The sequence below is a fragment of the Talpa europaea genome (assembly GCF_964194135.1).
Source record: "Talpa europaea genome assembly, chromosome: 9".
Classification (NCBI taxonomy): Eukaryota; Metazoa; Chordata; class Mammalia; order Eulipotyphla; family Talpidae; genus Talpa; species Talpa europaea.
Window position 1 is genome coordinate 82,900,216 of NC_140076.1, and position 121,417 is coordinate 83,021,632.

The following is a 121,417-nucleotide window of genomic DNA, read 5'->3' on the forward strand; positions in this document are numbered from 1 at the left end:
ATTTCTTGCATATGAAGTATTCCTCGACATCCCTGGCCTGAGACTCCCTGCCACCGTCGAAACTACCACACAGCTGCAACCAACCACTGTGGAGGGAGAGGGATGTTCCCCTCTCTGCCAGTTTGACAGAGGCCCATCTAGTTTCTTGTCAGCATCAACCTAATTAAGTTGATTTGCTGTTCAGGTCAAAGGGCTCCCACCAACTAAATACCAGGCTCCTCAAGGCGGCTGCTAACACACGAAGTTGGGGTTGGTGCAGCCGGAGGCTTGGGCAGCTTCCAGGACACCATGTGTCATGTGTCTGCCATTAGCACCTCCAGTAGCAGTGGGTCAGGGTGGAATCCCATCTTGAACACCCTGGCCTCCACATGTATGACTCAGTAGCTACTGGGAAAAGGGTGTAAATTGACTTTTTATTGCAGTTTTAGTAAAGAAGTCTGTGTGTTCTCATTAATTAGTTTCCAAGTTGTGTTTAGAATGTCATGCCATGATTTTTCTTGAAGGGCAGTCACAAGCGTTGGCTCTAAGTATGCAGAGGCACACGGCAGGAAACTGCTATGTAGATTCCACAGCAGAGGCTGAGTTCCTGGCTGGCTTCCTCCCTGGTCTGCAAAAGAAGCAGCAGAAGATCTGACCCCTTAAAGGGAGCCTCTAAGCCCCAAACGTGTAATTAGAATTACACAAGAGCAGATAACCAAAAGTTACTTGATAAAATTCATAACATCGGGCCTCCCTGGTGGCACAAGGGCTTAAGCACTGCACTATGAAGCAATTTACAGCCCCTGCAGCACAAGTTCTATCTCCGATCAGCCAGGGAGCTACCCACATGGCGCAGCAGACCTCTCCTGACTCGCCCGCTGCTCCCCTCAGCCGTGTACTTCGGTCAATCTGCCTGTTCTGTTCCCCACTGTCTCTGGTGAATCCTCTCACCCCCTGCATCTCTGGCCTGTACCCCAGCTCTTGTAATGCACAAATAAATAAATCTTAAAAAAATAAAATAAAATTCATAACATGGACATGAGGGAACTTTACCCAAGTCAGTTATAGGGCTCTGGAACTGGTTCTGGTTTGTTTATTGAGTTAACCTGGTGCTTGTTTGTTAGCTCCCCTTGCAGTTATGGAGTTAACCTGGTAAAACCCGTGCCAGTCAATTCCCCCACCCTTCCGTTACCCCACCCTGATTACCAACCCCATAAACCAGAATCTCCCCCAACCCCATAAAGTCAAGACCCTATCCCATAAAACCAGGACCTCCCCACCCCATAAAGCCAGGACCCCACCACCCCTCTTTCAGGACAAGAGTGTGGCTCAGAGCAGTTGCCACCCCCTCCTACTATGATCCACAACAAATGTTCTATCCAATCCTTAATTAGGTTTCTCTCTAAATTCCTTTCTTTATATCAATAAAGCCAAACAGGAACTCCCCATGATTGGAGGCAAGGAGGTATAGCAGCAAAACTCAGCCCATCCAGTTGGATCCTGCCCTATTCAGTGGGATGGGTGCCTGGAGTGGATACAACATGGGGTCATCTATGTAGATGATTCAAATCAACAATTCTCTTAAATAAACTTCAGTGAGGTTCCATGAGCCATCAGTCCCAATATTTTGCAAAGGGACATAATAAGTTTGGATCTGAAGATTAAGAAGTTATGCAATTTTGAGCTAGATCTTCTGACTTCCAGGTTGCAACTAGTCCTGTGACTTCCCTTGGTGTCTGTGCATTTAATTTGCCACCCCTTTTTTAACTGTTATATAACCATATTCACTGAAAATTCTGAAAATAAATAAACTAATTAGAGGTAATGATCCCAGTACCACGGCACACCCCATCAATAGAACGGGTATTTTAGAAATATTTCTGTGCATCTCTCTCTGGACAAGTCAGTGCTTTCCAGAAAGCAGGCCTCACTCATGAAGGAGGAGCACAGACCCCCAGGGCCCACAAGGGGTGCAAAACACCTGTGCTTCCTAGCCTCCACCTCAGCCACAGGTACCTTCCTCTTCAGGGTCTGTGTCCTCCTCCTTGACAAGTCACTGGCACAATTCTCCCCACCAGGTCCAGCAGGCAGGGCTGCTGCAGCCCTCACAGAGAACATGCGCCGAGCTGGGGGGCTCCCAGCCCTCCCGGGCCTTCAGAGTGACACACTTAGCACACGGGTGAATTTTCCTGGCTGCCAGACCAGCTCGCAGGGCGTGGTCTCCACGTGTTCCTATGCCCACACACTCTCCTCTCCCCCGAAGACACTGCAGGTCACAGTCATGCCCAAGCCAGAGCAGCTTTAATGCTGATGGGAGCAAATCGACTGACACTGAAAATTCCAGCTTCGTGCAAGACTTGACTGAGTGGCCCCAGGCCCCCCTTTCCATGGACCCCTGGGTGGGCTGTCTTTGCATTCAGGAGGTGCCTCTCTCGGTACCCGCAGAGCACATATCTGCTCCGCCAGGACACCTCCTGGCTGCTCCCCAAAGGAACAAGGACCCACATTCTCTCGATGCCCACAGACTGACCCCTAAGGCATCTTCCTCAAGGACAAACAGGGCCATTGGGTCAGACCTGGGTCATGTTCCCAAATCTCATGTTCTGAAAATGAAAGTGTTTCCCCCAAGCAAAAATGGCATCAAACATTTCAGGAGGAGAAATGGAAACACAGATGGCCAGTAGGGGCCCCTCCCAGAAATGGGCAGGGCAGGGAGGTGGGGAGAAAAAACCTACCCCTTCAAAGATGCGAAAAGTGAGGTGAGGGAGGTTTCCTAACAAAAAGCGGCATTTTGTAAATCCAGTACTTTTTAGCATCCAAGGACACTCTCCTTGCAGCTCTGAGATGATAAAGACAGAGCTCTTCTACTTAGTCACTTTGGGTGACTATCAGAAGGGTGAAGCTTGGGGTGACATTCAGCTTAGGGCCCTCGGAGAGGTCTGGGCACACAGCAGTCAAGGCCAAGTCAGCATTCTGAGCTCTCACTATATTTATGGGGGCAACTCACTTCTTTAAAAAAAAAAAAAAGTGACATGAGAATAAATGGAACTTATGTAAACATCACAAAAGCCACGCATGACAAACCCACAGCCAACATCACACTCAATGGTGAAAAGCTGAAAGCCTTTCCACTAAGATGAGGAACAAGACAGGGACATCCACTCTCACATCACTATTCAACACGGTTTTGAAAGGCCCAGTCACAGCAATGAGGTAAGAAAAAGACATACCAGGAATCCAAGCTGGAAGAGAAGAGAAGTTGTCACTGTGCAGATGACATGTTAATATACTTAGAGAACACGAAAGATTCTACCAAAAAAAAAAAAAAAAAAAAAAACCCCAACTAGAAGTAGTACATGAATACAGTGACCTGGCAGAGCAATCAAAACCAAGAGCAAAACTCAGGTACATTTCCATACGCAAACAATGTATCAGAAGAAAGGAATACAATCCTACTTACAAAACAAAAGAATGAGATACCTGGGAGCAAACTTTCCGAAGGAGGTGAAGGACCTAGCAGACTCTGTTAGAAGAAGTAAGACTGGAAGAAATAAAGAGAAATCCTGTGTTCATGGGTTGGAAAAATTAACATCATTCAAATGACCATATTACCCCAAACAATGTACAGATTCAATACATATCTATGGAAATAACAGTAACTTTTTTCAAGAAGATACAATAAGCACTTATAAAATGTATATGGAACCAAAAAAGGCCCCCCAATAGCTAAAGCTATCCTGAGGAGAAAGCAGAAAAATGGAGGCACCATACATCCTGACTTAAACGTCATTACACAGCAACAGGGAGCAACTCACGACTTCCAGAAGTTCATGCTGGTCCCACCTCACACACATATTCAGACTCTCCAGGTAGCGGGCCTGAGGATAGATGCGAAGTCATGGACCTTTAACAACCAGCGAGCTCCCGGTGATGAAACCCAGAAGGGAGCAAAGGGTCTACCCACAGAACATTCTGTGGGGTGGTGAGTCACAGTGGTAAACCTGGGCTGCCGGCCAATCTTGCAAGCACGGGTCCCTCCACCTCTGAGAGACCAGGCTCTGGGGGAGCCCCCGAGGCCCCCCGTTTTGGGTGATTGCAAATCTAATGGCGGCTGGTTGCAAATCTTACTCCAGGTTCAGAGAGCGAGGTTGCTCCCGTTCCCCCCTCCTAGGAGGCTGCACTCCATCTACCCCAGTGAGGTCTTGCTTTGCCCTATTATGGCTTCTGACTGCAGCCTGCCCCTCATTCCCAACCAGAGTAAGAACCTTTTTTTCTGTTTAGGGACCGTTTGGATTTGGAGGGAAGCAGCCAAAGCTGGTTCAAGTCCTTCACTCATTTTTCTGTGGGTTTCTCTGTGTTTCATATTAATTCTTAGGAATGATTTCTATGTTCTGGAGACTAGTCCTGTGCTGGTTTAATCGGTTGTAAATATTTCCTCCCACATTATAGCTTTTTATTTGTTTATGGTGTGTTTATTTCAGCACAATTGATCTTGAAGCATTCCTGCAGGCACCGATCTGCTCTCAGCTTTCTCTTCCACTGTGAGGTGTCCCCCTCTCCTCCCCACATGCTACATTGTTCTAACTGAACAGCCTGCTGCGGAGATGGCAGTGCAAACCCTTTCCTCAAGGGCATCCCGGGTGGCTGGGTGCTTGCTGCCTCCTGTATTTGAGAGTCGCCTTATTAAACTAAAATTAAGACCTGGTAGAAATTTGACTGCCTTCCACTGAATCCACGCATCGATGTGAATTTAATCTCTTTACAACTGAGTGTGAACCCATAAATGTTTTGTCTTTTTTTTTTTTTAGATTTCCTTTAAGGCCTCCTAATAAAAATTTTAAAATTTCTCCATAGAGGTCTTTAATTTAGTTCCTGATTTATTCTTAGGCACTGAATATTGTTGATGCTCTTTTACATGGTATCTTTTTTAAAAAATTATTCTCATTTTGTTGCTGGTATTCAGAAATGCACCTTATTTTTGTTTTTTTTTTAATATATATAATTTTTTTTATTTTTATATTCCCCATACAATTGCGACCCCCTTATTTTGACCCCAATCCTTCCCCTCCCCACCCTCGACCCACCACAGAGTGTCTCTGGTTCATAGTTGTTTGTTGATTTTGATTTTTACTTTCTTATAGTTATTCATTTTCCTGGTCCCTTATTTAAGTTTTCTAGATTCCTGCTATGAGTGAGACCATCCGGTATTTTTCTTTTTCTTTCTGGCTTATTTCGCTGAGCATGATCCCTTCCAGCGCCATCCATGTTGCAGCAAATTGCATGTGTTTTTCTTTTTTGAATGCTGAGTAATATTCCATGGTATATATGTACCACATCTTCTTGATCCAGTCATCTATTTTTGGGCATTTGGGTTGTTTCCAAAGCTTAGCTACCGTAAACAGTGCTGCTATAAACATAGGGGTGCAAGGCACCTTATTTTTGAATGTTGATTTTTTTCTTTCAACAACCAGTAAACTCTCCTAATCATCAATTATCTGTAGGCTCTCTTGAGTTTTATATCTAGACAATCTCATTTGCTGTAAATAATGACTGCTTACATTCTTCCTTTTCAGTCCTACCTTTTTATTTTTCTTCTTACCATGGTGGTTAGGAAATCCAGTGCATGTTGAATATAAGTTTGGAGAGCAGGCTTCCTGGTTTTTAAAGGAGATACTTCAGCCTTGCACAATGGCTACAATACATGCTATGACTTTGGTGGAACTGCCGTTTATTAGATGAAGAAATTTCTCTTTTATTCCTGATGTTCTAAGAGGTTTCTTTTTCTTCTTTATGAATAGATGCTAAATTTTATGAAATACCTCCAGAGCATCCATTGGGATAATTCAGTGATTTTTTGACTTTTACTGTAAGAAGAGGACATATATTTCTATTTTACATTCTTAAAATAATCACAGATTAGCTATAACTCATTCCCTTTTACTTTTACACATAATTGGGTTCAGTGATATTTTGTTTATTTGCCTCATAATCACAGTTTGAGAAGGGTCCTATCTTTTCTATTCTCTGAAGGATTTGATTTTTTTTTTTTCTGGGCAAGGTTTGAAAGAATTTGCCAGTAAAGTTTTCTGAACTTGATGTTTTCTTTAGGAGAAGATTTTTTTTTTAAGATTTATTTATCCGTGCATACAAAAACTGGGGTGTAAGCCAGAGGTGGGGGTGGTGGTGAGAGGATTCACCAGAGACAGTGGGAACAGAACAGGCAGATCTACTGAAATACACTGCTGAGGGAAGCAGAGGGCGAGGCAGAAGAGGCCTGCCCACCACATGGGAAGCTCCCTGGCAGGCCAGGAATCGAAATCCTGCCGCAGTGGCTGGCGATAGCTTGAGAGCGCTGTCTTCAACACTGTGCCCCCAGGGAGGCCCTATGAGAAGATTTTGACTACCATTTTTTTTATATATATTTTTTACATTTGACTACCATTTTTTAATTGTTACAGAACTCTTCAAGCTTCCTATTCTCAAATTAGTAATGGAAACTTTCTAAACATCTGTGCATTTGTCTAAATTTTCAAATATATTAGAATAAAGTATTCATATTATTGTCTTCTTATTTTTAACTGTGCATAATATCTAGAGTAGTTCCTTATTAGATTTTTGCTGGTGATTTTGTCTTCCTCATTTTTTTTTTCTTTATGGATCTCCTCTGTCAACAGCAGTGACCCAAAGCCCCAGGGTCAAGTAGCTCTTAAGCCTTTCAGGCAGCTTTTAAGCCTGTAAGCTCTAAGCCTGGCAGATCAGACAGCACTTCACCAATGACATCCAGCCTGGACCTAACTGTGTGGCTTGCAGACAATGAGTTTCTGAATATAGTACCTACCCCCATATATATTAACCACAGTTAAGGAAATTGAGTTTCTTGGAGGTTAAAAAAACAAACCATGACTCCACTGCTAATATGTAGTAGAGTCCAAATTCTACCATGCCTTAATCTTTTTCTTTCTTGTTTCTCTATTTTCTTTTAAGCCTGACTTCTAATCTGCCATTCACCAGCTGACCTACCTGCAGTGTGTGGCAAACCATGTTCTTGAGTCTACTTTTAAACTGATAAAATAAAATAGCTTTTATATACTTTTCCAATTTGGCTCTAGATACATGGACAGATAGGCAGACAGGCAAGACAAAGACAAACACAAATAGATTACACCCAACACTTGCTCTTCCACATCTACCCTAATATCCAGGTCAGTACCCCCATTCACACCTGCACATTGGCACAAAGTCTCTGCAAGCCCCCTTTGATGCCCCCTTTGATGCCCCCTTTGATAACCAACTCCTGACCTTTCAATGTCTCCCTTTACCCAAAACCTGGGAGTGAGGGGACATGCCTATTCCTGCAACTTGGTCTCTGCATAAGCATGTGATGGCATCTTCCTGTCACTGTCCCCTCTTAATCTCTAGTGTCTGAGGTCTTCCCAGGGCTATTCAAGGCAACCCTTCAAGAAATGCACTAATGAAAAAGTCCCTCAATTCAAGACACTAATGATTTTGAAAAACAAAAACCCCAGGCTGTCCTTTCCATGACAAAGACAGTGCTGTGCTGCCCACAGACAGGCACAGGCTGCAAGCCTCATTTGTTCAATCACCAGCAGCAACTCTGGGCTACTCCATCTCAGTCCCTCCTCTGCCCAGGCTGCAGCTCCCAAACCAGTGCTCATGGCGCCACCTGCTGGCAGAATTGTGACAATGAGAGTTAAGCTTTCTTAAATCCTGGAGTCTGGTTTTTTCTTTTCTCTTTTTAAATCGAAGCAATAGTGCTTCATAACATCATATAACCTTCAGATGTGCTTTACTAAGAATCAACAAGTTTATACTACATTAAGTTTATGACAAAAGTCCAAATCTACCCTTTCCCATACTATTGTCCCTTTGACTTGCTTTATCAACCCTATTACCCCTGCCCTCTGGTGATAACTGATTGGCTTTACAATCCAACAGTTTAGTTTCCTTATATTCGGTTCCTCTGATTGTTTGTTTTCTCTGTGAACCACATCTAACTGAAGTCATATGCTGTTTCTCTTTCTCTGAATTATCTCTAAACATAATATTCTTTAAATCTATCTACACGTTTGTGATTGGCAGGATTTCACCTCTTTCATGGTTGTATAGTACTCCATTGTTGTTTTTACCACATATTCTCCATTCACTCGTCTCTAGATGGACACTGAAGTTGTATCCAGCATTTGACTATCGTAAATAGTGCTACAATAAGCATCAGAGTGCAGATGTCCTTTCAAAATGACAAATGCCAAAAAATTATCAGCAAGGATAGTAGGCAATCTTTGATAACTTACCAAATACCAGAAATTATGCTAAGAGCCCTCTGCCCTGATCTCATTTGTGACTAACAAAAATCCTAAATATATTTATCATGTATGGAAACACTCCAGAGTTTAGAATTAAACCACCCAGATCATAATCTACTAGTCAAATACAGTCAACAATCTGTTCTGTAAGACTTCAGTAATTATTTGTGTTGTTTAACTGGTTAGAGAAAAATCAAAAGTATCTCACGACATGGGGAAATTATTTAAATACAAATATCATGGTTCCAGGTCCAAGGCGACGTGCCCAGGTGGAAACAGGCTGAATGATGAATGACTGCAACATGACATAGACCCAAAAGTCCCTTTCACAGTCGTGACACTGCATCCCGGCAGCCTCCCTTCCCACTGATCACACTTTCAGTGTCTATTTTTACTCCCCGGCAATGTGGGGGAGATCCCACACGTCATGGAACTTGGTCTGTGCAACCGGCAGATGCAACCGGCATCTTCCTGTCATTGCCCCCTCTTAACCACAGCACCTGAGGTTACCCGGGTACTGGCCCAGGCAGCCCTGCCAGAAAGGCTCTGATCAAAGATTCCTATTCACCACATAACACTGATTATATAGGGAAGCAAAAAAAAAAAAAAAACCCAACCCACAGCTTGTCTTCCCCATGTCTGTGGCTGCAAGACTCACTTGTTGAATCACCAGTAGCTCCTCTGGGCTTCTCCACCTCAGTTCTTTCTTCGGCTCCAAGCAGGTGCTCCCAAGGAGGGGAGATGGTGCCACCTGCTGGCAGCATTGTGACACTGCCAGGTGAGAGGCGTTGTTAATTCTTGGATTTTTTTCTATTCCTTTTATATTAAATATTCCCACATAACATCATATATGTTCACTGAGAATCGACAACGGAATATAATATATCAACTTCAACACTAAAACCCCAATTCTACCCTTCCCCATAACACTTTCCCTATACCCTGTTTTAAGGACTTCCTTCCAACTTAAATTGTGGTGGTAATTAAAAGGTTTTAGAGCGCAAAAGTTTTATTTTACACATCATCTGTTTGTTGTCCCTATGTGAAAGTCGCCTTTCTTCCATTTCTGACACCATGCGTGCTGGCAGCCACCTTTCCCCACCCGAGGCCCATCCTTTCAACTTCTCACATCAAAGATCGGAGTGGGAGTCGGGGAGGGGAGCCTGCGCTTCAGAAACCCTGGTCTATGTGACAAGCAGAGGTGACAGGCATGTCCATTCACTGTTTGCTCTTAACCACAGCCCCTGCAGTCTCCCCGGGGCTGGTCCAGGCAGCCCTGTAAGAAAGACACCTACTCACTGCATGTCACTGATTATATTGAAAAAACCCACAGCCTGCCCTCTCCAGACTAAAGACAGCGCTGGCCCCAGACAGGCGCAGGCGGCCAGCCTCACTTGTTGAATCACCAGCAGCAATTCTGGGCACCTCCATCTCAGCCCCTCTCTGCTCCAGGCTGCTGCTCCCAAACCACAGCTAATGGTGCCGCCTGCTGGCAACATCATGACACTGCAACATAAAGGAGTGCTTAAACCTTTTTTTTTAATTTTTATTTATTTTATTTATTTATTTATTTTTATAGAGGCATGTTTTATTTATTTGTTTGTTTGTTTGTTTTGTTTATACAAGCACTGGGTACAGTCAGAAGCGTGGGAGGGTGAGAGAATTCACCAGAGCCAGAGCAGGGAGCAGAGCAGGCAGAAGGACCGAAGTACACTGCTGAGGGGAGCAGCGGGCGGCAGGAGAGGTCTGCGCGCCATGCGGGACCCTCCTCTGGTGGCCGGGGAGCAGCCGGGATCGAACCGGCGCCGCAGAGGTCACGGGCAGCCTCGCAACCCAGCGCTCAACCGCTGCGCCACCGGGGAGGCCCAGTGCTTAAATCTTGATGCTGGGGTTTTTCTTTTCTTTTTAATGAATATTGCTTTGTGACATCATATATGTCAGCCATGAATCACTGAGAATATACTACACTAAGTGTATACTTAATGCACATGTATTCAGTATATGTATGTATGTACTACATTATGTTCACCACTGAAAGTCCAAGTGTGTCCTTCCCCACACCATACATTTTTCTTGCTTATCCACTTTCTTATTCTTGTCCTTCTGGTGATAACTACTTGCCCTACACCCAAAAGTTTAGTTTGGGTTTATTTAGCCAACTGTATGTTTTCCCTATACACTACACTGTTTTCTTTCTTGGAATTATTTGGAATTATTTGTAATGGAAGGATCATGTTTTATAGCAACATCGTAGTCCATTGTCTATATACATCACCTCTTCTCTATCCATTGGACTCTAGGAGAACTTAGGAATGGCCCAGCTCTTGGCTATTGTAAATAATGCTGCAATAAACTTGGGGTGCCTACATCTCTTCAAATTGCCAAATGCATTAAACAGAAAATTGAATAGGATCCTAGCTGACCTCTGACTGCTTACTAAACACCAGAAGGTGTGCTAAGAGTTCTCTACTCATGTTCTCATAGACTAGAAACAGTCTGTCATTTTAATTTCTCTGACTTTATTCATTTTGCAATAACACTCCAGCCACCCAGATCATGACCTGAGGGTTAATCCAGTCAACTATTGTTTTCGATAGAAATCAAAGGACTTATTTGACACATATAAAAGTTGATGAAAAGTTAGGAATATTTTATTACATGTGATAATTACATTTGAATTATATTCAAGTTTCACATCCATAAATAAAGTGGTATTTGCACACAGTCATGCTCATTTTTTTACACATCATCTAAGGCTGTTTTGTGCTCTGTAGTTGACTAGTTGTGACACAGAACTTGGTCTCCAATGCCTGAAGCATTTAGAAACTGGCTCTTTTCAGAAAAAGCTTGTGGGCCCCTGGGTTATTTCTAATCCAGAAACACCACGAGGGCAAACACAAGTTGAACCTGTTTATTAAAATGGGTTCATTGCCTACAGAGAGCATTTTAGGAAGCTCACAGGTACAGCACAACATCGCCCTGAGATGCCTTGTGTCTGCAGATCTAAGCTAAGACATTAATACTGTGCCATGGCAGAGGGAGCTCAGTGTGTCCACCTATGGACATGACCCTTCTCATCCAAAGTCATGGAGTGTCTCAAAGTGTGGACTTTAGAGTCGAGATCCTGGAATATTGGCATCAGTATTGGTTCCAATACTGATGACCAGTGACTTCTGACACTGTGAGAAGTGGCAAAGGATGGAGGCTGATGCTTAGAGTGGAAGCTGGAGAAGTTTCCATCCTGACTCCGTCACTCGCTAGCTGGTCACCTGGGGAAAATTACTTACCTCCATGAGTCTCTGCTTCCTCATCTGCAGTAAGGTGGAAAAAGAATCCTGATTTCACTGGATTTGGTGAGGCTGAAATGACTTGAGGTACATAAGGTAATTGAAACAGGGCCAGCATAGCCTGTGTGTTTGCTCTTGATTTCCCCTCAGTGAGGACAAAACTAAAGTTCTTCCCTTGTCTTCTGAATCCTGTCCCTGCCTGTGTCTGCATCTCCAGCTCCACACTCCTCCTCACTTCATAGAGGCAATTGTAGCTTCTCTTTGCCAAAGGGCAAGCTTCCTCATACCAAAACATGCCAAGCGTTTATATTCTCATAAGACACTTGCACTTGCTCTTTCCAGTCACCATGGGGGCCTAAACAGGACTTTTCTCAGAAATACAGCACAGCTGATGTCGCTTCCAAACCTTGAGAGATGTAAACAGAGAAAATGTGGATGAGAGGATTGGAGCAGGGAAATTCATTGGAAGCAAGATAGCTCTGCGAGTGTTGAAATGTATGGAAAGTTAAAGCAGGAAATCACCACCTTCGCCTTGAAGGCCAAAGACCCCGACTGATAGGTCCCTAAACAGGCTGAATGAATGCATCCTTGCATGATCCTTCCTCACATGACCTGACGACAGTCTTTTAATGTCTACTTTTACTGTAAACCAGGAAGGAGAGGGCACCGAACATCACTGAACTTAGTCTCTGTGTTAAGAAGACACAAAAGGCAGCACCTTTCACTGTCCCCTCTTAACCACAGTGCCTGAGATCTCCCTAGGGCTGCTCGAGGCAGCCTTGCAAGAAAGGCTCTGATCAAAGGTTCTTATTCACTACATAAGCTTGACCTCCACATGTCTGCAGCTGCAAGCCTCACTTGGTGAATAACCAGCCCCAGCTCTGGTCTTCTCCATCTCAGTGCCTCCCCTGCTCCAGGCTGCTGCTCCCAGGAGAGGCGCTCTTAATTCTTGGATTTTTTTTCTCCTCCTTTTGTATTAAATATTGATACATAATATCATGTACGTTCACTGAGCGGCAACAAGAATACATACTACATCATCTTCAACACTAAAAGCCAGTTCTACCTTTCCCTATACCATTTTCCCTTTGCCCTGTTTTATGGACCTCCTTCCAACTTAAATTCTGGTAACAATTAAACGGTTTTAGAGCTCAAAAGTTTTATTTTACACTTCATTGTTTGTTGTCTCTATGTTAAAGTCGCCTTTCTTCCATTTCTGACACCATGCATCCTGGTAGCCACCTTTCCCCATCTTTTCCACATCTCACACCAAATCTGGGGGGTGCAGCACTTCAGGAAACTTGGTCTGTGCGACAAGCAGATGACAGACATCCCCTGTCACTGCCCCGTCTTAACCACAGCGTCAGAGGTCTCCCCAGCACTGGTCCAGGCAGCCCTGCAAGAAAGATTCTGACAAAGACTCCTATTCACTATATAACACTGACTTTTTTTTAAAACCCACAGCCTGTCCTCCCCATGACAAAGACGGTGCTGGCCACAGATGGGCGCAAGCTGCAAGGCTCACTTGCTGACTCACCAGCAGCACCTCGGGGCTCCTGCATCTCAGTCCCTCTGCCCGAGGCTGCTGCTCCCAAACCAGGGCTCATGGCGCCACCTGCTGGCAGCATCGTGATACTGCGAGTTGAAAACGGTTCTTCAATCTTGGGTTCTAAGTAGTCTATTTACACTCTACTTACATAAAATTTATGTAAATAAATTTTACATATTTTATGTAAATAGAATATATTTCCTAAGATCAAATAATGCAAAAAATATGGGGGCTTCCGGTGTGCAACACTGAGAATCAATATGAGTATATACTACATAAGGTGACCGCTAGAACTCCACATTAACCTTCTCCAAACCACTGGCCCTTTGTTCAACTCTACCCAACTGTTTCCCCAGCCCTTTTTGTAATAAACTAATTGAGCTTAGAGTTCAAAAGTTAGTTTTTACATATTTGGTTCGCCTGTATGTATTTTTTGTCTATATACCACATCTGAGTGAAATCATACACTGTCTTCTCTTTCTCTGAATTATTTCACTAAATATAATAAATACACTTTAGATCTACGCATGATGTCTGTCAATGACAGGATTTCATCTCTTTCACCTCTGTATAGTACTCCACTGCATATATTACCACATATTCTCTACTCGCTTGTCTCTGGAGGGGCACTGAGGTTTTCTCCCATCTTCACTGTTGTAAATGGTGCTGCAAAAACATGGGAGTGAATATGTCCTTTGAAACGTCCAATGCAATAGAGAAAAGATTAATCAGGAAGGATAGTGGGTAACCTTTGAGAATTTACTAAATACTCCAAATTGTCCCTAGAACCCTCTACCCATATCACATTTAGGACTAACAGGAATGCTACATGTATATTTTTTGTTTTATTAGATTTTTCAGAATCACTCCAGGTTTGGAATCCAACTAACAAGACCATATCCACCTGGCCATTCCAGTCAAGAATCAAAACTAGTATTTCAAAATACATGGCAATTATTGAAATTCAAACATCACTGACCCAGACCTCAGCCTATTGGTCCACTTTAAACACACTGAATGATAACCATGGAAAATGATAAAGAACTGAAAGACAACTTTTCTTGCAGTTCTGACACATGCAGCCTGGCAGCCTCCCCTCCCCACTGCCTGCCATCCTTTCAATGTCCCCTTTACCCTAAACCTGGAGAGGGAGGACACGCACACCACGGGACATGGCCAATGTGATGAGCAGATTCTAAAGGCATCCTCCTGTCACTGCTCCTCTGAGCCTCAGCTCCTGAGGTCTCCCCAGCTCTGGTCCAGGCAGCCCTGCCAGAAAAATTCGTACAGAAGACTATGCACTACACAGAACTGATTTTTTTTTTTTTAAACCCTCAGGCTGCGTTCCCATGAGAAAAGACTGTGTAGCCACACAGGCTGCTGCTCCCAAACCACAGCTAATGGTGCTGCCTGCTGGCAGCATCGTGCCACTGCAACATGAAAGGCGTGCTTAAATCTTGATACTGGGGTTTTTTCTTTTCTTTTCTTTTTTTTACAGATTTATTTATTTATTTATACAAGCACTGGGTACAGTCAGAAGCGCAGGAGGGTGAGAGAGAATTCACCAGTGCGAGAGCGGGGAACAGAACAGGCAGACTGATGAAATACACTGCTGAGGGGAGCAACGGGCGGCAGGAGAGGTCTGCTGCACCATGTGGGGATCCTCGCTGGTGGCCGGGGATCAAACAGGCACTGCAGAGGCTGCGGGCAGTTTTGCAGCCCAGCGATCAACCGCTGCGCCACCAGGGGAGGCCCATTTTTTTCTTTTCTTTTTAATGAATATTGCTTCCTGACATCATATGTATCAGGCATGCATCACTGAGAATATACTACATCAAGTATATACTTAATGTACATGTATTCAGTATACATACGTATGTACAAGATTATGTTCACCGCTGAAAGTCCAAGCCTATCCTCCAAGTCTATCCTCCACTCCATTCCCCCTTTGTCTTGCTTGTCCACTTCCTTTTCCTGCCCTTTTGGTGATAACTACATGGCCTACATCCAAAGGTTTAGTTTGGGTTATTTAGTTCAACTGTAAGTTTTCTCTATAAACTACCTACGAGTAAAAATCGCACGCTGTTTCTTTTTCTCTGAATTATTTTACTAAGATCCATCCATATCCTTGCAGGGACAGGATTTCATCTTTTATAGCTGTAGAGTATTCCGTTGTTTACATATTCCACATCTTCTCTAGCCATTGGATTGTTGAGGGACTTAGATTCCAGCTCCTGGCTATTGTAAATAGTGCTGCAATAAACATGTATCTCTTCAAACTGACAAATGCATTAGACAGAAGATTAGTATGAAAGGATAGTAGCTAACATTTGATAACTAACAAAATATCAAAACTGGGCTAAGAGCTCTCTACTCATACTCTCATTTAGGTAAGAACAATCCTATTTTTTTCCTTGTGATACTATTAGATTTGTGACAACGCTCCTAGATTAGAATCCAATCGCCTGTATCCACACCTACTGGCCCAGTCCAGTCAACAGCCTGTTTGTGTATGATCCACAAGAAATCATTCACCTGTTTAATGGGCCTCCCCGGTGGCGCAGCGGTTGGCACTGGGTTGCGAAGCTGCCCGCAGCCTCTGCGGCGCCGGTTCGATGCCTGGCTGCTCCCCGGCCACCTGAGGAGGGTCCCACATGGCGCGCAGACCTCTCCTGCCGCCCGCTGCTCCCCTCAGCAGTGTACTTCGGTCCTTCTGCCTGCTCTGCTTCCCGCTCTGGCGAATTCTCCCACTCTGGTGAATTCTCTCGCCCTCCCATGCTTCTGGCTGTACCCAGTGCATGTGTAGACAGAACAGACAGGCAAATAAATGAATGAATAAAACATGCCTCTATAAAAAATAAAAAAATAAAAATAAAAATAAAAAAATAATTCACCTGTTTAAACAGATAGAAAAATCGATAATATTTTATAATATTTTTACAACATGTAAAAGTTATTTAAATTCAAATTTCACATCCATAAAGTTGTACTGGCACATAGCCATGCTCATCTGTTCACACTTCAGCTATGGCTGTTTTGTGCTATATAGTTGATCTGTTGTGACACAGAACTTGGTCACCAATGGCAGAAAAAGCTTTTGGACTCATGGCTTAGTTCTTGTTTTGTATTTTTCATGATCAGACATGGGGTTTAATGAATTTATTGTCTAAGATGAAGCCAAAGTAGGAGACATGGTACCATAAAATCCTTTCTACACAGCCTGCATTTGTTACAGGTATAGCCTGGCTGTCTGACATGGAAAAAGTCAGGAGGGCTTCTGAAGTCCATTGTCCTTTGGGGACCACTCTCTGGGGTGATGAGATCCAGGGCACTGTCCCACAAGCCACCTGCTGCACCTCCTTTGTGCCACGGCAAGGTGAGATGGCAGAGGGCACTGTGGCTATAGCTCCTTTATGTGACAGAGGGTTTTTTTAAACAGGAGAAACAGCTGTCATTGTTCTTTTGTCCATGGTCAATCTCCTTTTAAGCATTCAAAGTTCTTTGTATAAAAGAGGAATGTGTGTTGGCGACACTTTTTTTTAATGTGCCCCTTGCTTTTTTTTTTTAATTACTGTTTATTTTCTTACATCGTTCTTCACTTTTGTACAGTAATTGGTTTCTCCCCTTAGGTATAGCCCTCATAGTTCTCCCCCCACATCACCCATAAACCATCATGAAATTCCCTTGTGCTCTTCCCTCCCCTGGTTTGACCCTTCTACCTCCCCCTTCCCTGCTCTTTACCTGAGATCTATAGTCAGCTTACATGTTGGTCTTTCTCTTGACCTTTGTTTGGTTCCTCTATATTACACATGTAAGTGAAACCATCCAATATTGATCTTTTTCCTTTTGACTTATTTCACTTACCATAATCCCTTCCAGTGCAATCCATGTTGATGGAATGGCTTGAATTTTTCTTTTTTCATCACTGAGTAATATTCCACTGTGTATATATGTCACAACTTTTTCATCTATTCATATGTTCTGGGGTATTTTGGTTGTCTCCATATCATGGCTTTTGTAAATAGTGCTGCAGTAAATATAGGGGTGCAGGTTTCCTTTAGAATTGGTGTTTTGTGTCCTTTGGGTAGGTTCCTAAGAGTGGAATCACTGGATTATATCATAGGCCCACTTTTAATATTTTGAGGAAACTCCACACAACTTTCCTTAGTGGCTGGACCAGTTTGTATTCCCACCAGCAGTGTAAGAGAGTTCCTTTTTGTCCATACCCTCATCAGCATTTAGTTTCCAGTATTTTTTTATGGGTCATTCTCACTGGTGTGAGGTGGTATCTCATTGTGATTTTGATTGCATTTCCCTGATAATTAGTGATGTTAAATATTTTTTCACATGCCTATTGTCCTGGTCTAGATTCTAATCCAGAGATACCACGAGGGTGAAGTTGAACCTCAATTTATTAAAGTGGGTTCACTGTGTACAGAGAGTACTTTAGGAAGATCACAGCTACAGCACAGCATCACCCTGAGATGCTGTGTGTCAGCAGATCTAAGCTAAGACATAAATACTATGCCATGTGCAGAGGGAGTTCAGCATGTCCACCTATGGACCTGGCCCTCCTCATCCAAAGTCATGGAGTGTCTCAAAGTGTGCACTTTAGAGTCAAGATCCTGGAATATTGGCATCAGTATTGGTGCCAATACTGATGACCAGTGACTTCTGACACTATGTAGAATGAGAGGTGTCAAAGGATGGAGGCTGATGCTTAGAGTGGAAGCTGGAGAAGTTTCCATCCTGACTTTGCCACCGCTAGCTGGTCACCTAGGGAAAATTACTTAACCTCCAAGAGTTTGTGCTTCCTCATCTGCAGTAAGGTGGAAAAATAATCTTGATTTCACTGGGTCTAGTGAGGATGAAATGACGATGTATGTAAGGTAACTAAAATAGTGCCAGAGAAGCCCTTTGTTTGCTCTTGATTTCCCCTCAGGGTCAGGACAAAACCAAAGCCCTTTCCTTGGCTTCTAAATCCTGTACCAGCCTTGCCTCTGCATCTCCAGCTCCAGATTCTTTTTACTATTGGTGGTCATAGTAGCCTCTCTCATGCCAACATGCCATCTTCCTTAGGCTAAATCATGCCAACTTTTCATTTTCCCATGAGACGCTCACACTTGCTGTTTTCAGGACACAGCAGGGACTTGACTCAGGTACAGCACAGTTGAGGCTCCCTTCCAAAGCCCTTGACAGATGTAAGCATGAAAGAGAAGACAATTTGAATGAGGCATTTTGAGCAGGTGACAGGAATTCACAGGAAGCAAGGTCCTTCTGAGATTGCTGAAATGTATGAATGGTTAAGGCTGGAACTCACCACCTTCTAAACTAACTGACTTTTTGTTTTATCTTCTTCCATTTTCCTCCCACTACCCATGCACAGCACAAGTGAGAGGGCTCAATACCCATTAAATGAACACAATGAATGAATGAATGAATACATGTGAGTGGGGACCACTGTCAAAAGTGAGACTATGAAGAGGTCCCACCTATTTATTTTGCTATTTTTACAACAGTGGACAGGTGCTTAGTTTGAGTGGCTCTATTTGTCAGCTCAGCGCCTCTTTTTCCTCTGAGAGACGCTTCCCCTCTTCCCACACTGCTATCTTACAGGATCCAGACCCCTGGATGATTGGCCCAGTTGGAACAGTCCAAATGAATGACAGTGGAAAACAGTAAAGACTCAAGAGGCATCTTTTCCTGCAGTTTTGACACAGTGCATCCTGGCAGCCACCCCTCCCCATCAGACTCCCATCCTTTCAGTGTTTCCCTTTTCCCTACACCTAAAGGTATTGGGGGGATGGTCACATCACTGAAATTGGTCTATCTGATAAGCAAATGTGACAAGCATCTTCCTGTCACCTTCTCCTCTTAACTAGTGCCTGAGGTCTCCCCAGCGCTGGTACAGGCAGCCCTGCAAGAAAGGCTCTGATTAAACACTCCTATTCACTACATAACACTGGTTATCTCGAAAAAACCCACAGCCTGTCCTCCCCACGTCTGCTCACAGACAGGCGCAGGCTGCAAGCCTCACTTGTTGAATCACTAGCAGCCCCTCCTCTGCTTCAGGCTGCTGCTCCCAAATCAGAGATGGCGCCATCTGCTGGCAGCATCTGACACTACAAGAAAGTTCTTAATATTTGGATTTGTTTTTGTTTCTTTTCTTTCTAAATTAAATATTGCTATATAGAACCCTACACATCAGAGATGCACCACTGAAAATCAACATGAGTATATACATCAATTTCAACACTGAAAGTCCAGTTCTACCTTTCCCCATACCACTGTCCCTTTGTCTTGCTTTATTTACCTCTTTCCAACTTATCTTCTGGTAACAATTAAATGGCTTTACAGCCCCAAATTTTTAATTTATACTTCATCTATTTGTTGTCTCAATATAAAACACATCTTTTCTTCCATTTCTGACACACCATGCATCCTTGCAGCCACCTTTCCCCACCCGAGCCCCATCATTTCAACATCTCATGCCAAATCTGGGGGTTGCTGCACTTCAGAAAACTTAGTCTATGTGACAAGCAGATGTGACAGGCATCCCCTATCACTGTCCCGTCTTAACCATAGCACCAGAGGACTCCCCAGCACTGGTCCAGGTAGCCCTGCAATAGATTCTAATCAAAGGCGCCTATTCACTGATTATATAACACTGATTATTTTTTAAAAACCCACAGCCTGTCCTCCCCATGACAAAGATGGTGCTGGCCACAGACAGGTACAGGCTGCAAGGCTCACTTGTTGAATCACTAGCAGCATCTCTGGGAGCCTCCATCTCAGTGCCTCTTCTGCAAGCTGCAGCTCCCAGCTGGAATGATGGCGCCATCTGCTGGCAGCAACATGACACTGCAAATGTTAATTCTTGCATTCTAGGTTTTTTTTTTTTCCTTTTTAAATTGAATAATATCGCTTCATAACTTTCAGGTGTGCATCATAGGGAATGTGTGAGTATATAATACATAGATCACTAAAAGTCAAATCTATCCTTCTCTATGCCAATGTCTGGATAAACCACCCCCTCAATCAGACCCTTCTGGTAATAATTGGCTGTAGAGTCCAAAATTTTAATTTTGTATTTCATCTGTGTCCTCTATATACTATATATGAGTATAATCATGGCCTTTCTCTTTCTCTGACTTATTTTACTGAGCATAATGCACTTCAGATTCATCCATCTACTTGTAAGACAAGATCATGTTTTATAGCTGTATAGTATTCCATTGTTTACATAAACCACCTCTCATCATTGGACTGTAGGGGCACTTAGGTAGTATCCACCTCTTGGCTATTGTAAATGTTGCAATAAACTTGGGGTGCCTACATCTCTTCAAACTGCCAAATGCAATAACCAAAACATTGAGGATACAGCTAACTTCTGACAGCTTACTGAACACCAGAAGTTGTGCTAAGAGTTCTCTACCCATGCTCTCATAGACTAGGAACAGTCCTATCATTTTTCTTATTTCATCACTTTTCCAAAAACATTCCAGGTTTAGAACTGTCAACTACATTTTTTGATTGACGTGTAAATAGTTGAGAAAGAATTAGTATTTCATTAACATGTGATTATATTCAAATTTCAAGTCCATAGATAAAGTTGTATTGGCATATAGCCACGCTCATTTGCTTACGTGTCTCCTATGGCTGTTCTGTGCTCTATAATTTACTAGTTGTGACACAGAACTTGGCCTCTAATGCCTGAAACATTTAGAAACTGGCTTCAGAAAAAGCTTTTGGACTCCTAGCCTAGATTCTCATCCATGTACACCACCAGGGAAGCACACACTGAAGCTCACTTCTATAAAATGGGTATAATACCTCACGAGAGGAATTTTTCGGAAGATTACGCCTACATGCATAGACTCGCCTTCAGATACTGCACAGAGGGAGCTCTACGAACTTACCCCTTCCTCAGTCCAGAATCATGGAGTGTCTTGGAGTGTGGACTTCAGGGCAAAGATCTTGGATTCCATCCTTGGTGCCAATACTGATGACCAATGACTACTGATACTATGATGCAGTGAGAGGTGGCAAAGGATGGAGGCTGATGCTTAGACTGGAAGCCAGAGAAATTTCCATCCTGCCTCTCCAATTCACTAACTGGTCACTTGGGGAAAATTACTTAACCTCTTAGTTTCTGCTTCCAAATCTGCAATATGGTTGGAAAAGAATGCCGATTTCACTGGGTTGTGGTGAGGATGAAATGACTTGATAGATATAAGGCGATTTTAGAGCAATGTCAACTAAGCCCTGTGTGTTTGCTCTTGATTTCCCCTCATTGAGGACAAACGCTTCTGAACTTTATCTGCCCTATGTCAGCATCCCCAGCTCCAAACACAGCCCTCACTACACAGTGGCCATAACAGCCTTTCTCCTTCAAATCGTGCCAACTTTTTATTTTCTCATGAGGCATCTGTAGTCTTACCAGTGAATTCAGGGCCCAGCACAGGACTTTTTTCTGAAATACAGCACAACACATGATATCATCTTCCAAAACCTTTGACAAATGTATACATGACTTGAAAAGATAGATAATGCGGATGAGGCATTTGAGCAGGCAATGGGAAAGTAACTGGGCCCAAGATGCTTCTGAGCGTTATGATGTATGAATGGCTAAGGCATGAAGTAACCACCTTCAGTAACTCACTTTCTCTTTACCTTTTCTTTTACTTTTATCCCCACTTCCTGTGCCACTATCTAGACAAGTGTTAGGCCTGAAAGGACAGTATTAAATGTATGCAGTGAAAGAACAAATGAATGGTAAAGCAGAACTCAGGCAGGTGTGGGGAAGATGAAGTAGTACCTGTTATTTTGCTCTTGTATCAGAAGTACAGGTACTTAGTTTTGAGTAGCTGCTTGTGTCTATTTGGTGCCTCCCCTTTCCCAAAGGCGCACCCCCTCCTCCGGACACACTGCCATCTTACAGGACCAGGCTCCAGCTGATTGGCTCAGCTGAAATCAGGTATGTCACCCCTACTTCCCCCACTGCGGACTGGTAAATTCCACCTCTTCTGTTAATCTGTACTGAAAGATAAATCCCAGATAATGGTGCTGAAAGTTTACACTTGGGAACTCAGAGTAGCCTTTTTTTCCATCCACACTGTGAAGGAAGTTGATTTATTAAGAGAATGAAGCCAAAAGTGAGAAGCCAGACAGGAGAGAGGGTCTGGATGGAGCCCGAGTCCCAGTTGGCCTGGACACCCACCCAGCCCCCTTCAGCATTAGCTGTTCCTTTATATTTTCGTCACGCAACATCACGCAGTATCCTTTCAATGAAGCCAACTATGACTATGCTAACTCAGGTAGGGCCTGCCTACGCAATCCTCCTCCTGCAATCCTCCTGTAAACCAGCTACAGATTTCTTAAAAGCAGTGCCAGGGTCCCACTCCAAAACCATGAAATTGTTCTCTGTGGTGTGGGTTTGGACACTGGAAATGCAAAGAGGCATCCAGGTTATTCTTCCAGATATTTCATTTCATTCAAACTCTCAGGAATATTCATTATGACAGGGGGTCCAGAGATGTACCTGAATCCTCACAGGACTGATTTCATAGTTATGTTTTCAAACGTGTAGCATTTGAGCAGCTATTTGGGTCTGTCTGGTGTCTCTCCTTCCTGAGAGGAGCACCGCTCCCCCACACCTGGACACGCTGCCATCTTCCAGGACAAGGCCCACTGGTCCTGCAGAGATGAAGCAAATTTTAACTGAAATAAATCTAAAGGTTTCAATTTCACATCTACATATTGATATCCTTTATTTATCTATCATTCTTTAAGCAAATTACAAATCTACTTTTCAAGGAGGAAAGCTTGCCATTACTGAGGATATCTTCACCACTTTACTGCAACTCGCAAAACAGGCATGTTCCACAAGACAGCAACACACACTTTGCTTTTTAAGGTGATTTCTCTAGTAATGCTGGCACACTCCTCTGCCCACGCTTGTGTAAGGTGAAATCACTGCCTCACATCTCATAACAGATAAAGATGGGGAGTCAAGGCATTCACACGACTTCTGGTCATTTGCTTTAAGACTGTCCAGGCACAAATTAACTAACATACGATGTTATTTAATGAAAGGAAAGAAAGAAAAGCACAAAGAAAAAGAAACGCCCTTCATGGTCTCTCATTCATCTCGTCAATGAGCACACATAAGGCAGCGTCTTTCTCTATAATCTGGTCTCTCCTGTGACCTGAGCTTTCTCTCTGTTGTTCATTCTGTCCAGTACAATTGTTGTGATCCTCAGCATCCATCGGTTCAGTCTTTACTCTCATGCCTGCTTCTGAGTGGGGCAAATCATCAGGCAAAGAAGCCAAGCAATTCTGAATCATCTCAATGACTCTTTCCAGATGCTTCTGAAACCTCTCGGCTGTTTCGAGGCGCTGTCGTTTCTGCACCTCCATCATGACTCTCAAAGTCTCTCTGGCTTGGTGGGGTCGGTATTCATTTATGAGATGATGCACATGGACAAAAAGCAACTTCAGATCTTCTAACTTCTCTTCCCGCTTTATACTTCCCGGGCTCCGTATCAAGATATCTAAAAGGTCTAGGAAATTAATGAGGATGGACATGTTGAGTTTTCTCAGTTCTTTCTTGTGATCAAACTGCATAGGATGAAGCCGTTCGATGCCCTGACTTTCTAAAGGGCGGATGATAAGATCATCACATTGGAACTGGTTGCCAAACATCATATAACTGTCTTTTATCGGAGGCGGGGGCTTGGGGGCGAGGCCTTCCTGAATATTCTCGTCTGTATACTCCTTGATGTACTGCATCGGAGGTGGTGGAAGGGCACTCACTTGCTGTGGCTCACCCATTGCGGAAGATGGAGAACCTACAAAGAGAAACAGAACAAAGATTGGAGTGGAGCTGCAAGACCAACTTGTCACAATGGGTCACTAAAGACAAATTTACTTATTTTTCTGAAGCTCGGGGCCCAGGACAAAATGATCTCCTCAGCTTTCAATAGAGAAAGGCTGCCATTCTTTTCTAATTAGGTGGTATACCCTCATCCATCCGAGTATTTTTCCTTACCTATTTAACTCTTTCAGCTACTCAATAGTATCCTTCATCTATGAAGAAAATTTCCTGGACACACACCCCTCACTGGTTAACCCCATTTTCTACTTCCCTATCTAGTCAAGCTACACATTTCCTGTCTCCCCATCCCAACGCCACAAGCACAAGCACAAGATGATGCCTTATATTATAGATTGATTTCCAAAGGCAAACACTTACTTAAAACTCTAATAAATATGACAAAATTAACCTTGCTATCTTCCAGACAGCTAATAACATGAGTTTTGAAACCAGGAAATGATGACCCAAATCCACAACCCCCCCCCCTCTTTTTTTCCTGTAACATACTCTACGTTTTCTTATGAACACATAACACATCTACTGCAGGATTTTCAAACCCACTTTAAGCTTAGCTGTATCATGAAATGAGAAGATTCCAAGTGGTCATCTGGACCGACCTTGTCAAGTTTTCAAGATGTAACACCTTCTTACACCAGAATTTGTGAGGTCTAAGAGCAGCTGTGAGGCACAGGCTGCTGATGAGAATCTAGTGAGGCAGTCACCATGAGCACCCCGTTCCCATGATGATGGCTATATTCCACAGTTCACAATTTTAACTAGTCTTCTGCTTATTCCTTTTTGTTATTACCCTTTCTGGCCTCAAACTTCTACCTCCACAAAAACTGCTCATCCAGGTCATCAACCATCGTCACACAACCAGCTCTTTTTCTGTGGTCATCTTAACCTCACTGCAGCATCAGCAGCATTTTCTTCCTTTCCACACACTTTCCCTTCTCCCTCAGCTTCTGGAACCTGTACATCTATGTTTTCTTACTACCTCATTGGCCACTTGGTTTCCTTTACTGCCTTCTTCTTTATCCAAATTTTAATGATATGTGCCTCAGAGAGCTGTCCTGGGTCCTCCTCTTTCTAAATTAGGGAGCCACAAACTCAAACACCAAAGGGAAAAGGCAGGCACCTTAAAGATGAAAACCCTCTAAGTCAAGGATTAAAGCACATGCATGCAGACTTCAACGCCTCCAGGCAAAGGCACTGATGTGAGAATACAGGTTCACAGTTGCTCAGTTTCTTGATTTTTTGAGAGCAAATACAGATTTTTAATGTGAATCTTTCAATTTTAAATATTGGTTAATGAAATTCAGAAACTGACAAGCAGTGTGTGGTCAACAATAATTTACCTACAACAATCAGTTCTAGACCTCTGATTTATATTTTCTCCCGTGGGTGACCTTAATTCTTTCCTAATGTCATTTCTATGTGATTCTCAAACAGGGGTAATTTTTCCCAGCAGGAAGCATACATCATAGCAGAGGGAGGGGATGCTACTGGAATCTAAGGAATAGAGGCTGGGGATGCTGGTAAACATTTTTACAAAGCAAAGGACAGTGTGCCCCCACTCCCGACTAAGAATTATCCAGCCTGAAATGTCAGTAATCTGTGCCAAGGTGGAGAAATGCTGGTTTGCATTTCTGACTTTATCTCCAGTCCTAAGATCCTGCTGAATGTTCACAGGGCATTCACACTTAAATATCATTTTTTTATTCTATGATTTCATCCACTACACACACATACACACACACACACAACCCCTTTCAGCAAAATGATCCCATTTCCCAATGAGTGTTTCAAGCCATAAAGCTCAAGAAAGACTTAATCCTCCCTTTTCATCAATCTCCCCTCGATACCATATCTTCCAGATCTCAAAATCATCAGTTCTGACCAAGCCACTATTCCCTCTTACCTGGAATACTCTGCTTTCAGTGTCAATCTTCTACATAATAAACACTTTGCCTTTCTTCCTATTTCCTACCAACATTGTCTTCCATCCATACTCACAAGTCCTTAATGCTACCAATCGCCTTTGGATCTTTCCATATGCTTTTCTTTCTGCTTCACGTACTAGCTTAAAACGTCATCCTTAAATTATTAACTTCTTTAATTACGCAGCTAAAGCAGATCCTGCTTCTCTCCCCCCTCTCCCTCTCTCTCCTTTAAACCAGTACCTAATTTGTCTCCTTTGGTTAGTCTATCAGCTCCATGAGGGAAAGGCTGTGCTGATCATAGCTCTTACTATGCTCAAAGCTTTGCACACAGGTGCTCCACAAACATTGTTGAGCAGCTCCACTCATTTCAACAGGGCTCCAAATCAATGGGAATTTGGAAATAGGTGCACACATCCTTAATTAATGCTCACTCCTTCAGCTTGCCCTGTACAACAATTACTACCCAGGGAGGTTGGTTATGATGACAGGTAATGCCTGAGGACACCTTATAAGCTAGGCACTGTTTTAAATATTTTCATGGTTGGGAGAAAAAGCCACTTTTTACACTTTAGAGCTCAGACAACTGTGGCTCATAATGGTTGAATCAGTTGAGTAAAGTCACAAAGTAAGTAGCAAAGGAAGAGATCCAGAGCCTAACCTCCCCACACCACACTACAGGCTCTCTCAAGGATAAACAAGAAACACTGCCTCCACTCTAGTGTTGCTCTATCAAGGGAAACTACAAAAGATAACCAACTACAAGCTATTACCAAAAATAAATCTAAAAATTTCGTACAGGAAGCTCTAGCATAAACAAAATTAAGACAATCTCGTTTTTCTTTTTTTATTTTAACATGTAAGTTTCAGGAGTCCATCATTAAAAGCTGACTTCTGTATAGATTACATTAAGTTTACCACTAAAAATCCAATTCTATACTTCATCATACAATTGACTCCTTTTACCCCAGTTACTCAAACCCCTTTCCCTTCCAATAACCACGAATAGGTGTTACAGCCCAAAAGTTCATAGATTTTTGTTTATTTATTTCATCTCTTCCTCTCGGTATTGAGTGAAATCACACGATGTTTATCTTTCTCTGGCTTATTTCACTAAACATAATTCCCTCTAGGTCCATCTATTATTGAGAGCAGCAGGATTCCATCTTTTGATAGCTGCAGAGTGTTCCAGTGTTAGGACACATACATAGATACACTACTCTTTATCCATTTGTCTGTTGATGAGCACATAGGTTGTTTCCAGCTCCGGGTTATTTTAAGTAAAGCTGCAATAAATATGGGGGTGCATATATCCCTTCAAATTAAATGTTTTGAAGGCATTTTTTTTGGTAAATACTTAGAAGTGACCAATCCTATTTTTCAATAGAAAAATATCTGCAAGATAACAAAGGGCAAATATCATGAATGTTGTTTATTTGATTTGTTAAAAATGCACCTCAGGGCCTCCCTGCCTCCCTTGGTGGCGCAAGGGTTAAGACGCAACCTATGAAGCTATCTGCAGCCACTGCAGCACGAGTTCGATTCTCGGCCCGCCAGGGAGCAGCCCACATGGCACAGCAGATGTCTCCTGGCTCACTGCTCCCCTCAGCAGTGTACTCCTCTCCGCTCTTCCCTCAGCAGTGTACTTTGGTCAGTCTGCCTTTTCTGTTCCCCACTCTGTCTCTGGTGAATCCTCTCAACCCCCATGCCTCTAGCCTGTACCCCAGCTCTTGTATGCATAAATAAATCTTTTTTAAAAAATGTACCTCAAACAATGATTAGGAAGCTTTATCCTTAATAAAGACTTACTGATTTTTTAAAAAACTCATATTAATAGAGAAAGGAAAAATAGGCAAGATGATGAAAATGCAGATGCTGAATAAAGGTGGGAAAACTGATTCAGACCAAAATACTTTCATCAGCAAATTTTTCAAAGGGACATTTTTATTCTAACAGACAACCAAGATTTCAAACAGTCCATCATTCAACATATACTATAATACCTTCTTTGTGGCAGATTCTAGATTCCAGCAGAGGCAATTCTCCTCCCTCTCAGTTTCTTCAGCGAGGTCATCCCAATTTTAGAAGTGGTCTCTTAGCTATTCTGGCCCTACAGGAAGACGTTCTGGAGTGAAGCCCCTACTCACCTCAGCTCCCACCAACGTGATCAGTGCATAACACTTTTAAGTGGCAGGACAGCACCACCCAAGAGATTACAGAGAATTCTCATATACAATGGATAGGAAAACAAATAAATATATATTTTGAATTTAATTTGGCAGTACCAAAATTCTATTTTATTTTTACACCTCTGCTTATACCCTTTTTTAAAATTAGATAATCAATACAGATTCACATCTCTTCAGATGATGTTAACACACCACATCCACTACCAAAGTACTAACAATCCTTCACTATAGTCCACAGGTACCCCTCTACCTTTTGCTCTTAGCCTCCTTTCCCAGTATCAAAATTTTAAATACTGATATTCTTTGAATCTAAAATTCTATTTCTTTGAAATTTATCCTACAAAAATACCAATGCAGTTACACATAAATGTATATAAAGATGTTTAACGCAGCAATATTTGAAAAGAGTTGGGAAAGTTGGAAATAAACCATGATAAAATATGGCTGGAAAAAATGTCTACAGAGTACAATACAGCTATGAAAGTAAAGGAGGCGAAAGTGTGTGGGGACTGTTTCGATTATGTACCAAACAATTATGATAGTTACAAATACAGTCAATAGAAATCACACATCTGGATCTTACTGGGATAACAACATGTGGTGCTGACTCTCTGGTCAAGCTGGGCAGTGACGAAGCTCCCAAACAGCCCTGGAGATCACAAGGATAAACAACACACTCTACAGACTGTTTTTCACTTTCAGTGCCACAGTAAATAAAAAGCATGAGATCATCAACACGACTGTAAAATCCACTTTGTGTTAGACCGGTTTGTCCAACTACAGACTAATGCAAGTGTTCTGAGCAGTTAAGGTAGGCCTCCTTAAGCTATGATGTTCTTTAGGCTGGGCATATTAAATGCTTTTTTGACTTGTAATATTTTCAACTTATGACAGTATTATCAAAAGGAACCCAAATATAAGCTGAGGAAGACCTGTAGCTATTACCAACTTTCACTTTTTAAAATTTTAACATAGGGCCTCCCCTGGTGGCGCAGCGGTTGAGCACTGGGCTGCAAAGCTGCCTGCAGCCTCTGCAGCGCCAGTTCGATCCCCGGCTGCTGGCGAGGGTCCCACATGGCGCGCAGACCTCTCCTGCCATGCCCGCTGCTCCCCTCAGCAGTGTATTTCATCACTCTGCCTGTTCTGCTCCCCACTCTGGCTCTGGTGAATTCTCTCATCCTCCCGCGCTTCTGACTGTACCCCAGTGCTTGTATAAATAAATAAACAAATAAATAAATAATAAATCTTTAAAAAATAAAATAAAATAAAATAAAATTTTAACATAAATTCAGACTTAGGAGTTTCATGAACAGTACAAAAAGCACTATACTCTTTGCCCGGACTCTCCAAATGTTAACATTTGTCCTCATTTGCCTTACTGGTGGCTCATTCCTAGACCCCCAAATCCTTCCCTGCTGTAGCTATGTCTGCTTATAACTACATCATAATTAGCAAAATCAGAGAACTGTCCTTAACCTGGTTCTTCAAGATGAAACTTTTAAATACACCCCCCCCCCCCAAGTCTCAGTGCACTCAAGTCTTTTGAGGTGGGGAGCCCAGTTTTGTGCTTTCAAGGTGCACCTGCACTCCTTTATTTGTAATTTTTCCGAAGCCAACTGCCCTCTCTTAGTATTCATGACAAGTCTACGAGCTAATAAGCACACGATCGATTTCACTTGAAGAGATGAGTATCCCAAGTTGAGATCCTGGCAAGTGTTCGCGTCAGATCAAGAAATGAACCAGTGGCCCAGAAGAAAGAATCCTAACCCTACATCCCAGGTCCTTTTAGCTGCTCCGTGCAAACTCTTGCAAATCTGCAGCTTAGGAAACTTAATTGTACGAAGGGGACTTGACATATGACGAAAAATTATGTTTATCTCTCTCAACTCTCCAGTGGCACTTCAGAGTCGGTCCTGCCTCACCTTCTACCTTCTGGGTCCGCCCCAGCAGGCGGGCTTCGGCCAGGCCCCCCCACCCCACCCCCCGGGAGGGACCACTGTGTCTCCAGAGAGCAGGCTCCCTGCAGATGACTCCGACGACGCGACTCAGGACCCCTCTCCGCCCCTGTCAGCAGATTTCACCACTGGCCTGAGGAAGACGCGCAGGACGAGGCCGCGAGCCGAGCCGAGCCGAGGGCACCCAGCTCTGACGACCCGCGGCCGCCGGTCTCCCTCGCCCGGGTACCCCCGACCACCGGGCCCGGAGCGGCGGGGGAAGGCGGCGAGAGCACAAGGCGCCGGCTCCTCCGACCCCACTGAGTCGCTCCCCAAGGAGAAACGCTCCCCGGCGGGGAACTGAGCCGTAGCCGCCCACTCACCTCAGCTCTCGGTTTACAGTAGCTCCCGCCTTGGCGACCGCAGCCAAATCCGACTTCCGGCCTCCTCCTCTTCCAGGAAGAGGCGCCTGATGCCGGCTCTGAATTGGCTGAAAGAGCTGTCCGTTAAGGGGCTCTAGTCCCGCCTCTGGACGACGGCTCGATATTACGCCTGCGCAGACTTCCCGCCCGCCTCTGGGCGCTGTGGTAGTGGGCGGGGCTTGTGCGTGGGGGCGGGCCTCTGTGTACTTTGCAGCAGTCAACTCGGAGGGTGCTGTCTCCTGGCTTTTTTTACTTTTTTAGAAATGAAATATGGCATCCATATGCGCTACATCAAAGTTGGAAAATATACATAAGGAGTTTCTTTTTTAATTATGTAGACTCTAACCTCAATGCCAAAAATAACAGAATAAATAAGGTGGTTCATTTAACGGAGTTAGTTAATAAAAGAGCAAGTTGTTTCCTACTGTTATCATCTTACTTGTCAGTCATTTATATACAATATTTGAGTAGCTGTTATATCCGCACTTCTATCAAGGACGGTGAATGATACACGCCCAATAATGATAATGCTGTTTATCAAATATTCTTCATGTGGGAGAGACTTAGTCCATTCCAGGGTCCCAGACATTATCCTTTTGATTTGAATGTCACTTGCCCTGGTTTACAGATAAGAAAACTAGACACAAATCAATTATGTATGTCTCTCAAGTAGCACAATTCATCCAAAGCAGTCACATTTAAAGCCAAATATGCCTGATTCCAAGATCTTACTCTTACATCATAGGCTGTGCTAAACTAATACTTAACACTAATCCCCCACAGGTAATAGAATTTTCTTTTGGTAAATGTAAAAGAATTTTTTGAGAACAAGACTTTTTAAAAAATACGTATTATGATAAAGTAAAATGAACTTTAGATGTCTTTTAAATATTTTTTCATCTGGAAATATTTGTGAATGTGATCGAGAATAAGTAACATGTTTCAATTTCTGTTTCTTCACCATTCACTTGTTTTTATTTTCAACTAGGAATTCTGAGATGTCTATTATGTTTCCAGGCAACAGATTACCAATTTTTTAAAATTCAAATTTAAAGGTTTCTTTTGGAGGTTATTTCCATAGGATGTGTCACAAATTCTTATGGGGAACTTACAGGATTTTTAAAAATAAAATCAAAGAATTGTAATTGGAAAATGCCAGTTGAATACAGACAGAAATTGAATCTATAATGAACAATTTATTGTTGGAAAGCAAGCAATCTGAGAGAACAGGGGTATTTTAACTTAAAAGCCCCTTCTAACATCTCATTTCAAGTTAGCTTTTTTCTTGTGAACTAAACAAACACAGTTAATCACAAACATCCTCCCACCATAACAGCTCATTACAGTTGGTGCCTGATCTTCACCATGTCCCCAGAATTTGTTGCCTCCTTGGTCATCTTGACCCAGGTACACCCTATTTTCCTGGGCCTAGGAAAACATCTCTGTTCTCCCAATGATGTCAATGTCCAACACTTCTTTAGTTGTCTCTGGGGCAGAATTCTCAGTTCAAAATAAGAGTTCCAGTTCAAAGAAAACAGATTATTAATCATATGATATTTGCATGTAACCTATGCCATGTGTGTATGTGCAGATTCCTATATTAAGTATGCCCTTCCCTCCCCCCCAGCCTCTCTCAGAATCTTATTTTAAAGAGGTAAATTGGAAAACATTTCTCACAATCACCTTATTTTTTACATGTAAAATGTTCTTGCGGACACTTACAAACCCAGCATCAACAATTAGACACCCATAGGCATCATCACTTCATCTTTAAATATTTCCACAAAAATTCATTTGTAAATGATTATGATCTTTTTCCCAGTTAATAAATGTTCATTGAATACCTGCCATTGTCAGGCACTCTCCTAAGGACTAAGAATGCAGCAGTGAGTGAAACAAAACTCTACGCTCAGGAAGTTTGAATGGAAAGAAAAATAAACAAATGCATGTATTAACATGTTACCTAGCAATTATTTTGTCTGTCTTACTACCCCATTGGTAGGTTTATAAACAATAATCTCTGAACTCTTATTAGTCAATGACACTGTGTCTCTGCTTGTCGATCAGTCCAGGCAGGAGAAATGGAAACTAGAAATTAAATATTTCATATCCAGTCCCTATTTCTTCCTATGAAATGATTTTTATCAGCTCATTCATCTAGTTCAAACAAGGCAGTTGGATGAGAGTTACTATTAATGCCTGTTCCCTGCAGTCTGCTTTAGAATTGTAACTCCTCCTCATCATTTTCACTGTTGTTGACTCATGGTACAAATGAGCTTATCACTAATAATCCCAACAACATAGACATGTGCGCAGCAGGCTGGGAACCCTTCTGTTTTGCCTGCTACACCTTTCCACAGCAGTAGGGGGCAGCAGTAACCATAGTATTCCGAACTCCACCCCCCCCCCGCCCCCCCCCCCAGAAAGTCTGGGACACCAGACTTTCTGGAGGTTCCATTGAGGGACAATGCAGCTTATCTCTTGCAGGTTGAATAACTTTAAAAGCTTTTAGAATGCTACCCAAAAAAGACAGGTAAGCCATTTTGAATTATTGTGGTAGCTGTTTTTGTAGGTAAGTCTACATTTACACTATTATGTGAAATTTCTCCAAAGAAAAAGTAACCATGCCGTTACCATATCTGTCTTTAAATTATCATAAAATCTGCCCATGTTACTAGTTGGTTGATTTCTTACACACTTCCAATGGAATCTGGAAATATTTTGAATGACCTTTTTAGGGCTCAGTCTTGCCTTTTAAAGAGTGGCAGGTAATTGTAATCACATAGCATGTAGCCTCCTCAGACTGGTGAATTTCTCTTAGTTATATGTATTTAACTTTCCTCCATTTTTTTTTTATGCTTTCTTTTTCTTATTTCTTTCCGTGACTGAATAATATTCTGTTGTCTGGATAAGCCACATCTTACTAACCCACTTACCTACATCTTAAGGACATCTTGGTTGCTTTCAAGACTTGGCAGTTATGAATAAAGTTGCTACAAGCACCCATAGACAGGTTTGTGGGAATGTAAGTTTTCAACTTCTTGGGATAAATACCAAGGAATACAATCGCTGAATCATGGGATAATGATAGGTTAGTTTTATAAGAAATCACCAAACTGTCTTCCAAAGTAGATTTATGGTTTTACATTCCAATCAGCAATGAATGAACGTGAACCTGTAATTCTACAACTTGTCAGCACTTGGGGATGTCAACATTTTGGATTTTAGCCACTTGAACAGGTGTGTAGTACTGGCTTCCAGAAGTAGATTTTTGTGGGAAGATGTTGGTGGAGGAGTTCCCTCAAGACTAGTACTGTGGATGGGAAGGGATGCCCAGGAGAAGGCCAAGCTGCAATTCAGCCCCACAGGGAGGTCTTGGAGTAGAAGGGAACTTCAGAGTTGGCAGGTGTTGGGCTGAGAGGACAAGGCCTTCACACCCCACATCAATCAGCCCTTATCTGGTGCTCTAGGAAGAGCGTTACCCTGGGCAAGGGAGCTCTCTGAGGTCAAGGCAACTTCCAAACTCACTGCCAGCTGAAGGCAGCAACACCAGCTGGGGCCACACCTCTTCCGTTGAAAGAATATCCACCCCAGGTGGATATTTCAAAGGAAAGATGTCTTTCAAAATATCCTCTCCATGATAATGCTAAGTGAAATAAGTCAGAGGTAGAAAGGCCCCATTTATATGTGGAATATAGAGAAACATAACAATGGGTCAGTCAGAACGAAACCAATAATAAACTCAACATCTCACTGCAAAACTGAGGTCTGGCAGCAGTGGGATTCAGGAAGGGAGGTGACCAATGGAGCAGAGTGAAGGGTTGTTGGGGCCCTGGTGGTGGGCAGGGCATGAAAGTGTACATTTGTAGAGGTTTGAACCTATAAGCCCCAGAGCATATAACCTATAACCTACTTCACCTCAATAAAAAAATTTCAGAAAGAAAAAAAAATCCTCTCCAACCTCTTCCTTTTGTAGATCCTGTGGCAAAAGACAGAAGTAATGTAATAGTTCTCTTCACAGCAGCTAAAGGGCCCAATACAAATGGGATTTGATCAAGTCCTCTTCCCTACATAAACCTTTCAATGACCTCCCATTACTCAAAGGTCAGAAGTCCAAATCTTATACATGAACTTTAAAACCTCTTCCAGCCTGCCCCCTCGCTCCATCCCCAGCACCCCTCTTCTCACCCTGCCCTACCACCCATGGCAGTCTGCTGTCAGTGTTTCCAGGCACCTTACTGCTTCTCCCAGTGCCACTCTCTCCTCTGTCTGAAAGAGCTCGCAAGATCACAGCCATATATGACCCTGTTTCCCAGCTGGCAAGCACTCTCTCTCATTTTGTGTATGTGTGTGTGTCCACCAGACCCTAACTAGTAACCCACCATTCAGGGCCTGATTGCACTCACAACAGCAGAATTGTTGCTGTGGTGATGAATGTTGCTATCAAAAATATTGGCCTTCATCTGATAGGTTATATGGAGTTGATGCTCCAATTGATAGCTCCCTCAGAGGAAGAGGCCTGCTGCTTTGAAATCCTTGGGTATTCATGCATGCCTCACCTGATGAACTGTCAAGATAGATAAGAAAATGCAGATAGAGTGCCTGGAAGAGCAAATCATGGGGGAAGGGCAGTCTGCACTTACTTCAGTGGTATTCTGGCAGTTGTGAGTCTGCTCAGCTAACACCCTAGTGGACTGGGTTCCCGTTAAAGAAGTCCTTTGGGGTGTTGGGTGGGAGTGCGTAAAACCAAGAACAAAACAAAGGTAAAGTAATGACTGTCTGCAGAACCCATGAGATGAGAGATAATTCAGCCTGTGGTATACTGTAAATTTGGGGTTTGAAGGCCAAAGTTTTGGGAAGAATTCCACTTTATGTCTTTCCTGTACCTCAAAACCTCTCACACTCCCATGAGGCTTCCACATAGGCCCTGTCAGATCTTTGAAAATCTGCCCCTTCCTCGCCTTCTACCTGTATCCACTGCTTCAGAAGCCTACTCCAATGATCCCTGGTGTCTGGTGGTTTGTATATCAGAAACCACCTGATAGGATTCTCCAGAGCCCCTGAGAAGGGCTTCTCTTGCTCTCAAACCACCCTCCTCCCAGAGAACCTCATTTCTCACCTCCTCCTCCTCCTCATATGTTCTACAGAGAAAGTCCCTTAAGTTTTACTGGCAACTTCTGTCCTAGTAGATAGTGTCACAGAGGAGAGGCTGAGATGACCCCCAACCCCAAAGACACACACCCACATGCACAGACCACAGTTCTCAGACCCATTTTTCTCAAATTCAGTTTTTATCATTTGTTATTAAACATTTAATGATTTCACAGACTTATATAATATACTTACAACTTTTTTTTAATTGATCAGGCAGCATAAGTTCCTTTTTCACAATTTTTAAAATTAACATTCCCACATCTAATGTGCTTTTGGAGTTGCTTTCCATAGGCATTCATAATTTACAAAGTTCTTCAGTACGTAGCACTTTAAATTGTTATTTCTTAACAATAAAGCTAGACATTTTCCATGTTCCCATATTCTGAATATTTTTGTCACTTAAAATTTTTATTTTGTAATTATTGGAAGATGCTTTTCAGGTTTACCTATTTTGTCCTTGTTCTCTCAATGCACGTATGAAAAAGTAAAACATAAGTGAAATAAATTGGTTAAGGAGTTTCTTAACCACTGCCTGGATGATAGAAATTCATAACCATCCTGATTTGAAATGCTAAAAAAAAAAGACAAAAGAATGAATTATGAAAGACACCCCTTGCTGAGAAGAACCATTGCCATTTCTGTTATTAAGACTCCTTCTTGTATCTCCCAGCCCACCCTCCCTCCTAGCCCCAGTATATAGTCACTATCCTGAATATGTATTTTAGCTAATTCATACCCCTAGACATACTGTTTGATGGTAATTTTGAACTGTTCTATAGAAGACTTGCTTTTATTAATCAACATTGTGTGAATTTTATTAATCAACATTGTGTGAGATTTACCCGTGGTAACTTGGATGGCTTCAATTCATTTAACTGCAAGCATTCATACACCACAATCTGTCAGTTCTGTTTGATGGACGTTTGCCCTATTTCCAGGGTTTCATTATTACCCATTGTTTTACGGTCAACATTCTCCCAAGTGTCGCCTGGCAAGCATGAGGGTGTCTCGGTGTGTATATCCAAGAGGACGGAGAATAGGTAAAATTAGTCAGGGATGGGTACGCTCTTCCTGCAAAGGGTCAGATAGTAAATGTTTTACTTTTTTTTTTTTATTTTTTTAAGATCTATTTATTTCTGCATACAAGAACTGGGGTACAGGCCAGAGGATTCACCAGAGACAGGGTAGGGAGCAGAACAGGCAGATTGACTGAAATACACTGCTGAGGGGAGCAGCAGGTGAGACAGGAGAGGTCTGCTGTGCCATGTGTGTAGCTCCCTGGCTGAGGATCGAGCTTGTGCTGCAGTGGCTGCGGCTAGCTCCATAGGCCACATCTTAACCTCTTGCGCCACCAAGGATGCCCAAGACAGTTAAATGTTTTAGACTACAGACTATACCATCTCTGTGGCAACTACTCAAATCTCTCATTTTAATGCAAAAACAGCCAAAGACCACATATAAATGAATAACTATGACTATGTCCCAATAAAACTTTATTTACAAAACTAGGCAGCCAGAAAAATGTGGCCCTCAGGCTGCCGATTCCTGACTAGATGATAAACCTCACTGTTCTGGTAGCCTACAAATGCTTTTGCATCCTTTCTTTCCTCCTGATTGTCCCAAGGGGACATGAGTCCTGTCTTTGCTTAGTCTGTGGACTGGACTGAATGTCCCTGTGTAGAATCCACCAGGGAAAAGAGGAAAAGGAGCACAGGGACATGATGGTGGTGATGCCCACAGTGGAAACCAAAGGCAGAAAGGGGTTGTACAGGTCATGCATACTGGATGTGCAGCGCATGGATAAGAGGTGGGGGTGCTGCCTGGGGTGTCATGCTGCAGCATAAGTCACATCATACTAGCCACTGTGAGGTCATTACCAATGGATTTAGAAACAAACAGAAGACAGCCTTTCCTTTGACAATGGTTGCTTCTTTTATTAAAGAAAGTTGGAATTTACTCTGTAGGGATACTTCCCTGAGGCTGGATCTCCACTGCAGCTTCCTGCCCTGGCTTGGTTTAAGTGGATTTGGCTTCTATGAATATGGCCTCCATCACCTCAGTTGTCACAGTCCCACTGATCTCCACGTCTGAGCGATCGGGGCATTTCTCCAACTTAGCTTCTATGTTGTGCTTCTCCACGGTCGCAGTCACGATGTCCACCCCTCTTTCCTGTGAGGTGAGTAGAGCTTTGGAGCCAGGAATGACTTTGAAACTCCGGAAGAAAGAGCTGATCTTGCTGGATTTCTTGCTTAGAGCGGCTGAGTTGGGAGCCGACCGGCTCTTGGCCGCCTTGGGCGCTGTCCTGGCCTCCTTCTTGCCGGTGGAGCTGTGGCTGGAGCTTTTGTGGGAGCTGCGGCCTCGGCCCCGGCTGCTCTGCCCTTTGTCCTTCTTGTTGTCCTTCGAGCTCCCGTGGCCCGACACGGAGCGGTGAGAGGATGATTTGCGAGTGGACTTGTCGGCCCGGTGGTGACCTTCCCCGGCCCGGTGGTGACCTTCCCCGGCCCGGTGGTGGCGGGAAGTCTTCCTGGAAGAGGTTCTGTCTTTCTTTTCTCTTCTTTCCTTCCTGTCTTTGCGGCTTTTGGCGCCGGGCTGGCTGACCTTCTGGCTGACCTTCTGGCTGCCGTCACGCTCGCTCATGTAGCCTTCGCTCTTCAGGGTGGACACCAGGGGCGCGGGGCACGCGGCTTGCTCGGCGGCGGGCAGGGGCGCTGTGATGGTGCCCGCGAACACCACGCTCAGACTGCTGCGCTGGGACGTGCTGCGGCTCGCCGTGCCGGAGGACTCGCACACCGAGGGCGTGCTGGCCGCGCCGGCCAGGGCCGCGCTGGTGCTCTCGGTGGAGATGTTGGCAGCAGCTGCGATCATCTTGCCAGAGACGCTTTCCCTGGAGACCTTGGTGGCAGCTCCGGCCAGGGCCGCGCTGCTGGGGCTCGAACTCGGGCCCTCAATCTTAGTGGCGGCGAGGCTCGCAGCGCCCCCGGCCGGGCTCGAGCGGGTCCCAGCGACCGCGAGACCCGCGGCTGGGCTGGAGCGGGTCCCGGCGACAGCCACGCCCCCGGCCCCAGCCGGGCTCGAACCGGTTCCGGAGACAGCCAGACCCCCAGCCGGGCTCGAACGGGTCCCAGCGACAGCCACGCCCCCGGCCGGGCTCGAACCAGTTCCAGCCACTGCCAGGCCCCCAGCTGGGCTCGAGCGGGTCCCGGTGGCAGCCAAGGCCTTGTCAGGGCTTGTACCGGTTCCAGCGACGGCCAGGCCCCCGGCTAAAGTGGTCCCGGGCAAGGACACTCCTGCTGGTTTGCGTGCATTCGTGGGGGGTTTCGGGCCTATGGATGTCCCGCCACGGGGGGCATACTGGATTCCCTCTCCCCCAGCATAAGCAGAAGAGGAGATTCCAGACACGTCCTGAAGTTTGTAAAGGCCAGTCTCAATCCTTTCTCCGGGGGACTCTGGGGTCTGGGTCAAGGGAGGAGAAATAGGTGAGACAGAAATGACAAAGTGAGGCCCCACTGACTGCTCTTCTCTCATCCATCCAGGAACTGAGCAATTCATGGGGTATAAGACTAAAAGTACCTTTGAAATTAACATAAGCTCCTATTAGGTGGGTATCCCTTCCTACAGCACTAGGTAATCCTGTGGGGGGAAGCAGTACTAATAGGATTAGTACTAATAGCAGTACTAATAGGAGTACTAATAGGATTCCCCATCCTCATACACTTTTATTTAACACACTTGTGCGTGTATCCTGCAGAACAGATTCTTAGAAGTGAGGCTGGTGGATCAAAGGATCCACATATTTGCCATTGGGTGGGAGGGACCTATCAAAACAAATTGTGCATGTGCAGACACTGGGAGCTTGTGCTGCCTTTAATCAGCACAGGGTAGTCACTGGGACAAAGAAGGAAAGATTCCTAATTGTTGACAATGTTCTACAACCGATGAGGCTCCCTGGGTTGGGGGAGAATTCCAGAAGAGACTGGACCAACAGGATACTATAAAAGGGATTATAACCTTGGGGAATCAGCCCAGGCACCTTAGGTGCCTCTGAAGGTCTCTGAAACTTGGACCTGGTGGGACAATTTGGAGAAGCACTCAGAACTTCCCTGAAGTGATGTCCCAACGTGTTGCCTCATCTGGCCCTGAGACTTAAAATGGAATGCATTTCCCGAGGGAGCCTCAGAGAACACTGAAGTCTTAGTAGGACCTGCTCTGAGCTGCTCTCCTCAAGCCCTCTGCCCCCTTGTGTTGCATCTCTATGGATGCTTACCGCCAAACTTTTGTCATCCTCTGTGGCCGTATCCCCAGTTTGGAGTGTCGGGCTACTGCTGCAGCTCTCCATTGGTGGTCTCAGGAGATAGACAAGTTTTTCCCAATAGCAAAAGAGGTCTTCTCGGGCGTCAGAAGAGGGACACAGTTGCAGGTAAAATGTGCGACCAGTGGCTAGCTTCAGGCGCAGCTGTTGTTTCTCACGATCGTGGATGGAGATCTTGACAAACTTCAAGGGGAGTAGCCTGGTGAGTTCGAGGGTCTTGGTGGACCTGCGCCCTTTCCCCCTGGAGGACCGGGCAAGTCTGGCATGATGCTCGTCACAGACTTTAGTTGGGCGGGCCAGCAGCATGACATCAGGCAGCGGGAGGATGGGGCTGGTGGAGGCAATGCCCACGGTTACCATGCGCACGCGGTTGTGCACGTCGATCACCTCTCCTTTCTTGCTGATCTGGATAAAGTCGCTTTCAAACATGGGTGCATACTTAAAAATATCATACTCTCCTCCCTTGTACAGCTGTCGTTGCAGGTCTCCCATGGAGGTATTGAACACACCCATGGAACGGTAGCTGTGGGCTGTGTAATAAGGTAACAAACACTCACCGCTCATGGTTCTCTTCATTCAAGACAACTTTGCCAGCCACCAACCAAGTCCCCGAGAGAGAGAGGGAGTGAAGGCAACTGCCCATCTCCCTGCAGGGCTCTGCTCAAATCTCCTGGTGCCTCTGCACTTATCCTGCATTGTCCTTTGTGACCTGTCACCATCACACAACCCTTTGTCCCAGCCTCTAAGCAGCCACCCCTGAACAAGCCAGGTCAGCCACCCCTGTAAGGCCAGGTCAGCAGCCTCTCCCTGAACAAGCCAGCACCTCCTCCCAGACCAGCTGACAGTGCCGGGGTGTAGGTGTTGGTAGGCTGTTGGGATGCCTCATTTATGAAAGCATTCTGCTCTGTAAATATTTGGGTCATTTCCAGCTTTTTTGATGATGTCATTACAGATCTCTCTGTGATGACCCTCTTCCTGCAGATACACTTTTGCTTCTGCCAAAGTTGTTCCTGGGGATAAAACTGTGGAAGTAAGTGTGTGTGTGTGTGTGTGTGTGTGTATGCACGCACACACATTCACTAAAGGTAGAGATCCAGTTAGGATTTTTGTTCTTCACCCCACACACAGTACAGTTCTTGTTAAAAGAATGACTACCCTCAGGCCTCCCTGGTGGCGCAGGCGGTTGAGCGCCACACTGTGGAGCTGTCGGCAGCCTCTGCAGTGCGGGTTCTATCTCAGCCAGCCAGAGAGCAACCCACCTGACGAGGCAGACCTCTCCTGTCTCGCCCACTGCTCCTCTCAGCAGTGTATTTCGTTCAGGCTGCCTGTTCTGTTCCCGGCTCTGTCTCTGGTGGATCCCCTCACCCTCCCGCACATCTGGCCTGTACCCCAGTTCTTGTATAAATAAATAAATATTAAAAAAAAAAATGACTCCCCTCTTCAAACCAGAGTTCCATTTGTACAGTGGCTTCCAGAGGATGGATGGTGGATGTTCTCATGTGAAGAAGACTCACTTTAATTATCTACTTGCCAGGACTAATAGATTTTTTTATTATTTTACTATTTTATTAAGGAAAATAAAACAAATCAGAAATATAGATTTTATAAAATGCCCTCTTGAGAGGTCTAGCCTATCACTATTTCAACTGTGACATTTTCCTTATAAATAAGTTTTTTAGTTTAATCCAAGTCACCTGCCTCTGACAAAGACAGCAGTGAAAATGGAGAAAAATTGCTCAGCTGTTCTCTTCTAGATATACTTCATATACTTGGAGATGGGGCCTCCCTGGTGGCACAGGGGTTAAAGACAGCACTTTTAAGCTACTGCCAGGCACTACAGCACAAATTCGATCCTCACAGACCAAGGAGCTGACCCACATAGCGAAGCAGGCCTCTCCTGTCTTGCCCACTGCTCCCCTCAGCAGTGTATTTCGTAGATTTGCCCATTCGGCTCCCCACTCTGTCTCTGGTGAATCCTCTCACCCCACATACCTCAGGCTTATACCGAGTTCTTGTATGCATAAATAAATCAATCTTTTTAAAAATATACTTGGAGATGGTTATTAAATCTTCCTTCTGCCTTTTGATGCCAAAGGAAGCTAATTTTCAAACACATAATTTTATGGCAAGGAACAGAGGTTTAGAATTATCTTGCTAGGGTCTAAATGCAGAGCCGGATTCTCTCCCAGGCCTTATGACTCAGATCAGGCCAGGACTTTTCCTCGGCGGCATGCTCTCATTATACTCTCATTCTTCACCAAATATGGAATTGCTTGTGGTTAGCAAGCTGTGTGGGACTCACTGGAAGCCACAGGAATTCATAGGGGTCTTGAATCAACATAGGATTTCCCACTGGTTTGCTTGCTGCTTTACTCTTGATGTCTTAACTGATAAACCGTAGATGTTTTGTTTCTTTGAAAAGTTCTTCAGAGAAATTATGGCAAATATATTTTTTGGAGGTTTTTTTTTTTACTTTGCACAAGGTGAGGAATCCAAATTCCCCCTCCCCCAGTTAGAAGACTACATCTGAGATAAAATACAACCCCCAAACTCAACAGTTATGTGCAATTCTTGAAATCAACTTCAACCACAACTTTTTTTTTTAACTATCCCTAGTGCCTACCGAAGTACCTGGCACATGGCAGCTTCTCAGGAAATAGGAACTTACTTGTGCACATTGAGATTTGTTCTTCCATCTGTTTATTCAACTGAATTTATTGAGCAAGTAATGCATTTAAGACTAGCTGGAAAATGTAAATACGAAGGTAGAGGTCTCTACATCTGTACATGTTTTTTTCTTAAAGATGTTCAATGACAAAAAAGAACAAAGTGGCTTATATTTTATTCTAATGAGATAATCACTGAAAGCTAACATGATTAGATTTAAAAATAAGAAGTGAGATTTTTCTGTATTTGACTCAACAGTAGCGCCCTCTCATAAGTTCATTTCTGATGAGTGATTAATAATAGAAATCATAATCATATTACTGAGTACTTGTTATACATTGACACTAACCAATTTGCATTCTTTTTGAAAACATTCATTCATACAACAACCCTATAAATGTACATAAAACTATTTACTATTCTTGTATTGTAGGGGAGGAAATCAAAAATTGTAGTTAAGCAAATTTATTGAGATCCCAAAAGACTGAAAGCATATGGAAGCCCCCAAATGTGGCAGTGATTAAATTACACGTATCTGGGTCATACAAATAGCATACAAATGTACAAGCACTGTACAGCACTAATTTATTCATTTAGTTAAGGAGGTTAGATGCCAACTTTGTGCGGGGCCATGTCAAAGCTGCTAGGCCTAGAGCAGTGGAGAAAACAGATACATTCTCACTCTTGTGGTGCTTACAGTCAGTCAGTCAGTCAGTCAGTCAGTCAAATATATTGTATGTCTAACGTCAATAAGTGCTATGGAGAAAGACAAAGTGGGCAAGTGGAACGACAGTGTGGGGAGGGGGTGCAGAGCTGGAGGTGGAAGTCAAGGAAAACTGAATGAGATGTGACATTTGAGAAAAGGAGATGGGGAGGGAGGCTTGCAGATGTTTGGGGGAACCACCTTTCAGTCCAGGGGACTAGTATTGGCCAGGACCCCGAGCTGGGAGCATGCCTGGTGTGTCTGAAGAATAAGGATGAGGGAGGTACAGACAAGAGAGGAACGAGGAAGAAAGGTTAGAAATGAAACAGAGAGGCAACCATCATGGTCCTGAGGATACAGATGATGTGGGTGAGTCTTACAAGACAGCATGAGGGTTCTGGATTTGCTCTAAATAGGGGATGATCTGTCTGCCATGTTGAAAGTGGTCAGTGATTAGACAGATTTTGATTGAAGCAGCTATTATGTATACTGACAATGAACACTTTTCATTAAATGTTAGTAAGTTTGAAAAAGGGAAGTTGCAAAATAGCATAAATACATGTGCAAAGTGGCATTTATTTTTAATAAAAAATTCTAAGTGTGTATGTGTGTTTGTATGTGTGTGAAAATGCGAAAAAACTGGTACTAGTTGTCTGAGGGAAGTATCGAGATAAGACTTAGCTTTTCAGGGCATTCTATTTTATACCTTTCGGACTTTCTTCCATTTCACTTATGACTTACACAAAACAAATTATTTTAAATTTATAGATTTAAAAAAATTACATATATAAAAATGTAAAATTATATTCTTCAAATATGCATCAATTCAAGTCGTGATAGAGAAAAGAAAATAAATAGCTTCATTCAAATTTAACTCTCCCTGGCACAAAATTCCAGAATTTGAGAACCAAAATATAAAACATCATTCAAAATTCATCTTCTGATTTTTCTGTAAGACCTTTCGAAAATTTATTCTTTCCTTGGCACGTTTATAACTCTGACAGTACCCTTCACAAAAGGACGGAGCAGTAAGTCTAGATATGTTTGCTGATTGCCTACTGTATACCCATCACTATCTAAGAGATTTCAGGTTGTCAACAGTACATTTAAAAACATGGTAGTCACAAACTGGCAGCCCGAGAGAGAGTATAAAACAGAACCCTCATTCAGGCGCAGACCGCATCTCCCATCTTATCCCCTGCCTCTTTGGAGGGTTCTCAATAAATCTGCCATTTTCTGTTCTCAAAAAAATAAATAAATAAACATTTTCAACATAATTTTTAAAATACAGGATGCATACATATCAAATATTTAATGAATTACCAGTGAGGGAGTCAGGAGGATGGTAAAGGTGATAGGGTGAATTAAGGGAAGTGGCTTCAACCCTGGTGAAAGAATGTTGGAAACACTGCCAGACAGAATAAAACTTATACAGTGTCTATAAGCCAATAAAAATAAATAATGAACTAAACAGAAATCATTTTTCCCTCTTCAAAAAAAAAAATCTGTAACTTATTTCAGACCTTTGCAGTCTGAGAATTTAATCAATACTAGACTGCCTTCTTAAGGGGTTGAGAATGTTCTAAAATTTTGTGGTGATAGTCACATGCTCCATAAATGTACTAAACACCAATGAACCACACACTTTCAAACTGGTGAGTTTTATAGTAGGTGAAATGTGTCTCAATAAAGCTGTTAAAAATAGGAGATAGCAATACTTCAATGTTCGTTTATTAATCCAATCCCCTTGTATGACTTCATTACCTTAGATAATTAAATAATCCTCAGTCAGGCAGACTAAACAATGCTTTGACATGGCACTGAAATACTTGTTGACTGACTGCTTTATGATTTCTTTTTTTTTAATTTACCAGTTTGGGGTAGTTTTTCTAAACAAGGAATATAGGGAAGTCTGGATATACCATGATCCTAAAATTTAGAAAACTTACAATTCAGCAGCAGAGCACATGCTAAAGAGAACAAAACAGGAAGGCAATGAAATACACAATCAAGTCATAGCGAATGAGTTGAATGAATGCTGGACCTACACCACCTCTCACAATATTTAATAGCAACAATATTTTATAAGAAGAAAAAACTGTCAAAACTACCATTTTAGGGATATATCCCCATACCTTCTCAAGAAGGACGAAGAATGACAATACAAAACACTATATATGATTACTAGTCTATGTGGACTTGCAAGGTTAGAGATGGTTGACATCTACCTGTTTATAAAGGGGAGAGGTTTCTTTTGTTCCCCATCTATTATTTTTAAAAGGAAGGCAAACAGCTATATATAGTCTGTGAATGGGTATGCTACCCCAGAGGGCAATATGAGCTAGGCAGGATGTGAGGGTGGGGAGATTTCCATACTGTACACAGTCTGTCTCTGGTGGGTAAATCCCCTGGCCTAAAATACAAAAGTATTTTTATGTCACTACTGCTAAGCCAAGGTGGCGTGGGATGAGCTGTGGTTAGCCTTTGGCACCCAGGACTTCAGGAAGCCAATCTGATTTCTGTCCTACCTTCTGGCTGTAAGAAAAGACCACAGGCACCTCCACACTCCCCTGGAGGGTCAGTATGCAAATCAGCTTACTTCTGCCCTGGATTTCAAAATAAAATAAGCTGCACGCATATAGTCAAGCAGGTGGTCTAAAGAATTTTATTTCTCAGCATTATCACCCAACCGGACGTCACTCCTCCTACCCCCTTTTTGCTTCCGGCCTGCTTGTGTCCCGCTCAGCCACATTTCACCCAGTCCCTACTCATCAGTCTTTTTGTTGCTCTCTCTCAGCCTCCAATTTTGCTGTATAGATAAGTTACCTCATTTTTTTAATGGTTATTTCTTTGATGTAATGCTGAGGAAGTTTGCAATTAGACAAATGATAATACAGTTAAAACAATGAAGATAAAAATAAAGGTAGGAAATTGTCTAGAGGTAGAAGTAACTGACAAGGTAACTGAACTAAGAGCTGGGATCATGGGATTATTGCAACTAAATATAAAATTTAACTCTGAAAAAATACTCGAAGAATGATAAATATTGATATTGATTATAATACTCTGAGGGGTGAAGCCAGAAGTGATTTTTATCTTTGTCTATTTACTGGTCTGCTTTTCCCAGCAAGAATATATTTCACTTTTGTAATATATAGATAAATGTATAGATATTGCAAAAGTTAGCAGTGTGTTTCCTGGTCATTTTTAGTTATCTCTTAATAATCAAACCAATGACTTCTGACTAAGGACATATCTTTCTCTTATTTTAATTGGAAAGTAGAAAATTCTGCCACTATATCATTTTTAGTCATAAGAATTTAAAGATGAAACATCTGTCTACCCTTCCAGTTCTCTTGCCCAGAAGTTTGATAGGTAAACTTCCTAACATTGCTTTGTGGTATATAGCACAAAATGCTTTTATTTAAAAACAGAATTATGTCATATACATTGTTGTACACTTTTTCTATCTTAACAATATATCTGTACTTTTTAAGGTGACACATTATAGAAACACTTTATTCATTTCATGGTCTTACAGTATTCCATAGAGTGGATAGGAGTTGAAATAGCCTATTCTATAGGTTATTAAGCCATTCTCTTACTGATGTACATGTAGGTCATTTCCATTACAAACAATACTGCAGTGAACATCACGTACATATATCTCTATGTGCTCATGCTATTTTTTCTTGCATTTTTAGTTCTAGAAGGAGTAAGGAAGGCAGTTATGTTAACCACTATACCACCAATGCTCCTGCTAGAAGGAATAAGGATTTTGTTCCTTTTTCAGAAAAAGATTTTTTAAGTATCAAAATATTCTGGGTATCCCTCTTAAACAGACATAAATAAACCTAATCAAATTTGGAAAAGGCCTACAGGCAAATAAGGTTATATCCTAAGAGGACAGTTGAAGGTTCTCTTTGACCTGGACACAGAAGATCTCTGGATTTATGTAAGAAGCATATATATATATATATATATATATATATATATATACACACACACACACTAATATAAGAAGCATATATATATATACTTATATATATACTTACCGAAGAAGCATATATACATATTTTTATATAAAAACTCTTTACTTATCTAAATGGCTATTCCCTGGAGAAGAGAAAAGGATTGAATTTGAAGACCTCAAATTGTAAAATAACAAATATAGACTTTAGATCAGTGTAAGGGTGCGATTATTTATTGATAAACTTCACCTGTTACACTTCTAGTGGAGACATTGGTTTGTATTCCTTGGGAAACCATCTCTCCCTACTCCTATCCATGTAGTGGGTTGGGCTGACTGAATCACACTTCCAAAGCCAGGAGGGTGGCGATGTAGGAAGAGAATATTCCATTGCCTTGGCTGTAATGGTTGAGGTCCATGTAAACATGTTGCCCAAGCCAAGACAATGATTCACAGACAGACCTGAAGCTTTTGCTAGAACTATCAGAAAAAAGAAAGAACCAGTTCCACCAGCAGTATGTCAGTGGACAAATTCTGGCAGCCATCTTGCCACATGGAGGAACACTCACCTGAGTGTGAAACCCACACAGAACTGAGAAATGAAAAACAAAATTTTTGATATCATTGCTCAAGTACCTGAATCCAGTAGTGTCAGGTTGAATGTTTTTTTTCTTTGTTATAGAATGTTAAATGAGGTTTTTCCAACTCAGTTTCAGCCCACAAAGGCCTACAATAATATAATTACAAGGAATTAAGTACCTTCTACCTTAAAATAGAGTATCATATCATCCATACTTGACACAAAAGAAGCAAAACAGGTTCTGCCAGTAAGAGGTTCGCCCACCTCCAGCCTTTCAAAAACAAGGGTTTGAAAGATGAAGAGGTTTGGTGCACTCATTTCCTCTCATAACCCACCCATGGGGAAGCGAGAGGGGTGCCTGAATCCCCCCAGCAGCTGAATGTCAACACTCTCAGGAACTACTCATTGGACTTTTCAAGAGGCTCATAGAGTTTGAGAGACAAAGGCCAGTGTCTGATTCCCATTTGGAGAGCTGTGATGCTTAAAGCTTGTAGAAAAGCTACTTATTTTGGTGTCAGGGTGAGCAGGTGCTGCATTTGTGATGTGTGTGGCAAGGATACCTGAATCTTCTGGGAGAGGCATGGGAGGGAATAAATAGCTCACAGTTTCTTTTCAAAGAAAATTCACTCGGGAGGGCGACCCAGATGAGCAAAATGATCCCAACAGAAACAGGATGAGCAGGAGGCACTCAGTAGGTAGATTGGCAGGAGTTCAAGGGCTGAAGGTGGGGTTCACTAACCAGTCAGTGACATCTCCTACATCAAGACAACCTCTGCTATAGTCCCCTGAAAATAATAACTATACACATGACAAAAATTTCCCATGAAATGGAAGTTATAATAGTGTGTCCACCACATCCACTGGACATGGAGCCCAGACTGCAGCTGCAGCCATGTTGAAGGTTGTGCCTTTCCTCTTCACGCTCAGCCTGAGCCTGGAAGAAGGGAGCGGGGGCCAGCATGTGTGTAAGGAAGGAGGAGGAGCTAGGACATCATGAAAAATGCAACATGCTCTGAAGCCTGAAGCAGACCCATGCTAAGCTTAAGAAAAGTATCTAAATTAAATATACGTTTGCGATTTTCATCATGATACTAACCTGGACCAGCCTTTCTTTTTCTTATTTTGACTTTTTATTATGGAAATTTTCAAATATTTACCAAAGGAAGGAGAACAGAAGAGTGAACCCCCATCTATCTGCCCACCAGCTTTAGCAGTGCTCAACTAACAGACCAACATTTTTCAACTCTTCTACTTACTTTTGTTCCTCCACTGGATTATAATGAAATCAGTCTCAGATGCTTCATTGTTTTATCAATAATTATTTCAGGGCCCTCCCTGGTGGCTAGGGGTTAAGTCTCAGCACTACCACCAAGAAGGCCCACACTGATGGCCCGAGTTAGATCCCTGGCCAGGGAGATACCCACAGGGCACAGCAGGCCTCTTTTGTCTCACCTGTTGCTCCCCTCAGCAGTGTATTTCAGTAGATCTGCCTGTTCTGCTCCCTACTTTGTCTCTGGTGAATCCTCTCAACCTTCCTCTCCCTCCCACCTCTGGCCTACACTCCAGCTCTTCTACACAAAATTAAATAAAATCTTAAAAAAAAAATTCAGTATGTTTTGTGCAAAATAGCACTCTTTTTTTTTTTCTGTTTATGTTTCATTGCCTGGCTATACCACATATCATTTACCCATTGACATCTCGATTACACCCAAGTTCTAGCAATTATGAATGAAGCTGCTGTAAACATTCATGGTCACATTTTGTATAGACACAAATTTTCAACTCATCTGTATAAATACCAAGCAATGGAATTATTAGGTTGCCACAAAATAACTTGCTGAGATTTTGATTGACTCTATAAATCAAGTGAGAAAAAACTGGTACCTTAACAAATATTCCTGTCAATAAACATGGAATATCTTTCCAATTATTGCTGTTTCCTTTGATATATTTTCTTTCAGTGAATGAGATGTTTTAAGCCATCTTTGTATGCTAGATATAGAAATAATTCTTATGTATTAAAAAGAAGTGGTATTGTCTTTTTTCTTTGCCTTTTCATGTGATTTTTTTTTTCACGCAAGTCTCCCCATTTTAAGTTCAAAATGCACTTTTACAACCTCAATTAAATGTAACACATTTAAATTATAATATTGTTTACATTGACAACAGTGAATATTTTTTGGTTATAGTTCTCCTTACCATTACATTTTTAAATCTCTGGATTAGAATTACCAATAAATGAGATTACATTTACAGAATTGTAATGAGAAACTCACAGTTTAGTAAATATTCTTGATTTCCAACAAAATGTCAAGATGGCCTTTTCTCTCCCTCCAACTACCCCTTTTATCATCTTTTGACATAATAATTGTGCCATTATCATATCTTTAAAAGTCAATAATAATTCTCATATAATCATGTGCAATCAATGCTCAGATTCTCCAATCATCTCAAAAGGTTTTTATACATTTGATTTGCTTGAATCAAAGTCCAAACAAAATTATCACATACTTTAGAGGTCTCTTAAAGTCTCTTTTAATCCAGAGGGTATTAAAAACACAGGGCCACTTGTTTTTAGTGCTTTGCATATTCTGGATTGACCCAGGTGCATCTCCATAGTGTCATTTGTCATGTTCCTTCATCTCCTATATTTTTTGCAAACTTGAATTTAGATGTAGAGGTCTGGCAGGTTTGTGGTTTGGTTTTTTTTTTCTTGCAAGATTTTGATGTGTACTTTCTACTACCTCATATCCTGAGATGTAAATGTCTGGTTCCCTCTTGCTTTGTGATCTTAAGATTGATCCTTGTGCTATAATGTTGTCAGTCTATCACATAAATGATGTATTTTTATTGTTTTTTTACATCATGATTTTAGCAGCCACTGATAATCATTGCCTGGGTCCACTATGTTAGGTGTGCAAAGTGATGATATTCTTTCACTCTTTCATTTATTAGTGGGAGTTCTTCTCTAAAGGATTTTCCTTCATGAAATATTTGATTACTGAACAGAAAATAGATTTTCAGGAGCATGAGGAAATATGTTTTATTTTCCTTTGCCTTCCAGTTTTCAGAATAACAAATTGGCTCTCCACATCCTCCAAAAGAGAGAATGGATCAGGGTGATTTTTTTTTTCCCAAGTACCCATGAATTCATGACTTAAAATTTGAGGCTGTTCTTCCATTGATTGCAGTATTTATTTTTCTGATGTTCACATCGTGACATCTTTGACAAATGGTAGCTTCTTAAGTTTGGCTCCCGTGAATTGAACTTTTTAAAACCAAAGTAAAGGGCTATTTAATTTTGTGAATGTTTTCCTGAAAGTAACGGGGAAATATTAGGCTTCTTAAGACCACATTAAGGTGAGGGCAAACACCAAGGTGAGTGGGTTTGAAAGGCAAAATGCATGATGAGAGAGAGAGATTAAAATTACTTATGATTGCACTCCATGATGGGGAGGGGGTTAGCAAATGAAACGTTTTGGTTACAACAGCTACTGTTTAGATCTTCCTTCTCAGAACACTCTGCAATGTCTGTATATCTTTCAGTCTGAACCAACAAGGTATAAATTGACCCTTCTCAAAGGGCTATACAGTCTAATTTGGAACACAGTACTGATTGGTTAGGAGTAGATTTGCTGCTGGTGACAGAACTTCAAAATAACAGGGGTTTAGAAAATATGATATTTTGGTCTTTATATATTAAAAAAAAAAGGTGATCTTAGGCAGGTAAAGAGGAACAAGGTCATGAGGACCCTGAATATTTCTATCTCACCCTCTATTGTCCTCAACTTGCAATTTCTACCTAATGACATAAGATGGCTTTTCCAGCCCCAACCATCATATCCACATCCTAGTCAGTAGGAAGGAGGAAAAAAATATGATGACTGCCAATATGGACATTTCCTGGAAGTTGTACTCATCACTGTGTCCTATTGGTTAGAAAAGAGTCACATGATTATTCTGGCTGCTTACCATCAGGGAGTCAATCACTCAGAAAGAAGAGGAGAGGAAATTTTTTGGAGAAATAAATTTTTTGAGACAGGGATTCCTGTCTCAAACTCATATTTAGGAGAAGAAAAAAATACAGTATCTTTGGAGAAGTGTGTTTCCACAGATGCCTCTTAAAACTTCAGCATGTGGGATGGGGAATCACCTGAAGAATCCACCTCCCACAATCCTGAGAGTCTAATTCATGCCGGGAAATCCAATATATGAAAAGAAATTAAATTGTAGGTTAGTAATTTTCATTAAAAGTAAATTTTAGATAATTGTACTTTCACATAAAGAATTAATGATTGTTTCATTTCATTTATTTATCCCTGACCATCATATGCCATCTCTGCTCACATGAGTTTTCTTGGTACTTATTTCATGCTGGAGGTAGGATTCACATACTTCAGCTATGCACTATCCTACATGAATCACACATATCACTTACTGAGTTTATGGATCCAGCCCTCCAAGGGACTATCACCAGGAAACTAAGGATCAGAGAAGGCAAGTGACTTACTCAAAGAGAAACAGCATGGTAAGTGACAAGGCAGGGATTCCAACACAAGTTTGCCTGTCTTCAGAGCTCATAGCTGCTATATTTATTATACCATTCTAAAGAATTCATTAATTGTCTGTTCCTCCACTAAGTTTTAGGATATCAAAGTTATTTATCTGTAGCATAGAGAAAATTCTATGGGCTTCCATTAAATATTTTTAAAATACAAACTTGAATATATTTCTCTTAAACATTTTTGCTCATTATCTCTTTTAGCTGTCTAATCCAGTCTGGTGAATATTTGTTCAATATATTTTTCGTAACCCCCCTTTTTTGCGTGCTGGACACTGCCACATGGCTGAATTTATAGTAAAGGACAAAATCATACATAGTTATTACTACCACAGTTTTTCTCAACTAGTGGAGAAGAAAAATATTAGTTCAAGAAGTCAAATGCAGTTTTGTAAGTAACATAAAGCCTGTGAATGAAAAGTATAAAGTACCATGCTTATACTGGGTATAATTTATGCATTTAACTTAGGAAAGCCAGGAAGCCTTCCATGAGGAAGTGATAAGTATCCCGAGACTTCAGTATCATTTAGCCAGCAAAGCAGTGGAGAGAAGATGTCAGAACCTCATACGGAGCGTGTGTTCAAGCTGGAGTGAGAAGGCATGAAGGAGGTGTGAGATGAGACTCCCAAGGATGCAGAAGGTCACCTACGGGTATCCAGTGTGGTGATCCTTGAATGGGAGAACAGGCTAGAACTGTTGCATATGTTACCTGCAGTCTCACAGCAAGCTAGGTGGTGGAGCTAGAATTCACATTGGCAGGTAGAGTAATGGGATCCCCTAGAGTTGCCCATGATCCAAACCCTGGCACCTGTGACTTTGTTAGATGACACAGTAAGGGAGAATTAATGTAAGAGATGGAATTGAGGTGGATAAGAAGCTGACCTTAAAATAGGGGATTATTTTGGATCATCTGATGACATTCCATATCATGGAAAGAGGGAAACAGAAGTTAAGGGGGATGCTCAGGAGACAAGAGGACTTGACCAGTGAGTGTTGGCTTTGAAGCTGCCATGATCCAGGCTTCTCAGCTGGTCCTAGAAGCAGAAAAGAGCAAGAAAGAAGATTCTCCAGCAAGAAGAGCCTCCAGAAAGGACCATAACCCTGCTAACAGCTGCAATTTAGCCCAGAAAGACCCATTTGAGCTCATTGAGACCATTCTGAGATCATTTTGGACATTTGTACTATAGAATTGTGAGATGCATTTGTGAGCCACTAAGTTTGTGATCATTTGTTACAATAGCAACAGGAAACAAACACACCAATTGGGCCACTGAGAGTAGAACCCATTCCTGTTTGCTCTGCTCCATCCTTTCGCTTCGGGGTGGGCTAAGCCAGGAACCATAAAGATTAAACTAACTCTTCACATCATTTTGAGTCTCAGGTTCTTTCAGAGATTATTTCCAAACTGTACAGCAAAGGGTCTCTTATGCCTCTTCGTTTTGTGAAATTCGAAAGGATGTGGTTATGACCTCTGACATCAGAGGAGAAGCTCCGCAATGTTGACTGAACTTGATAGAAAGATAACGCCGGAGGCAAGTTCGCTTTGAACAAGTCTCTGAGACTAACTGCCTCCCGTTTGCATTCCTGGCCTTGAAGCTGTTTCCTCTGCTGGTTCTGAGGCTCAATGTCCAAGGAGCCTCGTGCGTCGAGAACTGGAACATGAACAACTCCATCCTGCTGGAAGAACAGCTCATCAAGAAATCCCAACAAAAAAGAAGAACATCTCCCTCCAACTTTAAAGTCCGCTTCTTTGTTTTAACCAAAACCAGCCTGGCATACTTTGAGGACCGCCATGGGGTATGTGAGCACTTGGTTTTGCCTTTTTTAAAAAAGTTATTTTTTATTTAGATTGGATGAATATGAGCATATATAGGAATTAAAAGGGGACACAGGAAAGCTTCTTAGAACAACCTAAAAAGTATAATAAGAGTAAACGAAAGAGAATGTGGAGCAAAGTCAGTTGATGGGGTCGCATTAGGTGATTTCAGTCCTAACAACTATAAAAGAACAAGTTGAATGTTGATTTATTTTATCCCCTCTAAGTTTAAGTTTAATTTTAAAATTATAATATTTTGCATGGTGTATGTTATGATAGGTTAAAATGTGCATTTCATTTGAAAACTATTATATTTTATGGTGCATAGGTTGAAAAAATATTCAGTGGGACCAAAGGCATAAACTAGTCCAGTTTCCTTCATTTAGTTTTTTAAATATATTTTAGGTGTGTAACATTAGTTCATAGCATTATTGAAGTTTCAGGAGGACAGTATTATATTTGACCTCTATTGGTGCTATATCACGATGACCTCCTAAAGTATAGTTTCCTTCATTTATGTGAGAGGACAGTGATTAAGTAACGGGTCTAGTGTCAACATTTTTTATGAATTCACCTTTGTCTGTCCCAATCGTCACCCCTCACTGACATCTTGGAATAATACTCTCTGGGCATTTCACTGTCTGAAATTTGCAAGGCACAGTGGAGAACCTCTTCACCCCTTTGAAAGCTTCCTAGGAAACTGGGGATATCCCCCAAAACTGTTTTGCGGCACAGCCCAGAAAATTACAGCAGCTTAGCTAAGTCTTTTTTTTGAATACATTCCATAACATCAAGAATAAGAAAAGCAGCCTGAATCATCTCACAGCAGAGTCAGGTACTAAAAGCACTGGGTGAGGGTCAGGAGGCCCAGCTTCCTTCTCGGTAGGTGAGTAGCTTGGGTCCTGGTCTTTACCTTCTGTGTCAGCTTCCTTCTGAAATGAAAGGTCTAGAAGTACCACCTACGATACTCCTTTCTTCTTTCAAGAGCCTCTGTTTCTGTGAAGGAGCCTTGGTGGAGCCCTTCTCAGCAATTTTTCAAAGCCTGTTTGATTTTTTTACTATAGCTTGATGTTATTTGTCCATCATTGGGGAAGGAGAGCAGGGATTTAGTGCATTTTACTAAAGGGGAAATGATTTCAGGGGCCTGGTAGCCCAGCTCCTCTAGTTGGGGTCGATTTTGTAAGTGTGGACATGAGCCATCAGTGAGGTGGCTGCAAGCGGGCCAGCCTGGGCAGGAAGAGTCTGGATGGCTGGCCTTCTCAAGTTGCAGGGGAAATAATACTGCTTCCTCTTACTGATAACAGCAAACCCATCGGTCAGAAAGCACATGGAATTACTCTTCCATAGACCCTCCATCTGTATTGACAAAAATAAGACTACAGCAGTCAAATTTTCAATGTGGAGGATTGACCTGAAAATCACAAGGTATTGGTCAATGGATTTCTTTGTATGAGCAGGCTGTGAGCAGTTCTTGTTTCACACTGAAAGAACATCCTTTCATTGGTTTTTCAAAGTCCATTTTTCAGTTTTCCCCATTTGTTTTCCTGAGTCATCATAACATCCATCGTCTCATTTAGTTTGTGCTGGCTATTTTTAAGCAATCGTGCTGTTTGTGAACTATTTGTTGGGCTGTGAATTCAGTACAATAATATGTGCATTTCGGCACACAACCAAATGGCTTTGAATCAGAATTTTCTTGGCTGATAACCAGCATGCAGACAAGATTTTCAAATCACTTTATTTCCTCATCTGAGCATTATAAAATGTTCCAGGAGATTTCATTCATTCTGGGATGCCCTGAGCTGTCATTTCTAACATTTCCATATGGGATGTTTGATGGGAAAACATCACACTTCTTGTTTTCTAATGCCTGTGGTTTATATCCCTAATAACATTTGTAAAAAGCATTTCTTTAAATATTATAGAAATTTATTGATTAGAAATGTATCCAAGATCACCAAACGAGATAAGAAATATAAGTTGTTATTATTCCTGCTTCATGTATGTCCACTGTTTTGGCTCATCACTTTGCACACGAGAATGCATTGTGTTGCATTCACAAGTAAGAACAGCATTATTCTGTCAGAAGAAACTTTACTTTTAAGTTACAGCTGCAATCTTCCTCTCCGTAAAATGGGTGTGATAATGCCACTCTCTTTATGGGAAGATGGTAAAGATTAACAGAGAGAATGTGTTTAGACTGAACTATTTGTAATTACTATTTAATATGTCAATAAAGGTCATATATTGACAATTTCAGAGTGCAACATAATACATCAAACTCCTAGCTTAAATCCTGTCACCAAATAAGCTCCTGGAAAAATTTAGCTATCATGTCTCATCATCCTATCTTTGAAGGAGCCAACAGGGTAGCACAACATAGTCATTTCCAAACAAAGGGAACAATTAAAGGATCCTCCAGGCCAGTTTAACAGGAGGGTCCTGGATTCCTTCTCTTCTGTGACTTAATGCAAGTTTATAGGGAAAGACATCAGGAGATGTGTGATGCTGGGTCCACCATTGCCACTTTCATGCATGGTCTCAGTTTCTTTTTCTTTTCTCATTTGTAAAATTATATTCATCTCTGCTTTAAAATTCTGTGGATTAAAAAAAAATCTATGGATTTATGGCATCAGATGAAAAACAATCCTTCTACATATTCAGGAACACTTCCTGTAGTTCTGCAAATTAAGTAGGCTTTTCTAACTTTAACTGTCTATACCAATAGTCCTTCTAATGCTCATCGAGGCTGTTCTTCGAACAAGATCTTGCTTCTGGTGACTGATGCCAGTTTCCCTTACTGAGATGCACCAGTGTCTTCTGTGGCATGGGTCCTGCTGGAGCAGTGGGCCCAAAGGAAACAGCTGGCCAGTGGTGGCTCACTGTCATGACTTTACACTCTTCACTATGCCTTCCATGTTGTCTTGGCAACGTGGTCCCTGATGCCTGACACTCTAACAGATGACAAAGAGGCGAGGGCCCATGGGTGTTACTAATATATGTTGAATAATCTTGGGATAGTATGATAATGGAGAGTACTAGAGAGCACTGATTTTAGAGTTGGATGATTCCTCTGGTGTAAATACTCTGGTCAGTTTCAAAGTACCAATTAATGTCTACTGGCTGACAAAATTCCTGAAAACTCAACTATTGGGGCCAACTCCAGCACAGCACTGCAGCTAACACCAATAATCTTAAAGAGAGGTAGCTACTGGCCAGCAACACACTTGTTGACACTGGTATCAGAACCTGTTGAGGGGTGACAGAGAAAACCGAGGGATCTCAGGCATGATGAGTAAGCATGGGATGGAAGGGCTGGCATACATGGAGGTGAGCATCACAAGTTGATGAGACCAGTATGGATGCTAGGGCTGGACACAAATGCTACCTCTGTCCATTTCTACAAGTGGGGACTCAGGCAAGACTGTGAATCTCTCCAAATCTCTGCTATTTGTAAAGTAAGGACCCTAATACTACCTGCCTCAGTAATGTTGAGTACTTCATGAGAAGATTATGTTTATAAGCTTGTACCATCTTGATCTTCAGAAAAGCCCTCTGGAGAGTGGGAAAGGTTCATCTAGGTTCCAGACTCTGCTCCTTAGGAGTCAAATTTGCTGTGCTCACCAAGGTCTAAGATCCATCACAATTTTCATAGGACAGGATAAACCATCAAGTTCCTCCTTCTAGTTGGTGTCTGGATAGGGGTCACCACTCCCATGGACTCATCCCTTTACCCTGTAATCTGATATAGACACAAAACAATTTCTTGTCATCTGTATTCTCCCTAAATTTAAGATGACACCTGGGGTGATAGCCCCTTTTCTTTGCTTTTGGAAGCATTATGTGTAGCAGTCAAAAACTCAGTGTCTGGTGTCAGAAATTGAGGTCAAAAACCAGTCTCACACTTTAGAGATGTGTGGCTTTGTAGGTAACTTAATGTTGTGTGGCCCCTCTAAAGGTATTTCCATAGTTCAACATTCCTCCTCAATCTTGCTGCTTTTTCATGAGATGGAGTCACCATTGTTTGAATAGCCATAGGAACTCATTTTGACAGAGCACTTACTCTGTGTCAGCCATTGTGTTAACTGGGGATTATTCCATCTAACCTTACAGCCATCCTGTAAATTAGAGTAATTTTTTTCAAAGATTTATTTCATTTATACAAGAACCAGGGTACAGGCCAGATATGCGGGAGGGTGAGAGGATTCACCAGAGACAGAGTAGGGAACAGAACAGGCAGACTGATGAAATACACTGCTGAGGGGAGCAGCAAGTGAGCCAGGAGAGGTCTGCTCGCCATGTGGGTTGTTTTGAGGCCAGTGGGGATTGAACCGGCACTGCAGAGGCTGTGGACCTCTTCACAGCACTGCGCTCAACAGCCTACGCCACCAGAGAGGCCCAAAATTAGAGCAATTATTGTCCCAAGTTACAGAGCAGGAAACTGAGGCAAAGAGAATTTAAATAATTTGCACTGGGAGTTTTTAAATAACTCCCTTAAGTATCCAGAGCCAGGACAGTCCCCCTGATGAATGGAGGGTCTTACTCTTAGTCATTACTTCTAGTTTGGTAACAGGAATCTGTGGGTTACTACAAATTGTGCCATGCCATGTTGTTCTAAAGTCCTTTCTGTAAAGGGCAGTCCTGGGCATCAACTCTCCAGGCCACACTGGTCTTCTGCATGAAGTATGTAGGGAACATTGTCCTTTCCACACACATGCTCTGGGACAAATATGTCTTCATTCACTTCCTGGAGCCCTACTATGTGTCCAAAAAAAAAAAGATGGGAGACTTGCAAGCTCTGCCTCCTATTGTTTCTCTAGACTACGTCCTCCTCTCTCCACTTTAATACACTTACCTTGAGGAAGCTGGCAGTTGACTATTACTACTCCTGAGGATCTCCTGGATCCTTCTGGAGGATCCCACAGTACCCTGGTGCCCACTTAGCAACCAGCACCAGGTTTCCATGTGGTAACAGTGATCATGTCCAGATGGCCCTCATCAAAGACTGACATGCCCAGGACGTGGCTGTCCCTCGGTCCTAGAGTGTACACCAGAATCTATCACAGTCCCTCTGTCTAATGCATGTTCCCTTTTACTCCCATCTCTCTGGATGCCAGCCATGCTAGATTTTCTTCTTCAACATTGAGGGTTCCATCTTGAATGTCCATCTGCATGGGGAAGCCTTCCTGGATTCCCTGGGTTAGGTACGGTCGTCTTGGTTTCCTCTCCCATAATAGCAGGCACCCTCTCTTCAGAGCACATGCCCAAGCTGCAATCACCCCAGTTATTCATGTGCCTTCTGTATGAATGCCACACCCTCTAGTAGGTCATGCTAAAGATGGCATTACCAGCGTCTACAGCAGTGCCTGATAATACTATCCACCATTTATTGTTTGTGGGAGGAGGGGAAATAGAAAAGGGAGATGGGAGAGAGGAAGGACATGAGGTATAAGTAGAGTTTATAAGTAGGTATAAGTAGAGGTATAAGTAAGTATAAGTAGGTATAAGTAGAATTACACAGTTCAGAATTACACAGAGGAACCCCTAAGAGAACCAGACTCAAGGCCTAAACATAGAGAGCAAAGCAAGTGATGTAGGACTTCAAATTGGGCAATCCTGTGTGTTGGAGTTAGTAAATAAGAGAGAGTAATCCATAGCTAGCCTTGAATGAAGAAGAGGAGGATGGGGGCCTCCCTGGTGGTGCAAGGGGTTAAGACGCAACCTATGAAGCTGTCCGCAACCACTGCAGCACAAATTCGATGCCTGGTCAGCCAGGGAGCAACTCACATGGCGCAGCAGACCTCTCCTGACTTGTCCGCTGCTCCCCTCAGGAGTGTACTTTGGTCACTCTGCCTGTTCTGTTCCCCACTCTGTCTCTGGTGAATCCTCTCAACCCCTGTACCTCTGTCCTGTACCCCAGCTCTTGTATGCATAAATAAATAAAATCTTAAAAAAAAAAAGATAGGAGGATGCAAGTTGAAAATTTAAGAGTTGGGTGAGAGAGACACATGTAGGAACAGCAGGTGAGCCAATACCCCCCTACACACCCCCCCACCACACACACACACACACACACACACACCCCACAATTCTTGCTAAGAGAACCAAGCAACTTGTAATCTTTCCTTACCCTTCTTTCCTTTCCTTTTACTGGTTAACCCACAGTGGGAGGTATTCTTAAAGCCACCTGAGCATTATTACTTGAGCCTTCATTGATCACATTCTTGCTCCATTTTATTCCTACACGAGCCAGTTACCTACTAGCTGTTCCGCTGACACACAGGGCTCCATACACTGTTATCCACACAACCCTAGAGTGATACATTTAAAGTGATAGATCAGATATATTACCCTGACTTTATTTCATTTTTATTTTTTTTTTTTTAGTAGAATAGCACTCTGGGAGTGTAGACCAGAGGTGCGGGGGGAGGGAGAAGAGGCGACAGTGTTCACCAGAGACAGAGCTGGGAGCAGAACAGACAGATTTGCTGAAATACACTGCTAAGGGGAATAGCGGGCGAGACGGGAGAGGTGTGCTGCGCCATATGTGGGTTAGCTCCCTGTCCGGGAATTAAACTCAGGCCATGGTGGTGATAGCTCTGAAACTTAACCCCTAGACCACCAGGGAAGCTCTATTACCCGGACTTTAAAGCCCTCTGCAGCTGGGCACAGAATAGGTGATCCAAAAACATCTAATAAATGATAAGTCAAATTGAATTTAGAAGAGCATCTGGGAGTTTAAAATGTGGCCTTTGTCTACAAGGCAAACTGGGCATTTAAAACGTGACCTTTTTCTACAAGGCAAAGAAATGTAAGCTCTCAGGCAATTCAGGCTACTCAAAGCCCAAAGAGTGCAGTCAGGTGTCCACCTTCATGGAGCTTCTCTGTGAACTCATATTTGCCTGTGTGATGTGAGGTGCGTGGGCTATGGAGTCACAGGGTAGAGAATTTCAGTTCTCAGAGGCAAATTCTCCCACATTGAGATCAGGTTTGGTTCCTCTTGCTCAGAAACTGGAACATCTGTTGATCCATTTCTGCAGTAAAAAACAGGCCACAGAGCAAAACTATAGATGTCTGTAAGGAAGTTGAGCTGGAAAGCCCAAGGGCTCAGATTTTTAAACTCTCAAATTCCTGTAAAATATGGCATCTCTATAGCAAACTCAGAAATGCACCTCACAGAAAATTGGTTGGAAACTATCAAGTTTTCCTGACCCAAACAGTAAATTTTCATGCCCCATTTCCTTAACCAACTAGCCAGAAAGTCTCCCTCTGGCCAGTGAGTGTTTAGCCCTAATGGGGAAAACAGGGTGCCCAAGACCCAGTTTTCATCCAGAAGTCAGTTTGATTTAACCTTTATGACCCTCGGGGTCTCACTGAAAGTGATCCATGGGGCAAACAGAAGCTCTGACATGGTTTCCAACACATAGAGAAGGCCTCTTTAAATCACATGTCTACTCAGTTCCTTGCAATGCAGTAAAAGTTTTACTGATCCAAAGTAAAATATCAGGAACCTGATCCAAAGTTTTAGGTGCCATCTGACTCCCACCAAACTACAGTTATGTATCAGCAGGCTTCTTATTATAGTTTCTCTTTTTAGCTATCTCAAAAGTCACAGAAATTATATTCATTTGTTACAGAAAAACTCAAATATATGATTTTCCCTCCAAATTGCATATATTGTACCAAAGCCTACTTATTTATTTACCTGACATTGTATCAGGAAATGTTTTTGTCTAGGCATATTTATTTTATTTTTATTTATTTTTTAAGGTTTTTTTTTTTAAATTTATTTGTGCATACAAGAACTGGATTGTAGGCCAGAAGTGCAGGTGGGGAGAGGAGTCACCAGAGGCAGAGTGGGGAGCAGAACAGACAGATCTACTGAAACACACTGCTGAGGGGAGCAGCAAGCAAGACAGGAGAGATTTGCTGGACCATGTGCGTCAGCTTCCTGGCCAGGGATCAAACTCATGCCACAGTGGCTGGCTATCGCTTGATAGCACAGAGACTTTAACCCTTGCACCACCAGGGAGGCCCAGTCTGGCCATATTTAGATTTTGTTGTTTGTTCAACAAACATTCCTTGAGCACCTACTGTGTGCTGGGCACTGTGCTCAATGCTAGGTCTACCATGGTAAATAGCAGAGATGATGTGCCTGCCTTCAGAAGTTTACAAGCCAGTGGAAGAGCCAGATAAGGGCAAAATGCAAATTCAGAATACAGAAAGAGGTAGGTTTACGGGAAGGCTTGGCAATAATAGGGGCTGAACTGAGTGTGAGGGTGCTTAAAAAATGAATTTCTGTCCATGCTGAGCTTGAAGGATGAGGAAGAGCCAGGCAAGGGAATAAATGGAGAAGGGAACAACTGGGAACAAATTGCAGGCAGAGGGAATTGAAAGTGTAGAGACTCACCTGTGAGAGAACAGGACTTGAATAAAGGAGTTCAGGAGGGGGACCGCAAAATGGGGGGCAGGCATGGGGCCAAAGCCAAGATATGGATCATAGCTAGGAGTTTGGATTTTAATGCAACTACATTAAGAAGTTACAAAATTGGGAGAGGCTGCATCCATCTACATTTAGAAATAATTGATCTGCCCTCTGTGGGGAGAGTGGGGTCTGCAAGGGGCAGAAGGAGGCGCCAGGAAGCCGGGAAGAGGCTACGCTGTGGTCAAGATTGAATTCCCTCTTCTGATCTACTCTGTAGGGCGTGATGAGCAACTCCAAGTTGCTCCTCAGTTATTTTATGTTTTAACTTTCATAATTACAGCGTCCCTCTCCCTGGGGGTACTCTGTTCAGCATCCTGTTATCCCATGTTTTGGTGGAAAATGCTTGGTGTATAATCTGCCACAGGCCCAACCCTAAGCTCAAGTAGCGAAGATAAAAACAATTGGAATCAGGCTAAATCCCGTTGGTTAATCTCAAGAAACAGAGCAGCAAGCCTTCACATATCCCTACTGTTAGAAAGTTTAATGGGGTAATCACACCCAAAATGTTCTCTGTAACTTCTTTGCCTAAAGACATCAATTTACTGTCTCAGGATGCTCTTTCCTCTCATGCAGACACTAGTTTCACAGTTCTAATCATTGTGCAGAATAATTTTACATTCTACCTTTCCATTTATTCTTTTGTAGATGCATTTCCCTTTATCTACTTGATCTCATTTTTCTCATCTACGTGGTCTTTTTAATAATCAAGTTGGTTCATTTCAGAGATATGCTTATCTATTTTACATAGCTGTAAAAGTGATGAATTTTATCATCTCTTATTCCACATTCAGGTTGGAATAAGGTATAGTGAAGGCACTGAAAAATAATGGTCTACTAACATAAGATTGTCTCCTTTTGAAAACCAGATCCTTGAGACACAATGCCACACGTGTGCGAAGTGTGCCATAGAATAAAAGCAACTCATGGCCACTGTCACTAGTTGTCACAGCATATTTCAATGCATAGGGTCACCCAAAGTGACCATCAGAGCCATCAGAAAAGATTGTGTCTCTAGAAGGAACTAATAAAAACAAATGAATTCAGTTATGGGGAATTTCAAGCACACTATTTTTATGGGCTTTGAATGTTATAAGAGAGAGGAAAAATATATTTTATACATGGGTACGATGACTTCAAGTGATACATGTATATCTCATTTCACACACACACATACACACACACACACACTCACACACACACACACACACACTCCAACCACCTACATAACTGAAATTAAGAAGTGCCATAAAACCTCTCATTCTGTAAAATATCAACCTCCCTAATCGATCATCACAGGGAGTCTGAGAAGTTCTTGAAAATGGCTTTTTGGCTTGATTGTCAAATGTCTTGTCATGAAGCAAATGAGATGCAGGGAGGTATCACATAAGCCATTTTTGAATACTTTGTAGAGGTCAGATCTAACTTCAGATAGGGTTAAAGAGACTGAAAGTCTCAGGCACGTTGTAATTCTGTGATTCTAGAAAAGTGGGATGAGGTGAGGAAGTAAACACAGGTAACTTAATAGAATGTAGACCTGCTACTAATTGACCTAGGTGGCCTTCGTCAGTTCCTTATTCTATTGACATCTGAGCTTTGTTTCTCTTATCCAGAATATCAAGGGGTTAGCGGTTTTCAAACTTTCTGAAGCATGGAACTCTATTTTAGCACAGCATTATATATGTCATGTCCAGCTCCATATATGAAACCATAGAAGCAGAAGTACTCTGGTGGTAGGGAGAACATGGAAACTGCCAGAACCGTGCTCCCTTGGTCTGCCCCTTGACCTGCAGTGATCACCAAGGTGCCTTCCAATTCTACAATTTCACTCTAGAAATGAGTACTAGAAATGAAAAGATAAGAGTCAATTTAGAAAGTCACTTCACTTTGAGGTCTCATCTCTACCATAAAAAAATTTGGATGGAGTAATTTACAAAGGTCAGGCTCAAAAAGGTGGAAATTATGTTATTATATATAATCACTGTGTATAGTACTCCAATGGTTTTCCACATATACTTATATGTATGGAATATATATCTATAGCATAATATACATAGTTCCATATAGAGAGAGGACATAATTAAATATATAATGTCATTTGATGGAAATAGTTATGGTGGAAATTTAGCATGGGACAGCAATATGAATCAATTATTCATGAGGATTTCCTTTTTAATAGTGCAGAGAGTGGACTACAATAACACCTGTGTGTTATCTTATATTCTATAATATAGAAATACTGAGTCCATCCACACAGGCCAGTGCTTGTGGTGAGGTAAGCAGAGATGGGTAAAGGGAATTTTTTCAGGTTCCACCCTTCAACTAAACCAGGCACTCAGGTGGAGCCTGATGCCACAAACCACCAGACCCCAAATTTTCACTGAATTCCAGAAAAAGCTGTCATAATTCTTTAAAGGCCCATTAAAAATCTCAGCTGCATTAGGTTACTGCCATTTTTCTGGCTTTCAATTGACTTGCAAATGGATATGATTGGATCATGAAACAGAATTAACTGTTGCTGGGATAAACTCTTGTTCTCTTGCCTTTGTGCCTGTTAGACTTAGCTTCTTTTATTACCATTTTTATTTCATGTTCTTCTGCAAAACATAGACTAATTTCTTTAAATTCTTGATTAGAATGCATTCACTTATCATAGGGAAATGCAAGTCAAATCACAATGAGATACCATCACACACTTGTGAGAACTGCCCATATCAAAAAAGAATGTAATGAACAAATAATTGTTGGTGAGGATGTGGAGTACAAGGAACCCTTGTTTACTGTTGGTGGGAATACAGACTGATCCAGCTCCCATGGAAAATAGTGTGAAGTTTTCCCAAGATATTAAAAATAGATCTACCATATGATCCAGCAATTCTACTCCTAGGTGTCTATCCAAAGGCGCAAAAACATTAATTCAAAGGGACACATGTACTCTTATGTTCATTGCAGCACTATTTATAATAACCAAGATATAGAAACAACCTAAGCCCAAAGACAGATGAGTAGATTAAGAAACCATGCCATATATACTGCTATAAAATAATATGAAATTTTGCCATTCATGACAACATGGATGGAATTAAGCAAATTAAGTCAGAATGAGAAAAACAGATCACAGATGATCTCACTGATATGAGAATACAAAAAAGTAAAGGAAGGGGGGCCTCCCTGGTGGCGCAAGAGGTTAAGACACAACCTATGAAGCTATCTGCAGCCATGCAGCCCGAGTTCGGTCCCTGGCCAGGGAACAATCCACATGGCACAGCAGACCTCTCCTGACTTGCCCGCTGCTCCCCTCAGCAATGTACTTCAGTCAATCTTCCTCTTCTTTTCCCTGCTCTGTCTCTGGTGGGTCTTCTCACCCCCAACACTTCTGGCCTCTACTCCAACTCTTGTATGTATAAATAAATAAATCTTTAAAAAAAAGAAATAAAAGAAAGGGACAAAACTAAACCAAATCAAATCCTAGAAATCTGACTGCAGATCTGAGGCTAACAGAGGGTGAGGTAGGGGTGGAGAGAAAAGGGGGAGACACCCCAAAGGACTATGGTGGAGGGTTATTGGTGCCTGGGTAGTGAGTATCATGTGGTTAACATACATCTGAAGAGGTGTGAACCTGTACTCTAAAACATGCAGTGTTGTTAACCAATTTTTTTTTTAAGATTTATTTATTTATGCACACAAGAACAGGGGAACAGGCCAGAGGTGCATGAGGGTGAGAAGACTCACCAGAGACAGAGCTAGGAGCAGAACAGGCAGACTGACTGAAAACACTGCTGAGGGGAGCAGCAGGCGAGACAGGAGAGGTCTGCCGAGCCATGTGGGTATCTCCCTTGCGAGCCAGGATTGAACCGGCACTGCAGAGGCTGCAGACAGCTTCATAGCGCTGCACTCAAACTGCTGTGCCACCAAGGAGGCCCAATCCATGTTATACATAACTAAATTTTAAAAATAAAATAAAATGCAATCTCCATAGAAAAACAACAACAAACCAAACACATCTTGAAGATGGAGTCATTCTGATTTTACAAGATACAATTCTTTTTCTATAGTTGCACCATATTTCATTGCATGAATAAAAGTATGTCTTAATATTGGACATTTAGTCTGTTTCCATTTTGGAATTTTTTTTTCTTTGTCATTACAAGTGATGAGGAATGAATAACCCTTGGAATACCACCTTCGGGTATACATGAATAGGAAACAGTGGTTCTCAATCAGGACCATTTTGCCCAACAGGGGAGATTGACAAAGTCTGCAGACATTTTTTGTGGTCATAATTTGGGACACGGGGTGCAAATGGTACTCATGGGTAGAGCTGGGATGCTGCTAATTAGCCTACAATGCAAAGGACAAACCACCCGAAAGAAATATCCAACCCCAAACATCAAGTGCCAAGAGTGAGAAACCCTGGTCTAGAGGAAACATTTCTATGAGTGGAACTGCTGTGTCAGAGGATATTTGCATGCTATTTTGTAGAACATGACCAAGTTATTCTCCACAGAAGTTGCACCAATGAACAGTCCCCAGTACCACATGTGAAATGCTTGTTTTCTCACCAACACCATTATCATATGTTTTCATCTCTGTGAGGCTGATCGGTTTTAAAATGGTGCCTCACGATAACTTACTTGCATTTTTAATTCTTATGATGAGTTGGAGCAGCTTTACATATGTTTAAGAGGAATTTTTATTCTCTTTTGCCCATTTTCCTGTAATGTTGGTTGTATTTCCCTTAATATTATGTAGGGGCTCTTGATCCATTAGCTTTAGCAGACTGGTTTTAACCAATCTTTTGATTGTCAAGAGATTTTTACCCACCTGGAAATTTCCTGTCATTCTGGAAATCATGTTCAAATCCTTTCACTTAAGATGTTTGTCATAAGCCCACAAATATCACTTTTTGCTGTGCACTTGGTTTTCCCTGCTGTTCCCTCAATCGACCAAATAAGAATATTAACTGAATATTAACTCCACACAAGGAGTTATTTTCTGAATTGCAATTAACTTTTTTAATTTACATATTTTGCTACTGACTCTTTGTTGCTTGAAAGGTAAATATAAAAATAGACTCAAATGTTTTAAATGTCTCGTATTCCCTCTTCCAGAAAGAACAGGGGCTTGAATGAGCACTCAGACCAAACACACTATATGCAGGGCCCCTTAGAGATCCAGCTCAGATAAAACACTCAGTTCTTGCTCTGAATTTCCACCTAAGTGATTTTTCTCTACCCGTTTTGGTGAACAAATCTAAACAAACATTTTTTTTTTTTTCAAATTAGGATCTCTTGTATCTTTATCTAGCATGAACGAGGCTTGGAAATTATTCCTGAATTACTGCTTCACTTCTAAGATAAATATACCCAGCTAAAAACACACAGAATTGTCTTGTTGGAATCTATAAAGAAAAGATTATCCCTTAAGTGCATGAAACGGCATAAACTTGAACCTCCATGGATGCAGACGAGCAGGTGGCAGGTGCTGCTGGCTGCTTCCTGTTAATGGGGTCATGGGATGATGGGAGATAGGGTGGCATCAGTTAGCACACCAGCAGCACTTGTGGGCTCTTTAGCCCTCTCCCACGATCATCTGGCAACGTTGTATTACATATAATGTGGTGGTCTATAGTCTCCCCACCGCGTTAAAATGTTATTTTCCTTTTTCTGCTTAGTAAATTGACATGGTCATCATAAAAACATCAACTATTACAGAGATTTATAAGTTCCACTGGGGGAATCTGCCACTGGGAGAGGCATCCATAAGAGAGACCAGAAAAGTGTTCCCTTCGGTGTTATGTTGTTGAGTAACGCATACACTAATATACATTTTATTATCTTTTTGACCCGAAATGAGATGGTATTCTATCTGTTGCTTTAATCCTATTTTTTTACATTTAATATACTTTTGTCCTTTCATGTAGATTAACTTTGTTAATGGCTGTAGAGTGGTACCAGCGTGAAAGAACCATAACTAACTTAACCCTTTGTCTCTTGGTGGCTATGTTGGCTCTTACTGGTTGTTTTTTATTGGTGGTGGTGGTGGTTTTTTTTTTTTTAAGATTTATTTATTTTTATACAAGAACCGGGGTACAGGAGGGTGAGGAGATTCACCAGAGACAGCGGGTAACAGAACAGGCAGAATGACTGGAATACACTGCTGAGGGGAGCAGCAGGCGAGACAGGAGAGGTCTGCTGTGCCATGTGGGACCCTCACGGGCCGGCCGGGATCAAGCCCATGCCGCAGAGGCTGCGGACAGCTTCACAGTGCAGCGCTCAACCGCCTGCGCCACCAGGGAGGCCCTGGTTGTTGTATTTTTTTTCCCAGTATAGCTGAGGTTGCCTCTATGAACATCCCTTTTCCTGTATCTTTATATAGTTTGTTTTTTTTAATCTTTATATATTTTGAACAAATGTTTTTATTGGATATAATCCTATAAGGGAAATGTATTTATTTATCTTACTCGACTGTTTTAAATACAATAAAAGAAATATATTTTTATGTGAAGTAGTCAAACAGTATGGAAGGATGTGAAATGAACAGAAGAGCTTTCTTCCTGCTTCCGATTCACACACTCCAGGACCACTCCCATAAATAATGTAATGTATTGTTTCTTGTGAGAAAGTACACTCGTAATTTTAATAGAGGGTCTTCTCTCTTTCAAAATATATTATTGGACCTCTCTGGTGGTACAGAGGTTAAAGTGAGCACTATCAAGCTATCGCCAGCCACTGCAGCATGAGGTCTATCCAGGGCCCGGGAGCTAACCCACATTAGGCACAGCAGACCTCTCCTGTCTTGCCCGCTGCTCCCCTCAGCAGTGTATTTCAGTAAATCTGCCTGTTTTGCTCCCCACTCTGTCTCTGGTGAATCCTCTCAACACCTCCCCACTACTCCTCTGGCCTCTATCCCAGTTCTTGTATGCATAAATAAACAAACAAGGGCCTCCCTAGTGGCGGCGCAGCCATTGAGTGCTGGACTGCGAAGCTACCTGCAGCCTCTGCAGCACCGGTTGGATCCCTGGCAGCCGGTGAGCGTCCCACCTGGCACGCAGACCTCTCCTGCCTTGCCCACTGCTCCCCTCAGCAGTGTACTTCGTCCGTCTGCCTGTTCTGCTCCCTGCTCTGGCTCTGGTGAATCCTCTCACCCTCCCGAACTTCTGACTGTACCTAGTACTTGTATAAATAAATAAATAAATCTTTAAAAAACAAACAAATAAATAAATGTAAGTGCTCTTGATCCATTAGCTTTAGCAGACTAGCTTTAACCAATATTTTTTTTTAAAAAAAAAATTATTTATTTATTTATACAAGCACTGGGTACAATCAGAAGCGCGGGAGGGTGAGAGGATTCACCAGAGTCAGAGCGGAGAGCAGAGTAGGCAGACTGGCGAAGTACACTGCAGAGGGGAGCAGTGGGCATGGCAGGAGAGGTCTGTGTGCCATATAGGACCCTCACCCTGTGGCTGGGGATGGAACCGGCACTGCAGAGGCTGCGGGCAGCTTCGCAACTCAGTGCTCAACCGCTGCGCCACCAGGGAGGACCAACCAATCTTTTGATTGTCAAGAGAATTTTACCCACCTGCCAATCATTCTGGAAATCATATTCAAATCCTTTTGCTTAAGAGCTTTGCCATAAACCCATAAACAAATAAATAAATAAATAAATAAATAAATAAATAAATAAATAAATATTAATATTACATATTTCTTATCACTGCCTTCATTTTGGGAATTCAGTGAATAAGAGATATAAGGAATCTACCTCTGGGGAATTTATGTTCTTTTGTTTTTCTCCACCACCCTCACATCCTTTCCCTCCCCCTCCCTCTTAACCTCAGACCCCTTGCAGTGTTTGTTGACATCTAGTAGTTTTTGAAAGTGTTTCATGCCGTTGAATTGTCTGCTATGTAAATGTCCAGTATTTGGTTTTTATCCTCTGACTTGCATTACTACACATAACCTCTCAAACTCTCTTCATTTTGCTGTAAATGGCTGGGTTTCATCTTTCTTTATGGCTGAATAGTATTCCATAGTGTGGATAGACCACATCGTCCCAATCTTATTATCTGCTGATGTACATTTAAGCTGCTTTCATGTCCTAGCCACTGTAAATAAGGCTGTCATTGTAGATAAGGCTGTTATTTTTATCAGCAATGAGGAAATTTTTGTATGTGTGTTATGGTTTCATCATCTGTGGGACTGCTGGGACATATGGTATTTTCTTTCTTCATTTTTAAGGTAAATCCACATTGTCTTTTTTTCTTCCTTTTTGTAAATTCCTCACTCTTCCTTCAATTAGTCAGGTGCTACTCTTGGCAAGATGGTGGACTTTAAGGGAAACTAGATGTTTTTCCCACAGCGCACTCAGCCTCATCAGAGCCACAGTGTGAAAATGGTGAGGGGAGGAAAGCCCGTTGACTGACTCTGACTAAAGGTTTTGTGGAAAAGAGGAAAGAAAAGAAGGCAGGTGTGATATGAGTCATGGTTTCCTGGCTTTAAGTGGGTTCAGAACGCCTCCAATCTGCTACCTTAGCCATAGGAGCGCCAAGAACCTGCGGGGTTAGTGGACTTAAATCAGGTAAAGAGGAGCGGAGGAACCAGCCACACCTGATGACATTGCCCTGGTGTTGCAGGACATTTCTCCTTTTCCCATGGAGACAGAGGTGATCACATGTCTTTTGGGTACCAACCATGTGATAGGTACCACCTTGTAGTTCAGGTCACATGACCCTGAGAGGCAGCTGTCCATGTCCTCGTTAGCACTGAAGAATTACGAGAAGAGGTAAGAGAACTAAGCTCAGAAATCAGACAACTTGAACAATGTTGTCTGGGTTTCAGGGTAACATCAGGGTTACCAGGGTTTCAAAGTCCAGTTCCAAGTCCCTGCAGCAGAAGGGAGACAAAGAGGCTAAGGAGAATGGGAAGGATTCTGGGTCACCTCTGACATGTTTTGCAGAACAAATGAAACAAGAACTCAGGAAAGACCACTTCAACTGATATGGGAACTGGTGGTCTTCGTTCTGCTGGGTGTTGGGGAGCTATCTTCAAACCATTCTGCTTTGGTGTCATCTCTTATGACTTAAGCTTTAATTTCAGTTGTGTCACTGTGCTTTTGCAGATTGGCACAATAGCTGTGCAGAGGCCAAGAGCAAAATATTTGCAATGCCTGGTCAAAATCTTCACCAGAAAGACATTCTTTGCTGAAGGTAGCTTAGGACTTCTTGCACAGAACTGTCCTGGAGTCTTAAATGCATCACTTTCTCTGCCAAGGGGGTTCCTTTTGAAAATTCTCTCTCACCTAACACCTACAATTCCATGATCAAAGTTCCCTCTTGGATCAAGTCTCTAATGTCTATCCTGATCCTAACTCTTCTGACAAAAGCTTTAGGGGAGGTTTTAGTTGTTTTTTTCTTTCCTTCAAATTCTATTGACTCGCCAATTATTTACATAGCTATATGATTTTAGGAGCACAACTTCACCCCGCCATATGTGCACAAGCGTCACTTACCTCCACAAAACCTTCAGTGCCCACACCCTACTACCTTCCTCAACAATCCTTCCTCCCTGCCACCCATCCCCTCTGGTAACTTGTATATTTTCCACAAGTTTAAGAATAATTTTTGTTGTGTTTTTCTAGTTGGTTTTCTTTGGCTGTTTAGATTCTGCAGGTGAGTGAAACCATCCAGAAACCGTCTTTCACTTTCTGATTTATTTCACTTGCAAATTCACATCATGTTTCTTCCATTTTGTGTCCAAAGGCATGATTTCATCCTTTTTAATAGCTGAGTAGTGTTCCATTGAGTACGTAGTTCACAATTTCTTTATCCAGTCATCTCTCAATGAGATTTTAGGTTGGTTGCATGTCTTGGTCATTGTGAACAATGCTGCTATCAACAAAGAGGTCTGTAAATCTCTCTGTATTAGTGTTTTTGCATTCTTTGCATAAATACCCAGCAGCAGTATTGCTAAATCAGATGGTGTTACTTTTTGTGTGTGTGGAGTCTCCAGATGTTTTCCATAGAGGTTGAACCAACTTGCCTTCCCACCAACATTTGTTATCTCCTGTCTTTTTGACATGGGCATTCTCACAGGGGTGGTGTCTCATTGTGGTTCTGATTTGCATTTGCCTTATAATAAGTGATATTGAGCATTTTTTTTCATATGCCAGTAAGTCCTCTGAATGTCTTCTTTGGAAAAGGGTTTGACAAGAGGGAGGGAGGGAAGCAGAAAGCTGAAAGTGCTCACATTTACTGAAGTGACAGGAAACAGGACATCATCAAAAGTGCCCAAGTAGAAGAAATACCCCCAAATGTTGTCTTTTATTTGTTTTCTGTCTCTCTCTCTGAGATCCACAAAACAAAACTCCACTTCATGCACCACAGAACCTAAGAAGCAAGGGGATCTGGGCCTCCCCTGGTGGCGCAGGTGGTTGAGCGCAGTGTTGTGAGGCTGTCCGCAGCCTCTGCAGTGCTGGTTCGATCCCAGCCGGCCGGCGAGGGTCCCACATGGCGCGGCAGACCTCTCTTGTCGCACCCGCTGCTTTCCTCAGCAGTGTATTTCATCAGTCTGCCTGTTCTGTTCCCCGATCTGTCTCTGGTGAATCCTCTCATCCTCCCACGAATTTGGCTTGCACCCCTGTTCTTGTATAAATAAATAAATAAATCTTAAAAAAAAAGCAAGGAGACCTGAAAGTCACATGCCAAAGTCTGCCTTTGAGCTGGTATGTAGGGAGCAGCACCCCATTGGGTTGCATCCAATGTCAGGGTAAATTTCAGGAAGCTGAGAACAGTTTGAATATGGCCAAGAAAAGAGACAAGGCCGAGTGAGGTCATGTGGCTCCCACCCCAAGCAATGCAGACAGAATATTCTGTCAATGCAGACAGAATAACAAGGAAGACGCAGGGCTGGTCGCCCTTGCTGTCTCTGCTTCTCGGGCAGCTTTTGTGTGGTCTTCCTGGAAGGCTACACCCTGGCATTTTTCGGAAATAGCTAAGTTGTTTGGGATGATGACAGGCAATCAGGAAGGGGCAACAGAAAGGGAGCTGTGTTTAGGTGGCTAACTGGCTACTCCTCAGAGCCAGGCTGGGGGACCCACCATTGTTTTACCATGTGACAGATCTGAGATCCTAGGAGAACCTGTTTGGGATTTCGAGCTTTGAGGTTATCTTGCTTTTCGTCCTCTATTGGATGATTTCCTGAGTCCTGTAAATAGTGAGAACATAGGGCAGTAGGGAGAGGATGACCTGGCAGGATGGATCCTGAGAGAGACCTCAGTACTCATTAGGGAATAAGAATGAGGGTTTTTTTTTAAGATTTATTTATGCATACAAGGGCTGGGTGTACACCAGATGTGCAGGGGGTGAGATGATTCACCAGACACAGAGTGGGGAGCATAAGAGGCAGAATGACTGAAATACACTGCTGAGGGGAGCAGCAGGCGAGTCAGGAGAGGTCTGCTGTGCCCTGTAGGTAGCTCCCTAGCCGGGGATTGAACTCGTGCTGCAGTGGCTGCTGATAGCTTCATAGTGATGAGACTTAACCCCTTGCACCACCAGGGAGGCCCATAAGAATGAGTTTTAATGGGCCTCCCTGGTGGGGCAGGCAGTTGAGCTTAGCGCTGTGAAGCTGTCCGCAGCCTCTACAGTGTCAGTTTCGATCCCCGCCTGCCGCGAAGCAACCCACATGGCATGGCAGACCTCTCCTGTCGCCCCGGCTGCTCCCCTCAGCAGTGTATTTCGTCAGTCTGCCTGTTCTGTTCCCCGCTCTGTTTCTGGTGAATCCTTTCACCCTCCTGCACATCTTGCCTGTACCTGGTTCTTGTATAAATAAATTTTAAAAAAAATCTTAAAAAAAAACAGAATGAGTTTTAATGCTAGAACTTGAAACCCATTCCAATGCAAGAGGACACCTGAGAGAAGATCCTCTGGAGATGGTGAGAGCACAAATGTCTCTTAAAACCCATGTTGGAACCTAACCATTATTAAAAAATCTAAGCACACCCTCTGAGTCTGGGGAGAAATCCTCCCTGGATATCTTGCAGTTACACTGTTATGTGTCATATGTGGCCACTAAGCACTTCAAGGATGGAGGATCCAAACTGAGATACATTGTAAAAACCATGTCAAAGACTTAATTAGATAAAAGAACAAAATTTTTCATCAATTTTTTATGTTGACTCCATGTGCAAAAGATCATATTTTAGACATATCCAGTTAAACAAAATGTATTCTTAAATTCAGTTCTGCTGGTTTCTTGCTGGGTTTTTTTGTTTGTTTGTTTGTTTTGTTTTTGTCTTAGTGTAGCTATCAAAAACAAAAAATAGGGCCTCTCCGGTGGCACAGCTGGCTGAGCACCCCACTGTGAAGCTGTCCGTAGCCTCCACAGTGCGGGTTTGATTCCCAGCTGGCCAGGTAGATTCCCACATGGTGGGGCAGACCTCTCCTGTCTCGCCCACTGCTCCCCTCAGCAGTGTCTTCGCTCTGTCTCCTGTTCTGCTCCCCGCTGTCTCTGGTGAATTCTCTCACCTTCCCGTGCCTTTGACTGTACCTCAGTTCTTATATAAATAAATAAATCTTAAAAAAAAAAAAAGAACTTTAAAAAAAAACAAAAAATACAAATTTGCATGGATGGCTCACCTGTTTGACAGTATTGCTTTAGAAGTAAATTTGTGGAAGTAAATTTGTACTCCAAACTCCAGTGAATATTTACCTCCACATACTGCCTGGTGACGATGATCCAGGTTACTGATGATCTACTTAACCAGCATGTTTCCAACAAGGGCTGTGCTCTTGCTGTTCATCAGTCCCAGCTTGCTCACTCTCCAGACCTTCTCAGGTCTGATTTCTGTTTATCTTCCTGATCTTGTCTCCAATGCCCTCTCTTTGGAGACACCTGCCGGGACCACACATTTATCACATCGACTCGTTCTTTACTCTTTATAAATTTCTTAATATTTTCTGCTTTCCCAACTGGACTGTGAGCTCCATGAAAAAATCTGCCCTGTACCTCTCTCTATTTACTGTACTCAGAACAGCACTTAGCTTCTCGCTGGCCCTCAGTCAACATCTCTTGACTGGCTACATGCATTAGCCTTAAACCTGAGATGGTTTGACCTGTGTTCTGTTACACCCTCCTAGCTGAGCACTGCATGCTCAGCTGAGCACTGAGGCTGTGGGGGTAGGAGACGGATGTCCTGGTCTTTCCTCTCAGGGAGGACAGGACTTATAGTTTCCAAGGACAAAAAGCACCTGCAGCTGCAAGTGTCACATTACCTTTGGTTGCATTTCACTGTGTACAGAAGAAGGAAATAACTCATCAGAGGTCGAAACCAAGATAACCTCAAGGCTCAGACTCCCTGTTCCCCTGTAGCTGTAGATGGTGATTAAACACGTAGCTCCCTTGTGCTCTTTGTGTTTGAAAACGGATTAACCATCCCAAATGTTATGGTTATGGACAGGATCAGGGCAGGCATTTCTTCTAGCTTTGCAAGTCTCTAAATAAAAAGATAACATGCATCCAAAGGACACATGTTTTGAGAGGCTTTGGGGAAAGACTGACTTCTTAATACCTCTGTAGATTACAGAAGCAAGTTGTGGGCCACCACGTGGAGTAGACACTGGTTTCGTTTGCCTCTGTCCTGTCAATGTGTGTATGAAAGACAAACGTCTTCCAGGTGGTTAACCTCAGCTACCTCGAGCTTGTGGAGAAGGGTAGGATAACAGGACACTGTAAACTTTTTCTTCACATATCTTCATGTTTTTTTTACCTGTGACAATGAACATGGACCAATTTTATCTTTCAAAAAGTGAATAAAGTCATGTTTTGAGGATAAATTTTAAAAAGAAATCCTGGAGAGCTTCCCTGTATTTGATCGAAGGTTCTTCTCAGATCTTGACTTCTTTTCCTTTGTCTCAGCTCTGTCCCTCTGCTGTCAAAGCAAAGACTGGGACTCAGAAGCCACGGAGAAAGGCTAAGCTCCCTCTGGAGAATTCCATGACCTGGGTCCTCAATATCAACTGAATGCTTGCGTCTATCATAACTCCTTCACCACAGTGAGCGCATCCTCTACTCTTTAATGGAGAGGTTACCCTTTACGGGGGGCATTTACTTTAATGTTTACATAGTTACATTTATGTCATTTGTTTAGATATTCTATTTTATTTTCCAATCAACCTCGAAAAGTTAAACATTATTATCCTCACTTATCAGATGTAGAAATCGAAGTTCACTGGGGTTAGAAGAATTGCCATGATCTCAGGGCTAATTAGAATTGCCCAAGTTCACAGGGTGACTTAGGGGCAGAGTCCAACTTTGAACCTAACCCTTTCCAACCTTGAGGCCAAATTCACCACAATTTGCTTCCTCTTTCCAAAGGATAATAAATATTAAAGTATTTTGCAGCTCACCCCATGGATGAATTAAACCCTATTCTCATAGCTTAATGCTATGCACCTGTGGGGGACTTCCACTTCCCAAAAGCATTTCCCTAATCTTCCTCGGAGCCTGTTAGTCAACCAATAGAACCTGTCTCAATGGGAAAGATCTCCTGGGGTCCACTCTCCAAGGACAAAGACCCAGGTTCTTCTGAGATGCGGTTCCTTGATATCAGATTCACATGTGTAATCATTGCACGTCACAAAGACATTATGTGAATTCACGATCAAGGAACCACATCTAAGCAGCCTCCCCGAGAATGAGATGTGGAGTCAGTAAGATTTGATGAGAGTGTGGAGAAGGGATCATTATAGAGCAATCAGGAATGTGCTACAGGAGTGTCACGATAGGACCTTGGGTAACCGAAAGGGGCAAGGAGAAGCCAGATGTAGAAGGTGTAAGTCCCCTCTAGGTTAGGCCTGAGCTCGGTTTCTGTGCTACTAAGGCCATGGCAGGCACACAGCAGAGCAAGCTCACGATGTCGTTGGTTCCATGGACTGTACTGCTCATTCCAGTGACAAGTTCTGCAAGGGCTGCTCTTTGTCACAGGTCACTGGGACATTAGACACAGCGGCTCAATGAGAGGAAATAGTCACCCCATCCAGAAGGTGACTCACAAGGCATGTCCTCCCAGGATTCTGCTCAGAGCATCTTTCTTGGGCACTGAGGTCCAAGACATGGCTTCTGGATATTTGGGGGGTTGGTTCACATGGCTAATGGATCTCACCTACTAGTGAATTTCCAGAAGTAACCTGGAGGAAAAAAAATTGTTTTCTCTCTTCTTTAAGGGAGTTGTGCTTTCTCTCCTCACAGAAAAAACGCACCCTTAAGGGCTCCATTGAACTCTCCAGAATCAAATGCGTGGAGATTGTGAAAACTGACATCAGCATCCCTTGTCACTATAAATACCCCTTCCAGGTAAGTCCACAGGGCCTGAGGGGACCAGTACCCCATTCCCCGGAGGAAGCTTGAAATCCTCAGTCATTGGAAGAGAAGGTGGGAAGGGGATGTCTGTGGTTTAGGGTTAGAACTTAAACCCAACCCATGAGGAAGCTGCTGCACTCCTTGCAATTGATACACATTCATTTACTCATTCCTTCATTCAGCAAAGAGTAAGCATAAATCCTGAAAAACTCATCATCCCTCATTCACTTTTTCTCATGTCTTCTTTATCTCAAGAAGGATCCTAGTTTCTCTGCTCCTGGAGGCAGGGAAAAAACTATCAAGGACCCCAAAAGTAATGTCCCCTAAGTGTCATCTACTCATAATTTTGGGGCAACAGATTGCAACTTCTTGGTTTTAAATTGCTTGAAGGTTCTGGAATAACTGAGAGAGTATAATTCTGGAAAATTTGAGATCTAAAGTCCACAGTCCAATATAACAGCTAGACACATGTGGATGTCTCAAGTTAAATATAAATTAATTTGAAGAAAGGAACACTAGGAATTCAGGTGCTCTGAGCCATGTTGGATGAGTGCGCATTTCAGATGTTTGAGAGTCACTGTGGCCTGTGGCTTTCAACATTGGACAACAGAGATTACAGAATATTTCCAGTCCTGCAGAAAGTCCTATTTGACAGAGCTGGCAGAGGGATCTTTAGGTCATGACCTTGTCTAAATCTTGTTACCAATTTTAGCATCTGTGGCTCTCAGTGATGGAACTCCTTTATATCCTAGGGTAGCATGCTCGTTGACCAATCTGAGGGGTAAATATCCCATTTTTAATGTGGCAGATAAAAGGGTTTTTTTTCCTACTATAAAGGTGACCTTCTTGAGTTGGAAATTTTAGGAGTGCACATAAAAGGAATTATGTATATTTTCTGTCATTAAAATTCCAACACCAATGAGTGCATGAAAAATAAAAACTGATGTAATCTAAAGAAGATCTGTAGTCTAGTGAACTGTATCAAACCAACATCAGTTTCCTGGCTTTGAAAATATGTCTTATATAACATGTCCTCATCATAGAAAGGTGTGTGAAAGCACCAGGAAATGTGTTCTATTTTTGGAACTCCTTGGGCATCTTACATTATTTTAATATAGGAAAATTTTAAAATCCTAGTTATACATTTGTCATCAAATATCTTACACTTTTACACGCATGAAAGTTTTTTTGTTTTTGTTACCTCTGAGAAATAAATACGGTTCCTAGTTAAGCAGAGGACTCGCTCTATAAATGCTTTAATTTATTTGTGGTTTGCTGGTGACATGGAAACAGACAGGTAGCCCTGGCCTGGAGTCCCAGTGTTTCTGCCCAGTAGCCAGATATATGGTTAAAAAGACACAGGTCCCAAGTCATCCTGACCGCCCCCCCCCCCCCGACCCAACCCCGGTACTGCTGTCAGTCACCATGCCAGCACAGTGCTCACCTTGGACTCCATGTCTCCAGGTTGTACACGACAACTACCTCCTGTATGTGTTCGCTCCAGACCGTGAAAGCCGGCAGCGCTGGGTGTTGACCCTTAAAGAAGGTAACTGTACTCCTCCATCGCACCTTTGAGTCTTCTTGATCCTCTAGTAGGCTTGAGACCCTTGAAAGAATAAGGAGCAGCTGCTGGCCATACATTTTCCCTTTTGGCCCCAGAGGAGGGACCCAAGTTTTCACTCTGGGCCCAAGAAGGAAACAGCCCCCCATGCAGTCTGTCAAACCTGGCCTCTCTCTTGTCTTGTGAAGTGCCAGACTTAGGATGGGCTTTATATGTATTCATGGGTCTATTTTATTTTATTATTTTTAAAGATTTATTTATGCATACAAGAACTGGGGTACAGGCCAGAGGTGTGGGGGTAAGAGGACTCACCAGAGACAGAGTGGGGAACAGAACAGGCAGGTGTACTGAAATACACTGCTGAGGGGAGCAGCGGGCGAGTCCAGAGAGGTCTGCTGCACCATATGGGTATTTCCCTGGCCAGGGATTAAACTCGTGCTGCAGTGACTGTGGACAGCTTCATAGGTTGTGTCTTAACCCTTTGCACCACTAGGGAGGCCCTCATGGGTCTATTTTAAGTGGTTGTAAAAGGTACCTAGATAAGATATCAGCCTTGCCTGCTGGGGAGAAAAAGCTAAAATATTTACCTCTTAAGAAATATCTACCTCTTAAGAAAAGTTTGCCCACTCCTGGTATTTCCAGGTATCCTGGGGGAAGGGAGAAGGTGGGTCCTTGAGTTAGATGTCCTGGGTTTGAGTCCTGTGTGCTTGAGTAATGTCCTTAACCACTCTGTGCTTCAGTTTCCCCATCTATTAAAAAGGGGGAGGAAGAGGAAATAATAATGGCAGCAGCAGCAGTAACACTAGAAGTAATAGTAATAGCAGCAGCATAATAGTAATATTATGCTAATATTACAAGTAGTAATATTAGTAGCAGCAGCATAATAGCAGGAGGAGTGGTGTAGCAGCATCAGCAAGAATCAGAGTAGTAGTAGTAGTAGTAATAGCAGGAGTAGCAATCACAGCAACAGTAGCAGCCCCAGGGGGTGCTCTAGAATTGGCTGCATAAATCTTGGGAAGCAGCCTGGCCCACAGTCTGCACCCACCAGGCATCAGAGGCTATGCAGGTGTTCAGGTCACCATCAGGCCATTCTTAATGCTCACCTTCCCGAAAGCATCACCAGAACAAGTACATGTTTCGGTTCCTGGGAGTAGAACCAGGTGGCAAAGGTGAAAGTCCCAGCCCTGCCAATGATGACTGCATGGCCTTGGGCAAATATGCCCCTCCACTTCCTTGGCTGTAGAATCTGAGCAATGACAGTTGTTAGGCGAGAATTTACAAGTTAGGACAAGAGGGCTGCCGCTTGGACAATGCCCACCCAAGGCACACGCTCAGCATCATGATCATTGCTGTTTAGCCTGGATTTGCGGGAGAGCTGGGGGCCAATATTAATCTGTCTCTAAGGAGCAGTGGAGACTAAGGGTGAGCAAGCTATTGAAATCTTGGGAGCCACGATGCCTTTCCCTGAGAAATGAGAATATCCAAGTCATCTTCTTCCAAGGTGTTTGAGGGCCTTTAGGAGATAGGAATAGGCAGGTGCTGGGGGAACTGGACAGAGTGCACAATATATGACTGTCATGGGCACAGGACAGGAAAATACAAGTCACTGCCAAGCCCCAGGGACATCACTGGCCGGTGTCCCTCTGTGGAGGGCTTGTGCTCACGGGTGTGGAGCTGGAGGAACAGTAGAGATCCTCTGTCCAGGGCTCCAGTCTTTGTAGTTTTGTTTTTTCAGCAGGAGAGCCTCTTTTCTTCCCTCCCCAAATATTACATCAGAGCCACAAATCTAGAAGGAATAAGAACAAGCTACTGTGGTTGAAGGCGGGAGAGATGGAGGGACAGAAATCCCATCTGCTCAGTCTTCCCATCACCTTACGGCCCTTAGGTGAAACCCTCTGATGCAACCTAATCACCTCATTGCACAGTGGAGAAACAGGCCCAGGGAGTGTTTTACTCAACCAAAGGATACACAGCAAATCCAGACAAGAGCCTAGATGTACTGACACCTAAATCTAATGATACCACCCCAAGATGTGCATTTTGGGGGGGTACGGGGAGGGGTCAGTTTCTGAGTACTGCATATACTATTCACCCCCCAGCTCACACAGGAGGGCCCCTTCTCAAGGAGTTATATAGTTGGTGGCCCTTGATACGATGTGAAAATAACTCTCCTGCTGGTCCCAACCCCTCCCAGAAACTAGGAATAACAACAGCCTGGCACCCAAGTACCACCCTAATTTCTGGCTGGATGGGAGATGGAGATGCTGTGCACAGCTGGAGAAGCTGGCAGTTGGCTGTACCCAGTATGACCCGTCCAAAAATGGTAAGAGATTGGGCTCGCTCTTCTTTCTCTCTGCCATGGGGAGGGAAGGCTTGGCTCCAGTGCCAGGGCCTTCAGGGATGCCTACATCTACTGCCTCTATGTCACTGACCGTGAATGCTCTTTCAAGTCAAAGCTGATGTGTTTAGAGTTCCTGCATGCTCACGGTGTGGCTCCTGGCCAGCCATCTCAGCACCACCTGCGAGCTAGTTAAAATGTAAATTCTCTAGCCCTACCCCAGAATCTACAGTTTAACAAGGAGATGTGGGTTCACAGAAAGATTTGAGAACTGCCATTACCTTCAAGTTGGGAAGACAGCTTTAAAGTGTACCTAATGTGATTGATTTACTACGTGGCATCACATCACCCATGGTTTAATCACACTTGTTCAACTAACACACTCAAAAGGGGAGGAATGTAAAACCCCAAAATTGCGTATTTCACTCTGCGGCTTCCTCCCGCGCCCTCTCCAAACTAGCCTTTGACCTTCACCATCTCAAAGAAAAGGAATCTGCAGTCAAAATAGGCAAAGTGAAAGCAAAAGATATTGTTTCTTGGACTTTGAGGTCAAATACCCAGATCCTGGGATTTGGGGGACTACTCAATTTAGCCTCATGGGCAGATTTTGGGAGCAAATGGAAACCCCAGAAGCACGGGATCACCCAAGGGCACTTTTCTGGGTGTTATGTGCTCTCTCCCCTCACAACCACCTGGGGAGGACAGTGTGATGTTAAAGACACAGACCCTGAGCCGCTTGGTGAGCGCCCTGTCACACAGCTCAGAGGCGCTCTGCAGGCCCTGGTTAGAGAGTAATGGAGGATGGTGCTGAACCATGTGGATTGCGTTCTTTTATCCCCTTCTCTCTTACCCTCTTCTTTTTTCTCATCTGCCTCTCTCTCTCTCTCTCTCTCTCTCTCTCTCTCTCTCTCTCTCTCTCTCTCTCTCGTTCTCGCTCTCGCTCTAACACCTAATGCCTTGCATTGGTGACCCAAGGCGGATATGCTCAAACTAAGACTTGGGTGGGTTTCCGTGGTTTCCTGAGTTCCAACCTGTCTCAGTCTCACTTAAGAAACCACCACTTGTCACCTTCCAGCTTCGGAGAGAAAGTTCAATGTTACCAACTGGGCCCTTGGCCCAGAAGATTAACTCAGTTTTAGAAGTCAATGATACTCTGCATTCCTATTGACTCTATTCATGAAGGTGGTGTTTGATAACAAATGGATAGTTGGTGTTTTACAGGTGGAATCCACCCAATAGCAGGCTTGACCTGTAAGTGAATGTCCTTTCCAAAGCTAGGGTCTGGTCTCTGAATTCCGCTAGCACTTTGGCATGGGTCCTTGGGGGTCCCTTGGCCACCCATGGACTAAGTGTCCCCATCTCTAAAGTGCTGGGGACTAAGACGGCAGGACCTCTAAGCCTCTGTGTCTCCACTTTGCAGTTTTGCCACGTCTTGTGCCATGCATACAAAGCTGTTCCCCTGCAGGGTGCACCGTGTTCCTTCCCACTGTGAGTAGGTGCTAGACTGTGGCAAGAGGAGCATTTGAGCAAGTCACCAGCATAGCACTTGGGGAGCTGAGCACTCACTCATTGCATCGTCATCCTAAGAACAGTCCTGCTTCTGTGTAGTAACTCCCTATTGACACCCCATCTAAGCCTGTCCTCCTTTTCCACTCTTTTGACTTAATCCACTGTTTTGTCAAACTTGAGAGCAGAATTTTCTAGAACCCAACTGCCCGGTGGTCATAGCACATGATCATCTGGATCTATGGCTCCCAGTGTTGGGCACATGCACAGTCAGGGTCAGAGAGCATGGGACATTGGGTTAAAAAAACAGCTGGGGTGAACCTCCACCCCATCACTTCCTGGATGTATGATAGCCTAGATATTACTTAACCTCTCTGCATCTGTGAGCTAGTGTCCTCAGGTGTCAAAGGGGGACAATGACAATAAATAGCAACTTAGCAGTGTGGTTGTGAGACTCGGTGGGGTTGTGGACAGCTCTTAGAACAACTGTGGCACCGAATGAGAGCTCCATAGATGACTCTGGGGTCTACTAATCTTTGCTATTTGTGAACAGAAGAATCAGAGGCCAAGATACAGCAGTAGGTATGGATATGTATGGGAAACAGCAGGGCTGGTTGAGGAAAAATGAACCCTGCCAGACCGAACCCACAGCAACAGAGCTGGACCAGGTGCCACCATATATCAACTTCACACAGAGGGAGAGGGAGGAAGGGAAGAGCAAGGCCAGTGGAAGAAGAATGACCCCCTTCTTTAGTCATGGAAGGTTCCTGCTGGCAAGGCCCAGGGCCACACAGCTGCACCTGGTGGCTCTGGGTTCGAGCACTGTCTCCTGGTGCAGGCTGAGTGTCCCATAGGGCCTGCACTTCCCATTATGTTCATTTCCCTTCTTCTCTGTTAATGACTTGTCTAAGTCAACACCCACCCCCACCCTTGTTTGAGGAGTTGCCTGGAGGCTGGGTCCTGTGTCCATGCATCATAATCTGCTCTTCCCACATCCCCGACATGGACTGTCCAGGTTCCAAGAGCCAGATGCACAGGCGAGAGCCTCCTCGGGCAGCCTGCTCCCTCCTTGCTCTAACTGCTAAGATTCTTTGCCCCCCCCACCCCAGACAACACAGCTGTGGTCCAATGACTCCAGGCCTCAGAGGAGAAATACAGAGAGACAGAGATAGAGAGATGGAAGGAAAGAGAAGGAAAGAAGAAAGAAGGGATGGACGTCAGGGAGATATGGAGACACAGAGCTAGAGAGATTAACCTGGAGGTAATGATAGAGAATGATGGAGATATAGGCACAGAGAGATAAAAACACAGAGATAGAGACTGAGAGATAAAAATGGAGACAGAGCTAGAAATACAGAGCTAAAGATGGAGCTATAGAGGGAATGAGACAGAGATAAAAGTAGAAATAAAGATGAGCCAGAGACTGTGACAGAGATAAAGACAGAGACAGTAAAAAGACAGAGATAGAAAAACAGAAAGAGAGGAAGAGGGAAAGAGGCAGAGGGAGAGATAGATAAATATGGAGAGAGATAGAGACACAGAGATAGTGATGCAGAGAGAGAGAGAATGAGAGACACAGAGAGAGAGAGAAGAGAGACAGGCGTTGGGGGTTTACTTGGGGGAGGCAGCAAGAACACACATCTAGAGGCCTAAAGTCCAGTGGGTTTGGCCTCTCTGGGAGCAGCCTGCTGAGACCCCCCAGCCCCTCCTCAAGCCCAAATAGCATCAGAGCCAGTGAGTCACTGCTGCCCTGAGTCACCAGTTCGCATTCCCACCCATGAGCTGAGCAGGTGGCACTTCGTGGAAGTCTCCGTGCCTTCGTGGAAGGACACAAGCCTGGCCCCTCCACCAGCCCCCTCAGATAAGGCTCTTCCTGGGAATACAGGCTAGAAGAGCCCAGAATATTGGCTTCTGGAAGTTTCTGGCATCTTCTGGTAGATACAATCTGAGTGCAGCAGCTGGGAAGACACAACACCAGGTTCTGACCAGGCCAGTTTTTGTTTCTGTGTTTCATCCTTTCCTTCTGCCCCCATCTTTTGCTCTTCATGGGGCCCCTTTTCTCTGAAAAGCCCCCCGGCCTCACACCTCCGGTTGGGCACATTCAGTTTCAGGCTCACTTTCTTTGTCTTGTTTTTCTCTTTTTCAGCTTCAAAGAAGCCTCTTCCTCCTACTCCTGAAGACAACAGGGTAAGTGAGGCTCTGGTCTTGGGCGGGGTAGGGCTGTGCCTCTGCCCCAATTTCTCAAACTCTGGGCAAATGTGGCAGACTGGTAGGAGCTCAACACACAAGGTTTCTGGACCTGAACTACCTTGTGAGCTTGTCCACACAAGAGGGCCACTCGACCGCTGATGGCCACCTCAATTATTCACTCAACAAACTTTCATTGACATGGCATGGAGTGTTCAGCCACCTATTGCTTTGGAATATAATAATACCTCACATCAATAAGCCATGGGATGTTTATCTTACACCTTTATATACAATCATTTCAGAGACACACATTAGATAAGGCTCCTTTTTTTTTTTTTTAAACACATCCACACATGAAATTCGCTCCTTCAGAAGGTGGTTGCGTTATTCTCATGTGAAAGTGTGGTCACTCTAGCCCTAAGGGAGGTTTTGAGTCTTTCCCAAGGTCTTGCTGCAACTAGGTAGCCAAGGCCATACAATGTGGAGTTGTACGGGAGGGCAGAGGTTCCTGAAGGGGGTGTCTCTGAACCAGCAGCATCAGCCTTACCTGGAGTTCATTAGAAACACACGTTCCGGGACTTCTCTTGTGGCGCAGTGGTTGAACGCTGGGCTGCGAAGCTGCCCGCAGCCTCTGCAGTGCGGGTTCGATCCCGGGCCACTGGCGAGGGTCCCACATGGTGCACAGACCTTTCCTGCTATGCCCGCTGCTCCCCTCAGCAGTGTATTTCGTCAGTCTGCCTGCTCTGCTCTCCCCTCTGGCTCTGGTGAATTCTCTCACCTTCCCATGCTTCTGACTGTACCCAGTGCTTGTATAAATAAATAAATAAATCTTAAAAAAAAAAACAAACACGTTTCCCACCCCACCACCCCAACACTACAGCCAGGGTCTGCTAGCTGTGTTTTAATGAAACCTCAGGTGTTTCTGAGGTCAAAAACCAGAGGTTTAAGTATACAGACTTACACGCTTAGGCCATATAGACCCAATTCTGGAAAAGCTGTTCTGTCTAAAAAACCGACCCAAAAAACAGGGGACGAGAGAGAAGTCCGCACTGAGTCTTACTAAGAGCAATCTCCACATTAGAGTCTTGCCTTTTATTCCAGGGCCTAAATTCTTCCCCTTCATCATCTTCCTGTGGGGTGAGCTCTGCCTCCCCCCCTCTTCTAGCCACTATGGTGACATTTCAAAAACTGGCAGCTTCCCCACAAGAGAAATGCTAAATGGCTCAGGAGCTTGGGCTTGTTTCTAGAATTGTCAGCAGTCTAGTCCCACACAGTAAGAAAGGAATGTATTTAACGAGAGTGGAAAATGGCCCTCTCCCCTCAGCTTTCCTCCATCTTCTAAAGAATGTCTCTCCCTTGAAGACACAGGTGAATGGGTTTCCATGTCCTGCTTTGCAGAAGGTGCCTCCCACTCCAGTCCCACCCTCTGCACTGGACTCAAGTCTGGTCTTGGCTAATTTTTACTTTCAGTGAAGGTGAAAAGCAGAAAACATGTCTGTCCCTCCCTCCCTGGGAGCCACCACGTGGCTTTCAGACCTCCCAAAAGCCTGCTTGATGCTGTGCCAGCTCTCAGACCATAGGCTTTGGGAATCATTACTCTAAATCCACAGCAAGGCTTCTCTTCCTTGGACCCACTGACTTCACTTCTCCCTCCACCCCATGCTCTGTCCCTTCCCAGAGGACGAGGTCTTGAGTCACAGCTCCATTGAATGCCTGGCATTGGGTGGGAAGGGCCTAGGTCAGACTTCAGGGGGTTAGGAGACCACCCATGATGAGCATCGCCAACAATCCCAGGCCTCTGTCTTACACCTGTGGGTGTAAACAAGATCATTAGCACTTGGAAACCCAGATTTCAGCTGCTCTCGGCCCTCTGCCTATTCCTTCCTTCACCCCTTCTCCATCAGCCCCACAGGGATGCCTGAGGGGTCACTCAGGAATATGTCAGCTGGAGTCCTTTCTCCCTGGCCTCCTGCTAAGGCACCCTATTCCTGACACTGCTGTCTGGGCCCTCCGGGAGGGCCCACTCATCCAGGTGGAGCTCTCCCCACGGGGCCAGGGGAGGTCCTAGGAGCCTGTTACAGAGTAACTTGGAGACTGGGCCACTCATCCACTCAATGACTTCATTTATTGCCCCTAAACAGCCTTTCTGGGGCCCAGAGTCTCAGTTCTTTCAACTGCCATCACTTTACTTTCCCATTCTTTTTTTTTTTTTTTTAAGATTTATTTATTTATTTATGCATACAAGAGCTGGTGTGCAGGCCAGAGATGTGGGGGGTGAGAGGATTCACCAGAGACAGAGTGGGGAGCAGAACAGGCAGATGTACTAAAATACACTGCTGAAGGGAGCAGCGGGGAGACAGGAGAGGTCTGCTGCGCCATGTGGGTTGCTCCCTGGCTGGGGATTGAACTCATGCTGCAGTAGCTGCGGATAGCTCCATAGTGCTGCCTCTTAAACCCCTGCGCCACCAGGGAGCCCTCACTTTCACATTCTAATCTAGTGGTTCTCAATCCCTCCCCCATCCAAGATTCCCTTCTTATGACAAATATTTTTTAAAGCCCTTTTTATTGTCCTAAAAAGTTACTCATAGGTCATACCACTTACAAACACACACTCCTTTCTAAGAGAATCAATAACTGCTATAACTATAATGATTTCAAAAGAAAAAACAATAATTGGAAAATGTTAATATGTTTCTACGTATAAGTATAGGTGTGACTAGCTTGGAAGACATAGCAACACAGTCCATTACCCATACCTCGACCAACCATGTCAAATAGTCATCTGAAATCCATTGCCACTTTTGTATAAAAACACTGAGGCAAGAAATCATCTGCCTTAGCCAGAGCTAAGCAAGGATTTACTTTCTCCTTTCTGTCAGGTGTGCAACTAATGAAACTAATGGATTTACTCATATCCTATTTTTTTCTTGATTATCAGGGAGCCCAGAGTGAAATATAAAACTCCACTATGCCTAAAATCTTCATCTCATATTTTTCTTTTTCTTCATCCTCATTTTCTGTTTACATATCATTTTATGACTATGAAAAAGAAATAGTCTATTGCTTAAAACCAGTAGGTCAAAACCAATTTGGATTTGGCCTCTCAAATGCAACTGATGTAAGAATGTGGTATCAGGGACTCAAATCCAGTGTTCACATCTATGATTCTCCAGAATGGATACCAGCTCTTGGTAAGCCCCAAACTCAACAAAGTTGGTGGGAGGCCAAGCACTTGGTGTACCAGAGAGGCAGGCCCAGATAGTATTATATGTGTTATAAGCAGGTTTCTCACCACATGCACATCTGACAGGATATTCAAAAGCAGTGCAGGATGTGGGATCCTGCAGTGTGTTTTGTGCTCTCCCATTAAGCACTAAGAGCACCCACAATCTTCATGACATTTGAGAACGCCCCCCCCCCAATGCCCAAATGTCCAAAATGCCCCCTGTGGGCAGGCAAGTATATCAAGGTTTGAGAACCTGCTCTGACCTTTTCCTTCATAGAGATTAATCTGCTGGCCCAATTAATCCCTTGGGGATGCCACATTCCTCCTTATATCTTCAGGTGCTCTTGAACATCGTTCCTTCCTCCATCGACTCAGGCACATCACTCTTACCTGTAGTACGCAGTGCACCACCACACCCACTCACTAATATCCATTGCAATCTGGACTCAGGTGGGATGATATGCGATGTCAGTAAGAGCAGCCTTCTTTTTTTTTTTAACTCAATATTTTTAGGCCACCAAATGCTCAGTGTGCTCAGAGAAGCTTTGATTAACCAACCAAAGCTCATTCCAGCCAATTTCTCCATCTCTTTCCATAGTAACTCTTTTGCAGAATCTGCTAATCTCTAGCAGGTATGCCCACCCTAGCCTCAGGTGATTGTTTGCTTTACAAGTTCTTCTGCTTGCCCTCAACACTCATCCTATGAAAGTCTTGGAAAGTAGAGACACTTGCAAGAAGGTCCATTAGAGGATGAAGGGAACACATGTGCTACAGTAGAGAGCTTTAAGACTAATTCAAGTGCAAAACTGGGCTACCCCCATTTTCGCAGCTGGGTCTCAGTGTCCCCTTTATAAACAAAAGAGTGGATTAACTGACCTCTCAGAGTCATTCCAGTACTGTCAGTCTATGAGTCTATGCATCTGGACAAACCCGCAAGGCAAATCAGAAGGCAGGGATTGATCTTGCATTGACTGCATCAACTTCACCTAGAATGTGATGCTTCTGGTAGAGAGGTTACAGCATGTGACATAGCGATAGTAAAGAAGCCAGCAGACTCTTGTGACAAGCACATGACAGCCTAGAATTCACCTTGGTGCTGCTCTACCTGGTAGAATGAGAGGGGCAATGAATTTCAGGTACTGAATGTCTCCATACCAGAGTCAGCACTGTGAACTTAACTCCTAAGAAAAAGTCAACAAGAGGAACACGATCTCAGCGAACAACCCAGAGGGTTGTAAAAACCCATGTTTGACCCAGTATGGAGCCAAGAGCAAGTTACAGCTCCTGGCCTAATTCTGGTCTTGTCCTTCTTTCTCTGATTTGCTTTGATTTTGTTCTTTCTCTCCTCCAGCGATTGCTTCGGGAAGCTGAGGAAACCCTGGTCATTGCCTTATATGACTACCAAAGCAACGATCCCCAGGAGCTCACGCTACGGCGGAATGAGGAATACTACCTGCTGGACAGCTCCGAGATCCACTGGTGGAGAGTTCAGGACAAGAACGGGTAAGGCATCAGGTGGCTGCTGACCCAGCGTTTGTGATGAGATGGGAGCAGAGAAAAGCCTGGGCTGTTTGTCCTGCCTCTTTCAGCATGACCACTGCAGAGGAGAGCAGAGGTAGAAGGAAGAAGGAGTAGGTTGAGGGAGTCTCGGCACTTCTCAGAGGAGCCTGGGACACAGTCAATTGCTATTGCTATGCTGGCTCCTGGCACCCCAAACTCAGTTGGGAGACTGGCAACTTATTCCACAAAGCACTATTGTTCTTGAGTATTTAAGTGAGACTGGATTCCGTTGTGATGTGCTTATTTTGGGTGGAAAGAAAAGGCATGAAGAGATAGTGCCAATGGGTGGTCACTTTGGGAAGCATCAGAAAGGAAATACTGAAGACTTAGTTACAAGCCCATTCTTTGAACTAGCCATTCAACTGGTTCATGGAGTAGACAAAGTGGTACAAATAACCCTTGTCCATAATGGAATTCTTTTTTTTTTTTAAGATTTATTTATGTATGCATACAAGAGCTGGGGTGTAGGCCAGAAGTACAGGGGGTGAGAGTACTCACAGAAACAGAGTGGGGAGCAGAACAGGCAGATTGACAAAAATACACTATTGAGGAGAGCAGCGGGTGAGTCAGGAGAGGTCTGCTGCACCATGGTAGTTAGCTCCCTGGCTAGGGATTGAACTCGTGCTTCAGTGGCTGCCAACAGCTTATAGTACAGACACTTACCTCCTTGCGCCACCAGGGAGGCCCCATAATGGAACTTTTGAATGAAAAAAAAAATTGTGACCCCCTTTTCTAATCTGAAATGTAACAAAAAAAAATGGCAAATTTCAGAATAAGGTGGCTCCCAGCCATTGGCACTGACTTCCTAGAGCACAGGTTAAGAGTGTTTCTGAGGCTGCATTTCCAACATTCCAAAGGAGGCCCTGTGCAATACATTACATACTCCCCATTAAACATAATCCCTAGATTGACAAATGGCCTTGTTATATAAAAATTAAAACACTTTATGGAAGAAAGAGCAAGAAATGATCCCCATCTTATTACAGTTAGGCAGTATCTGAGGGTGCTTAGGGATTTTAGGATTCTGGGACCACTGTTGTCCCTCATTTGACAGATTTGGAGCTAGAAATCCAGACATGCCCTCACCTTGTGCTACTAAATGTGATTATGTCTGTGAAGTGCTATGAAATCTACAAACTTGCACACACGTATTCTGATGTTCTTATTAGTCTTTTATTGGTGTGTCTTAGTTTCTGCACAATTACTTATTCCTGCTCAAAAGTAATTTCCACCCCCAAATCCAGCATGACCTTTATATCATCTATCTATGTTTATATCATCTGTGACTGAAGGAGCTTAATGAGCAAAAAATATTGGGGAGGCCTTGAATTAAAAGTTGGCAGTCCCAACAGGCAATATCTTTTGGGACCTGTGGTTGGAAAGTAATCTCTTATATTTTAATTATTTTGGTTTCCTGACTATAAAATTGTAGCACTACAGTGGAAAAAAATACTGATTATCACCCAAAATAATGTTTCCTTATAGAAAATGGAGATTAAACATTCATTTTTTTCCAGTAGAGGAAATTTCATAATAAAGAGAGCAGCAAACAGAGCTTTTTGAGTAAAATAACCACTTCTTATTTATTAGGGTGCAGTTTAGTAGAGAAATTTAGTGTCTTTGACATAGCAAATTGTTGCCATTTTTTAGCCATTTTTTAATCCAAAACTTTAGTCTTTTCCAGAATGTCAAAAAATGTGAGACTCACCAATCTTTGAAATGTCTTTCAGTGGATTCCACCCAGCAGATGGAGAAAGACATTAGCCTCGAGTTGGTCTAAACATTTATTTCCCTTTTAACAGGCATGAAGGCTATGTACCGAGCAGTTACCTGGTAGAAAAATCTGCAAACAGTCTGGAAACCTTTGAGTAAGAGACTTTATTTCTTTCCTAAAAATATGATATGAACAAGTCCTTCTGAGGTAGGAGCTGGTTATGAAAGTACCAGGCATTCCTCTTCCAAACCCACTGTCCCCTCTCCTGTACTCAGAGCCCTAAATTAGTAGGAGAGGAACCCCTTAAGTAGGAGAAGGGGTGGGCATTGTAGTGTGGTTGCTCCTGGGCTTTTGGGCAGCTGGGTGAGGAGATATATGAATATGGTGAGCACATTGTATACTGCAGCTGGATTTCATTTAACATTGAATACTTCACCCCACCCCCACCTCTCTTCAAAGAGATGCATCTCAGGTGCCCAAGCAGATAGTGGCAACAGGAAGAGGTTCTCCAGGGAAGCACAGGAATTGGTCTATAGAGATGGAAAAAACACTGGCCCAGACACCAACTGATTTAAAATATGATTTAATGCAGAACTTCCAACACCCAAACAGCAGACTAACAAGTCGACAGTAAATATCTGCTTAGCTGATGTTGTCTGGTGCCAGCTGTCATTGAGAAGAAGAGGCCACATGGATATAATTTTAATGGAACTATTTAATGTTTAATGAAATCCAACTGCAGTGTACAATGTGCTCACCATACTCATATATCTCCTCGCTCAGCTGCGAAAAGCCCAGGAGCACCGTCACTGCAATAGCACTGTGTTCCTGGATCTTAGTTTCTAAACAGCACTTCCCACTCAAAAGAACCAGGGTTTCTTGGAGAAACAGCTTGGGGATTCAGAGGTGGGCCAGGAAAAGAATAAGATAAAGTGAAAACAACTTGTTGCACCAACAAGTAAGTGAGTATTCCCCCCACCTCATTTTTATTTTTTTATTTTTATTTTTTTAAGATTTTATTTATTTATTTATTTATACATACAAGCACTGGGTACAGTCAGAAGCATGGGAGGGCGAGAGAATTCACCAGAGCCAGAGCTGGGAACAGAACAGGCAGAAGGACCAAAGTACACTGCTGAGGGGAGCAGCGGGCGGCAGGAGAGGTCTGCGCGCCATGTAGGACCCTCTCCCGAGGGCCGGGGATCGAACCGGCACTGCAGAAGCTGCTGCGGGCAGCTTTGCAACCCAGCACTCAACCGCTGCGCCACTGGGGAGGCCCCTCATTTTTATTTTTTTAAATGAGCACAGAAGTCAGATTAAAATTGTCCCTTCTGACCAAATCTGGGACCATTTAGTCATGAGGAAATCATAGACAGATCAAACGGAGGGAATATTCCAAAAACTAACTGGTCTGTGTTCTCCAGAGAATATTACTTTGAGAAGCAAAGGTCTGAGAAATTGTTCTACATTGAGGGAGCCGACAGAGATGCCATAACTAAATGCACCTGTAATCCCGGGGTGGATCTTGAGCGGTTACCAAAAAAGTTATAAAACCCTTCATTAGGACTCATTATTGGAATACAACTGGGGTAAAGTCTATATTTAGTTAATAGTATATCAACATTAAATTTCCTGATAACTGTTGTTGTATAGGTGCATATTCTATTTCTCAGAAAAACATGCTGAGGTACTTATGAGTAAAAGTCTGATCTCAGCTGGTTCAGGAAAAATATATCTGTGTAGAAGAAATGGCAAAGTTAAATGCCAGTAATTGGTTCACCTGAGTAAAAGGCATATAGGGATTTTTCTTCTAATATTTTACAATTTAGGGGTAAATTAAAATTATTTTAAAAGGGTAATTTTTTTAGCATTCACCAATTATAAGCTTCCAGAATTAAAGAATGCTAGCTAATGAAGCTTTGAACTTATGAGTAGTTCAAAGGTGGTTTTTGCTAGTGAAATTCTCATGGATTTTATAGTGAAGAGCCATTATTTTTTGAAGAGTGTCTCAACCTGAGGCTGATTGTGATCAAGTTAACAGAGTGGCCCCTCCCTTAGTAAGCAGAAGAGTCATCAATTCCAAAATTACTTGAGCTGCAATGAAACATGTCTGAATGGTGTGTAAATAAAATTGCTATTTTTCGAATAGACAATGCCTTTAGAAAAAAAGTATTTCAAGTGATCTGGGAAAATTTGTTTGCTTTTGCTTTTCATCAGAGTTTCTTCATTTTTGATAGAAGGGCAAATTTAAAATTCCAAAGACTATAAAGTAATAGAGAATGGAGGAGACTGTGGCAAAAAAGAAAGCCCAAGTATCATCCCTTACTGAAGTCATTTTTAAATTAAAAAACTGCACCATGCAAACAGAGCAGTCTGTGAGTCCAATTGATTCCATTAGTTTGTATTTTTCAGGTATAGAATTGCAGCTAGAGAATAAAATGACTAAAGCGAGCACTCAGATGTTTGGTATACATCAGGATATAAAATAGACCAAGTATTTTTGGTTGTTTTATTCATTTTTCTAAAGGCATTATTAACATCTTGCTGTTGTTGACAGGGTCTTTAACAAAAGATAACATCCTCTATTTAAAAAAAAAATAGACTAAATACAATGAATTTTTATTCTTGATCTGAATGTTGTCTAATTTCAGGTGGTATCTGTATAGGGACTCAAAAATGTATCACCTGGGACATAGCCGTGGGTTGGTGAATTGATTGCCTGAGGTCTCTTGCCTTGTCTAAGGCATGATCTTGGTGGGCAGGGGTGGAGGGGGAGGTTCCTTACCAGGTTGTATCTTTGATCCCTTTTCCTTAAAATGAAGGGTCAGGGGAGATGAAGGAAGCACATCATAGCTCTTGTTGGCATCCCCTTCCTGTGTCAGAACTCGGGGTAGACTCTTAGATATGACACTCTTCACACTGACCCCAAACTGGTCTCAATATTTCCGATACACAATCCATTACTAATTGACCAGAGTTTGCACATGAGATGAGCATGTTTTCCAGTCCTCAACTAGGCAAAAGTTCACTGAGGTGTAGAGGACATTCAATTGTATGATGTTCCAAAGTTCAGATGATGGCACCAATTCCCTTATCCATGGCTACTCTCAAAGAGATAGGTCAACTTGATAAGTGGCATCCCTTCCCACCCAGAGCCTCTCTCCTCCTGTGTTTATGAATTCCCAAAACTGATTATTAATTGATGATTGTTTTATCATCTCTTACCTAGTAAGTGGCCATAGAGACCAGGATGTGGATCAAGTTTTAACAATATTCAAAAGTTTCAACCTAAAACTCACCCATATTCTACTTTCCTACTTTTTAGTTATTTTTTTAACAGACACCAAAATTATGAAAAGTATGTCTTTGCAGAAGATCTTGAAAACTCATCTTAGAGTGGAAAATACTTTACTTGTTTTAAAATAGAATATTAAGTATATTTTCAAATGTGTAATAAATTCTTATAGCTGTTTATACCATCATCCTACTTATAACCAATCATTGACTAATGAAATGGAGAGGAAGATAAATATTTTCTAAAAGTTGATTAAGGAAAACTCCCAATATGCACAAAAATAGAATAAGACAATGGACCTCCATGTACCCCAAACCTAGTTTCAGTAAATATCAATATTTTGTCAATTCTGATTATTGTTCCTGCCCAAGTAAACAGCATACCTGGAAATGATTCATGCTTTTGCTTTAAGTTGGGAAACCCTGGTAACAACAGAAAATGACCAACGCATTTCTAATATAAATTGTATTTTATACATAATGAAATTTTGGAAAAAAAAAAACATTGATTTTTCTCCTGCCTTCAGGTGGTATAATAAGAGTATCAGCCGAGACAAAGCTGAAAAACTTCTTTTGGACACAGTAAGTCTCTTTAACCTGTCTTTTGAGTTTAAGTGAATTGTGCCTGGTTTTCAGTCGTGTGATGGTTTATGTCAAAGCAGTGGGTGATATGCTGGATTAACAATGACTTTCAAGTCTAATAAAAAATTGTTCTGGGATTTATAGGACTAGCAAACAGCAGGATGAGAAAGATGGGTGTGGTTGAAGACCTTGGTATTGACATGCACCCCACGGCGGTGGTCTTTCCAACTCCTGCTGAACCCCAGGAGCCCTGGAGCTGGTCTTGCCTGTTTCTCAGATGAGTTCAGGACTGGCTGTGACTCTGATTCTGCCTGGTTAGGCTGTGGGTTCTGAGGAAGTACATGGCTTTTTAAAATTACTTTGCATACAACCGTTCTCCAGAGTCATGCAGTGTCAGCAGCAGGACTGGTTTGTCCAGGGATGTCAAGATTAAGGGAGAGAAGGTTGAGAAGGGAGAGCATGGTATGGAGGGAAGAGTATTGGGTCCTGGTCTTTGCTCTGTCCCCAACTCAGGGTGTGATTTGGGGGTGATCTCGTTTTCCCTCTGGTCCTCTATTCCTCAATGAGTGCAAGATAAGCATTGGACTGTGTCAAGGAGATAACTCCCAGCACTCACACTGCCCCACTCTGCCCTGGTCCTGTGGATGACAGAGTCCACCTCACACATCCCTCTCCCCACAGTGCTTCAGGCAGCTATCCTCATGGACTGGATCAAGGCAAACCTTCTCTTCCTGGACCAGGAGATCACTTATTATTCTAGGGCAGGGCCTCTAGAACATGTTTGGGGGTTTGTTTTAATTTCCCATTTGTCACAAACTACTATTTTGTAAAACACAATAGGGTAATACTAGAAAAAAACTTTAAGAAGCCAAAATATAAGATGCAAAATATAAATTCAAGTTTTTATTATTAGATCTATTAGACATACATTTACTCTCTGATTGCTTTAAGAAGTTTCTCGTTGCTTATGCTTATTTCTCCTTAAGTCTGAGGGTGGAACAGTAACAGGCATTTTGTCAACTCATACCCATCTGCAACCCACACTTTGGGTTGTGAAACTGAAAACTGCACCATTGTGGCTCTTGTAGAGAAAGCAAATCCACAGAGGCAATGAGAGAAAGCCTTACCCAGAGTCATCAGTGTATTTATCAGCACATGTGCCTGGACCAGAAGGTTTCAATCCTGTCTGCACATCAGCATCACCTGGAAAACACTAAAAATACCAATGCTGAGGTCCACTCTAGATGAATTAATCCGCTCTTTAGTTGGTAGTAAGAATTCATAATATAGAGAAAAATTTCTCCATGCAAAGCAATTATTTAGATGATGCTAATGGCATATTCCAACCCTGGTCTGGCCAGTGACACCACTAAACAGTAAGTGTGAGTTGAGGGAGACGTTAGTCTCCCTACCCCAGACATTAAGCCTATATCACTACTTCACAAAATACCATTTTCCAGTTCTGCTTTGAAGGTATTTCCTATTTTTAAGATGTCTCTCCTGGATGGAATGAAGCTGGAGTGGCCAATTCATGCTGGCTTGCCTGAGGATGTCTAGCTTTAAACCAGAGAGCCCGACATCCCAGGAGTCCCCCATTCCACCCATCCCACCCAGTCCTGGGCAAACCAGGATAACTGGTCACCAATCCCAGCAACCATTATTTTGGACAGTAGTTAGGGATAAGCCTTAGAGAAGGGATCCAGGAAGATAAGAAAGGGGGGTAAAGCCTGGGAAGAGAAGGTAGAGGAGCAATGAATATTGTCGGAGAATTTAAATGATTCAGAGGCATAGAGTTAATTATTCATGTACTCCTTACTTTTGTAGAAGGGAAACTAATCATAGATTGATTCGCCCTATCGCTGGCAAAAATATCATTTCTAAAAGAGGAAAAAGAGAGGGAGAAGGAAAACTCACAGTCTTACTTGGGAGCAGGGAACTTGCTGCTTAGCAGGCAGCTAGGGGAGAGGAAAGGGGAGAAATTTACCCCTGGGGCAGCACATTCTCACCACAGAGCACAAAGCTAATGGTTTAAGGATGTTTCCGAAGACAGTGGCCTTTACCAGTGACATTGTCACAGGCAGCAATATTTCCATGATTGAGGTCGCACTCACCCCAGTTTCGGCATATTCACACCACTTCCTTTATTAGGATTTCTCCATATAAACTCATGTACTTTACCATTTTGCTCAGCACAATTTTAAATGGAGAGTCCTATGTACCAGGAGTGTACCCTCCTGCCCGACTCCGCTCTAGGAAAACCTGGACATAAGGTTGCCCACTGTCAACAGCTGGGGCTTGAGGCAGGACCTGAGTTCAGTAGACTTTAAACTCTATTGGGAAACAAGACAAATTTTGAGGAGTTCAAGGATCATCATCAAAGTGGTGAGCCCACCGTCGGGCTCCTAGTGTTGGAGCTCAGAGACAGGAGGACTCGGAAGGACTCCACTGAGGAGGAGGGGGAGTTGAGCTGAGTCATTACCAGACTGTGGTTTCTCCTGGGATCCACATCAACTCTCGCTTCACCATTTCCTTGGGGTCCCAATAGACCAAACACCGGAATCGCTGAAAAACTTTTTAAGATGCAGCTTCCCAGGTCCCCCAGACCTCCCCAATCAGAATCTGCAGAGTTAATGCCTGGGAATCTCAATATTTTTTTAAGATTTATTTATTTATGCATACAAGAGCTGGGGTACAAGCCAGAGGTGTGGGGGTGAGAGGATTCACCAGAGACAGAGTGGGGAACAGAACAGGCAGATTTACCAAAGTACACTGCTGAGGGGAGCAGCGGGCGAGTCAGGAGAGGTCTGCCGCACCATGTGGGTAGCTCCCTGGCCAGCCGGGGATCGAACTTGTGCTGCAGAGGCTGTGGACAGCTTCATAGGTTGTGTTTTAACCCCTTCCACCATCAGGGAGGCCCCGGGATCTGAATTTTTTTTAAGTTTTTTTTTTTTTAAGATTCATTTATTTTATTTATACAAGCACTGGGTACAGTAAGAAGCGTGGGAGGGTGAGAGAATTCACCAGAGCCAGAGTGGGGAGCAGAACAAGCAGACCAACAAAATACACTGCTGAGGGGAGCAGCAGGTGGCAGGAGAGGTCTGCGCGCCATGTGGGATCCTCACCCGGCGGCCAGGGATCGAACCAGTGCTGCAGAGGCTGTGGGCAGCTTCACAGCCCAGCGCTCAACCACTGCACCACCAGGGGAGACCTAGAATCTGAATATTTTGAGTCAAACTTGTGAAGCCCCTGGAGCTAGCTCAAGCACCTAGTCCCCGAACCCACTACTGGATAACAGTAAAGTGTGGCTGATGTGAACTGATAGAGAGTAGTAGAAAATTAATGAACAACCTACAGCATTCTGAGTTGACACAGGGCCGTTTTGTTCCTTCCCTCACACATGGGTTAGTGAAGTGTTACCTACAGAACACTTCAGCAGCCCAAGGTGATACGGACTAAAGAGGACTCCTGTTTTACAGCAGGTTTGTTTTTGTTTTTGTTTTGTGGCACTTAAATACATTCTGTTTGCTTCGCTGATATTCAGAACAACTTTCTCCAATCCTCTTTCCCCCTTTGAGTACCACAAGGGTCAACGTTCAGAGTCCAGACTCTGGATAGGGAGAGCTGGAATTGAATGACTATTTTTGCTTTTCTTACATGCTGTTTGAAATAACAGCTCAATTATTTCATGGGCGTATTTAGTGTTCCCCTAGCCAACAAGTACAGGGAACTAAAAGATGTATTGATTCATTTTTATTAAGTAAAAATTAATTTATTTCATTTCTAGTAATGAAAACTCCCAAAGTACTGCCCATACCAATTCCTCCCTTCGAGGAGAACTTTTATCTTGTTCCCACTGTATCTAGAAACACAAAACTGCATCTAAGACAAATTAGCTGCTCAGTATGTGTAGATATGTATGTGTACATATGTATCAAATAAGTGAATATATCAAATGCTTAGCAAACCATTTACATTTACAACTGGCCAAATGCAACATCAAGGAGCCTCTTAAAAGCACAAATTTAGCTCCAGTGCTCACCAACCAGAACCTCTGACAGTGGCACCCAGGTGATTCTGAGAACCACAGAAAATCATCTTCCATGGTGTCCTATGGAAGTTCTTTAGATAACACCTCAGTGAAGCTTCTCATCCATTCTTCCCCCCCAGCCATGGTTTCCCCACCCATGAGCCCTTGTGATGCGATGCTATTACCCCTCCAGGGGCACTGTGCTGGGGAGCCCAGCAGTTTCTGTCTTATCCTATAGAACCATAGGACACATCCCTATATTACCTCATGCTTTGCACACTGAGAAATCAGAATCTCAGTCAGGAGTTTTGTCTAAGGCATTGGCCTATCATTTTTCATGATTCTAAGATGTCACACATTAAAGACTTGACAATGGGTTTGTTTCAAGAGAAGAAATGAACCACCTCTAGAATGAAGAGCAACTAAGTGTCTCTAATCACATAAGTGGTCCTCTTAGAGTACAATGAAACATGCCAAGTCTATGAATTCTCAGCCCATCTTTTCCCCAATAATCTGCCCTGTGTAGCAACATTAGCTACCCTAAGATCACCTTCAAATCTTGAACAGTCAGGGAAAACCATACTCCTAACATGGTCTACACATCTCAAATGAAGGCAGACAATGGAATGGATCCTTCCATCAGGTATTGTCCATGGCATGTGCTAATAATGGTTAATGGCAATACTATAGTCTTCGTTCTGGTATTAAATTCCAGGAAATATTCTATTCACTTTAATTCTCCTGATAATCTTGCAGAGTTAATTTTACAGATGAGGAAACTGAAGCTCATACATTTAATAAAGAAACATCTGGAGTTTCCCTCCAAGGGATGGAGGGTCCCCCTCTCTTGAGTGGCTACCTCACTCAAGTCATGTGCCCTTTGCATGATGGGAATGTGAGCACACATGCTGCAAGCTGCCATGTTCTGGGTGGTTGTGACTGCCTCTGCGCCCCCTGCAGGAAGTTGGTGGTAAGGCATGTGCTGGAGCCTCTTTCCTCAGAACTCCAGGAGCCTCAACCCCAAACCTGTTTCAGGTCCCTCATCCCTGAAGGCTGACCTGATCAACTAGACCAGGAAGTGCTCTGAGCCTCCCACACTTACTCCCAGAGCTGAATGCAACCCTACCTCTCCCCACCAAATGGTGGGGACACAGCCCAGTGTCCTTCCACTGGCAAATGGATGAATAAAGGCAGTGTAGCCCTTTATCCATGCAATGGAATATTATTCAGTCACAAAAAAAGGAATGAATTACTACACAGTATGAATTAATTATGTCCCACAACTTGGAGGAATCTTAAAAACACTATGCTACGTAAAGGAGGCCAGTCATAAAAAGACCATGTGCTATATGATTTCATTTCTATGAAATGTCTAGAATAGGTGAATTGATAGAGACAAAAATCACATTAGCATGGCAGCATGCAAATGAGACAGGTGTCCTTTTCAAGTGATGAAATGTTTTTAAATGGGACTGTGGTAATGGTTATACAACTCTGTAATTTACTAAAAGTCTCTGAATTGTCCACTTAAAAGCAGGAGAATTTCATGATATAGAAGTTATGCTTCAAAAAATGATTATAAAAAAATTGATGAATGAATTTTGGATTTTTAATACCACATAAAGACATTTGCTTTGGAAAGAATATTAGCTACTAACTCAAAAGGGAGAATAAGTCTAATTTTTGAAATATCAAAAAATTTTATAGAATGATTTCTTAGAAAAAATTTAAAGGGTCTCTGGATAAACAGTTTATATTCATATCTGAGGAAAAGGAAGTAAGAATCTGGATGGCTCCCCTCCATCCTTACCACATCCAAGCTTCTATATAGAGAACCCTGGGTCAACGTGGGCACAGACACTATTTTGGAGAGATTTAGAACTCATTTTCTCTAATTAAATAAATTCATGAAATATGAAAATACTAAAATGAGCTCTGTGTGTACAAGGAAGACTGAGATAGTTTCAGAATTTCCTAGTTTTCTGCATTTTTCTTTATTGCCACCCCTTTCAAACAGAAGCATGGGCAACCCAGATCACTGCCTTGGACAAGGACATTACTATCCAGCTAACAGAGACCCAAGATTCAGATTTCAGTTTCAAATGTCTTCCTTTCTTCTCCTCATCCTTGATATTATTGGCATATAACCTTGTAAGGTATATAACATAGTGATCTGATGTATGTATAAAATTCACAATAAGTCTAGTGAACATCTATCACCTCACATGGATAGTTTTTTTCTCATGATGAGAAATTTGAAGATCTACTCTCTTAGCATCTTTCATATGTACAGTTCCAGTATTAACTACAGTCACCATGCTGGACGCTATATGCTCAGAACTTATATCTGGAAGCTTGTACTTTTGGATTTCCTTCACCCATGTCCCTCACCCCCACCAGAATATGCTTCTGAAACTCCCTTCAGAGATAGGAAGAATGGGATGGGTATCCAACATCTATCACCTTTTTAGTATACAGACACAAAGTTTATGTGTAAAACTAGGGGTTTAGCAAGAATACACAATGATGTGAGTGGCAATTATCCCTCATACCCCATCACACACATCCCCCACACACCCCCACAGGTGTAGAGCCAAGTTAGAGGAAACCAATTATGTCTCTGGCAGAGATGAGCTCTCTGACCATCAGTGCTGTCTCAGAGGCAGAGACCCCACATCAGGTCTACTGAAATGCCTGGTCAGTGGGGTCTGTGGGACCAAACCCAAATGTCTGTAAGCATCACAAGGCAAGTTTTTAAAACATCCAGGTGCCAGGGGTCTGAGTGTATAGCTCGGGGGTGGGCATGGCCGGCTGTTCATTGCCATTGTTTTGTGTGTTCATCAGCAAAGATGAGGTGGTTAGGCCATGATCATTGGTTCTCAATCAAGAGTAATTCTGCCCCTGGAGAATATTTGACAATGTCTGGCATCCACTGGGTAGAGCCCAGAGGTGGTTCTCAATGCCCTGGAATGCACAGCAGAGCCCCCACAACGAAGGATCCCTGGGTCTGAGTGTCAGCAGGGCAGAGGTTCGGATCGCCCTGGGCTAGAAAGCTTTGCTAAGGCCCTTACTGACTTGGTGTTCATCTAGCTCTTAGCTTGGCCATCTCTGGGAGATGTTTTTAGGTGTGGTCTGGGATGGTAGGGCTAATACTCCTCTAAACGGAATTCCTTTGGCCCCTGCATGCCCACTACAACAGCCTCTGTCTCTCTCCACCCTTCACATGTGGCCCTCACTCAGTCTAAGTCAGGTTGATCATACCAATGGGTTTCGCAAATGTTACCAGCACAGACTGAACAGCCAGCTCGGAGCAGAGCCTTATATGCGCAGTAGCAAAATGGTGAAGACTGTAAGGTTGCTACCAGGAAGGAATAAACTGGTCTAAACCAGTACTCACTTGCTTGTACTTATTCATCAGCATGGGTAAAACTGTCAGGAGGTGAAGGGTGCATTCTCAGGCACTCCCTTCTCCCCACTTGCCTCATGCAACCAGGAACTTAACATTCTCTCTCCTTTGCCCTGCAGCACAGTCAGCATCCAGGAAAAAATATATCCTGAAATATGCTGATGAAGAAACTGGTGAAGGTTTCAGGACAGAAAGTTCAGGACAAAAAGAGGGCACTGGAGAAGTGGGTCCTAACTCTGTTGAAAGGAGGCATCATGAAGCAGTAGAACTAGCAGGGACATTGCTTGCCTGCCACATTCCAGATTCAAATTCCAGGTCTGTCACTGACTGGCTGCAGGTGGTGAGAACATCACTTCAGTTCAGGAGCACCTGGTGTGCTCATCAGGAAATTGAGGATAAATCATAGTTTACACAGTTGGGGTGAGGGTCAGTGTCCATCCTGAGTCAGGTCTGTGGTGAGCTCCAGGAAGGCAGAGCCTGGATCTCTCTCAACCCCAGGACTATCTCCACCCACAATAGGAATCCAAGAAATACCTGCTGAGGGTTGCCAGTGAGAACATGAAGAAAATGCTCATCATCACTTATCATCAGGGAAATGCAAATCAAAATCATAGAAAATGACCCATGGCAAAAAATACCAGATACAAGTGTTGGTGACAATGTAGAAAAAAAAGGAGCACTTGCACACTGTGGGTAGGGATATAGACTGGCCCTGTCTCTATGGAGAACAGTATAGAGGTTGTTTAAAATACTAAAAATAGATCTTCTGGGGGCCTCCCTGATGGCACAAGGGGTTAAGACACAACCTATGAAGCTATTAGCAACCACTGCAGCATGAGTTTGATCCCTGGCCAGGGAGAGCACACATGGCGCAGCAGACCTCTCCCATCACACCTGTTGCTCCCCTCAGCAATGTATTTCAGTACATGCAACTGTTCTGGTCCCCACTCTGTCTCTGGTGAATCCTCTCACCACCACCCCACCTCTGGCCTGCACCCCAGCTCTTGTATGCATAAATAAATAAATAAATAAATAAATAAATAAATAAATAATAGATCTGCTATATGATCTAGCAATTTTACTCCTAGGTATCTACCTGAAGAATACCAAAACAGTAATTCAAATGGATATATGCACTTCTATGTTCATTGCAGCATTATTTGCAATAGCCAAGTTATGGAAACAATCTAAGTGTTCAAAGACAGAGGAGTGGCTTAAGATGTGGTCTGTCTTCACATTGGAATACTACTCAGCTATTAAAAAAAATGAAATCTTTTCATTTGAAACAATATGGATGGAGCTGCAGGGGATGATGCTAAATGAAATACACCAGCAGGAGAAAAACAAATACCAGATGATTTCACTCATATGTGGAATATAGATAAATAAAACAAAGGAACAGACAAAACCAAATAAAACACTAGAAATCTGACTATGAGACTGAGGCTACCAAGAGGGGAAAGGTGGGAATGAGGAGCATAGGATAAAGGGGTCCAGTGGACTCTAGTAAAGGACTATGGGTGCTTTGGTGGTGGGTATGATCTGGCATCTTACTCCTAATCATGGAGTTCTATCCAGATTGTCTCAAATGACAAGATTTTATCTTTTGAAAAGCTGAGTAATTGTAAATCAATGCTAACTCAACCAAAAACAAATAAAAGGACAATATGTTGAATGAGAAAATTAAATGGTAGCCATTGTTGATGAAAATAGGCCTACAATATTCCCTCTTTTTAAAGCAAGAAAGTAGAGTTGGTTCCCTGGCATCACTAACCTTCCATTCTTTCTAATCACTCCAGGGCAAAGAAGGAGCCTTTATGGTGCGAAATTCCAGGACTCCAGGAACATACACGGTGTCTGTGTTTACCAAGGCCATTGTGGGGTACGGCTCTGGGGAGACACGGCCCTGAGGACGGCTGGCCAAGGGGCTGGAGGGTGCCTGGAAATGGTGTCTACCCTGATCCCCGAGGAAACCAAGGCTGGGAGAGGAAGGACAGAACTGGAGTGACGGGTAGAAAGGGCCAGAGCTGGGACTGGGTGACAGACTCTCCTCCCACTTAGCATGCCTGAATGCAGGGCACATAGGAAATAAATCCCCTGGGCCCTGGGTTTGGTGGGTTTATGACTTAATACCTAGAATAATGGAAAAGATATTTCCTGGCAAGCCCATCCTGGCCTTAAATTCTCTTTTAATTAGAAGATTGGTAAGAACTAAGTCATTTAATAATGACTTAGTCCTATTAAGAACTAAAAGAAAAGAGAAAAATAATTATTAAAGTGGGTCAGGGAATGCTTCTTGGAGACAAAGGACAGGAGTGAGATCTGGAGCAAAAGCTGGGGTGACACAGATGACAGAGAGGTGGGCCTGGTCAGGGGTGGGACATTCCTGGAATGTACATCACAGGGGGCCTGTCTCTACCATGGCAGGGGGTGGACAGTGGGACTGCTCTGCAATTCTATGAGGTGTGCAGAAAAAGAATGAGAAGTAAAGTCTGTAGGGGTGGGAGGGCGTTGCCAGTTTTGGTGATTCCCAGGACTCAGCCTGGAGTTCAGGCCTAAGACCTATCACAGTGAAAGGATGCAAAACTAAATCAGACAAAGAGAAAGACATACAGGGCAAAAAGTCTCTGAAACCTCACCCTCTGGAGGAGACAGGGTGAGCTGTGTTGCTCCAGCCAGAGCTGCAAGCACAGGGATGAAATGATGTCTCTAGGGAAGCTCCTGGGGAATTCAGTATCCAGGGCTGTCAGGGGGCTTCTGGTGTAGGTGCCTCCGTCTAGCACAGAGCAAAATTCCAGCCTCCCCTAAGAAAAGCAGGCATCAACCACATTGTTGATGCAAACAATATGGGGAGGCACAGGGAGTTTCCCTTATGAGTTAGAGACCCCTGCTGAAACCCAAGTTCTCAGGTTCCTACCAAGGACCCTGCCTTGCAGAAAGTGCTTCTAAGCTTTTCTAAGCACTTCTAAGCAGTTGTTGGAGCTGCTCTGTTAGCATCATAAAGTAAATTAAGTGTGTGTTTCCTTAACACATGCAGAGTCTGAGTTAATTCTTTAGAGCAAGAAGGCAAGCATTTAACAGAGACAAGACCTCTCCCCATTTTGTGTCTGTAGAAGTAGCATCACCAGCCCTGGGATTCTGATGGGGACCAAGTGTAAATGCAGAGTCCTTAACTCAACATTCAGGACCAACCTGTCAAAACTGACACACAGTTGAAATATATCTGCCATCCTTGTGAGGGGGTTAAGGCGAAGCAAGTAGAATCTGAGACCAGCAGGCCTGTGTGTGTTTCAACATCACTTCTTAGTAATTGCTGCATTTATGTTTCATGTTAAGTGAGAACAACCCCTGCATCAAGCACTATCACATCAAGGAAACCAACGACAACCCCAAGCGGTACTATGTGGCTGAGAAGTATGTGTTCGATACCATTCCTCTCCTCATCAATTATCACCAACACAATGGAGGAGGTGAGTTCTTGGTGACGAAACTAGAGAGGGAACCCCTTCTTCCCCAATAACTCCCAGTGCAGCTTGGAGAAAAGGGACAAATGCCCAGTGGGGTGTTTTCATGTCAGGGAAACTGACCTTCAATATGCACAAGTAGACAAGGGTCCCAAATGCTCAGTTCTCTCGCCTGTTTTCATTAGCCAATTCTGCTTCTGGAATGGTGGCATTTCACCACCTGCTCACTTGCCTGTGCTGGGGCTCTTCTGAGGGAGGGTATAACACCAGTGATTGGGCTTTGGGCTTTGTTTTCCAGAATGAAAGTAGCTTTGGCATTGGATTCTATTTTTTCCTGGTGATTTAGCTTGGATGGCAGCTACTAAGTTAATCTAACTCCTGCCTTTCTCTTTCCTACTGTTCCAGGTCTGGTCACCCGGCTCCGGCATCCGGTTTGCTCCTGGGGGCAGAAGGCCCCGGTCACAGCAGGGCTGCGATACGGTGAGCAGGAGGGTGGGGAAGCCACATTTGCCCTGATTCTCAGTCACGTCCCTAAGGGTTGGGGCAAATACTGAATGGGCTTTCCAGCAACCTAACTCCTCACCCAGACTTCAAATGGCCTTTAAAACAGACTACTGTATATCTGAGGTTGGTGTGAACAGTGCACATTTACAGTGTGTGTGAGCGAGAAAGGTGCACAGATGAGCACCTTCATCCAGGCCAAGGCAACATCTATTGGTTTTAGATACGAGTTCATTAATGAAGTGTTTATTGAGCACATACTCTGTCCACAGCATTCTAGATGGTATTTGAAAAATATTTAAAAAAACCCTCTGTGTTCTACCTCTCTTCTAAGAATGTCTGTGTCATGTAGCTTGTTGGGTAGGGTCTATGCCAAGGCTATGAGCTGGCAGCCAAGCACAGTGTTAAACATTTTTGTATGCCTTGAAGCAGTATAGGACGGGCCTCCAGTATGTTGTTGGGTTCCTGGGCCCAATTTCACAGTGATGTGGGTGCTGAGGCTTCCCCACACCAATTCTCAGAGTCCAGCAGGGTGTGAGGCTTCCCCACACCAATTCTCAGAATCCAGCAGGGTGTCTGGCAATTAGACTCCAGTCCCAAGGTTAAAGGCTCAGTCTTTTAAGATTGCCCTCCACGTCAGATGCTGAACAAAGGCCCCAGGCAAGCCTGTTCTTCCAACCAACTGGCTGTAAATCAGAGGTTCCCAGGACTCCTGCCTCAGGCTCAGCTAATTTGCTAGAGCATCTCACAAAACTAGCAAAACCTGTCCATTCACCCATTTATGATAAAGGATACTACAGGATACGAATCAACAGCAAGGCTGAAGAGACGCTTAGAACGAGGTTGGGGGCAAAGGCACAGAGCTCCATGCCTTCTCCAGGTGTTCTCTTTTCCCCCTGGAAGCTGTTGTAAACAGTCCAAGGTAATCCTGACACAGGTGCCTAGAGGTATAGTTTCAGAAACGTTGTCTTGGGCTCTCCAGCCCTAACCAGCACCTTCTCTGGTACACAGTAGGTACTCAATACTGTTTTCTGTTGAGTCTCTACTTTAGGGAGATAGAAATCTAGCTAAATATCTAGAAGGGATAGCACCTGTTAAATCTTGTTATGAAAGGAAGAGGCTCTCATAACCCTAGAATCCTGGTGTGGTCTTACAGATGACCTTATGAACCCACACACACACATGCATGAGAAAATCAGTCATTTCCTTTTTCACTTGTGTGTCGATCATGTGCTGAGAGTCTATCACATGTCAGATGCTGTGCTGGCTTGTACCCCTTGGCCAGTGCTCCTAGAACCCACCTCATCCCCCACCTGGGAGGCTTCACAGGGTGCTGCGTGCAGAGCAGGCACTCTTGGCATATGAGTGAGTGAATGATTGAATGACCAACTTCAGTGACATCTTCTTTCTGCAAAAAATGACAATAAAAAAATGTGCACTTGGATCTAGAAAAGGGTTAGGGCCTTTTGAGAATCCTTCCATTCACGTTCTTGAATATGTTGATGAATGTCGTGCTCCCTTCTCTTGCAGTGTCATCTCTCCACACACTTTTTTATGGTTTTAAATGCATACTGTATGTTATTATTTGGGAGCAAAGGATAACTGTATCTTATCTGTGATAGTTCTAAGACAAAGGTCACATTTGGGTTATAGTATCATGTGCCACATTTGGGTTACAGTAGAGACCGGCTAAAACTCTTCATAGAGAACACATGGTTTCCTTTCCCTCCTGTCTGTTGCTTGCTTCTAACTTGGAAACCCTCTCTCTCTTCCAGGAAAGTGGGAGATCCATCCTTCTGAGCTCACTTTTGTGCAGGAGATTGGCAGCGGACAGTTCGGCTTGGTGCACCTTGGTTACTGGCTAAACAAAGATAAGGTGGCCATCAAAACCATTCAGGAAGGGGCTATGTCAGAAGATGACTTTGTTGAGGAGGCTGAAGTCATGATGTGAGTGGCCAAAAAACAGGCTACAAAGATGCCCTGAAAGATGTTCTGGACCATGTTCTTTAAATTCCATTCTGATGCTACTTTGTGCCAGCTCCCAGCTTAAGTCCAGTCAAGGCTTTCTGTAGCATGGAGATAAACTCAAACTTCCTGCTATGGTCTGTAAGAACCACGTGGTCTATAAGAAACACGTGGGCCTGCTTACTCTCCAGTCCCATCTCCTACCCTTCTCTCCTCTGGTCCATGACCTTGGCCGCACTGGTCTCTGTTCATTCTTGGATATACCAGTTGACTTCCTGCCATCCTTTGGGTCTCAACTCAAGAGACCTGTTTGTATTTGGGGGAGGGAGTGCATTTTGGGGGAACTGAGTCTGGACTATTTTTTTGCCTTTTGTCCTCCAGGAAACTCTCTCACCCCAAACTGGTCCAACTGTATGGGGTGTGCCTGGAGCAGGCCCCTATCTGCCTAGTGTTTGAGTTCATGGAGCACGGCTGTCTGTCAGATTACCTGCGCAACCAGCGGGGGCTGTTTGCGGCCGAGACACTGCTGGGCATGTGCCTGGATGTGTGCGAGGGCATGGCCTACCTGGAGGAGGCCTGTGTCATCCACAGAGACCTGGTGAGTGGGTGTAGGAGGCCCCTACACCAGGATGGCCCCTGGTGTTTGGGGCTCTCAGGACTGGGGTGCCTTATTAGTAACAGCCACAGACATCTCCCTTGTCTTCTCAAGGGCTTCCCTCCCTCGCTCACTCCAGGAGGGCCAGGTGGGAAAGTGCTTCTCACAAACTCAGACCTGAGCTCTGCGGCCATCTCCACCTCTGACTTTCACTCTCTGGGCTAAGGGTCTCTCCTTAATCTCCCTCTGCCTGTTTCCCCCTTTAAAATGAGGCAAATGGACACATGTGGGTTTTCTCAAGTATTGTTCTAAGATCTCCTAGAATCACATTGGGGTAATCTTCAATCCACCCTCAGGATCTCTCGGGGGAGTGATATTCAGGTATGTTCATATGTATCTACCTATCCCCCAATGTGAGTTCATGGAGCATGGCTGTCAGTCAGATTGCTTGCGCAACCAGCAGGGGCTGGTTTGAGACTCCCTGGAGTCTGCTGTGGCTAAGGGCTCTTCCAGTGCAAGATTCTGTGATAGGAATCAGGGACCACAACTCTCCTGATGGAGGAGTGACTTTAAGAGAATTAGCAAACTCGAAACATTCTTATTTTAGTCCGATGGGCGACCATTTATTCAGATCACCCAACATTATCATTACCATGGATTTTTCTTCTAATAAGGATCTCAGGAATGAAGATGAAAGCCCAGAATTTCTCATCCTGATAAAGTATCTTAGTGTTCACCTTTCTGGCTATCTGCAGGCAAGCCCTTGTGAAACTTAGGGAACACTAGCAAATCTCACTGCCCTGCACAAAGCACACAGGAAGGCAAGAGTTGGGGACCTTAGGAGATGCCCTAATCACTGATTATCTACCAACACTTCCCTCCCCCTTCTGTTTCCCTTTCCCCTCTCCAGGCTGCCCGAAATTGTTTAGTCGGAGAAAACCAGGTCATCAAGGTGTCCGATTTCGGGATGACAAGGTACAAAGGGGAATGTGGCGCCAACTGTGTCTCAGGAATGGGTCTCAGGCCCCCAGGACTTTCTGACCTTCTCTCTCCACCCTTCCCAGGTTCGTCTTGGATGATCAGTACACCAGTTCCACGGGCACCAAATTCCCGGTGAAGTGGGCCTCCCCCGAAGTCTTTTCTTTCAGTCGCTACAGCAGCAAGTCGGATGTGTGGTCCTTTGGTGAGTGGCATTCTGAGCCCACACCCTTGTGACCTGGGATGAGGGTCCCTGTCTTCCTTGCCAAATCCAGGTCACCCCCCTGCCCAGAAGCCAAGACAGTGAGGCCTGTGTGTGATAACAGCACTGGGAAGTGGGGAGGCCCCTATTACAGCATCGGTTCTCGGAGGTCTTAGACATGGTGGTTATGAGGGAGACTAGAAAATTAGAACTAGTGTCAGCTTCTGCAAGATCAAAAACTGGAGGATTCAGGAGAGTTCCTCAAGAACCATATTTTGTCCAACATAATAGTCCCACACTTGACCCTCAATAAGCACTCTACCCAACAACTCTGCAGCAATTTATTGAGCATGTACTGTATTCCAGAGTCAAGCAAGGTCTCATACAGTATTGCATAGGACAGGAAGGAATCTATACTCTTGGAGCTAAATTTTAGGAAGAAAATAATATACAGTGTGTTAAACCATGTTACCGCAATACAAATATTACATTACAAAAAAAGAGAAAACAACACAAATATGTCTGTCCAGACCCATACAAAATATCAGTTTGGACAAAGGAAAAAATCAGAACATTAATTCCAGAAAAAAGTGTGTTTATGTGCTTTAAAAATTTTGAAATCAATTTATTCTACAAAGGTTTGAAACACAAAGATTTTAATAGAATTACAATAAAGATCCAGTTTTGCTTCTCTGTATCTAGAAAGATAGTAATTAAGTATGGTGCCATAAAAAAAAACTGTAGTATATGCCTTAATTTTGTTTCATTTTAGATATTTTTCTTATCTTGTCTATCTGTTCAAATATAGCATGAAAGTAAAGAAATTTAATTATTAAAGAGGTAAGATAAGTATTTTGCTTCAAATGACAAACTATAAATATAAACAAATTTTAGGGAAGACAAATAATCATATAAAGAAGTCAGAGGTGAGAAGTAAGTGCTCTGAATGAAACAATAGTATTGGGATGGGAAGTGACTGGCATGGAGGGAAGCTCATTTGGGAAGGTCTCTGTGAGGACCTGACTCTTGAGCAGAGACCTGGGTGTGAGAAGGAACCTCCCCCATTTGAAGACCAGAGAGCAGTGTTCCCAACAGAGAAACAAGCAAGTGTAAAAACCTGCTGCGTCCAACAAAAAGGGGGCTCTGTCTTAGTGAGAGAACAGTTGGTAATGATATTGGCAAGCCATGATGAGGAATTAGAATTTTTAGTAAGTACACATGGACACAAATGAAAGAGTGGCAAAAGGCACAAAATATTCTTGCTGGATTTGTCATGTCATCCTCAACTACAGTTGGTGCATGCTAATGTATGCCCCAAAGTGTACTGGACAACCTCTTGAGTTTGATTGCAAGAAATTGTCTGGACAGGATCAGATTAGGGTTAAATTTTGCCATTCCCTCTGGTGGGGATGCTTGCCAAAGACATTGAGAGCAGAAAACAAGGACAAAGCTGACTATTCCTATTTTGGGGGGAGAACAACTCGTTTTAAAGCATTGTGGAAGATGCATGTCCAACAACCAGGAGGTTTACTCCTTAGGGTTCCTGCATTGTTCCTGGAAACAGTTTCCCTAGTCTATAGGCCTAGCTATAACTTTGCCAGCCAGATTTAAGTTACAGCATGAAGATAGAAGAATTAAAAATGGCCCTAGAGCAATTTGGGAAGATTCTTCTTTACCCAATGTGTAAAACTAGGAGGTATCTGGCTGATTGGTTATCTCTGTCTGTGGATGAACAAGCTGGGCATGGTGCATCAAGTTGGAGGTCCTATGGTTGGAGGTTTCCAACTATGTCCACTTTGTCACATTCACCTCAGAACCTGAATGGGGTGATCCCCTGTGTGACTGTTTGTGGATTCTCATAATTAGAAGGCTTAGCTAAAGTCTATCCCTGCCTAGAATATTTCATTTAATGTGTACAAAGATGAGATGAACTGATGGACGCCTAGCAGAAAGCTTTCCATGAAGAGATGCTGAGAATACCAGGATGACAAGCCTGAGAAACAGAAGTCTGGAGCCACCAAGGGCTTGATGCTGCATTTTGAGATTTTTGCCCTAATTAGCTGTGCTATTTTAAGCAAGTCAAATAATCTCTCTGAGCCTTACTCTGTTCCCCATCGGGGATGCATTATAAGATTTGCATAGGAAACAATTGTTTTCAAACCAGCTGTGACCAGCAGATCCCCATTTTCCAAAGAAATATTCACTAGATATCCTGACATCTTATGGTTGCTAAGTCCACATTTTCCAAATTCCTAAGCACCCCTAAGTCTCCCTGAGAAATTCTGATCCAGTAACCTGGGTTGGGGGCCCAGGACCTGCCATTCGAACGAACTTCTGAGGTTACTTTTATTCAAATGCTTTGGGAATCATACTTTGGGAATCTCTGCCCTCAAAGCTTTTTGGAATAAGCTTTGAAAACCACTGGGTTAGGTGCTAAACTCTTCCCACTCAGACATCCTATGAATATATATAAAGTGGCTGAGATAGACTGAAGGCAGAAGAGGAGAAGGGTTAACATCAGAGGCCAAATGTGGGCACTCCACAGATGTGTTTTGATAGATCATAAAATCAAGTTTATATTTTAGAACGCTCAATGTCTCTCCTTTCTAAAATCAGAAAATATAGTAATCCTGAACTAAATCACAGCTGTCCTCTCAAGACAGAACTTTGACCTCCAGTTTTCCACAGTCCATACTAGTCTCTATTACACACCCCATCCACTCCATTCATAGACATCTTGTATAGATATTTGTGTTTCTGCCCCCGTCTACTTTTAGTAGTAGCCTTGTCAGTAGATATAGCAAAGAGTTGAATTTGAAAGTTCTCAACCACTTGGAAGGCTAAGAAATCTCCATTCTTTACAAATAAGACAGGTGTAATAAGCCTGAGCTATCTAGAGAAGGTACTTCCTAGAGGTGGGGACTACAATCCTAATATCACAATCTGTGATTTCTAGACAGTGACCAATTGCTGTTTGTGAAGTGTGTCCTCAGCTTTACTGCCCTCACCATTCCTGTAGGTGTGCTGATGTGGGAAGTCTTCAGTGAAGGCAAAATCCCATATGAAAACCGAAGTAACTCGGAGGTGGTGGAAGACATCAGTACTGGATTTCGGTTATACAAGCCCCGGCTGGCCTCCCCACATATCTACCAGGTCATGAATCATTGTTGGAAAGAGGTCAGTAGAGGAAGTGGTTTCCATCTGCAACTTCAGCATTTGGCTCCTTCCCGAGAGAAAGGGGTGCTCTTCGAGGAAGAGGTTGCAGCGATGTCTAGGACAGATTAGCAAGAAAGTGACTTTGAGCATCTAGACTCTTTTAGAGAGGTTCCCTATCCTATGAAGAGCTGCCAGTGACCTTCAATATTACTTGATCTGCTATATAATGTCACAGCCATCAGTATATGCTCAGAGAAGAGGGAGTCAGGCTTTTGTCAATATATCCATTTTTGGGGGAGTATAGCACCATAAAACCTTCATGAAGTTAGTTCTGTAAATTGGTGGACTTGTGTTGTGAAAATATTAAAATGACTTAGTTAAAGATATTTTATTCATTTGGCAATTCAGAATGGGAAGCCTGCTCCTGCCAGATATCTCAGTTAGCCCATGCATGGATTGCAGGCTGTGGCTTGAGTCACATCAGTGTGGTTCTTTTATTTTTTAATTTTATATATTTTTTACGTCATTTTTCATTTTTGCACAATGTATGCATTTTCATCTTGGTTATAGTCCCTATACAATCCCCACCCCCCCTTGTTTTGATCCTACTCCCTTCTCCCCCACCCCCTCATGGTGTATGTCTGGTTTATGATTGTTTGTTGATTTCAGTGTGGTTCTTAAACATCCTTTGGTATGTTATGAAACTGTACATTTCAACCACAGTTGAAAGAGACTAACATAAAGAGTTAACATAGTTCAGATCATTGAGGGTAATAAGATGGAATTGAAAAAGTATAGGATTATTGGTTTTTGTCCCAGCTTTTCTGTCCCTTCATCATTAATCTTGAACAATTCTTTGAACCTCTTATCTGCTGATAAGAGAATTCAGTGGTGCTTGATCTGTAAGTTCATAGAGTTTCTGTGATCAAAGAAACAAACAATAAAGACATAAACAAGGACATAAAACAAATCCAGTGCACTTCAAAAGAATGAAATATTATATAAAAATTATAACTGATTTTTATTTAGCATGGTTTTCTTCTTAAACTATCTTTTATTGATTTTAAAATTAATAGAATTTTTTAGAAGTTTTAGATTTACAGAACATTTGAGCAAATACTATAGAGTCCCCATATACCTTCTTCCCCTATTAATAATAGTTTGCACAATTGTGGCACATACATTGCAATTGTTATTAACCACGATCAGTTCCTTAGTATTAACTGAAACCCATAGTTTACATTAAGGTTCACTCTTTGAGTTTTGCAGTTCTTTGAGTTTTGATACATGTATAACATCATGTATCTGCCATTACAGCATCATACAGAATAGTTTCACCACCCTAAAGTCCGCTGGATCTACCTCTTTATCCCTTCCTCCTTCCTCCCAAATCCCTTGCAACTATTGATCTTTCTATTGTTCAGTTTGGCCTTTTGCAGAGTGTCATATAGTTGGAATCATATACATTTAGTCTTTTCAGATTGGCCCCTTTCACTTAATAATATGCACGTAAGGTTTTTCTGTGTCTTCACGTTTTCATAGATAGCTCTTTTCTTTTTAGCACCCCAAACCACTGGTTTGGGGCAATTATAAATAAAATGCTATTAACATTGTGTGCAGATTTTTGTACGGATGTAATTGTTCAGTTCAATTGGGTAAATACCTAGGAATGTGGTTGGTGGATCCTATGGACATTATTTTGTAAGAAACTGCCTGACTGATTCCCAAAACAATGGCACCAGTGAGCATCCCCACCAGCAATAAGAGTTCCTGCAAGAACAACAGAAACTTGCTCTTCCTTGCAACTCTTTGCTCTCATTTGGTGTTGCTGGCATTCTGGATTTTAGCCAATGTAATAGGTTTGCAGTGGTATCTTATTGTTTTAATTTGCAATTCCCTGATAATATATGATGTTGAGCATCATCTGCTTATTTGCCCTCTTAGAATTCTTTCATTATCACTTATTTTAAGATGCATTTTTATTCATGGTTCTACTTCTCACAACAATCTCATGAGATTGATACTATTATTATCCTTTTACTGATGATAAAACTGAAATTCTATAACTTGCTCAGGGTCATGCAGCTAATGAGAAGGAAAGCTAAGATTTCAGAAGCAGGATCACATGGGTCCAGAATACCTGCTGATAACCGCTAGGACCTAATGGCCTCACATGCAATATGTACGCATGCCTATTTAAACATCAGCTGAAGGTGTTGCTGCTGAACTCTGGCTTGCTTTGGAATTCTCGAGGATGTGCAAGGACAGAGAACTCACAAAATTCTGTTTTTCCCTCTCTAGAAACCAGAAGACCGGCCACCTTTCTCCAGACTCTTGATCCAGTTGGCCGAAATGGCAGAGTCGGGACTTTAGCAGACACTCAGTGCCAGCACAGATGCAGATCCTGACAGGGCAGGAAGCCCTCTTTCTCTAGAGCATTAAAAGCTGCCCCCAACCCAGATCCCCCAAAGGCAGCTGGCCTGTGTATCTGTCACCCGGCTACTACGGAGGCAGGGGTCAGCCACCTGGGGGACCCCTGGGGCCCAGCACGGCAGCATGTCTCCCCACCTCCAGCCTCATGTCACACGCTCAGCCTTCCATCTGACAGCGATCTTTCTTGCATTTCTTCTTAGAGAAAGAAAGAGACGGGCAGTATAGGGCCCTGGAGTGTTACTCTTATTATTATTTGAAACATGGATCTGAAGTTTGTGGGCAAGGGACTTTTATTTGACCCACGACACAGAATCCCAGGCTAGGGGACAAGGAGAAGGAGGTGTGACTCTTTGGAGAGGAGAACTGGTGAATTTCTTTAAGTCAGAAATAGTGGGCTAGACCTCTGTCAGAGATGCCCTGAGCCACAACTTCCTGCCAAAGAGGATGGAGCGGTTGCTCACGTAGTGGCTAGATATCCTGACAAGCAGCTTTAGGAGGTTTCATTACTCAGAGCTGTGCCACCTCTCTCCTTGCTGGATTGGGGTGCGCAATCACATTGCACAATTGGAGCACTGGGACTCTGGTGTCTGGGCAAAAAGGAGGCCTCTGAGGGGGAACCAATGGTACAAAGAAGGATCTTAGCGTGTTAGTACTGAGCACCCAGACAAGAGGCCACTCTGCTTCCCCTTCTGCACAGAATGTTTGCACAGGCCCCTGAGGCAGGAATGATTGCCTCTGGACAGACTTTGAAGGCGAAACCTACCCTGGTGTTGTCCAGCCTTGGGGAATCTGCATTATTCCTCCTTCATCTGCAGGGCGATGGCAGGGTGTTGGTCAGAGGGCCTTGCAGAGAAATTGGGGTTTGTTTGGGCTCTGCAGTTTTGTAACTTGAAGGCTGAGGTTCAAAACTCTCCAAATTCTAAGAGAGGAACAAGGGGTCTGTTCTTGTTCAAACCATCTGGATGGAAAGTGGGTCAGGCACTGAGTGGGGTGCTCCCAAGATGCACGTGGTTGCCTACTGCTGGTGGAGCATTTAGATATGTGAAATGAATCCTTCTGGGCCATCACCCTCCCCTGCAGCATCTCAGTGCGCCCTGAGTTCACACCAACCCATGAGATAATATTCCCAATTCACAGATAATAGAATTGAGGCTTTAAAAAGCTAGGGCAGCTGCCCCAGGTGACAGTGGTAGGAAGTATAGTCAGGATTCTAGCCCACATCCATCTCACGCCAATGCAGTCTCTTTATACCTATTCAACACTGCCTCCTACGGAGAATGAAAGGGATCTCAGAGGAGATAAACAGCAGAGGGAGGAAGCAGGGAGTCAATGAAGAGTCAGCATAACACCACCAGGAACTAATCATGCTCCTGCATGGATCCCTGTGGAGCAGTGTGGTCCTCCAACTTGGAATCCAGCCTCTCTCTCCTCCTCTCCATCCTCACCTTAGTCAGAGTTCATACCTTTGGGGTGACTCAGCTAATTAACACTTTGATTCTGTCCACCCACAGGAGTCATGTTGCATGAAGCCATTTATAGATGAGCTTCAAAGCAGCTTTTAAAAATTCTCCTGCAGAAGTTGAAATGCTTCCTTTCATTATCCCTCCAACTTTATGTTGGCTGCAGCCTGCTAGAACTCCTTGTGGGGAAGGGTATTCCCTGATATAAGAGAGATTTAATTTTCCTACAGTGTTCAGACCAATTTCTTAGATCATTGGGTGGTGTGGTAATCAGCTCTTTCTGAATCATGTGATATTTTGACTGGTGGGAGATTCAGATGTGTAACTTTGTTATAATAATGGTGGAACGGGGAACTTGAAGATAAAACTATCAATTCAGAAGGTGATTTTATTCAATTTATCAGAAATCATCCCTGTTTACTTTCTAGCATTTTGTACCTGCTCCTTTTGAATCCTTAACATCCTGCCTAAAAGGAAAATGTCAAAACCGACTGTCTTCTGTGGACAGGTTTAGAAAATTCCCCCTTACATGGTATTATCTTGGTCACATTCAGATTTGCTGGGGACTCAGCTGAACACGTGTTAGTAGTTCACCTCCCTATGTCCTACCTAAAAAATAGGCTTGCTTTCTTTTGCTCACATTTTGAAATTGGTGCCATGTATTTTTTAAGGAATTCCCTCATGCAAGGTTCTGGTTCTAGTTGCATTTTATGGATTTTGCATTTTGTACCCTTTGAGACTATGTATTTATATTTGAATGGACTGAATATTTATTAGTGTACAGTCAAGGCCTGTGTTCACTATAAAAATGTTACATATATCTCTGATCTATTGTAAAGCACATAAAGTTAAAGGTTGAATGTAGAAAATAAAGCTGTATGTCTTAGTAAATATGCTATGTATGGCCTGGGTTCTATATCCAAATATCAAGCAATCAAATTTTTTCCTTAAGTTAAAATGGTTACGTGGCTTCATGTTTCACAGATAAGTAAAGTCTACATATCCTTCAACAATATTTGTTCAACAAGTGGTAAGAATCCAGTGCTCTCTGTGGTCCTTCCGTGCACTTTGCTGGGTGCTGAGAAACAAAGATGAAAAGATGATCTTTATTTTCAGGAAATTCCCGGCATGCATGGGAAGGCAGAAACACACTGAGTGAAACCATAATGCAGCAATGAGAGCAGCAACTGGATTGTGCTCAAACAAGAGCAGAGCACAGAAAAGGTGGCGGACTCTACCAGGCCACAGGGGACTTTCTAGCAGGCACAGCTTGTGAGAAATGCAAATTTTCCAGCTTCACCCTGAGTGAGCCTGGCCATTTTAAAGTGATATGCACTTTAATAGTTGGGAAGTACTGTGATATCTGACTCTGAAGATGAATTATGGGGATTTTGTAGGCAAGTGAGTGAGCAGAAATCAAAGACATACTTTCCAGTGAGAGTGCTAGAGGCGACAGAATGTACTGGGAAGCTATTATCAGCGTACCTTTGCTGGATCAGGGGTGTGTGTGTGTGTGTGTGTGTGTGTGTGTGTGTGTCCTTGGAAGGGTGAGGATGGCAGAAGGAGTAGGCAAGTGGAAACAAAGGTGATTAATGTAGACAAGGATCATATTATAAAAGAACAAGAGTCGGAGCTTTTCTCTCTAGACAGAAAGGTGGCAGTGAGCAAGGTGAGAAGGTCAGATTTGCGTTTAGTTGTATTTTCTGCAGCAGTGTGGTGAGTACATTGGAGGGAGCCCCAGGTGGTGAAGAAACCTGTGAGTTGCTCCGGCCACAGGCTACTGCTCAAGCTCACCCGTTCACTCACTGCTGGACAGCAGTGAGACGCAGTTCCCCTCCCTCTTGAAGTCCCTGTGAAATAGAGATACAGGTACAGTAGTCTAGGGGTGGGTGTCCTTCTGTATTCTAGTTCACTGAGCTCCCAGGCCACTGCAGGAGCCGGTCACGCCCCAGAAGACCAGCAGACCGCTAGACACTGTGAGAAAGCCTGGGGCTCTACCCTGTCCTCTGTGGGACTCACCCCTGAGCTCATCTTTCATCAGCAAATGACCTAGAGAGGAAACTCTGAAAGTGAGACAGTGAACAGATCTTCCCCTTGAGAACTTCTGCTGCAGCCTGTCTGCCCCTGCTCCCCCTGCTCCCCAGCCCCACCCCGCCCCAGCCTCTCCCAGCACCCAGATCCAGCTCTCTGAGGCGAGGGGGGGTGGGGGTGGGGTGGGTGACCGAATCACCAAGATGCTACTGGAAGTGTTTATGACCATTTACTTCATAAACAGTTGCCATTCTCTGTTAGTACCTGGTGCTGTGCCAGGTACATAAGATAGAGTCGTATCAGTTAAGGATCAAACTGGTCATACTCAAATTAGGAGGCACCAAGGGAACTTGTTACAAAAGGACTCTTTAAACCACCGCAGGTCAGCTTTCAAGAGCCACAGGAAGTGGTACAGAGAAAAATAACTGTCTAGAAGCCATTCCACCCCCAGGCCTCAGCGAGGAGGAGGGCACTGAATGTGGAAGCAGAGATCACCTGGGAAGCTTTATTTGAACTAAGAGGACTCTGGTGAGGGACAGAGGGAGCCCATGACAGCAATAGGGAAGGAAGCCAGAAGTTCAAATGCCCTGCGCTCTCTCCTCTCTCCTTCCATGAATGGTTGGGCCTCCTTGTTGGTCAACCCCAACGGGAAACCAGAGGCCAAGGAAACCTTTGCAGGCAGTGCGTAGAGGCCAGGCTCTGGGGGAGAAGGCAGCAAGAGCAGAGTGAAGCATATCTGAGGGAGTAGAGAGAAGGTTCCAGGACACACACCAGCCCTCCTATGAGAACCTCCCGGGCGAGCATAAAGTTCAACACAGAAACAAATCTCAATCTTCACTGCAGATTCTATATGTGTGAATTCGCCACTCACTTAAATGTATCTGTGATCCCCAAATCGACACCTGCAACACTTTCTCAGACATCCATGACATGCTGAGGCCCCAAGTGGTGAGAATCTGGCACCCTACCTCCTGGTGAGGTCCAGGGAGGTGCCGCCCTCGCTTCCTGTTCCAGCTCATACTACAAAGGAGCCTCCTTCCCGTGATCTGTTTGATAGCATGTTTTTGCATTTGTGTACTTTCTGTTGGTCATTTTGCTGTTAAACCTGGCCTCCTAGCATAGAGCTG

General features: G+C 43.2%; 3 protein-coding genes across 6 annotated transcripts; 1 reads left to right on the forward strand and 2 right to left on the reverse strand.

Moving 5' to 3' along the window:
- Positions 1-23,270: 23,270 nt before the first annotated feature.
- MED7 (mediator complex subunit 7) lies at positions 23,271-23,972 on the reverse strand (the record flags this gene model as incomplete). The annotated part of the gene is made up of 1 exon (XM_084243954.1): positions 23,271-23,972. One exon carries the CDS (start codon positions 23,970-23,972, stop codon positions 23,271-23,273), a length of 702 nt encoding a protein of 233 aa, XP_084100080.1.
- A 13,625-nt stretch (positions 23,973-37,597) lies between these two features.
- GARIN3 (golgi associated RAB2 interactor family member 3) lies at positions 37,598-40,534 on the reverse strand. The gene is made up of 2 exons (XM_084242421.1): positions 39,856-40,534; positions 37,598-39,107 (listed from the first exon to the last, which is right to left on the reverse strand). The coding sequence occupies exons 1-2, from the start codon at positions 40,525-40,527 to the stop codon at positions 37,671-37,673; spliced, it is 2,109 nt and encodes a 702-aa protein (XP_084098547.1). The 5' UTR covers positions 40,528-40,534; the 3' UTR covers positions 37,598-37,670.
- A 13,569-nt stretch (positions 40,535-54,103) lies between these two features.
- Positions 54,104-117,141, forward strand: ITK (IL2 inducible T cell kinase; the record flags this gene model as incomplete). Of its 4 annotated transcripts, none has more annotated exons than XM_084241609.1 (17): positions 54,104-54,241; positions 77,991-78,095; positions 79,539-79,647; positions 81,857-81,985; positions 85,653-85,693; positions 90,274-90,425; positions 92,285-92,350; positions 96,018-96,072; positions 105,305-105,387; positions 106,842-106,975; positions 107,375-107,449; positions 109,246-109,417; positions 109,817-110,033; positions 110,941-111,005; positions 111,095-111,213; positions 114,230-114,387; positions 116,668-117,141. In XM_084241609.1, 17 exons carry the CDS (start codon positions 54,104-54,106, stop codon positions 116,737-116,739), a joined length of 1,890 nt encoding a protein of 629 aa, XP_084097735.1. In that variant the 3' UTR covers positions 116,740-117,141. The 4 variants fall into 4 exon arrangements, with proteins under 4 accessions (XP_084097735.1, XP_084097736.1, XP_084097737.1 ...); XM_084241610.1 differs by having other exon boundaries at positions 79,566-79,647; positions 85,653-85,702; XM_084241611.1 differs by having other exon boundaries at positions 79,566-79,647.
- Positions 117,142-121,417: the final 4,276 nt, after the last annotated feature.

Excerpts from the sequence above, each read along its gene's own strand:
- GARIN3 (XM_084242421.1), bottom strand. The coding sequence starts at position 40,527 with ATGAGCGGTGAGTGTTTGTTACCTTATTACACAGCCCACAGCTACCGT. Across the intron at positions 39,108-39,855 it reads AGGAGAGCAGCTCAGAGCAG|ACCCCAGAGTCCCCCGGAGA; the intron begins GTCCTACTAAGA and ends CCCTTGACCCAG.